The sequence below is a fragment of the Trachypithecus francoisi genome, unplaced genomic scaffold (assembly GCF_009764315.1).
Source record: "Trachypithecus francoisi isolate TF-2019V2 unplaced genomic scaffold, Tfra_2.0 Contig00133, whole genome shotgun sequence".
NCBI classification, from domain to species: domain Eukaryota; kingdom Metazoa; phylum Chordata; class Mammalia; order Primates; family Cercopithecidae; genus Trachypithecus; species Trachypithecus francoisi.
The window spans coordinates 245,256-381,762 of NW_022680484.1; the positions used below are offsets into that span (position 1 = coordinate 245,256).

Genomic DNA, 136,507 nt, shown 5'->3' on the forward strand with positions numbered 1-136,507 from the left:
TGAACCTGGGAGGCGGAGGTTGCAGTGAGCAGATATCGTGCCACCCCACTCCAGCTTGGATGACAGAGTGAGACTTCGTCTCAAAAAAAGAAGGCTTAAAAATCAGTGATTTAAAACTAGCCGGGCGAGGTGGCGGGCGCCTGTAGTCCCAGCTACTCAGGAGGCTGAGGCAGGAGAATGGCGTGAACCCGGGAGGTGGAGCTTGCAGTGAGCTGAGATCCGGCCACTGCACTCCAGCCCGGGCGACAGAGCGAGACTCCGTCTCAAAAAAAAAAAAAAAATCAGTGATTTAAAGTGATGCCTTAGGAAGCTGGAAAGAGACAAGCAGGTTAAACCCAAAATAAACAAAAGGAAAGAAACAACAAAAGTGGAAATCAACAAATGGAAAATAAACCAACAGAGAAAAATCAGTAAAAGCAAAATTGGTCCTTTGAAATTAACAATAAAAATTGATAAGCCTCTATCTATCTAGGTTGATCAAGAAAAAAAAAAAGGGCCAGGTGCAGTGGCTCACGCTTGTAATTCCTGCAGTTTGGGAGGCCGAGGCAGATGGATCACCTGAGGTCAAGAGTTTGAGACCAGCCTGGCCAACATGATGAAACCCCGTTTCTACTAAAAATACAAAAAAAATTAGCTGGGTGTGGCGGTGGGTGCCTGTAGTCCCAGCTACTCGGGAGGCTGAGGCAGGAGAATCGCTTGAACCCAGAAGGCAGAGGTTGCAGTGAGCCGAGATAGCGCCACTGCACTGCAGCCTGGGTAACAAGAGCGAAACTCCATCTCAAAAAAAGAAAAACAAAAAAGAATTTAAACAAGGTCACAGAATATAAGGTTCATATGCAAAACTCAACCGAATTTTTTTTTTGAGGCAGGGTCTCCCTCTGTTGACCAGGCTGGAGTGCAGTGGTAGACGCATGGCTCACTGCAGCCTCAACGTCCTGGGCTCAATCGACCCTCCCACCTCAGCAGTGCTGAGTGGCTGGAACTACAGGCGTGCACCACCATGCCCGGCTAATTTTTGTACTTCTTGTAGAGACGGGGTTTCGCCATGTTGCCCAGGCTGGTCTCAAACTCCTGGGTGAAAGTGATCTGCCCACCTTAGCTTCCCAAAGTGCTAGGATTACAGGCGTGAACCACCACACCCAGCATCAATTGCATTTCTGTATAATATCATGATGAATTAGAAAATCAAAGATACCATTTAGAATAGCATAAAAAACATGGACTACATCAGGAAAAACCTGACACGGAAGTACTGGGTGTGGCCAGCCCAGAGCAGTAACAAGACCTGGGTACTCAAGAACCCTGAGGTGTAAGGCATTGGGGAAGCTCAAGGCTTTCAGTGCAACAAAGTCCACAAGTACAGCCCGAGATTGCAACATATGTTTTTATTACTCAAGGACAACCTGGACTTCACCAATGCCCAGCTTCATGGAGGCATGTAGTGTGACTCACGGCTGAACACAGGATCACTGTTAAGCCTGTGCTACAGCCCCGGGCTACTTTTGGACACGTAAGAGGACACTAGGTTACATGAAACCTGACTTGCTTCTAAAGACATGTGACACACGTTTTTCCCTGAAAATGTTTCCCTTCCCTGTCTGCCATGCTCCCAACTTTTCTGCCTTCCTGGGGCTTCTCACTGTCCGGGTAACTAGGTCTTGGGCCCAGCTGGACCTTGGGTAGTGACCCCTCTGCCAGAATCAGTGCCTGGGCCTGAGGCTGAGCTCGTGGCCTCCAAAGCCTGACCTGGCTTGGAGCTCGTCTGGGGCGCCCACGGACAGCCTGACTTGCAGGCCATCACATTAGGCCAGCTCACAGGTCCCTGGTAAAGCCTGAACACACTGGCCTGAGGTGGAGGGTGGGTGCTGCTCAGCTCTCTGGAGGATCTCAGAATTCCTGCTTCTTGCTAGGACTGAATCGCGGGACTTACAGCCATACTTCACTTTTCCCAAGGTTTTTCTTTTCGAACAGGGTCTTGCTCTGTTGCCCAGGCTGGAGTACAGTTGATACAATCATGACTCACTGCAGCCTTAATCTCCCAACCATAAATGATCCTCCCACTTCAGCCTCCCCAGTAGCTGGGACCACAGGCGTGCGCTACCATGCCAGGCTAATTGTTTAAAACAATTTTTTGTAGAGATAGGGTCTCATCATGTTGCCCTGGCTGGTCTTGACCTACTGGGCTCAAGTGATCCTCCTGCCCTGGCCTCCCAAAGTGCTGGGATTACAGGCGTGAGCCACCGTGCCCGGCCACACTTTTCCAAATTGTAAGCAGCTACGAGGGCCCTAGGCCTCATCGGCTCCATTGTGCAGGGTGGCCACTGTTCAAAGAGATGGGCAAAGGGCTGCTGCCAGAGGCCTGGGCTGCAGACGCCCTGCCTAGCTCTCAGGGGAGCCAGCTCCCTGCTCCACACCCCTACGAAGCAGCCCCTCTCCTCCCCTCGCGGGTCTGTGCAGCCAGCAGCCTCCCAACATGCGCCAGCCTCCTCACTGGATGCCAGCCTTCCTTGTCCCCAGATGCTGGCATGGAGGCAGGGTTCCACTCTGCCTGCCTGTGCCCACAGAGCCTAGAACAGCAGGGCCACTGCCTTCTCTCCCCCGCGGGTATAGGCCCCCGCCCCTACTGCCTGCAGAATGCTGAGGACTCGTGCACCATGAGAACTTCTGACCATGAGAACTTTGACTTCCGGATTTGGGGGATCTGCCCAGGTGAACAAATCAGCTCTGAAATTCATCGCTTTCTTCGGGCCCCTGCCTGTCCTGTTCCAGGCCCAAGCCTACAGAAGGAAGAGGAAAGTCCGCTTAGCAAATCGGGGAGGCTCTCCCACTGCCAGAAGCCCTGGCTCAAGGGCTGGGCCATACTCCCTTATCTCCTGGGGCGTTTGTGGGAATTGAGGGTTTTTGTTTGTTTGTTTTTGAGACAGGGTCTGGCTCTGTCTCCCAGGCTGGAGTGCAGTGGCTTGATCATGGCTCACTGTAGCCTCTACTCCTGGGCTCAAGTGATCCTCCCACCTCGGCCTCCAAAAGTGCTGGGATTACAGGCAGGAGCCATCTCGCCCAGCTGAGGTTTCCTAAGCAGTGGATCTTCAAATAGTACCCGGGATGGAAAAGTCCTGCTGGGGCTCCCTAATTCCTGAAAGCACAGAGTGGGGCAAGCACCCTCGGGCTAAAGGAGGGGTTACTGTCAGGAGGGAGGGAGTGGGCCAGGGTCTTGCTAAGGGAGGCATGTGGGGCCAGCTGGGCTTCCAGAGGTCGCCAGAGCCAGTGGCCTGCCCGGCTGCCCCACGCCCTCAGTGCAACTGGGACACTCTGCTCTTTGGGGCTGGCACGGATGCGCCTGAGCACCCCAGAGGCCAGCCCGGGCGGCAGCACCTGGGAGGGAGCTGGACGACAGCAGCTGCAGGCTGTCCAGGGCCCCATCCTCGTACAGGGCCAGCTTCTGGACCATCTTCTGTCGGGCAGGGTTGATGATAATCTGCGGTGGCTCTGATGATGACGATGCAGAGCTGCCCAGGGCCAGTCCTGGGGTGGAGATAGCACTCCCTTAGCCTCATGCTGCGTCTCCCCAACCCCCAGCCTAGCACCCTGCCTCCCTGGCCTCAGGCCTGAATTCCTCAGAGAAGTCCAAGGGCAGGGCCCAGCTCTCAGGCTACACGCGACAGAGCACTCCTTGTTCCCAGCCTTCAGGAATGGGGTTGGGAGAGGGCTGGAGAGCAAGCTCCACCTGGGAAGGACGTGGCCTGGGGAGGGGAAACCAGGCTTGCTAAGGACACAGTGAGCTGAACACCCGGCCCTGGTTCTCTCCTAGAAGGCTGGGGTGGGGACTACAGAGGGTTTGGTCCAAGGAGGCCCTGGTCCCTCTCCTGGGAACCATCTCCCCAGCTACCTTCCACAGCCGTGGGCCGGAACCCTGGGCCACTCCCCCAGCTCGATTCTCCTGCGGTGTCCCCCTGAGGACAGCTGGCCTCCCCGAGGGGTGCTGGGCCCAGAGGGCAGCTCGGAGTCAAGTGCCATGAGTGCAGGGCAGCAGAGAGGCCGCCTAAGCTCTCATCACTCTCCACAGGCTGGTTGAGGCCTCTCTGGAGCTGCTCCACCGCCTGCGCACTAGCTCCTGATGGTGCTGCCAGGGCCTGCCATGGGGCAGCCCCACTGTGGGCACCACCAGTGCTGGACACGTAGGAGTTCTCCTGCGGGCAAGGGGGGATGCAGCTGGCGGCCTCCAAATGCCCGGGCACCCCCGCCACTACCGCCTGCAGCTTCTCTAGCCTCTCGTACACCTGCAAAGTGGAAAAGAGGGACTCTCAGGGCGAGGTGGCAGCCCTCGCCGGTCACCCCGTGGGCAAACCACAGGGCTGCTCCAGGCCATCCGTGACCTGCCTTGGGGCTCTGCCCCTCGCCCCTCTGTTCCCATCATAGGGAGTGCTAAGAACCGCGGCTGCCAAAGGCAAGGACTGAGAATGACCTCTTTCTCTTCTACAAAGTGAATCTCACTGCCCCACTGCCCTCAAACGGGGCCTCTCCATTTTCAACTGTCACCAGAAAAGAGGTGGGGTACTAGGGAGGGGACAGAAAAAGGCAGATGCAGTGGCGCAGTGCGCCCAGCAGGGGGCGCGGCAGAAGCTCTTTCCTTCTTTCTATGTGAAGTGGGGTCAGAGCTGGGCTCCACAAAGCAGGACTGCAGCACTGCCCGGGACCCTCAGTTCAGAGAGGCCCTGCCCCAAACAGAACCAAAGGGCAAGCAAGAAATGCGTGGAGACTCCAGAGAGACCTAGCAGGTGCTGAGATGGGGTCAATACAGAGCAGGGCCTGGAATGCAGGCTTTCTTGCTGGCCACCCCATCCCAGTGGGCAGCTGGCTACCTGGGTCATAGGAGGCCTCCTTTTGGCCCGGCGGTGCAGGCAGCAGCAGGCCAGCCGGCCCAGGCCCAGGCCCAGCTCAGGTGGGCAGGGCCCGGGCCTGGGGTCCAGGTGCTTCTTGCAGATCTGCATGGCGATGGGAGCAGCCCAAGAATCTGCAGCCAGACCTGCTTGCAGTGTGCTCTGGGTGCTTCTCAAAGCCACTCCAGCCTCCTCAGCCTCCTCTTCCACCAGGTCTTTCTGTGGGATAGATAATGTGAATATGGCTACCAGGTAGCCACACCTACAGCTGCAATCCTCAAGTCCTTGTCACTCAATCCTATGGTGTTTTTTTTGTTTTTGTTTTTAATAAGAAAAGAGATGGGGTCTCGCTATGTTGTCCTGGTTGGTCTCCAGCTAGGCTCAAGTGATCCTCCTGCCTCAGCCTCCCAAAGTGCTGGGGTTACAGGTGTGAGACACTGTGCCACAGCTCTTGGTCTTTCTACAACTTACTTTTTTTTTTTTTTTTGAGACAGGGACTCATTCTGTCACCCAGGCTGGAGTGCAGTGGTGCAATCGTGGCTCACTGCATCCTCAACCTCCCAGGCTCAAGTGATCCTCCCACCTCAGCCTCCCAAGCAGCTGGGATTACAGGTGTGTACTACCCTGCCTATCTTGCTATGTTGCCCAGGCTGGTCTCCAACTCCCAGGCTCAAGTGATCCTCCTGCCTCAGACTCCCGAGTAGCTTCTAGAGATTTATTAAACACCTACTGTGGACCAGTGGTGCTCTGGGCTCTAGGGATACAGGAACAAATAGAACCTGGTTTGACAGATCTGACTTCCTGGTGGGGGAGAGGCCCATGGAGTCTTCTACCAGGACCTGAGGAAGGGACCCAGGAGCCGGGGTCTGAGGCATGAAGTAGCCTGAGAGGGCAGAGCCGAGAAGGAAAGTGCCCCACAGAGAGAAAGGTATCCTAGAGAGGCACCCCAGAGAGAGGTACCCCACAGAGTGGCACCCAGAGAGAGGCACCCCAGATAGTATCCCACAGAGAGAGGTACCCCACAGAGAGAGAGGTACCCCACAGAGAGGCACCCCAGAGAGAGGTACCCCACAGAGAGAGAGGTACCCCACAGAGAGGTACCCCACAGAGAGGTACCCCACAGAGATAGTATCCCACAGAGAGGCACCCGAGAGAGGTACTCCACAGAGAGAGGTACCCCACAGAGAGAGAGGTACCCCAGAGAGAGGCACCCCACAGAGAGAGAGGTACCCCACAGAGAGAGAGGTACCCCAGAGAGAGGCACCCCAGAGAGGCACCCCAGAGAGAGGTACCCCACAGAGAGGCACCCCAGAGAGAGGAACCCCACAGAGAGAGAGGTACCCCAGAGAGAGGCACCCCACAGAGAGGCACCCCACAGAGAGGTACCCCAGAGAGAGGCACCCCACAGAGAGGTACCCCAGAGAGAGGAACCCCACAGAGAGAGAGGTACCCCAGAGAGAGGCACCCCACAGAGAGGTACCCCAGAGAGAGGTACCCCACAGAGAGGCACCCCAGAGAGAGGTACACTACAGAGAGGCACCCCAGAGAGAGGTACTCCACAGAGAGGTACCCCAGAGAGGTACCCCAAAGCGAAAGAGGTACCCCAGAGAGGCACCCCACAGAGAGATGCTCCACAGAGAGGCACCCCACAAACAGGCACCTGACAAGAGAGGCACCCCACAGAGAGAGGCGCCCCGCAGAGAGAGGCACTCTGGGGGTGGAAACAGGACCAGAGGCCATCTCCAGTTCTGAGATCAGACAGACCAGGAGGAACGCCCAGGGTAGGCGGTGGCTTTTCTCGCAGAGGGAACGGCACATACTAAGGCTGTGAAGTAGGTGGCAGGGAGCGCCCCGAGTCCTGGGGACCTGGGCATTGTGGGGTCAACCACATAAGGGATTGGGCCTTCACCCCAAGAGCAGAGAAAATGCAAAGGGGCCTTTGAAAAGAGCACTTGGGCTGCCGGGTGGGGAGCAAGTGGGGAAGTCCAAGGACCCCCAGAGCCTGGTGCGCTTCTTAGCAGGATGCATGGATGGATGGACGCGGAGGGGAAAGGAAGGAGGGCTTGAGCCTGGCTCCCGGGTTCTCAGCGGGGCTGAATCCTGATGGAGACCCCATAGCACACAGGAACGGCCCCAAACAGGAGGAGAAGCAGTGAAGCAATTACTGGCTGAGCACATTCTGTGAAGTCTGTTTTGCATATGGGAAAACAGGCCCAGAGGGGAGCAGGAATTTGCTGGAAGGCCACTATCAGGCTGGGGCTAAAACCCAGGTCTCCAGTCTCCTGGCCCCACCACAGTCCATGGTGGGGCAGACAGAGTGGAGTACGAGTATGAGACAGCTCAGGCTGCCCTGCACGGCGTGGAGAGCTCAGCTGCAGCCTGCTTCTCTACCACCACCTCTCTCCAGCCCGAGTCCTCTGAGTGCCGCTGCAGCTTGGGTCCCAGCGCCCTGGGACTGCCCCTCCCCCTGCCCCCAGCCCACGTGGGGTCTGTACAAGGCTCATAGTGTCTGCAGGCAAACAGGTTTGTCCTCAGCAAGGTAAACGGAGTTGTTTGAGGCCCTGCCAACTTTCAAAAATGAGGCCACTGTGGCAGCAGAGGCATCCATGGGCACTGCGCCCCAATCATCCCCACCGCTGGGGCTGTGCCTGCTGGCTGCCAGCAGCTGTGTGTCCCGCCTGGCCCCGCCTCAGGGGGCTCACCAGATACTTGATCCTGGCACCGTGCGTCTTCACAGCCCTCTGAGCAGCCAGGGTCTCGAGCACCACCTGGAGACAGGGAAGAGGGAGAGCATGGTAGTGGCCTTGGCAGGGAAGAGGCCTCTGGTGTGGACATGGATTGGACCTGACAAAGGTGTGGACAAAGGCAGAGCCAGATGTTATGGGACTGAAGCTCAGGCGACTTGGAGGGCCCATTCGAAGACAAATTACAAACACACAGTTAGGTGCAGGGTGAGGAGGAGAGCCTCGGAGGGAGGGGGCCTGGAGCTGCAGCCTCCTGGGGTCCTGGCAGATGGCCCCTGGCCCGCAGTGCACTCTGTAGCCCCCACCTCTGCCTGCCCGTGGCTTCTCCTCCTCTGAGCCAGCAGAGGGGTCAGTGACTCACCACCCCAAAGCTGAAGGTGTCTGTGTCCACAGCCAGCCTTCCTGTCTTGATGTACTCCTCGGGCAGGTAGGCCAGGGTGCCCCGCACCGTCCGCGTCCGGGCCACCGTGCTGCTCTGGCTGGGGCTGGACCCGGCAAAGCGGCTGAACCGGGCCAGGCCAAAGTCTCCCAGCTTGGGTGTCAGCCTCTCATCCAGAAGGACGTTGGAACTTGGGGAGGGAAGACAGTGGCGTCAGCCCAGTTCTAGCTCCTACACCTGCCCGGCTTAGGTAAGGCTGGACTTGAGGCTGCCAGCCCGGTGCCTTGCCCACAGAAAGTGCTGGCACTGCCCTGAGTACTCCAGCTGCCTGGGGGCCTCTGCTCATCAGTGGGGCCCATCCTTGGCCTGTTTCCACACCTGTGCCATACCAGGTATTGAGGTCCTAGGCCGTGCCTGATCCCCACATTGATGGGACGGGGTCCCCCTTGCTGCAGGCCCTGCCCCTGCAGTTCTCACGGGCCCCTCCTCACCTCTTGATGTCTCCATGGATGAGGCTGGGGCTGTCCTGATGTAGAAACTGAATTGCCCGGGCTGTACCCAGAAGGATGTCCAGTCGCTGAGGCCAGGAGAGAGGTGGGCAGGCCTGGGTCTGGGGCGGCAAAGGGGGACAGGGGAGGTTGCTGGGTGGCCGTTCCTTGATCCCAACCAACCTTCTATCTGTCACCGTGCAGCCTGGAGCAGCCACTTCACTCTCTAGGCTTCAGTCTCCCCTTCTGGAAAACGAGGAGCAAAGTCTCCGTGACCTGCACTTCTTAAGCGGGTGCAGACGAAGCTACTCTGGCTGCTTGTGAAAGCATTCAAGGCTGGGCAGTGGCTGGGGACATGTTCCACAGAATCTGCTGGGCATAGGCTCCCAGGGCTCATCCCTTTGTCCCTGGGTGGTCGGAGAGTCCTCGAAGGCATTCTTCCCACTCTCCCCAAACACAGTATGCCGGAGGAGGCAAGGGGGTCCTCCGTCAGCGCTGGGTGTCCAGCTGGTAGCCCCAGACCCCCTTGCCTCCGGGCTTGCTGATGAGACCCTCCAGCTACTCCACTTGCAAAGGGGAGGGGCCTGGGGAAGAGCTCTATAGAAAACAGTGGGCCGGGCCAGGCACGGTGGCTCACACCTGTAATTCCAGCACTTTGGGAGGCTGAGGTGGGCAGACCACTTGAGGTCAGGAGTTTGAGACCAGCCTGGCCAACATGGCAAAACCTCATCTCTACTAAAAATACAAAAATTAGGCAAGTGTGGTGCTGTGTGCCTGTAGTCCCAGCTACTCGGGAGGCTGAGGCAGGAAGATTGCTTGAACCCGGAGGGTGGAGGTTGCGGTGAGCTGAGATCACACCACTGCACTGCAGCCTGGGTGACACAGAGACTCCACCTCAAAAAAAAGTGACCCCATCATGGGCCAAATCCTGAGCGGGGTGCTGCTGGGGAGCTGGAAGTGCAGGCCTGGCCTGCTGGCAGGCCCCGCGCCCGGCTCCAGCCAGGTGTCAGGAGTGCTTTGGGTCCTGGGAAGCGTGCTGGGCCAGGTGAGTCTACCTGGCAGTGGAGACGGTCCTCCAGGGAGCCGTTGGGCAGAAAGCCGTACACAAGGCAGTAGAAGCCGTTCTGAGCACAGTAGCCAGCAAAGTCCACAATGTTTGGGTGACGAAACCTGTTTGAAAAAGGGGAGCACTTTCCATCAGGCCAGACGGGGTGGGCAGCCCTGGCTGGGGCCTCAGCTCGCCTGGGCCTGGCAGGCCTCAGGCGCCCAAGGGAGCCAGGTCCTGTAGCGTGTGGTCTGAAGCCCCACGGGACCTGGTGTGGCTCCCCATCTGGCCTCACCTGGACAGCTGCTCCACCTCGGTCAGGAAGCTCTGCTTCACTGCAGTCCACTCCAGGTCAGCGTCCTGCAGCCCCCAGGGTGCGGTGGGGGAAGGGGCAGGGAAGACGGGCAGCGTGAGGCTCTCCAAGCGAAGGCCTTCGGGCCACCAGTGCCACGTGCCTGAGGCCCAGAACAACCAAGGGGCCAGGGACCCTGCGCCGGAATGAGGGCTGAAGGAGTTGTGTGGGGAAGCGAGGGGGAAAGGCTGGAGAAGTGAGTGAGGGTTGTCTGATGGCCTTCCAGGGTCCCTGCCAGGGTGCGACACTCACCTCCTTCAGCCTCTTCACAGCATACACCGTGTTCCTCATCACTGCCCGGTACACGCACCCAAAGCCACCCTCCCCGATCTTGAGCTCCTCCGAGAAGTTGTGGGTGCCCTGGAAATCTCACAGAGGGGCCAGCAAAATGGAGAGGGGTGGGCTCCCTGCAGGAGGGACACTGAGCTCTCTGGGCCTGGCTGTGAAAAGAGAGCCTGGATCAGGTGGGGTCCCTGTCTCCTCCCTTCTGCCCAAGGCTCCAGGCTCTCCCCACCACAGCTGCCTCCCAGCTGACCCAGCTTGGCTGACTGCGGCTCTGTGGTACACCAAAGGCTGAATTCCTTCCTCCTTGTCTCGAATCTTCCCTGGGGGGCAGGGGACACCTACCTTGGTAGAGGAAGGGGCTGGAGATGGCGGTGGAGGCCGCAGGGAAGCAGGGCTTGGGACCAGGCCGAGCTCAGGCCCTGAATGGGTCTGGGAGCCTGGAAAAGCTTCATAAAGACACCAGTGAGAGGCAAGCAAAGACAAGCAGCACGTTCTACAGCCGTGGCCACGGTCAAGGTGGGCCCTTCTTTGGGTCCACCGAGCCCAACAACCGGGCCCTCTTACCTGGGGAGAGGAGGGTGGAGGCTGAGGATGGCAACTTCCGGAGGCTCCAGGCCTCGGCCTCGGCGGGTGCAGGGATGCTGCTGGGCCTCGGGGCAGTGGTGCTTGGGGACGGAAGCGGGGCGGGAGGGTGCCCTGGGACGCCAAGGAAGGAAAGGAAGGTTGAGGCCCGGGTGGGGGAGCCCCGTGGGGCCCGCCGGCCTCCCGGCCGTGGGGTGCCCGGAGTCCCGCGCTCACAGGCTGTGATGATGTCCCGCGCGCGGAGCAGCTGCAGGTGCGTGAGGATGTGCACCAGGTCGGCCACACGGGCGTTGCGGTTGATCCAGGGCCACAGGACGCTGGCCGTGCGCTGCCCGGAGCGCTCGCACAGCCGCAGCTCAGTCTGGTCGCGCACGATCAGGGCGGCTGCGGAGCAGGGGGCGTCAGGCGTCGGCGCCGGGAGCCCGCGCGCCCCCCGCCCCCCGGCCGCCGCCACCCACCGAACTGGCACCAGTCGGCGGGCTCCAGGGCGTCCATCACTTTGTAGAAACGGCACATGACCCAGGGCGGCACCTCGTACAAGAAGTGCTGGGCGCCGGGGGCTGCGGGCTCCCCCGGGCCCGGCCCCCCGGCCATGGCCGCCGCCGCCGCCGGGCCGGGGCCTGTCGGGGCCTCTCAGGGCCGCGGCGGGCACGGGCCTGGGCCGGCCGGGTCCGCGGACACTGACTCACTTCCCCTTCGAGCCGGCCTCGTGCGACGCCCGGCGGGGCGGAAGGGGCGGTGCCCGGGCTCGCCGCCATCTTGCGCGCCGCGGCCGCGCGCTCGGCCACACGGGGGCGCCCCGCGTCGGGGAGGGCCCGGGTCGCGGCGCGTTCCGCGCGCGGCAGTCGGCCTACCGGGCTCGCCCGGGCGGGGCTCTGGAGGACGAACTGCGGCTCCCGGCGTTGCGGACCGAGGGCAGGGCGGAGGCCCGGGCTGCTCCGAAAGGGGCCGGGGCCGGGCCTGCCGAAAGCTCCTGGGCGGCCCGGCGGGAGCCCTGCTCTCCACTGCGGCCTACAGGGCTGTTACCAGGAGCCCTGCCCGTCCGCCCCACGTCTAGCCCCCTGCACACAGCAGCAGCCTTGAGCCATTCACACTCCTTGAGTGTCCTGAAATGTGCCAAGAACGCTGGCCCCCACAGCCGTGAGTGTACGCGTTGCTGTTGCCCCAGCCCTCGTTTGGCAAGGGTGAGCTCAAGCAGTTGTGGTGAAGGCTTCCTGAGCCCGCCGGCAGAGCTCCTGTCACCCCGTACCTGTCCCCTCCTGGGCATCGTCCTTGAGCACTTGTCTGGACCGCCACCCCCGGTCCTCGCCCTGAGATGGGGAAGACCCCACAAGCAGCAACGCAGACTTACTCTTAAAAGTTTCTCCAGCTGGATGTCTCCCCCAGCGACAGTTCCCCTTGCCCTCTTGATCCTGACAGGGAAGGGTGCCCCACCCCTAGCCCTACAGACTTAGAACTTTTCCTAGAAACGAGATCTGCCCAAGGCCCACAGCTGGCCCCTGTTGGAGTCTCTTCCAGAAGCCACCACCACTGTGGCCACTCCTAAGGAAGATGCCAACCATACCATGAAACCCATGGCTTCTCACAGGATAGACTTTACTGAGATGTACCAACTCAAGTATCTGAAATGACTACGCACACCCATGCTAACCTCCACGGGGGGACTTGTCCTGCTTACACACAAAGGCCCATCAGCTTCTGGAACAGGGCTGGTGCATGAGATGCTCAATGCATACAAGTTGACTTTTCAATTCTGGGATCTACCTTTCAAGGCCCGGCCTTTAGAGGGTACCTTCTAGTATGTGCATGTGAAGCTGGACTCCTTTGAGCAGTTGTCTCCTCCAGCCCCTTACCAACCTGGTGAGGCTGCTCCTGAGAGCCAAGGAAGTCTAAGTAACAAGGGGGCCCCCTTTGGGCAAACCCCTCAGCCTGCCCTTGTCTGGTCAGAGAACCAGGTTAGCAGTCAGCAGAGGGCATGTGAGGGTCCTGGCCAGAATGACACACAGGAGGAGCCACAGCCTGCAGGGGTGGGGGTGTCCAAAAGCACCACAGCACATCCAGACCTAGGGGGTGCCCCTACCATATGGGTCAGGAGCAGGGAGGTTGTGCTGCAGGCTGACTCATGCCAGGCCTTTCCTGTCACACGCTGAGCAGTGTGCCTGGAAAGCACTGGCTTGGAACAAGTTGAGGGGGCCGGTGAGGCCAGCATATGAAGGCGGCTTCCCCAGGCCTGAAGGCAGCTATCTGTGTCCAGGGACAGCCAGATCCAATGAGGAAACGCAGCACCATGCTGTCATGTGAGCTGGAGGGGGACTTCTGTCTTATAATGAAAGCCCAGACCTTGAGTCACTTTCACAGAGAGATTTATCGAGAATGCTAACAGCACAGGATACAGTACTTCCCAACAAAAGGTGCAAACGCGTCACTTAGAAAGGCATGCTGAGTATTCTTTGCTTTCACATGTATTAAAAAACTTACAAAAATAAAATAAAACTGCGTGCTGCCCATCTTTTCCAATAGTAAAAGAACCTTATGAAAAAATCACTTGATTTTACAACAAAAGACACAAACGGACATTTTTATGTAAATTTATAAGGCAAACTCTTTATATAATAAATAGGTTACAGGGATTCAGTGGGGGGGGGTTGAAACGTATACAGGTACATTCAGACAGGTTTACTGAAATGGTACAAATTTCCTTAATAAATTGCCTTTTGTTTTTAAATATATCAGTGCTTTCAGTCATTTGGCTATACACAAAGAACCTTTTTTCTGAACACTACAAAAAAGCAATCGATAATTTTTGTTTTTAAAACGACCTACTTATTTTCTAAAGTAATTGTCCCAAAACACAAAAACTGAAGGTGAATACGATACAGGGCTTTTAGAGACATCTCCAGCTAAGTGTGTCCCGGCTCTCCCCGTGCCCCAAGTGCACCTCTCCCAACCTCAGACGGGTTTCCAGGCTGGAGCGAGCTCCCTTCTGCACAGGGTGGCCTGTTACTGGCAATGCTGTCCACAGCTCTCTGCCTCTGGGCTGGCACAGGGGAGTATGACTTCAACTCAGGAGGGGGCAGACACCCTGCCTGGCTCTTCCAGATGCTGCACCCTGCAATGGTCACTATAGTCAGCACTATCTCCACCTCTCAGAGGAGGGAGGGGCTGCCAGGTGTTTTGTGAGCCCAAAACCATGTCTAATGAGGGTAATGGCTTTTCTAAGATGTTTTTGCCATGGAATGGGAAGGGGGTTTCTCACATCTAAATTTTGCTGGGGATCGGATGACAGCCAAGAGAGCGCAAGCCCCCTCCATGGTCGTTTTATTGCCCTGGGAAGAGGAAGGTGGGGAATAGAGATGTCACAGTGTTGAGCCCTGGAGGATGGGGTGGGATGTGACAGAAGTGTCTTAAAACAGTAATGCCCATGGGGCACACCTTGGAGAGAGAATGCCCACCACCTGGCCTGTCCAGGAAGAGCTGCATCAGGGGGAGTGGCCAAATGCATCTGCCAACATTAGCCTGACCTGTGCCCACAGCAGAGCATCCCAGCCTCCTGCTTGGGTGGGCCCAGCCCCATTCTCCCCAGCTCTTCAGCTCTGTGCACACACATCCCCTCCTGGTTCCCCTCAAGGAAACATCAATCTTGTCTTTCCTTAAAAGTACGGAATGGTGGTAATCATCTCAGGGGGAGGGGAAGCAAAACAAGAATCCACTGGGCAGAACGAAACCTGGTTTTGCTGTGACTTGGAAAGTGGCAACACATCAGCTATTCGGCTTGCTGGCTTGGAGTGGGACTCCCGGGCTCCACTGCTTTGGGTGGCTTCTGGCTGATCTGGGCAGGGGTCATCTGTGCGGCTCTCCCCTCTCATCTCAGTCAGCATCCCCCTCCCTCCGAATGCTTTTGTTGTAAGGAAAAAGTGTCTAGAAATATTTGTCTCTGGAACAATTACTTTAAACATAGTTACAATACAGACTTCAGTTCAAACACAGAAGAGATTTACTTAGCAAAATTCCTTTCACCCACCAAAAATTACACAAATATAAGCCTCAACACCACAGTTAAGAGGACCAGTAGAGAGAACCTCATGTTTGGAACACAAAAGGAGAAATAAAAACCAAACCAAACCCAAACAGAAAAACCCCAGAAAGACAAGTAAAGGGCAAAGAAGGAAGGGGAAGGAGAGCAAACACAGCACACGTTACAGTGTCCAGATACACAGGAGCCCAGCACGGGCAAGGGCTCGGCACACATTGAGTAACAGTCCTGGTGATATTTGGTCATATATTCATCGACTACTGACTCTGGAGCGGCTGTTATTGATTGAAGCAGTGACAAATCAAACGGAAAGGAGGCCGTGGTAGCAAGGGAAGGAGCAGGCTTCAAGTTCTGCAAGCCTTTTGCACTCCACTGTCCAGCTCCCCAGAAACACTGAACTGGGTGGGCCCCACTCCATCCGGGCAGGGCTAGAGGTCACCGGGTGAGGCTAACTCGGGCGTCGATTTCATGTCAGTCAGAAAACACGTACGTGGACGCACGCAGACACCCACCTGTTCATGGCCAAACATCAGCGGCAACGGCCTCCTCGCCTCCTCTGCCCCCATCCCAGGCTGGGTGGGGGGAGAGCATCGTGACCCACTGCTAACACTGAACACATGCTGGAGCAGGCCCCGGATGTGGGCCCAGAGGCTGCCCCAGCCCTGGTCCTCCGAGGGCTCGCGGATAGCCCGGCCACTGAAAGGGCCTATGGCTGTTTGTGTTTTGGATTCAGGCCTCAGAAGAAGCAATGACAGCAGGGAGGGAAGCTTTTGGCCCTGGTGATTATAATGCTCTCTGCTTTGGAAGAACAAGTTTCTGGATTTTTTTGGTGTTTCTAATTATTAAAAAAGATGATCAAAAAGAACTGTTACAGCTAAACTCTCTAGCAGATATTGCTCATGAAGAATTACAAAAGCAAATGCAATTACTCATAGGATGGGGGAGAAGAAAAGGACATTTCTGGAGTCTTCACTACTTCCTGGATGGGACTCACTGGACTGATGCACGTGATTCTGGGGTCCCTGGCATTCTCCCTGGTGCAGCTCACAGGTTCCGAGACAGGCCAGGCCTCCTGTCTCCGCTCTAGCCCACAGGCTCGCCAGAGTGGGAAGGATGAAACACACTCGGACCCTACTGGCAGGGAGGCCTGCGAGGCTGACTCTCCACATGGGCTCACCGTGACCAGGTCACGGAAGGGGATTGGGGGAGTCAGGCCACCCCAGTGGACTCCAGCTCCCAGAGGTGGAAGGGGAGCAGGCTGTGCCGACTACGTTCCGGACTTCAGCAGGTCAAGGGAGCGCTCCTGCACCCAGAACCTTGGGACCTCTTTCACAAGCATGGGAGAAACAAGAGTGCAAAACCTGGGTGCTGCCTGGAGCCTCCTTCACCTGGCACAGGAAAGCCCTTGAAAGAAGCGAGGAAAAGACCACGAATCTGCTGGGACAGAAGAAGTGACCAGCAGACAGATTTGTCGTTTTTTTTCTTTTTTTTCTTTTTTTATTTTCCCTTGTCCTATGCTATGGTTATCAGAAATATTGTAATTAAGCAACAGGTATAATTTTAACAGGTCTTTTTTTGTGTGTGGAGCCACAAGCAAAATGAGTTTATAATTGTGCAATATACAGATATATATATAAAAATTCAACTGCTTTGTGTGTCTAGTCAGTGCGTTAAATAAAAGGGACAGAAAAACTAAAAGCAAAACTAAAAAGCAAAACAAAAGCCCAGGATAGAGGAGACAAAGCAGGCCTATGCGCACAGTCTATGCATTACTGGATATAATCAGGGTCACCAGGAAGAACAGCTTTGCCACTTGACACACAAACACTGCAGGGAGAGGGGCTATCAGTGGGCAGGAGCCAAACCTCTTAGCCTTTTCACCTTTTCTGCTCTCACTGCTGAGCAGGACCTGATTAAAGGTAGGACAGAATGGGGGTTTTGGGGGCAAAGAGATTTCCAAATTCCCCAAATGTTCTTGAATTCAAAGGTTGGATTTCCTCCAGGGTCTGGATTCTGCCTGTGCAAAGTCGGGGCCCGGAGTGGTAGCGGGGGGTTGTGCTCCCTCCTTGCACTGCCCTCACACCTGCCTCCTTCTGCCTCCTGACAGGGCAGGCAGGGGGCCTTGGGGAGGCAGTGAGAGACCAGCTCAGGCGGCCTGCTGATCCAAGGCGAGCAGAGCAGGAGTTGGCAAGGCAGGCTGCCCCTCAGGCAGAAGTGCCTTCCTAGTTCCCTGGGTGTTTTCCTGACATATCAGCGCTGGGGTAGGCTCTGTCAAGATGAGAACAGTGGGAAGTAGGGTGGTGTTGGGCCTTCCAGGTCACTGGTGAACGCTCCACCTTCCATACCACTCCCAAAAGACAGGGTCAGAAGCCATGTCCTCAGGTCGGCTACCTCCACAGATTCCCCTTGCCTGTAATGCTCACCAGGCATCTCAGGCCAAGTGCTAAGTATTTTTAGAACAGTATTTTTGTAAAAGCTTGCTCTTATTCATTCAAAACATCAGTATGTAATTTTCTGCCAAATGTTTTCTAGGTTTTCCTTCTAGATTGTTGGGAACTGACTTCAGGGTTCAGCTTTTCCCCTCTAATATGTAATTTTAGACCCTGGGGGAGGCAGTATCCTAGTGATTTATAACAAGTAGACTATGCCTTTTCTAAAGATTGATACAATAGCTAAAAGAGAAAGACACCAAAATGGAGAGAATCAACAAATCATTTCAGAGCAGAGAGAAGAGCAGGAAGACCCGGAGGGAAGGGTTCTGCCCCCAACTGGGCAGGTCCTCCAGACCCGCTCCATGGTAGGGGCTCCAGAAACAGCTCACTCCCTAAAGTCTAGGACACAGGTCCTAGAATCTGCAGGTATGAACTTGAAACAGGAATTCATTTGGGGCAATGACACAGGCTAAAAATGGATGCCCAAAGGTCTTCTTCAAGAACTGGTACCTGTAACCTCCCCTGGCCCAGTCAGCCCAGAGAGCCTGACTGGAATGCTCTGGAAAAGGGGCTGTGGTTAGAGGGGGGATACAGAGTTCTAGCTGTCAGGCTCCACTTGGGCTAAACCAAATCCAGATGGTCCCGCCCAGGGGACTCTGCTCATATCCCTCTGCTCCCTCCTGGGCTTGAGCCGCTTATTAAAAATTCAGAGGTTCTGTCAGCTAAAGAAACTCCTTTCTCCACCAAACTTGGCAGTTTGTGTCTGGTTATTACAGCAATGAAAAGCTAGGCAGAGAAGCAGGTGACAATCCGTTCATGCTTTCGGCCTGGCATGATGCCACCCAACAGAAGACTGTCTGCACCGCGTCGGCACTCATGACTAGCAGCTTCTGCCATCCAGCGAGCTGGATGCTGGGCCCCTTGGCTAGTTTGGCACGGATGGATTGGGGGATGTAGCATTTCTGGGTGTCCCCTGTGCCTTCTGACATGGGAACACAGCATCAGCAGACGGGAGCTGTGCTAGCGCCTGGCTGTGACCAAGTATCTCCAGCTCACTGAGCTGTCAAGGCCGGCGATCCCACTGGCTATGACAAGCCCACCACCAGGCAGGGCTGGGAGGGGTAGACCTGGGGGAAGCTCAACGACCTACAGTATTGTCAGGAGAGGAGGTAGTAACTAACACCTGGAACAAGGGTGGGGGAGACTGTGGATGTGACCTTAATGACCTAGCCCCACAGGTACTGGAAAGCTGTTGGTCTTCTTCTACTGTTCACAAATTCACTGAAACAGGCCCCCATCTTCATAGTGTTCAAGTACAGACAAAATTGAGGTCACATCCCAAAACTGGGCCGGACACAGCTGGTGAGAATCCTGCAGCTTAAGGCTTTCCCTCCAACCTCCTGTCAACCTGACCCCAAGGCAGGGGCAGCATGGGAGCTGCAGGGCCCCTGCCTGCCAGGGCAATAAACTGCCAAGGCTGTCTGCTGAAAGGCGACTGACTCGTGATGCCTTTGGGAAAGAAGAGGGAATGAGGAAGAAAGAGGGAAACAGAGAGAAAACCCTAAGGAGCCTCAGGCCCCACTGGCAGCTCTGGAATAAACTCGATGGGAAAGAGGCTGGGGAACAACGGAGCTGCAGGTGGGGCCCGAATGAAATAAAGTGACACTTGAAATGCTGTGTTCCCAACCACGACTGCCCAATCGGCCCTGAATGAACTGTCATGGGTGACAGGGGGGCCTGGTGGGCCACGCACTCCTCTTACCAGGACCAGATGACACCCAGGTGATGGGGAAGCAGCTCCGGACAATGAGTGCAGAAGCCACATTTCATTTGACTATGTACAATGCATAAAAACCCAACTGACCAAAATAAACATCTTCTCAGTGACAACCTGGTCGGATGCTGCGCTCTTGTGGATTAAGTGTCCTTTGGTGGTGCCAGGAGTACGAGGCCACTATGGGGACAGGAGCCTTTTGTCCTTGGAGGAAGAGTTCTGGAGGACTCACCCTCTCCTCTGATTCCCCTTCCTTCCTGGGGAAGAGTCAGAAGTGAAGCTGGCGGGGTGGCGGGGTGGGGGGGATAGGGGGGTGGGGGGGGTGGGCGGGGCGGTCAACAGCAGAGCAGGTGGAAGGGATCAGGGATCAGGGATCAGGGATTGGGCTGATGGGAGTTTGGTTGCAGGACTTGATTTTACAGCATAAGAAAATGGATACATATATGCTAGAAAGTCCAACTATGAGACTCTACAAACAGAATGGGGCAAACTCCCTCACTTCTAACCATTCCAGAAGAGACAAACACGTTTTTTTCTTAAGCTACTGACTGCAACTGTCAACTATGGTTCCTGATCACTAGACTGGCAAAGGAAGAGTGCTAGACAGTTTCTATGATGTTTCACTCCTTCATGACTACACCGCAGTAAGGAAGCCAGGGACAATAACTGAAATACACAAGACAACACGCACTTGACAGTTCATGGTAGCAGCTCACGTGGGACATGCCTGTGGGTGTTTCTGGAAGCATAAGACTGCTGTCTCATTTGCTACTTTGATAAGGTACTTCTCAGTTGGACAGATTTAGATATAAGAGACATCTCTGTAAACACAGAAAAGGATATACCAATATGATGAAGATATGCAGCTAGATAAGGACTTCCTGAACAGAGGTTAAAAAGATGGGATCCCAAACGAAAACTGATCAATTAAAAACCCACAGCAAGCCCATGCCTTGAAGCCCCTACACCACAGTTATGGACCAGATTGTGAAATGTGTGGTATTCTGGTCCCACTATCTGCATTGAGCAAAAGCAAAACATTTCCATTACAGAAGAACTCCAAGGGAAAAGGAGGAGCAGAGGAAGGGCTGGGGACCTAGGTGCTGGTCCCGGCTCGGGTCTCAGGAGTTCTGCATCAGTACTGCTGCTGCCCTGCTGCACTACGCTAGACTCTGGACTTCTGAGTGAGGTCAAGGTCGGGTGGCATGGAGCCCCTGTCGGGCCACTCAATGACTGGCAGGCCACAGGGGGCCTGTGTGCTTTCCTCAGCTACCAAATGGGGCCCAGCTCCTCCAGGCCACTTCTCTAGAATAGAAGGGTGAAAAGGCTCGTTGTTCAGGGTGGGAAACGCCTTTTGCTTTTTCTTGCCAAGGAAGAGGGGGCTACCTAGGAGAGCAAGACCTTGCTGCTCTCTTGCTCTTCACAGACAGGCCAGGTAGGACTCAGAAGAGCCCAAGGCCTCCTCAGGGCTCAAAACAGGGTGGGGCTGGTACTGGCAGCAGGAGGACAAAGGGCAGGCAGAGTTCTAGGGACTGGAGCCGACACATGTGGTTGGGCACTGCGGCTGCCTGGAAGAGAAGGGATGAACTAGGAAGGAGGACAGAGGAAGGGAAAGAACTGAAAGAATGAAATGAACAAAAGGCAGAAATGGAAGCAGAGAAGAGAAACCAATCAGGAAGTCCTTATAAAATTGCAGCAAACACTTAGAGTTTCGGAGCTTCGTGGGAACCCTATGTGCTGAGCCCACTTTAAAACAAGCGCAGGTATATATACAAATCCAGGTAGTTCTCAACACCATCACATCTGGTGGCTTGAGGGACTAAATGTCACCAATTCAAGCCAGTTTGCTCTCAGAGCATCTGTTTGTTTTGAAGTGGGAACATGAAGACTCAATAGTGCAAATAATTCTAAGCTGTCCCTAAAGGAGTAGAATTGGAAAGTAACTGGAAGAACGTTTTCTTCTCCTCCCCCTTTGCCCCCTCCCCTGTCCACTAAGTCCCTAACTACCAGTCACAGGCTGCTCTGAGAGATTAGGTATCCCTCTCACCCTGCTGTGTTCGGCCCGGCCTGACCCTGGGCCAGCCTGCCTGTGCCTTGTCCTACTGCCTCCATGGCCTCTCTAGCGCCACCCACTGGAGGACGTCCCTTGAGAATGGACCATGCCACCTCACCCTGGGCCATCCTCTCCTGTGATTCAGTCCAGTCTACACCCAGTAGTTCAAGGGACAACTCCCTCCTAGCCATGCCAGAGCTGGAGCAGACAGGTGCCACTTTCCTGTCCTGTGAAGCGTCCTTGCCAGTTTTGGATTGGGGCTGGTGTGGGGCCAGATTTGAGCCGCCACGGGTGGGATCGCACCGGCCATAGCCACTGGTCATATCCATCTTCTCTAAAGAATCCAACGGTCTCTCCTGCCTCACACCTCCCTGTCCCAACGTGGTTGGGAGTGGGGGAGGTGGGGGAAGCTGGGGGAGTGGTAGACGGGGCACTGATGGCACCGAAAACGGGAGTGTCCTCTCAACTGCTCTGTCTCTAACGACCACATGGGGGAAAGGTTTGGGCGGGAGGGGAGGTGCCTGGTCAACAGCTTGTCTGGTCAGTAGTATCTGCAGCAAGCCTTGTTGAAGGAGCCTAGTTTAGAAAGTGCAAAGCTACTTCTGGCCCTGGTTAGGTCTTCAACCTGACTGTGCTTGTCGGTAAGAAAAACATCCCCAATGCTCCAACTACTCCCACCCTGAAGCCACGAAACTCTAAGTTTACTGAAAGAAAAAAAAATATTTTTTATTTCAGTTAATCGGGAAGCTTTGTCAGAGCCCTACCCATAAGGAGAAGAGACAACAGCTGCCTTTATTCTTGTTGGTTTGCTTTGCAATCCGCTCTGTGTAAAGTCAGCTAACTCTCTCGGTCACGGGCGTCCGGCTGTCCACAGGCTCCTCTCTGTTTGGCCTTGGCATGGAGGATGAAACAATGTCTTTGCGCTCTCCCTCCCCTCGGTGTTTGTACTTTTCTGCGGCCGTGGCGGCGGTGGCGACCGCGGGCTGAGTCTTAGCTGGCTCCTTGGGGCAGCCGTCGCTCTCCAGTGAGCCTCCTCTGGGCATCTTCTCCTCTTTGCAGACGCTGCTGCTCAAGTCCTGGGGCTCAGGGGGGCTGGTGGGGTCCTCGGAGCTCTCGGGCTCGGGTGGAGGTGGGGGCAGGGGTGGGAGCAGCGGCACGGGGGCCTTTGGGGACTCTGAGTGGTGGTGATGGTGGTGGTGCTCCTTCTTGGGGGGCGAGGAGGCGCTGCTACTGCGCCCCTTGGGGCTGCTCTCCTTGCTTTTCCGCCCAGGGCTCTTACAGGTCTTCAGTCCCTTCCCGCTCTTCTCACCGAGGGTGGACACCAGCAGGGGCTTCACCACTTCCTTGACCTCGATGCTGACCGTCTCCCGGGTCTTGCGCTTCTTGATGGGGAGTACGGTCTCCTGCACAGATCGGATAGAAGACTCCTTCACGGCTTTCTTTTTGGCCTCGGCGGCAGCGGCTGCCACCACACTCCCCGGCTTCCGGCCCCGTTTCTTGGGAATGGCCTGAGGGTCGGCCTCAGCTTTTCGCTTCCTGCCAGGGCGTTTGATCACCATGACCTGGGTGGATGTGGTGGCCCCACCCCCCTCAGCCTTGCCCCCTGGCGAAGTTTGAAAAGGCATCTTGACAAGGAGCTTCCCAGGACTTTTCTCCAGGACCCTTTTCACCTGCACACCCTCTGACGTGGCCGCCTTGGGTCTCGTGGTGCCGCTCCCTTTGGGGCGTCCCCGGCCTCTGCCAGTTCCTGGAGCTTTGGGAGATTTGGGCTTCTTAGGTGGTTTCTGCTCTCGCCGGGAGGGGCTCCCTCTCCCAGTTACCGTGAAGTCAAAATCATTAGGGTCCAGGGATGTGTCGCCTACCTTTTCGAAGTACGCAATCAACTCCACTTTAGAGCGAAAGGCTTTTCCCTGGGGACTGTGGGGACAAATGGAAAGACATAAGAAACAATTAGAGGCTCTCCATGGCAATGTCAGAGATAGGGCAGAGCGGATGCTGGTGACAACACTCTGATAAACGTTACTATTGAACAAGAGTTACACTGCCTGGCTGCCCCCTGAGGACCTGTCACCAAAGCCACTCACTCGTCTGCCTGCCGCTGACCCCCTAGGCCTCTCCAAAGTCCAGCAACCAAAGAGTCAGGCCTGGTCCAGAAGGGCTGTTGGGCTGAGGCCCATTCTGCTGGTTGGTGCCTGGGCCTGAGTCACCATCTAGAACATTCCCAATTTTGAACTCAGGCATGGTGCTCAGTCTCTCCAGGAATCAGTTTGAACAAGATAATCCCTTGCTCACCCTTCTCAGGGTTATGGAATTAAATGAGGCTGTCTGCAACCTCTTTACATGGTCATTTCAACCATACCTGATCTCAGTGTTTATTGTTCATGTTCCCCTCGCCCCTGCCCTGGGGTTAGACATATACATTTTCCTGCTCCATGAGGGATCCCTGTCCCCGCCCTCCCTGCCCTGTAGAGGCAGGAGTTGCTCTTACTTACTTGATCAAATACACATCATACTTCCCAGCAGAGCGGCCAGATTTCCTTTGCTTAAGCTTCCGTGTCCAGCCTTCAGGCAGGGTGGGGTCATCATACATAGGTCCCCGGTCACGGATGATGGAGCGCCGCTGTTTGGGGGAGGCAGAAGCTTCCGGCACAGCCGGGGCAGACCCCGACCCTTCTGATGTCTCCGCTTTGCCTGCCTCTGCGGGCTCAGCAGAGTGGTGGGCTGGCGGCTGCACTGGCTCATGCTTGCCCTCTTTGTCTTCTTTCTTATCTTTCTTCACCTTTTTAAACTTGAGGGGTTTGTCCTTGAGGCCCTGGAGATCCTGGTCTTCTGACTTTTCTTCCCTGAAGTATTAAACAAGTATGTAAGTATCATAGAGAACATGCCAGTCTGCAGAACAAGTGGGCAGAGGCAGGCTTGGATCCCCACCACATGCAAGGCCCCACGCCATCCTACACTCAGATCTTGACGTCCTTTCCCAGGACAACAGAGCCTTCGGCCAAGTTGGGACCCAAATATTTCTTTAGGAATTTGGGCTACGGGTGGTGCTGGCCGGTGTGCCTGACCTGCACTGTGGCCACCTGCAAGTCTCCTAGCACTGCGGGAGAATCAGAGCCCTTTCCTCTGAGCGGAAACACCGTGGCTCCTGAGCATACCGCCCCAGCATGAGTTGAACCTCAAGGGTCTCTGGGCTCGATGGCTGACAAGAGGCCTTCGACTGCTGGGAAGGGAGTCAAATGAGGGAGGGGGTCTCCTTTGTGAAAGCCAGGGCTTGGGTGTCTTTTCGGTTTTCTAGAATGAATGCTCAATGAGGCACATAGTACAGTGTCATGGAAAGCACACACAGGTTTGGAGCCAGCCAACCTGCACTCAAATGCTTTGCCGCTTTCCAAACATGAACCCAGCAAATGACCTCAGCATTCTGTGCTTCAGTTTCCTTATCTTGACAACAGGTAACCCCATCTAGGCATCCTTACTGTGAGCATCACAGGAGAAAAGGCACAATGGCACTATATAAATATCAGCTAACTCAGGCCACAGGAAACTGCCACCTAGGTTTCTGGGGTGATAAGAGAAGTGGTCACAGGTGCAGTAAGCCTTTAACACAAGATGTTCCCTGATGAGGAATGGCCTCAGCCACAGCACACGCGGCGAGAAGAGCAAGGAAAAAGGTGTGGTCCAGGCAGAGCCATATGTCCCCCTCCTGCTGGTGCAGAAGAGCACCCTACCTATTCTAGTGTGGGAGGCTTCCCCATTCTTTTCTGGTGACAGCAGCAGCTCCTCCTCTACACATCACTTTGGCCTGGTGGGGTCTCATCAGAAATGGCCACCATGAGGCCCCACGCCCCAAGATCAGTGTCTGGCCATGATGCTCTAGTAATGTGTCTAGTATGCCACCGTGAGGCCTCCGAGGACTCCAGAGCCTCAGCAACAACAGGGGCAGCTTGGAAAGCAGCAGCAGCCACCTGCGAGTCCCCTTCGTTAGCAGCTCATTCTGGAAAACAGCATGACTACTCCTGCCCTCCGTATTCTCAGCCCCACAACTCCTCCCCTATCCCATGTGGTTCACATCAGTTCTGGTCACTGCCTTGTGGCTGGTCTACCCCAAGAGACTTCCCCTCTTGTCTACACTGCACAGACTGTGCAATGAGGGCACCATGGCACTCACTGGCAAGCATCCTTGGGAAACCAGGACTCAAATGATGTAGGGAAGTTACTGAAGGCGGTTAGTGCTGGGACTCGGAAGCTACAAGGATGTATCTCTCCAGAACCATCAGGTCAGGTGTAGGGAGGCAAGGGATGTTCCAATCTAGTGACAAGATCTTAGACTGAGGGAATGTCTTGTCCCCACTATGATTCCCCCTGAGTTCCTCCCTATCCTGTATCTTCCTTCAGCAGTTTAGGGCCCAGAGTGTGGCTGCCAGTCACCTAAAGCCATTGCATACACAGAGGCATCCTACAACCCACAGGGCAGTCTTTCTTGCTGTAAAATGGGGTCCCTATTCTGTCCCAGCACAGAGCTCGCTTTTCTTTTTTTTTGAGATGGAGTCTCGCCCTGTCACCCAGGCTGGAGTGCAATGGCGTAATCTCAGCTCATCACAACCTCCGCCTGCTGGGTTCAAGTTATTCTCCTGCCTCAGCCTCCTGAGTAGCTGGGATTACAGGTGCGCGCTACTACGCTGGGCTAATTTTTGTATGTTTAGTAGAGACAGGGTTTCACCATGTTGGACAGGCTGGTCTTGAACTCCCTACCTCAGGTGATCGACCCGCCTCAGCCTCCCAAAGTGCTGGGATTACAGGCATGAGCCACTGCGCCCAGCCAGAGCTTGCTTTTCAAGTCTCCGAGTCTTATGGCTCTCAATGGGAAATGATGAAGAACGTTGGGAAGCTAGGTGTGGCCTGTGGCCCACCCAAGATCAGCCTTGGAGAATGGACCCCTAGGCAGCTCCCCATAAAGGAAGGAGAGAAGGGAAGCCACCAGCAGAGTGGGCCAAGAAAGCAGATAGATGGGAATCGCTACTTCTACACAATCCATCATGGCGCTGCCTAATGCCAGGGTTGCTCCCTGGAACTTGGATGGTCCTGATGTCAGAGAAAAACAGTGAACTAATGGGAAAGATCTGGCTTCTTCGAAACTCTCATTTGCATTTCCCAAATACCTTAATCACCATGAGGTCAAACTATAAACCTAAACATGACCTAAGGAATGACTTCTAGAAATCTATATAGACACCTCCAGAAATCTCAAAAAATATATGCATGACGTTATTTGCTACAGCATTATTTTTACTAGTCAAAGGCTTCCAATACCTCAGATCCCTATCACCAGGGCACTTGTTAAATAAACTTATGGTGCACCCACACACTGGAGTACTGTGCAGCTCCAAAGGGACTAAACAAGAGCTCTAAGAACTGCGATGGAGTGATTTCCAGGATCCACTGTGAAGCAAAAGGAGCAAAGCGCAAACATATCTACTGTATGTTACCTAGGTAAGAAAGAAGGGTGGGGTATTAAGGAAGGACACACCATGAACTAATGAAATTGATTCCCTGCATGGGGTAGGGGGAACAATGTGAAGGTACAGGCATAGGAGTGAGACCTAGCTGAACATGCCTTAGTGTAATTCTGACTTCTGAATCATATAAATGTTTATATTACCCAAAATAAAATTCAAACTAAAAGTAACAAACCTTATTACACTTAATGCAAATAGAAACAAATGATTTTGGGCCAGGCATGGTGGCTTCAGCCTACAATCCCAGCACTTTGGGAGGCTGAGGTGGGAGGATTACTTGAGCCCAGGAGTCTGAGGCTGCAGTGAGCCATGACTACTACATCACTGCACGCCAGCCTGAGCGACAGAGCGAGACCCCGTCTCTCTCTCTTTTTTTTTTTTGAGACAGTCTTGCTAGAGTGCAATGGCAGGCGTGATCTTGGCTTACTACAACCTCTGACTCCCAAGTTCAAGTGATCCTCCTGCCTCAGCTTCCTGAGTAGCTGGGATTACGGATGCCTGCCACCATGCCCGGCTAATTTTTGTATTTTTAGCAGAGATGGGGTTTCACCATGCTGTCAAGGCTGGTCTTGAACTCCCAACCTCAGATGATCCACCCGCCTTGGCTTCCCAAAGTGCTGGGATTACAGGCATGAGCCACCATCCATGCCTGGCTGAGACTCTATTTAAAAAAAAAAAAAAAGAAACAAATTTAATTCTACACCAAACTGACAATATACTACAGAGAAAAGATTTATTTCAAATAACTTTTGACTACAGTGCTCTGAAAACCTGTAGTGGGACATATTCCAAGGCCAACAATAACACTCCAGGGGCAGTAAACACACTGGATTGGCTCCCAGGAGAGAGATGGGATTCTGCTTCTGGGGCATCTTGTGCCAGAAAGCCTGGGGAGTGCAAGAGAAAAACAGGGAGGGCCCGTGAGAGGCCTCTAGCAGTGGCCCAGGTGTGGTCCAGGGTGGGGGCAGTTGAGGATTTGGGGCTGGTCTAGGTGGTGAAGCAACAGAGCTCGCCGGTGGATGAGTGTGGGGGGTGAGGGGCAGGGGTGAGTCAGGGACCATGTCCAAAGCCTGGGGAGATGGTGCTGCCACTGACTGAGAAGGAAAAGACTGAGGGGCCGGCCGGGCGCGGTGGCTCCCGCCTGTAATCCCAGCACTTTGGGAGGCTGAGGCAGGTGGATCACCTGAGGTCTGGAGTTCAAGCCCAACCTGGCCAACATGGTGAAACCCTGTCTCTACTAAAAATACAAAAATGAGCCAGGCCTGGTGGCAGGTGCCTGTAGTCCCACCTATGCAGAAGGCTGAGGGAGGAGAATCGCCTGAACCCAGGAGGCAGAGGTCGCAGTGAACTGAGATCGCGCCACTGCACTCTAGCCTAGACAACAGAGTGAGACTCCGTCTGAAAAAAGGCAAAACAAAACAAAAAAAACCCACTGGAGCGGCAGGGGAGCAACACCCACAGCGAGTTATACCATCAAGGAGAGAAAACAATTCTTCAGCTACTCACTATAAAGGGTTTGGGAAACCCAGCTGTGATCAGATTCAGAGTTGGGCCTGAATGAACTGTTTGCTTGGGGGTTTTAAAGGCTTTTTATTGTGGTAAAACATACAAAACAGATTGGGTGTAGTGGCTTACACTTATAATCCCAGCACTTTGGGAGGCGAGACAGGTGGATCGCTTGAGCTCAGGAGTTTGAGACCAGCCTGGGCAACATAGCAAAACCCTGTCTCTATAAAAAACAAAAAACAAAAAACCCCACAAAAATTAGCTGGGCGTGGTAGTGTGTGCCTGTAATCCTAGCTACTCAGGAGGCTGAGGCAGGAGGATCACTTGAGCCTAGGACGTTGAGGCTGTAGTGAGCTGCTGATCATGCCACTGCACTCCAGCCTGGGCGAATTAACCAGACACATACAGACACATATATCTCAACTATATATATGTGTGTGTGTGTGTGTATATACGTGTATATATATATATACACAAAACAAAGTTTACCTTTTTAACTATTTCTAAGTGTACAATGAATGAACTTTTTTGTTTTTTTTTTTTTTGAGATGGAGTCTTGTTCTGTCACCCATGCTGGAGTGCAGTGGCGCAATCTTAGCTTACTGCATGCAGACTCTGCCTCCTGGGTTCAAGTGATTCTCCTGCCTCAGCCTCCTGAATAGCTAAGATTACAGATGCACGCCACCACGTCCAGCTAGTTTTTGTATTTTTAGTAGAGACGGGGTTTCGCCATGTTGGCCAGGCTGGGCTCGAGCTCCTCAGGTGATCTGCCTGCCTCGGCCTCCCAAAGTGTTGGGATTACAGGCGGGAGCCACCATGCCCGGCCCTAAATGAACTTTTAATAGCACTTAAGATGGGAAATAAAGGGTCTTTAACTCTACTGTAATATTCTAGTTCTTTCTAATTGAAATTACCTGAAGCAAATATATTCTGTGGAAAGGCACATGGGTGTTTGTTAATTTGCTGGCTGCTACTTTTATAATTAAAGACAAATTTCAAAAAACCTACAAAGAAGCCTGGATTCTGCCGGGTGTGGAGTGCAGGTAAAAATCATTAAAAACGTGGATGGAGCTGGAGTCCATCGTCTTCAGTGACACAGCTCAGACACAGAAAGTCAAATACCGTATGTTCTCACTTAGAAGCAGGAGCTGAATAGCATGTGCACATGGACAGAGTGAGGAATGGCAGACACTGGAGACTGGGAAATGGGAAAGGTGGGAGGTGGTGAGGGATGAGAAATTACTTAATGGGTACAATGTCCACTATTCAGGTGATGGCTACACTGAAAGCCCAGACTTCACCACTACACAATATATCCATGCAACAAAACTGCATTTGTATCCCTTAGATTTAACAAATAAAAAACAATGATAGAAAACAGGCACTCCAGATGAGTTTACCCTAGCCCAGAGGGCCTGCCCAGTCCCAGGGTGACCTGGGCATTTGCACACCCTCACTGGGCCTTCACTGCAGGACCAAGGGAGGGAGGCTGGGCTAGGGCGCCAGGTGACTCCCCAAGGCTGTCCCCCCGGGAGTTTATGGTGTTTGCTGAAACACAAACTTTTTCAAAGAAAACCTGCCAGGTGCGGTGGCTCATGCCTATAATCTCAGCACTTTGGGAGGCCGAGGTAGGCGGATCACCTGAGATCAGGAGTTCAAGACCCGCCTGGCCAACATGGTGAAACCCCATCTCTATTAAAAATACAAAAATTAGCCGGGCATGGTGGTGCACGCCTGTAATCCCAGCTACTCAGGAGGCTGAGGCAGGAGAATCATTTGAACCCAGGAGGCAGAGGTTGCAGTGAGCTGAAATCACGCCACTGCACTCCAGCCTGGGTGACAGAGTGAGACTCCATCTCAAAAACAAACAAACAAACAAACAAACAAAAAATCATACACCACTCTTCATCCTCCCTCTAATCAGAACCCTGCTCCCCCGCCCCCACACAATTTTGATTACGAGGAGAACTAAATACCTAGTTCACAAGTTCATGTATTTTAGAGTTGAAGTATCCTCAGAAAAACCACCTATTCAACTCTTGAGTGTTACAGATGGAAAAAAGGAAGTTCGACTAGACAGAGGAACTTGTCTGAGATCACCGTGAGTCACAAATACACGTCTGTTCACCAACTGCCTTGGCTCTGAGGTAGATCCTGCAGCATCCTTCCACCTCCAAGAGCTCACAGTTTGGAAGGGAGGACAAATAGGTAACAACAACATAGTTCCCGTCTCCCTTACCCCTGAAGAAAGCTTGTTCCAGGCACAGCGGAAGCACAGGGGTGTAGATAATGAATCAGGAGTGGGTGGGCTGTCAGGGCTTATGAATTCCACAGGCGGGACGGAGGGCTCAGAGCATGCCAGGCCAGATGGGCAGAGGTGGCACTATCAACATGGTTATAGCTCCTACCCTATCACCAGTGTGACGCCCCTCCCTAGAGGAAAAAGTGACCAATGATGCCCACCCTGTGTCACCAGAAGCTCTGGGCCTAACCCTGTCGCCCCCTTCCACCTTTTCATTTGGAGAACTTTCTGGTTCATCTGGAGAACTTTCATCTTTCAGGTTCAGTTAAGACGGCACTTCTAGACCGGGCGCAGTGGCTTATGCCTGTAATCCCAACACTTTAGGAGGCTGAGGTGGGCAGATCACTTGAGGCCAGGAGTTCAAGACCAGCCTGGCCAACATGGCAAAACTTTACCTCTACTAAAAGTACAAAACATTTACTAGGCATGGTGGTGTGCACCTGTGGTCCCAGCTACTCGGGGACTGAGGCATGAGAATCGCTTGAACCTGGGAGGCAGAGGCTGCAGTAAGCTGAGATCACGCCACTGCACTCCAGACCAGGCGATAGAACACGATTCCATTTCCAAAAAAAAAAAGGGGGGGCACTTCTTTTTTTTTTTTTTTTTGTTGAGACGGAGTCTCGCTCTGTCGCCCAGGCTGGAGTGCAGTGGCCAGATCTCAGCTCACGGCAAGCTCCGCCTCCCGGGTTTACGCCATTCTCCTGCCTCAGCCTCCCAAGTAGCTGGGACTACAGGTGCCCGCCACCTCGCCCGGCTAGTTTTTTTTTTTTTTTTTTTTTAGTAGAGATGGGGTTTCACCGTGTTAGCCAGGATGGTCTCGATTTCCTGACCTCGTGATCCGCCCGTCTCGGCCTCCAAAGTGCTGGGATTACAGGCTTGAGCCACCGCGCCCGGCCAAAAAAGGCACTTCTAAGACACCTTCCCCGCTCCTGCATCTCCTGCCTCCCTCCCTGCTCTGTAAGCCAGGGCACCCGAGCCCTCAGTGTACTTAGAACACCCCACTGTGCATGCCAACCCCCACCTCTCGGCTCAATGCATAACGCCAGGCACAGGTGCAACCCTTACTCAACGCATGCTGGATGAATAACCACAACATGGACGCAGCGCTCCACATGCTTCTTCTGATGGCTGGAGATCTTCGACCATAAGCTTCTAGCAAGGAGAGGCTAGCTCAGTGCTGAAAACAAGGTGGGCTCTGAAGTGGTGGATAAACAAATGATGAGTTTGGGAAGTATCAGTAGTCCGCTGGACACTGGTGACTTGGAGATGGCAGAAGATGAGGTGGAGGAAGTCACTGAGGAGGGCCTCAGTGCCCCAGGGACAGTAGCATGGAGGGTGGTTACACCAGGAGGATGGGTTGACTTCCAGCCATGTGGTGGTCAGGTATGCAGACACCTCTCCTGATGAAACAACTACAACTGCCGAACTCAGTATCTTACAGAAGCTGTTGAAGAAGCCACCCACAAGCTGACAAGAAAGGAAGGAATACACAGGCTGAGAGCAAAGGAAAGCACGGGGCCCTTTTCTATGGAGAAATCTGGCAGGCACCACCTTAACAAACGACCAAACTGAGCTCAGGCCCCTCAGTGCTGCTGAGATGAACCAGCATCACGAGTGGGAGACTGAAGCTTACCATGAGGAGACAGCAGGAAGAGTCCAGAGAGGGCATGCCATGCAACCACGGCCTGGACTCCTCAAGACGATGAGAGAAAACAAGGGGATGGGGAACATTTCTGATAAAGGAGACTGAAGGGATGACACAATGGAATACAACACACGGTCCTGGACTCTGCATTCCAGGTTCAAAGGCTCTAAAAAAGGCATTTATGGGGTATGTGGAAAAATGTAAGGTTCTGTGTTACCTCATTGCTAAACTTCCTGAGTGTCTTAACTGTACTGTCTGCTCTGAGGAAAGGCATGCTTAAACGTTTAGGAGTGAAACAGCACGAGGACTATGACTAACTCTCAAGTGATCAATGGGCTGGGGGACATACAGTGCCAATATGGTAACATGTTTAAAAGGAGGGAGATGACATCAATATAATCGAAAGCTGTGCCAACAGACAGTAATATTTTGAAGCAGGCAAGCTTTTAACAATTAAAGAGAATGCCTTCATATTACACAAAGACATTAAGAAAAAAAGCTGGAGGCTGGGCACAGAGGCTCATGCCTATAATCCCAGCACTTTGGGAGGCTGAGGTGGGTGGATCACGAGGTCAGTTTGAGGCCATCTTGATCAACATGGTGAAACCCCATCTCTACTAAAAATAAAAAATTACCCAGGCGTGGTGGCGTGCACAAAGGGACCATGGCGGGGCTGGTGGCGATGCCAACAGACCTCAGTATACTGTGGGGTTCTTTCAGCCAGAACTGTTCATGATTTCATCAGTGAGTTACAGTTACCACACAACCCAAGTGTGGAGTGATCCACCCCACCCCAGGTTTTCCTGCACAAAATCATGTTTTTATTATGTTATTTACAGAACACAAGATTTTTTCTAAGAATGCACACATCACACGTTGAAGCAGAAAGGCCTTTACAAAATCTTAAATATCTACAAAATATGAAGTAAGGCTCTTAAGAAATAAAATATTCAATGATTTTGCTGCTAGAATGCAAACATTAGATCAAATCCTTTATTTGATCTAGCAAAGGAAAATTAGAGTTGCAGGAATCTTATTTTCAGGCCAAACCATGACATCCCGAGGGGTCTGATGGCAGGAACTGCCTGCCTTTTCCTCATGAATGTGACTGCAGTGATCTTGTGAGAAAGGTCCGGAAGGCCCTGCACATTACAGGGATGCAAGCAACAGCTGGCAGGTGTGACCAGCCAGGCAACCGCAGTTGAGGAAAGACTACTCAATCCCTGAGGTTTTCAGAATTTACAAAAAGGCAAAAAAAGCCAGGTGAACAAGGCAGATGAAAGGTATTTCTCACTTGAATTGGAATCCAGCCCCCTCTCTGTCCCCTGGAGTGAGCTCCAAAGAAAACTCCAGAGCCCCAGCAATATCCCAACCTTTCATAAATTCACTCGTGCTCTCCACTTTCTGGAGACGGCATTTCTCAGCACCTTTCGCTTCCAGTTATCCCTGGCAAAAAGAGCTAAACTACCACTCGAGGCAGTTAACCTAAGGGCAGGGTGGTGGCTAAGGCTCCAGGTGAACGGTCTGGGACCAGAGGAAATAATTAGCCCCGCCTTGTACTGGCTGCTTCCATCCTAAAGTGTCATCCAGATGGTGCTTCCAATTCTTTCTACTTCCAGTATTAGGTGCAGAATTGCGGAATCAAGGAGGTTTCTCTGCATGAATCAATAAAGGCTACAGCACTTTGAGACACAAGCTTCAGCCCTTTAAAAATGTGAGAAATCAAACTGGCACAGGCAGAGTGTCTCAGTAATCTCCAGGGAGCAAGACAGAATGAGGTTCAGCTTGAAGGCTACAATGGTAGAGCCTGAGGTTCAGCTGCCCTGCTCTGAATTCACCGTCCATTTCTTAATCCTCCAGTTTTGAGAAGATGCGAGAAACCACTTATGTTTTGCTAAGCTTAAATAAAATGCAGTTCTTGCCAACCAAAAGCAGAACCCTTCCCAAATGCAGGCAACCATACGGCAAATCTCATCTTTATAGATGTGTAAAATGAAAACCTAAACACAAGCCCACCATATACAGGTTAAAAAATTCCTGCTGTGGAGAGCAGTTTCTCAAATGTTAAACATGGAGTTACCATATGACCCAGCAATTTTACTCCTAGCCGTGCACTCTCAAAACACCAAAACCAGGCCGGGCGTGGTGGCTCACGTCTGTAATCCCAGCACTTTGGGAGGCTGAGGTAGGTGGATTACCCGAGGTCAGGAGTTTGAGACCAGCCTGGCCGACATGGTGAAACCACGTCTCTACTAAAAATACAAAAAAAAAAAAAAAATTAGCCGGGCATGGTGGTTGAGTGCCTGTAGTCCCAGCTACTCGGGAGGCTGAGGCAGGAGAACTGCTTGAACCTGGGAGGTGGAGGTCGCAGTGAGCAGAGATCGCGCCACTGTAATCCAGCTGGGTGACAAGCAAGACCTTGTCTCAAAAAAACAAAATGAACAAACAAAAAAAAACCAAAACCAGTAACCAAACAGATATCGGTACACCAATGTTCATGGCCACACAGTTTATAATAGCCAAATGGTAGGGGCAACCCAAATATACATTCCCAAGGGATGGATGGATGATCAAAACCTCATTATCTATAGGATGTAATATTATTCAGCCTCAAAAAGAAAAGAAATTCTAACTCATGCTACAATGCAGATGAACCTTGAGGACATTATGCTCAGTGAAAGAGGCCAGACACAAAAGGCCACATAGTGCATAATTCCATTTATAGGAAATGTCCAGAATAGGCAAATCCATAGAGACAGGAAGTGGATTAGTTGTTGCCAGGGGCTGCGGGTAATAAGAGGTGACTGCTACTGTGTCTGGGGTTTCTTTTGGGTGCTGAAAATGTTCTGAATGACACAGAGGCAATGGTTGCACAACTCTGTGAATGTACTAAAAGTCACTGAATCGCACACTTTATTTTTAAACAGTTTTTTCTGTGAGCCTATGAATTATATTGAAGAATGAATTGTACACTTTAAATGAGTAAATTTCATGGTATGTGAATATCTAAATTAAAAAAAAAAAAAAAACATTAAAACAGCAGCTGACCACCAATTACTCTAAATCATAAAGACACGTTTTGTGATGCCTGGCCAGTGCTCAGAGCCCACACAGCTGTCTCAGAGCAAGTCTATCTGGCTGTGGCACAGAGCCCCGGTAGATAGATGGGCTGTCCATCTGAGGAAGAGGCCAATGTGGGGACCAATCCAACCTGAATGTGAAACTCTGAAGCCCAGGACACAGTAGCCATGACAATCAGAAAGGAATTTAGTTCAAGAAGTTTAATGAGTAGGCATTTAGCCAAGTGGAAGGCTGTTGGCTATTCTGAGGGCATTTGATCATTTTTTAAAAAATCATGGTAAAATACACGTAACATAAAATTACCATTAATAGCATTTAGTACATTCACAATGTCATGCAAACATCACCACTATCTAGTTCCAGAACATTTTCATAACTTCCAAAGACAACCCTTTACTCATTAAGCAGTTGCTCCCCACTCCCACTCCTCTCAGCCCCTGGTAACCACTAATCTATTTGTCTCCACAAATCTGCCTATTGTCGACACTTATATCATATAAGTGGAATAATACCCTCCCCCGGAAAGCCTGTCTTTTAGAAAATGATTTTCATTTAAAAAGGCTTTTTTTTTTTCCTGCTTAGCACAGGCTCATACCTGTAATCTTAGGAAGGCAGAGGCAGGAGGAATGCTTGGGCTCAGGAGTTCAAGATCTGCCCTGGGCAACACAGTGAGACCCCGTTACTCACAAAAAGGGGGGGGAAGACCAAAAAAAAAAAAAAAATCCCAAAACAAAACAACAAAAAAGGTTTTTTAGGGAGACAGGGTCTCGCTATGCTGCCCAGGCTGGGCTCAAGCGATCCTCCTGCCTCAAGCTCTCAAGTAGCTGGGACTACAGATGCGCCACCACGCCCAACTTAGAAGCATGCATTTTTTCAGATTTCACCATTCCCTGGTAACTTCTCCAATGATTCCCCTCACATCTTTGCCTCTATATTCTAGCAGGGTTCTCACGCTGATCCTACACACAGTGGTTAGAGATTCACCAGGCCAAACTCACCTCCAGTTCAAGTACCTAGTTCTTAAGGTCCAAGTGGCCTGTTTCCATAGACACTGACACTGTGCATGACTTTTCTGTCCTCAGTGACACGTTCCCACAGCTGCTGGTTTTCCCCATTTCTTGTTAATAATGTTTTTTTTCTTACCTTGCATACTTCATGTAAACAAGTTTCACAGACTTTTAACAAAGTGTTGGCTGCTTTTATTGAAGAAGAGAAAATCTGCCAAAATAAATTTTCATCATGAAGGCAACACATTTTGGGGAACAAAAAAGGGCAGAAAGGAGATCTCTTTTACTGGAGAACTCTGCTTAAGGACTGGCTCATTTGATCCAAACATCTCATCAGTAACTTGGAGTGAGTGCCCTTGTTTTCGTCATCTTGCGTCTCACTAGTGTACGTCAGTCCACATTAGCCTGACTGATATACTTGGTTCGTAATGCTGACATCTGAGCCCCGTGTTTATTTCACCTTGATTCTACTGAAATGACCAACGAAATGCAAAACAGGAGGAAGCATCTCTATCAATGCCTTCAGAGGAACTGCTGTAGAATGTGGTGCGGCTGGGATCCATGTGAGAGAAGCAGCGCTCACATGATTCCACCACAGTTAAACACATGGGCAAAGGAGGACCTGCTGGAGGTATGAGGATTCTGTAGCAGAGCCGGAGTAAATCTGCAAGATCAGAGAAACTGGGCCTAAGAGCCAGACTGGCAGAAGTGTGGTTTGCCGGTGGCAAATAGAAGGACCTGAACCACCAGTGCCCTAGGTGGAGAGGTCAGTGACAGGCTGGCCAGGTTTTCCTGGGCACTGCTGGGATAGAGAGAGACACTGATATAGAGGAGATTCTACTTGTCTCAAGAATCTGCCAGCAGCACCCTGGGTCCCCACCCTGATTCCAGCTGCCAAAGGGGAAGCAGCAGGGACTGAAGCTCCATCTCATAAACAACTCTAGGGACTGGGGATCAAACAAGTATCAACAAATTAGTAACTGTCCTGTGTACAAATACAAATTAGGTGGAAACACAATGACTGAACACCATCATTCCAGTCAAGATCCCAACTGGAGGCTGGGCGCGGTGGGTCACACCTGTAATCCCAGCACTTTGGGAGGCTGAGGCGGGCAGATCATGAGGTCAGGAGTTTGAGACCAGCCTGACCAACACAGTGAAACCCCGTCTCTACTAAAACTACAAAAAAAATTTAGCCAAGTGTGGTGGTGGGCGCCTGTAGTCCCAGCTACTTGGGAGGCTGAGGCAGGAGAATTGCTGGAACCCAGGAAGCTGCGATTGCAGTGAGCCAAGATTGTGCCACTGTACTCCAGCATGGGCAACACAGTGAGACTGTATCTCAAAAAAAAGAAAAGGAAAAAAAAGAAAAAAGATCCCAACTGGATTTTCTTTGGAATCTGACATTTACCTAGAATATGTATCTGCGGACAGTCAGAAGTAGTCTGTGTGTGTGAGGGGTGGGGAGGATGGCTTCCTTCTGGTAGCCACTGCTCTAGGGAGCATTTCTCACCATCGTGTCACAAAGCACACGACAGGAGCACTCTCACATGGATTAGGGAATTAGATGCAGACCTCCTGCACAACTGCCTTCTTCCAATCCTAGTAAGATAAGACACACAAGAAAGGCGGGGAAGGGGAGTGTGAAGGAAGACTTCAGCAAACACAGGAAAGGGGTGTGATTCAAAGCAGTCTGAGACAAGACTCCAGAGGACAACGCAGCAGCAAAGCCAGGCTCCTGCCCCGTCCCCAGAAACCACCCTAGGGAGCAGGCAACACCCTGGGAATTTGCAGCCAGTAAGCTGGAGAGAAGCAACCAAGTGTGAGTCCTTCACTTTTTTGTTTTAGACCCAGAAACTCCATCTGGGAGGTGGAGGAGAAATGGCGAAGTGCCCAGTGAGCCAGCCCAGCTCTGTGGGAAGCAACTGCTCTTAGGTATACACAGATTATGGAACCACCCAGAGACTGAGGTGCCCCTATCCCCATGGAAATGGTACACACATCCCTCATGCAGTGAGAGTGAGCCTTAGTATAAGACATCCAACACAGTTCTTAGAACAAAGAGAAGAATCCAGATAGGGCTGAAGACTACATGGCTGCAGCTCCCTCCAGCGTGCACATTCTCTCGAATACAAGATAACAAGCCTGCACACGATAGCTCAGAGGGGAAAACAGCGAGGGAGGATGCCAAGAAACCGGGAAGAGAGAGCCAAGAATTCCTCCACTGTCTCAAAGCAAACAGAACGACTATGCAGAGCCATCCAAGCCTGAGCCAAGATGAAAAGAAGCGACATGTAACTATGCAAACATATGATGGCCAAAAGAAAAAAAAGAGGCCCAGGGAGGGAGATGGCACGGGAAAGGCAAAGTCTCCCACTAAGAAGAGAACACACAAGGAAGGGAAAAAAAATTCCCTACAACTTCATAAGAACATGTTCCTAATAAAAGACTTCAAAGATGGGATGATAAAACAGAATAAGATGAAAAGACAAATTTCCAACCTAGAGAAACTGCAGACCAAAACACATCATTATGAAACTAATAAATACATTGAAAAACAGCCAGAAACAGAATATACATAACTGAAAATCAAATTAGACAAAGTAAATGCAGATGAAAAAGACAAAGTTAAAGCAATTAGGGCAAAGCTAATAGCATTGGAAGAGAGACAAAGACAATCCCACATAAGGAATTTGTGTCCCTGAAGTACAGAACTCAACAAATGGAACAGAAGATGCTGTCAAAGATCCATAAGAGAGCTGACCTGAAACAGCAACGACTACATCTGCAGTTTGAAAGAATACACCATGTTCCCAGGACAATTTGATAAAGAATGCTCAATAGCAAGACAGACTCTAGTAACCTACTCAACTTCAAGGATAAAGAAAGCATTCTTCAGGCACCTTGGGATTCTTCCAAGGGGGAAACATGAGAAGACCAGACATAATGTCTACAAAGTTCTGAGGCAGCTTAGCGCAGTGGTGGTGGGGCAGAGGTCAGAGGTAAATTCAGAGAGATGGACAGGGGCCAAAGCCTTCTGAGAAGATGAAATCTGAACACAGATCTGAAGGAAGTGTGTGGTGAGGGAACAGGTCAAGTAAAGAGGGGTCCAGCCAATAAGGAGCAGTAAGAGCCAAGGCTCTGACTCTAGCACACATTTTGGCAAGTTCCAGGAAGAGCAAGAGCAGTGGGAGCCAGGTGAGCAAGGGAGAGAATGGTAGAGAATGAGCTCAAATAGGCAGGGAGAGATCACGTTCCATGTGGCTGCTGAGGCAGGCCCGGTTACACAATTTGTGGAGCCTGGTGCAAAATGAAAATGCAGGGCCTCTAGTTCAAAAATTAAGAATTCTGGCCGGGCGCGGTGGCTCAAGCCTGTAATCCCAGCACTTTGGAGGCCGAGACGGGCGCATCACGAGGTCAGGAGATCAAGACCATCCTGGCTAACACAGTGAAACCCCGTCTCTACTAAAAATACAAAAAACTAGCCGGGCGAGGTGGCGGGCGCCTGTAGTCCCAGCTACTCGGAGGCTGAGGCAGGAGAATGGCGTAAACCCGGGAGGCGGAGCTTGCAGTGAGCTGAGATCCGGCCACTGCACTCCAGCCTGGGCGACAGAGCGAGACTCTGTCTCAACAACAACAACAACAACAACAACAACAACAACAAAAAAAAGAATTCTGAGATGGTGACAGTAGAGTAATAAACCAAGCCTGGGTTTCAGCAAACTCTGGGCAGTTACACAGGCCCATGAAGCTGGCTCTGCTTTCAAGTAATGGACTTTGGGTTTTATTCTGAGAGGGTGTTTCTCAAGGGAGTAACCTGATCTAATGAACATTCTTCAAAGAGCCCATCTGAGGCTGAGCACAGAGGTGTGTGCCTGTAATCCTGTATTTTGGGAGGCCAAGGCAGGAGGATTGCTTGAGCCCAGGAGTTCGAGACCAGCCAGGGCAACACAGGGAGACCCCAGTCTCTACAAAAAATATAAAACTTAGCCAGGTGTGGTGGTGCATACCCGTAGTCTCAGTTACTTGAGAGGCTGAGGTGGGAGGCCTGCTTGAGCCCAGGAGGTTGAGGCTGCAGTGAGCCGTGACTGTGCCATTGCATTCCAGCCTGGGTGACAAAGGGAGACCTTATCTCAAAAAAAAAAAAAGGAAAAGATCCATTCTAACTATGGGAAGATGTAGAGTAGAAGGAGCGGGGCAGGAGGGCGCAAGATGCCACAGAGGGGCTCTGCAGAAGCAGATGTTGGGTCACGGTTTGGGGTGTAAGATGTTTATCAGGAACTGACATCCATAAAGGGAGGTGGGAAGAAGTCAAAGAGAGAGACCTTAGGTAAGGAGGCTCTTGCAGCTGAGGCCAGCTGAAGGAACAGCGGACAGTGCCTGCTAACTGGAGTGTCCACAGGGGATCCAGAGAGAAGAGTGACCTCCGGGTCTGCCACGTGAGACTACTGTAGAGTCTAGGCAGGGATGCAGGGGGCTGGTCTAGGTGCCATCCCTGAAGGGCATGTGCACTAGGACAGGAAAAGGGCGACAGATCCAGGACTCTGACTTCCGTATCTCATGTTTTTGATACTGAGGTATTTAGTTTTCTAGAGGCCTAAAGGGCAGCTGGATGTATGAGTCTGTAGTTCAAGGGAGAGGTCTGAAGAGCCAGGCAAGTGGGTGAGGGCATGCTGAATAAGTTGTAAACAACCCTCCCCTTGCTATTTGGAGTTGTGATGAGGAGAAAGAATCAGCAGAGGAAACAGAGAAAGAGGACAGTGCAGAGAAGGAAGATCAGACATATCTGTCAAGATTATTGGTGGCACTCAACAGAAACCAACTCTAGCTGATTTATGCAGACAAGGACTGATGAAAAGCTATTGAAGATGCATGTGGTGATGGTTGCACAATATAAATGTGCTCAATACCACAGAATCGTACACTTAAAATGGTTAAGGCAGTACTTTTTATCTTTTGTTACTCTACCGCAATTTTTAAAACTAGGGGGAAAAGGTTACTGGGTGATGAGAGAATCCCTAGAGTGTTGGAGGAACAGGTTTGAGTCCATTTGGCCAGGAACAATACTCCAAATCCTTCTGCCAAGCCAGTCCAAGTAGCCAGTACTGCCTTTGCGACCCTGCAAGGCAGCAGCACTGGCCACTGGCACTATGGCCTAGGAGCTCGTCTTTCCTGCAGCCCCAATGCCAAGAGACAAGGCTCTCCTGCCTGGCCCTGCTCCTCCTAGCATGTGAGTCTGACTGGCAGAGGCCAAGGTACATACCTACACCCTCATGTAGAACTCAGGTACTTTCTTTCTGTAAAGGGCCAGATAGCATTTTCCACCTGTGGGCCAGACAGTATCTGTCACAACCAGCCTACCTGCTGTTGTACAGGAGAGCAGTCTTGGACAATGCACAAAGGACGAGGTGGAACTGGGTCCTGGTAAAGCTTCATTTACGAAAATAGGCAGTGGGCTGGACTTGGCCCTTGAAATACCGTTTGCCAACTGCTGCCCTGACCGGAAGGGAAGCTAGGCAAATAAGCATCTGACATTTGCAGTGACTACAATCAGAGGTCGCCTGACCTCCTATCAAACTCGTGAGGTGAGAATTCTCCCAGACCCAGAGGGGGTTCAAGATGGGAGGGGAGATGGCCCCCTACAGAGTATGAGGTACCAGAAGAGACATAAGGAAAGGGCTGAGAAGGAGTGACAGCCACCAATGACTGATAAGATATTTCACAGAATGTGGGAAAGCAAGCGTTCATGGAGCAAGCTGAGCAAGGAGCAGCAGGCAAGGAAGAGGGCCCATGAGTGGAGAGAACTCTTAAGAGAGTTTGGCTAAAAGGAGAAAGACTGAGCAGGAGCCGAGAAGGTATGAGCTGAAGGGAGCTCAGTTACGACGGCAAATTCTAAAACAAGTTCGTCTGGTGACGGGCACAGTTCACAAGAGGAGGGAAGACCAACGGAGTCCCAGGGGCGTCAAACAGTGGTTGACACTGAAACGCTACAAAGACAGTAAGTCCTCATTACAGGCAGAGCTGTCTAAGTTAGAACTCTGTGGGGGAGGGGTTTCCAGTGATGACCAACTGCAGGCTACAACAGGGAATGAGTGGCAGAAGAGATGGAGGGAGCCAGGCACTAGGAGGGCTGTCTACATGCGTATGTGTGCTGGAGTCAGGAACTGGCATGGAGTCCTCAATAGCAGAGGACTGACTGGGGCAGTGGCAAGCCCACAACAGGGCTCTGTGGGCCCAAAGGCTGAGTGTCGCAGCCCCTATGCCATGCCTGGAGGTACATGGGATCAGAGACTGCTGAGGACTTGGCAGGAGGCACAGGCGTGGAGAAGCAGGGCCTAACCCAGGTGTGTGTGTGACGTGGCAGGGAGGGGGTGGTGGTGGTTAGGAAAGGCTCTTTGGGGAAGAGATACTCACTGGGTCTTCAAGGATACGCAGGACAAGGCAAGGCCACAGGGGAGGGAAAGGAGAAGAGAAGGGGACTTGCACAGGGGAGCCAATGACAAAGGCCAGGAGTGCAAGAAACATAGTACCTGGGAGGAACTACAAGCAGTCCTGGACTTCTGAAGGCTATGTCCATGAGAAAAGCGGCAGCAACAGAAGGGACCACAAAGAGAGGCAGGAGCCACATGAGGGGCCCTGATGTCACTTGAACACAGGGTGCCACTCTTGGGTTTAAAGCAGGAGAATGAGATTGACGATAGGGATTGTGTGGAAGAAAGACAGGTAGAGGAAAGATCCTAAGTGATCACAGGAGTCCTAGGGCAAGATGAGGGATTGAACCAGGACAGCAGTAGAAGAGATGAAAGAAGACAGAAGAGGGACAAACAGTTAAAGGAACAATTTGTGGGGCTTGGTGGCTCCCCTGGACGTGGGCAGTGAAGGGCAGGGGCCTGTTGGGTTTCCAGCTTGGGTGACTGGTATGGCTATCAACTGTGACAGAAAACAGCAGACATGGCATTTGTCTATTTGGTCTTCTGATCTATCTACCTTATCTTGAAGGAGATGGGGGTGGTAGGGCGGGCAGTGGGTTGAGAAGAATGGAAGGGAGAAAGAGGGCAGACATCTCTCAAATGTTTGCACAGTAAAATCTGACTAAAAGGCACATACGCCCCACAAGCCTTTTTCTTTTTTTTCCCCCCAAGAAGCAAAACCGTTTTATTTCCATAGTAGTTTCCTTTTAGTGCTCTCTGTCGCCACCTAACGGACGGCCTGGTGGAAGAGGCTCAAGAGGTAGCAGCCTAGCCTACTCAACGGCAGAGGAGTTAAACTCACCCAGGCAGGGAGAACAGGACTGCACCTGGGTGGGGGAGGACAAAAAGAGGCCCAGCTGCTTCTGGAAGATCATCGGGAGTCTCTTCTGGAAACCAGGGGCTCTTGGAGCTAAAACAGACGTCCATTCATTAATAATACCTACTTCAACAACTTAAGATCGTGGTTCAGCAGATGCACATCAACCTTGACTGGTCTGCGCTCCCCAATCGGGTATAATATTGAGGCATATTGAGGGAACAATCCTGTAGATACATGAAATTGTTTGGTGGGACAAAAATTGTGGGGCACTTAAGCCTAGCTGAACTCAGTTCAAGTTCTAGCATTTAACACACCACCTCTAAGTTTACGTGTACTTTATGAGTGCAGGAATGCAACAAAAAAAATCCAGTGTAAAGTCCTGGCCCTCAGGGCAAAGCAAGGGAACTACAACTCTTGCATGCGAACTGCCTTCCTCCCACAGATGTGACATATCACAAATCTCATTCACTGAACAAGTGTCACACCAGAGGTGACAAGAGGGGAACATGCCATAATAGGTAACTTTCCTGTCACACGAGACTGCTTGGAGAACAGGATACAGAGCCCAGCATAGGAGACGGGAACAAAATGATGAGGGTCAAGGACCACACCTGGTTTAACTCCCAGAAGAGTTTTAGTCAGTAAAGAGCTGCAAGAAGGAAACCACACTCCGCAAGAGGCCACGAAGATAAACGCTTGCATCTGATTAAGTTTTCACCTGAAGAGTGTGGGTAAGGACAAGCCTGCCTTGTTGGGTAGTACAGATTCAGTGAATGAGCCCTCAGATGCTGCTGGATCCTGTGATCAAACAGACAGCAGCTTCTCAGGAACCACTGCATATGAGGTTAGGGTGAGGGAGGGACCCAATGGAGATCTAATCCCAGAGGTTTGATCACAGGGGCTGATGAATGAGAGGTGGAGATCGGAACATATGCCTTTTTTTTTTTTTTTTTTTTTTTTGAGACGGGTCTCGCTGTGTCACCCAGGCTGGAGTGCGGTGGCACCATCTCGGCTCACTGCAACCTCTGCCCCCCAGGTTCAAGCGATTCTCCTGCCTCAGTCTCCCGAGTAGCTGGGATTACAGGCACCTGCCACTGCACCTGGCTAATTTTTCTATTTTTAGTAGAGACAGGGTTTCACCATCTTGGCCAGGCTGGTCTTGAACTCCTGACCTCATGATCCACCCGCCAAGGCCTTCCAAAATGTGGGGATTACAGGCATGAGCCACTGCACCCGGCCAGCCACTCTTTTTTTTGAGATGGAGTTTCGCTCTTGTTGCCCAGGCTGGAGTGCAATGACACGATCTTGGCTCACTGCAACCTCTGTCTCCTGGTTCAAGTGATTCTCCTGGCTCAGCCCTCCCGAGGAGCTGGGATTACAGGCAGGCACCACCATGCACAGCTAATTTTGCATTTTTGTAGAGATGGAGTTTCTCTATGTTGGTCAGGCTGGTCTCGAACTCCCGACCTCAGGGGATCTGCCCGCCTTGGCCTCCCAAAGTGCTGGATTACAGGCATGAGCCACCATGCCCAGCCCAAGCCACTCTTTTGGAAAGCTCAGCAGAGAAGATGCATGAGGTAATACGATGGAACGTTACGTGACCTTTAAAGGGATGTTTATTATAGCTTTTCATAACATGGGTGTATTAGTCTGCTCAGGCTATAACAAAATAGTATAGACCTGGGGCGGGGGGAGGGCTACTCAACTGAAATTTCTCACAGTTCTGGAGGCTAGAAGTCCAAGATCAAGGTGTCAACACATTCAGCCCCTGGTGAGGGCTCTCTTCCTGGCTTGGAGATGGCTACCTTCTCACTGCATACTCACATAGTGGAGAAAGCAAGCTCTCTGCTGTCTCTTGTCATAAGGAGACCCACCTTCCCTCCTGATTTCATCTAAACCTAACCGCCTCCCAAAGACCCCATCTCCAAATAACATCACATTGGAGGTTTGAGCTTCAACACTGGAATTATGGGGGACACAAACATTCAATCCATAATAGTACTGACGTTTATGTTTTAATGTTAAGTGATAAAGCACGGCACAGCAGCACACACACGGTGTGATGCCGATCTGTTTTTTTTTTTTTAGATAGGGTCTCACTCTGTTGCCTGGACTGTACTGCAGTGACGTGATCACACCTCACTGCAACCTCAACCTCCAGGTTCAAGCAATCCTCCCACCTCAGCCTCCCAAAGTGCTGGGATTATAGGCATGAACCACCATGCCTGGCCTCCAATTTGTATTTAATGCCACTGAACTGTATATTTATAAATGGTAAATTTTAGGTGATGTGTATTTTACCACAGTTTTTTAAAAAGTCTAAGAGAAGGCAAGAAAGGAGAAGAAAAATTTAAAAGAACAGAAAATATGGAAAAATAGAATGCACAAAATAATATGCTATAAATAAATCTAAATGCATCAGAAATCAAATAGATGTTAAAGGACAAAACAGACAGAATGGATTTTTTTAAAAAATCTAGCTATTAGGCTGGGTGCGGTAGCTCAAGCCTGTAATCCCAGCACTTTGGGAGGCCGAGACGGCGGATCACGAGGTCAGGAGGTCGAGACCATCCTGGCTAACACGGTGAACCCCGTCTCTACTAAAAAATACAAAAAACTAGCCAGCCGGGGTGGCGGGCGCCTGCAGTCCCAGCTACTTGGGAGGCTGAGGCAGGAGAATGGCGTAAACCCGGGAGGCGGAGCTTGCAGTGAGCTGAGATCCGGCCACTGCACTCCAGCCCGGGCCACAGAGCGAGACTCCCTCTCAAAAAAAAAAAAAAAATCTAGCTATTAGCCAGGCATGGTGGCTCACGTCTGTAATTCCAAAATTTTGGGAGGCTGAGGTGGGTGGATCACCTGAGGTGAGGAGTTTGAGACCAGCCTGGCCAACATGGTGAAACCACATCTCTACTAAAAATACAAAATTAGCCGGGCATGGTGGCGCATGCCTGTAGTCCCAGCTACTCAGGAGGCTGCGGCAGGAGAATTGTTTTGAATCCAGGAGGTGGAGGTTGCAGTGAGCTGAGATCACGCCATTGCACTGCAGCCTGGGAGACAAGAGCAAAACTCCGTCTCAAAAAATAAAAAAAATTCTAGCTATCTGACATTTCAAAAGCTCTACATACCAAAGACACAGAAAGGAAGAAAATAAAAACTGGGATGGGCGGGCGTGGTGGCTCACACCTGTTATCCCAACACTTTTGGAGGCCAAGGCTGGTGAACTGCTTGAGCCCAGGAGTTTGAGACAGCCTGGGCAACACGGCAAAACCCTGTCTCTACTAAAAATACAAAAACCTGGCCAGGCGTGCTGGTGTAAGCTTGTACTCTCAGCTACTCAGGAGGCTGAGGTGGGAGGACCACTTGAGCCCAGGAGGCAGAGGTTGCAGTGAGCTGCGATTGCACCACTGCACTCCAGACTGGGTGACAGAGGGAGACCCTGTCTCAAAAAAAGAAAAAAAAAAAGGTAAAATAAATAAAATAAATAAATAATAATTAAAAAATAAATTATTAGTATGGTCACTTCATAATACCAAAGGGTTCAATACACCAGGAATGTGAAACTGTATCTAAAATTGAAAACGTGGCCTAAAAATAAATAATAAAATGAAAATTACCAAACTCTGTGGAGAAACTGATGTGTCTATCACTACAGCAGATTTTAACACATATCCCATCAGTTGACAAATCAAGTAAACAAAATGACAGTAAGAAGAGAAAATACTTTCACAATAAAAGGATAAAACAGAGGTAATGAATATATGTAGAATCCTGCACCCATGCTTGACGGTGACATATTCTGTCCAACTGCAAGAACTGGTGTCACACAGACCAAGTTCTTTGACCATAGTGCCATTTAGTTAGAAGTTGATTTTTTCTTTTTTTTTTGAGACGGAGTCTCGCTCTTGTTGCCCAGGCTGGATGGAGTACATCGGTGCGATCTCAGCTCACTGTGACCACTGCCTCCCGGTTCAAGTGATTCTCCTGCCTCAGCCTCCCGAGTAGCTGGAACTACAGGTGTGTGCCACCATGCCCGGCTCATTTTGTATTTTTAGTAGAGACAAGGTTTCACCATGTTGGCCAGGCTGGTCTCGAACTCCTGACCTCAGGTGATCCGCCTGCTTCGGCCTCCCAAAGTGCTGGGATTACAGGCGTGAGCCACCTCGTGTGGTCAATTTTTTTCTTTTAGAGCAAATGGGGGGAAAAAAAACCAAAACCCAAAGCCATGTGCTTGGAAATTGAAAAAAACATTTTAAAGTAATTTGTGAGTGGAAGGAAGAAACAAAGAAATTTTTAAAATCCTTGGGCTAACTTCAAGTGACAATACTATCAGAACTTGCTAGATACAGTTGAAGTAGTTCCAGAGGGTTAGCCTTAATGCTTACATTTGAAAAAAGGGTAGAAAATCAATGACCCACATTTATAATTTAAGAAGTTAGGGCCGGGCGTAGTGGCTCATGCCTGTAATCCAGCACTTTGGGAGGCCGAGGGTGGTGGATCACCTGAGGTCAGGAGTTTGAGACCAGCCTGGTCAACATGCCAAAACCCCATCTCTACTAAAAATACAAAAAATTAGCCGGATGTGGGGCAAATGCCTGTAAATCCCAGCTACTCAGGAGGTTGAGGCACGAGAGAATCACTTGAACCTGGGAGGTGGAGGTTACAGTGAGCTGAGATCGTGCTACTACACTCCAGCCTGGGCGACAGAGCAAGACTCTCTCTCTCAAAACAAAAAACAAACAAACAAAAAACAGAGAATGTACTCTAAGACCATAGAAAAAATAATAAAGATAAAAGCAAAAGCAGAATTTAATGAACTAGAAAAGAGACACAGAGTAATACAGGCAATAATGCCTACGTGTTTGCTTCTTGTAAGACCAATGAACCTGATGAACTTTTACCAAGACAAGGAAAAATGGGAGAAGGTACAAGTAAACACAAACACTAGGAATGAAAAAGCAGACATAATTACAGATGTTGCAAAGGTACAAAAAACTATAATATGAACAACTTTATGCTAGTCAGACAAAATGGACAAATTCTTAGAAAAAAAATTTAACAGCTTACAGTAGCCCAAGCAGGTGCAGGGAAAATAAAAATAGGTTTAGATGTGTCTGTGTGTGCATAGAACACCTCAAAAGACACAGACAAGACCCTGGATGCAGCTGTTCCCTGAAGACAGGAGTAGGCAGCTGGGAGACCAGGGCAGCAGGGACACTCAGACCTTGCATCACTCTGAAGTTTGCACTTCCTGAATTGTGAAGCATGCACATGTGTCACTTATGCAACAGTGAATCCAAACGTGCCTGTATACAGGAAAGGCCTCACCTGGCTGCGCCGTGGAGGCTGGCCTGGCGTGTGGAGCAGGCAGAACATTAGCAAGCTACTGAGCAGGTGCAGGTATGAACATCGCTGACGCTGGCTCTTTGCTTTCTTTTTAATCTTGACAAATTTGGTAGGTGAAAAGGCATCATTTTTGTTTTCGTTTGCATCACTTTGATTACCAGCAGGCAGAACTCTTTTCCTATCTTCATTGGCCATCTGTATCTCTTCTTTTATGAATTTCCTGTTCATAGTCTTTGTTCATTAGTGGTGACTAGTGGTAAGTTAGCAATAAGAACTGTTTGCATTCAAGTCTAGACTGAGAAGGAAATTAAAAAATCTGCCCATGTATTCTCACAATAAATGACTACTGACTAGCCTGAGATAATTGTACCCACTGCCCAGTCAGAGGCATTAAGCCCAGGATGATTCACTTCAGACTTGTCCCTGACCTTCCTCATACTCTGTCCAGAAGGGCCCCTTGAACTGCTATGGTACTCCTAAATCACTATCCCATTACCCAAATGATGGAGAGCCAACCAAAAGCTTAGACCAGAACACTTTCCCAAATTATCTCCCAATACCTTCACAATGATCACTTTATATACAATCTCACTGAATGCTCAGCAACACATGTGAGCAATGTTTAACTGAGGGCAACACTGAGGCTCAAAGAGGGCAAGTACTTGATTGCCGAGGTCACCTGCTAGGTTCAAGAGCTGAGAATTAATCCCAAGGCTACCTGCTCAAAAAGCCTAAGCTCATCTACTATACTTGAGGCAAAATCATGAAAGTGTGTTTTTACCTTGCCCAGACCCTGCACACTGCATCAAGGTCCTGAGTTTCAAGCAACAGAAATCAACTCTGGTTAAATTCAATCACAAAGGAGTTCTTGGGCAGCAGATCTGGAAATGGAGAGAGAACTAGAGAACTAGGCTCAGAAAAGTTGCAGGAATAGAGGCTGCACCACTGCAAATACAGCCAAGGTTACACTGTAGGGACCTGCTGGTTGGGACACCCACCCTGGGCACTGCTGCACATCATCACTGGACATTAGCCACGACTGTTGGTTTTGTGGCTTAGGTGCCACCACCATGACTAATCCTTTACTGTCCCTCAAGAGTCAAAATCCATGAAGGCAGAATGGGTTTGGCCAAGCCTAGGCTTCATCGCCATCCCCTAGTTTCCAGAGAGCAAGGGGAGGGAATATATCCATTCCCTGTGGCAGGCACTGCCAGCTGTCCCCCAACATCCATGTTCTCCATCTGCCTTACTAATGAGACCCTGTGCTCAGCTAAGGAGAGTTATTTCCCGCTTCCCAGCAGACCATGGGATTACGTCATGGCTAAGGAGACAGTGGCTGAGCGCACTCCTGTTCATCATTCTCTTTCAAGCTTGCTCTTGTTCCACTGACTATGGGCGGAGCACACCTCCCACCCACTGACTCTGGGCTTGCTCACGTGTTGATGGGATGGGGGAAGAAGAGGCTTTAAGAGGCTTCTGTGACTCTGCTCACTCCTCTTGGACTCCTGACCTCCGCCTACGAAGAGACTTCCCCTGGCAGTTGCTTCTCCCTCCTGGGTCCTGGAACGACAGGCTTGAGAACAGATCTGAATCCCATCTTGCAGCTGACCCAGACCCATGTGTGAGAAATAAATAATTGCTGTTATACCTACTGAGCTGCTGGTGCTGTGTGTTCTCTGGGACAAGATGATGGGTGTGAAGATGGAAATGGAAATATCGAATGGGCCTAGAAGTTAAGATGTCAAGTGCCATTTTGCCTTTCCCCTATGACCTCTTTCTTCCTACCTGGAGGAGTGGATGCAATGACTAGAGCAGCAACCGCCATCTCACAACCAAGAGGCAATCTCAAGAAACGGAAGACACCCACTGAGGGGCCCAGGGTCCTGGATCCTTACAAAGCCACTGCAGTGGTCATGGACAACATGAGAAGGAAGTACACCACAGGCCCCCAACCCCACCTTCAGGTTTTCTCAGGTAGAAACTAGGGTCCACCTGCCTCCTACTAAGATATACACAATGGGGAGACTTTTAACACAAAAAAAGGTACGAAGATGGTCAGAAGCCAAAAAAGCAACAAAATGTTCATGATATGCCATAGAGAGGTTTACTCACTACACTGCTTTTCCACCGAGTTATCACAATCACTATAACTCAACCCATTGAAAAAATGACAAAATAGATTCTGAGATTCTCTTCCTATTTCTGTTAGCTAAAAAAGCAGCCTTTGAATTGTTTATAAGTGAATTTGAGACAAAAATAAACCCAGATAATTCAGAATGTACTGAGTACAACACATATGCCTTCTATGTGATAAGCTCCCAGCATTATTTATTCAAAGAAAACTTGCCTCGTTGCAAAAATATAAAAAAACTTAAAAAAAAAGAACCCAAGTAATTACACAACACACCACCTCCTACAACACCAGATTCCTTTTCTTTCCTTTGTAACCTCACAGAAGCAAAACAAAGCATTGTTCAAATTGCTGAGACCCAGAAAGTTCAATTAGAGCATAAAAATGCTCTCCCAAAGTATAGATAGATACCTAGCAGGGAAACGAGCAGGCTAAGCCTCCTGAGTGAACCTGGACATTGGCCCCAAGTAACAGGCACATTTAGACACCAACGACTAGATTCCACGTGATTGAATCCAGAAACCCTGCCCCCTCCCATTCCCTTGGAGATCCAGGGGGACACCATCAATTGCTCACTCCTTCTCCTTATACTTACAGTTAGTGGTGCTATACTATACAGGGGAAGGTGTGAGGGAGTCACACATGCTTTGGTGCTCAAGAAGCTCATAAGCCATTAGGGAAAGAGCAACATGCCAGAAAGCGGTTGTCACTTCTGGCTACAGAGGTTGCAGAAGACGTCTGCAAGGGTCAGCGAGGGCCCAAAGGAGTAGTAACCAAGGCCCTGAAGCCTGGGAGCTGAGGTGGGTAGTGTCAACCTCTTCCCAATAATCAGTTCCTAAGGTTCCATCTGAGCAAGCAGGAAACCACAGAGGCCATTCTCATGGGTACTTTAAGCAGTGCATCTGTTGGCAAAACACAAATGCTGCCACACAAATACTAAGCCACAGATTGCAAAGGCACCCGATAGCCCTCAAAATTCATTTCTCTTGTTTCGCAAAGCTGCACTGGGAAACTGTGCTGTTAAAATTATATGCTCATAAAGGAGGTATGTTTTTAAAGAGGGGCAATATGTGGGTGCTATTTAGACTCTCATTGATTTGTTCCATGTTTTCAGATAACTGCACCCCACCACCCCCCGCCAAAGTAACTCAATCTCCACATATTTGCCTTTATGTATACCTTCTAACTCATGACTACGGCTTTGATTAACCCATAAACAATATTGTTCCTGTTAGCCATGGAGAAGCTAAGGAGCCAACAGCAGAGCAGGCTGCATGTTCTACTGTCCCTCTTATAAGACAAAACCTCAGGGCAATGTCCCACTACAGAATTTATTTGTTAATTCACTCAATAAATTAAAATATGCATGATTCTAGGCACTGAGGATATATCGAGGAAGAGGCAAAAAAAAAAAAAAAAAACCTCTGTCCTCAAGGGACTCAGATTCTACAGGAATGGGGAAAGGGAGGGAAGGAGTGGGAGAGCACAAACAAACCAAGCAGTAACACAGCTTGTGACAGATGGTGACAGGTCCTATGCTTGTCAGGGGTAACTGGTGGGACAGCGGCAGGCTGCCTGATTTACAGACAGGGGTGTGCTCAGGAGGGTCACACTGAGAAGGTGACACTTGAGCAGACATGCGTGATACCTGGGACAGAGGGCAGAGGAGAGGTCAAGGCCTTGAGGCAGGGGTATACTTGGAGGGTCCAGGGAGGAGCCAGGAGGCCAGTGAGGCCGCAGTGCATGAGTGGTGGGAGAGTGGCAAGAGAGGTGATCCTGTTGGGCTGTGATTCTGAGTGAGCAGGGACCCACTGGAGGGTTCTGAACAGAAGAGCACCCTGGTGTGGCGCACAATATTGCAGAACTAAACCAAGAACCAGGGGGCAAGGGCAGAGGAAGGGAAGCCGGACACCTGGACCAGGGTGGAGCAGTGGAGGCAGGGGAACTCATCAGATTTTGCATCCATCTTGCAAGTGGAGTCACAGTATTTGTGGACAAACGAGATAACCAGCACCAGGTTTCTGGCCTGAGGAGCAAGGAGTTGGAGTTGCTGTTTACTGGAAAGGAGAAGACCAGGGAAAGAGAAGATCTGGGAGGATAAGGAGTTCCCGTGACCCAGTCAGCCTGGAGACATAAATTTAGGAGCCATGAGCTGGACGGAATCACTTCAGAGTGAGGGTGGAGAAGAAAAGCCTGAGCCTGAGGCCTTCCAACATCACATGCGAAACAGAAAAGACTGAGGAGGACAGACATTCACACACTCACCCAGGACTTCCTGAGGACCCACAGATGCCAGGCACTGTTCTAGGAGCCTGGGCTACATCTGTGAATCAAGGAGACAATCCTGTCCTGCGGAGCTTCTGCTCCGGCAGAGGTGATAGCTAAGATAAGCACAGTCAGTCACGTATTCAGCTAGAAAGAGACAAAAGCTGTGTTTGCACTGAGAAGGTGCACATCAGTGCAGAGACTCAAGGGAGGAAAGGATTGCCTCGTATGGTATTGGGGTTAACTGATGACGACAGCTCCAGGACAAGAAGTGACAAGCAGCTCCCAGATTTACAACATGAAGGTCATCACTGGAGACTTCATGGAGCAGCTTGGCAGAGCTATGGCAGCAAGGAACATTGTAGAAGGTTGAAGAGGGTGTGGAGACAGGGACTGGAGTCTTGCTGGCAAAGGAAAGCAGAGATGCTAGACAGGAGGGGGTTAGGAGCAGCTTTTATCGAGGTGGGAGAAGTAGCAACAAGTTTCCAGGGCAGGCGAGGGAGGAATCTCGGATGCAGGAGAGGACTGGAGAGATGCCTTAGAACCGCAGCGAGGGCCTGGGACAGGCGCGCCATGACAGCACAAGGAAGGCAGAGCAAAGGAGCAGATGCTGGCCTGTACACATTCTCTTGAGCTTGCTTCTGCGCTCTCTGGGAACTAAGATATCAGTTGCAAGGAGGTGTGACAGCTGATGAGGAGGGTGGGAGGGGCTAGGAGAGACCGGGGAACTGCAGTATGCAGGTGGGCTTGGCGGCAAGAAGTTTACCTGGGGTGGACATAAACTTAAAGGGGGATCAATGAAGGAGTCACATTCAGCTTCAAGATGGAGCAGGCATGGGGCAGACATGACTGAATTTCACGAGGCTGGGGCTTTGTCGACTGAATATAACAAAGAAAGAAAGTGCTGAAGTGCTGAGGTAGTGTGCCAGGGAGTAACGACGTCTGTGACTGGCACTGAAGCTATGAAGGAAAGAAATAAGGATACAAAGGAGGTGAAGTCTGAGAAAAGATGGAGCCACTGATGGATTCTAAGTGCCTGTGAGGTCAAAGGAGTATTAGAGTTGGGTATTAGAGGCAGTGAACAGGAAAAGGATCTCTCCTTTTGCAGATCACAAAAAAAATGACCAGAGCTAAACAACCGTTACAGCACTATCCACTGTAAAAGTTGTTTGAGAAAGAATAAAATGTAGTTACCCTTCAGAACATACGCATCTTTATTTTATTTTATTTTTATTTATTGAGACCGAGTCTCACTCTGTCGCCTAGGCTGGAGTGCAGTGGTATAATCTCAACTCACTGCAACCTCCGCCTCTGGGGTTCAAGCTATTCTCCTGCCTCAGCCTCCCGAGTAGCTGGGATTACAGGCACCCGCCGCCACACCCGGCTAATTTTTATACTTTTAGTAGAGACAGTGTTTCACCATGTTGGCCAGGCTGGTCTTGACCCCTGACCTCAGGTGTTCCGCCCGCCTCAGCCTCCCAAAGTGCTGGGATTACAGGTGTGAGCCACCGCACCCGGCTTGGAGCATATGCATCTTTAAAAAGTTGTCTCTGGCCAGGTGCAGTGGCTCACACCTGTAATCCCAGCACTTTGGGAGGCCAAGGCGAGTGGATCACCTGAGGTCAGGACTTCGAGACCAGTCTGACTAGCACGGTGCAACCCCGTCTCTACTAAAAACAAAAAATTAGCCAGGCGTGGTGGTGCATGCCTGTAATCCCGGCTACTTGGGAGGTTGCAGTGAGCCGAGATCACAACACTGCACTCCAGCCTGGGCAACAAGAGCGAAACTCCGTTTCAAAAAAAAAAAAAAAAAAGTTGTCTTCAAGAGCACAATCAAAGATACTTTCACTTCTTAATGTTTTGTTTCCATGTCTCGTCACAGAACATGGTACAGACAAATATTAGAATGGACTGAAGGGATCACTTGATTTTTAACTACAGAAACTTTCTGGTGACTAACGAGCACTGTCTTGTTTACATCTGCTGAAGTATGGGCACCAGACAAGAGTACAGCGCTGTCACTCAAAGCCAGGAATGATACGGGTGTTACCATGAGGACTACTCAGCAGAAGATAAGCATCTTGTATGTCTACAGTGAACTCCTTTAGGCTAAACTATTGTTGCCAATGGTATATGGATTAGGACTGACTGCCACTGCCCATCTGCTTACAGCTTAGAGTCTGGTGAATGCAAACAACTGTTTCGGGGGGACTTCTGGCCCTTCCTTGGGCTCTGCTATCCTGGAAATGGACAGGCTTCTACAGGGGTTCAATGGTAGCCCCGAATAGTTAGGTGTACGTCTTAACCCTCAGACCCTGTGGTTCTGACCTTATTTGGAAGGTCTTTGCTGCTGTAATTAAATGAAGGATCTTGATATGACATCATCCTGGATTTAGGGTGGGCCTAATACAGTGACGAGCATCCAGAGAAGAATACGGGGACACAGAGAAGGCCATGTGAAGACACAAGCAGAGAATGGGGCAATGCAACTGCAACCAAGGAAAGTCTAGGACTGCCAGGCAGCCACCAAAAGCTGGAAGACGCAAGGAAGGATCCCATGCTAGAGGCTCTGGGGGGAGTGGAGCCCCGCAACATCTTGATTTCAGACCCAGGCTTCCTGGACTGTGTGAGAATACAGTTAGGGGTACTTTATTCTGACTACTCCGTAAACTTGAGCTCTAATTCTCTCTCAGCTTCTGAGCTTCAACAAAGTCTGTGCAACTTCTAGAGGAAGCATTTACTCAAAGCCCACCTTCTGCAACAGCTCTAGATGCTGCTTCCCCCCTCTACACAAGGAGTCTGCTCCTGCAGGTCCCCATTTCCTCCTCCTCATGCTCCCCTCTCTCCTGGGCCATTCCCAGAAGGATGCAAACATGCTCTCATATTCACCCACCTGAAAAACACCCTCATCCCCCTTTAGCCCACTCCTATTTTTCTGGTCACCATCACAACAAAACTTAAAAAGAGTTGTCTATACCCAACCTCCACTCCTCACCTTCCATCACTCCAGTCTGGCTTCTGTCCCCATCACCTCTAATTTAGTTCACCATGTGACAGGTAGGGTTTTTGCTAGTTTTAGACATAATGGATCTTGTTATTCCTGGCTTAAAAGCCTTCACCAGAGGATGGCCAACTGCATACCTTTATTTGCCACTTGACCCTTCAAACCTCAAAGAAACAGAAGTATAGACATATGAAAAGGAAGAAATTTCTAATAGAGGCAATAACAGGAGAGGACCTCTGAACGGATAAGACATGCTCAGCAAATTTCTAGACGCTGAAAGTAGGCAGGAACATGTTGACTTAATGGAACAGAGAGGAATGTACTACAAGAGAGCTATAGAGCAGATGAGAGCCTGTATACCTGTCAGGGCCCCAAAGAAGCTCTCAGACCAGACCAGACCAGAGGAGGGGCAAGCAGTGTTCTCATGTGTGCAACACCTGGGGGCTGCTGACTGCCAGATCTCGACCCACAAGCTTTGGGGCAGGGCACCTTCAATAAGCTCCCAGGTGAGGCTGATGCTGTTGGGACTGGTGAGCAGAGCAAACTTGGAGTGGCAAGGTGCCACTTCTTCCCTCAGGCAAGAAATCAAAGGGTCCTTTCTAAATCAATAGCTAGAACCTTCCCTTCCCCGCCTCCCCCACCCACCCAAAGGCTCTTGAAGTGGCTGGCAGCAGCCCAGGTGATGCCTACCTTTTCCCAGCCTCTAAGGGTCCATGGGGGCAAGAGCTGACCCCTGCCTCGCCTCTACAGAACTTCTCCAAACCACCCTTCAGAGAGAGACCCTGCAGGCAACAGGCCACTCCACCACAGCAGAGAAGGGGCAGTGCGGTAGTTACCCAGTTCCTCTCCCCATCCCCGGTGGCTCAAGAGCCAGCCCCATGGAAGAGAGACCAAGTCTGTCCTTAGAGGAAACAAATAATATTCTCAGAGAAATCCTAGAATATAGAATAGTCATAAAATCAGAACAGAAACACCCATAAACAAGAAATAAACAGACAACAAAAGAAAAGTATCAGGCAGGGCGTGGTGGCTCATGTCTGGTGACACCACACCAGGCGTGGTGGCCCAGCACTTTGGGAGGCAGAGGTGGGAGGATTGCTTGAGCCCAGGAGTTCGAGACCAGCCCATGTCTACAAAAAAAATTTAAAAATTAGCCAGGCACAGTAGCACGTGCTTGTAGTCCTAGCTACTCAGGAGGCTGAGGCAGGAAGACCACTTGAGTCCAGGAGTTCAAGGCTGCAGTGAGCTATGTATGATGGCACCACTGCACTCCAGCCTAGGTGACACAGTGAAACTCTGTCTCAAAAAAAAAAAAAAAGTATCTATTAAAATATTTTCACCCTTTAAAAATCAGGTTGTCCTTTTATTACTGAGTTGTAGGAATTCTTCTCCTGAATACAAATCCTTTGTCAGATATATGACTTTCTATTTTTTCTATGACTGGCCTCAACTATTTTCTTGGTGGGCTTGTCTTTTCATTTTCTTTGAGACAGGGTCTCACTCAGTCACCCAGGCTGGGGTGCGGTGGTGTGACCTTGGCTGCAGCCTTGACCTCCTTGGGATCAAGCAATCCTCCTGCCTCTGCTTCCTGAGTAGTTGGGACTATGAACTATGGGTGCATGACACCATAGTTGGCTAATATTTTGTATCTTTTGTAGAGATGGGATTTTGCTATGTTGCCCAGCCTGGTCTTGAACTCCTGAGCTCAAGCAATCCACCTGCCTTGTACTCCCAAAGTGCTGGGAATACAAGCGTGAGCCACAGCTCCCAGCCTATTTTCTTTCCTTTTCCTTTTTTTTTTTTTTAAGAGACAGTGTCTCACTATATTGCCTATGTTGGCCTAGAACTCCTGGGCTCAAGTGGTCCTCCTGCCTCAGCCTCCCAAGTACCCAGTAGTGACTACAGGCAAGCCTCACCACGCCCAGCTCTGTCTTTTCATTTTCTTAATGATATCTTTTGAGGACCAAAAGTTTTGAATTTTAATGAAGTCCAATTTATTTTTTCTTTTAATAGTTATTGCTTCATGTATCCTAATAAATCTTTTTTTGGCCTGGCACGGTGGCAGCACTTTGGGAGGCCGAGGCAGGCAGATCACTTGAAGTCAGGAGTTTGATACCAGCCTGGCCAACACGGCAAAACCCTGCCTCTACTAAAAATACAAAAATTAGCCAGGCATGGTGGCGCACACCTGTAATGCCAGCTACTCAGAAGGCTGAGGCATGGGAATCGCTTGAACCCGGAGGCAGAGGTTGCAGTGAGCTGAGATCGCACCACTGCGCTCCAGCCTGGGCAACAGAATGAAACTGTGCTTAAAAAAAAACACAGGTGTGTGCCACACCTTTTTCTTTGGACTGCAAAGATATTCTCCTATGTTTTTTTGCAGAAGCTTTATATCTTTAGCTTTTAAAACATTTAGGCCTATAATCTCTCATGAATTAATTTTTATGTATGGTGCGAGGTAGTGTTATAGGTTGGACTATGTCCCCCAAAAAAGATATGCTGAAGTCCTAACCCTCAGTACCTCACACTGAGACCTTAGTTGGAAACAGGGTTGTTGCAGGTGTAGTTAAGATGAGGTCACACTGGAGTAGGGTGGGCCCCAATCCAATATTACTGTTGTTCTTACAAGTAGGCCACTTAAAGACAGAGACATACATGGAGAATGCTGTGTGATGAGGCAGACAGATACGGAAGTAATGCAGCTGCAAATCAAAGAATGCCAAAGGCTGCCAACCACTGGAAGCTAGGAAGAGGCAAGGAAGGACTCCCCTACAGGTTTCACAGAGACCATGGCCCTGCTGACGGTTGATTTTGGACTTCTAGACTCTGTAATTACGAGACAGTAAATTTCTGTGGTTTTGAGACAGTCTCACTCTGTCACCCAGGCTGGAGTGCAGTGGTGCAATCTTGGCTCAGTGCAACCTTTGCCTCCCAGGTTCAAGCAATTCTCCTGCCTCAGCCTCTCGGCTAGCTGGGATTACAGGTGTGCACCACCACACCTAAGTTTTTGTATTTTTAGTAGAGACAAAGTTTCACCATGTTGGCCAGGCTAGTCTTGAACTCCTGATCTCAGGTGATCTGCCTGACTCGGCCACCCAAAGACTGGGATTACAGGCGTCAGCCACTACGCCCAGCCAAATTTCTGTGGTTTTAAGCCACCTAGTTTGTGGCAACTCTAGGAAACTAATATTTAGGGTAAGGTCAAGGTTCATTTGTCTGGTATGGATGTCATTTGCTATCATCCAGCACCATGTGCTAAAAAGACTTTCCTTTCCCGCACTGGACTGTTCTGGTGCCTCTGTTAAAAATCAAATGACTATAAAGTCACATAACATAAGCCCCTTAATTTTGTTCTCTTTCGAGATTACTTTGGATGTTCTAGGTTCTTTGCATTTCCATATACATTTTACTTATTTATTTATTTATTTGAGGCAAAGTCTCACTCTGTCGCCAGGCTGGTGTGCAGTGGCATGACCTCGGCTCACTGCAACCTCCACCTCAGGGTTCAAGTGATTCTCATGCCTCAGCCTCCCAAGTAGCTGGGATTACAGGTGTGTGCCACCTTGTCTGGCTAATTTTTGTATTTTTGTAAAGACGGGGTTTCGCCATGTTGGCCAGGCTTGTCTCGAATTCCTGACCTCAAGTGATCTGACTGCCTCAGCCTCCCAAAGTGCTGGTTTACAGGCATAAGCCACCGTGCCCAGTCCCCATATACATTTTAGAATCAGCTCATCAATTTCTACAAAAAAAACTCTGCAGTTATGACTGGGGTTATCAATCTACAGTTCAATGAAGGGAGAACTGACATTGTAAAGACACTTAGTCTTTCAGCTGATGAACATGGTACATCATTCCATTTATTTAGGTCTTTCTTTCAGGAACATTTTCAGTTTCAGTGTGTAAATCTTGTACACTTATTAAATTATTCCTAATGCTACTGCATTTGAAATTTCATTTCTGATTAATTTTTGAATAATGATCTTGTACCCTGAGACCTTGCTGAATTCACTTTTTAGTTCTAGCAGGTTCCTTCTTCTTGATAGTTTCTTTCACATTTTCACATTACCTACAAATAGAAACAGTTTTACTTCCTTTAAATATTAATGCCTCTTATCTTTTTTCTTGCCTCATTATACTGGCTATGACCTCTAGTATAAAGTTGAATAGAAGTGGTTAGAGTGGACATCTTTGCCTTTTTCCTGATTTTCGGGGTAACATGTTCAGTATTTCCCAGTTAAGTACAATCTATATCTGCAGCTCTTTCATACATGCACTTCCTCTATTTCTAATCTGCTGAGTTTTTATCATGAAAGGGCACTTAATTTTGTTAGATGCTTTTTCTGTATTTATTGAATAGACTATATGGTTTTTCTCCTTTATTATCTTTTTTTTTTTTTTTTTTTTTTTTTTTTGCAGACTGGGTCTCACTGTTGCCCAGGCTGGAATGCACTGGCGTGATCTCAGCTCACTGCAACCTCCGCCTCTCGGGTTCAAGGATTCTCTTGCCTCAGCCTCCCAAATAGCTGGGACTAAAGGTGCATGCCACCATGCCCAGCTAATTTTTCTATTTTTAGTAGAGACAGGGTTTCACCATGTTGGCCAGGCTGGTCTCAAACTCCTGGCCTCAAGTGATCTGCCCACCTCGGCTTCCCAAAGTGCTGCGATTACAGGCGTGAGCCACTGCACCGGGCCTCCTTTATTATCTTAACGAGGTGAATTACACCAACTGATTTTTGAATGTTGAAGCACACTCGTGTTTCTACGAAAAGCCTCTTGGTGGTAATATGCAGGCACACCTTATTTGATTGTGCTTTGCTTTACTGTACTTTGCAGATATTGAGTTTTTTTTTGATGCAGGGCTGCCACACACCTTCAATTTCTTAAAAACTCACTATCTGCAACCAAGAGGCTTTTCGCAGAAAAAGACTGTACTTAACTGTGAAATATTGAACATGTTACCCCGAAAATCAGGAAAATTTTGAATAACGATCTTGTACCCTGAGACCTTGCTGAATTCACTTTTTAGTTCTAGCAGGTTCTTTTTGATAGTTTCTTTCACATTTTCTACATTACCTACAAATAGAAACAGTTTTACTTCCTTTAAATATTAATGCCTCTTAATGCCTCTTATCTTTTTTTCCTGCATCATTATACTAGCTATGACCTCTAGTATAATGTTGAATAGCATGTGCTCACTCCATGTCTCTGTCACATTTTGGTGATTCTCACAATGTTTCAAATTTCTCATTATTATATTTGTTATGGTGATCTGTGATCAATGCTCTCTGATGTTAGTACTATCATCATTTTGAGGCACCACAAAGTGCACCCATAAAAGATGGCAAACTTGGCCAGGCGCAGTGGCTAATGCCTACAATCTCAGCACTTTGGGAGGCTGAGTCAGGCAGATCACCTGAGGTCAGGAGTTGAAGACCAGCCTGGCCAACATGGTGAAATCCCGTCTCTACTAAAAATACAAAAAACAAGCTAGGCGTGGTGGCACATGCCTGTAGTCCCAGCTACTCGGGAGGCTGAGGCAGGAGAATCGCTTGAATCCAGGAGGCGGACATTGCAGTGAGCTGAGATCGCGTCACTGCACTCCAGCCTGGGTGACAGAGTGAGACTCCATCTCAAAAAGAAAAAAAAAAAAAAAAGGTGGCAAAGTTGGCCAGGTGCAGTGGCTTACAACTGTAATCCCTGCGCTTTGGAAGGCCGAGGTGGGTGGATCACTTGAGGTCAGGAATTCGAGACCAGCTTGGCCAACATGGCAAAAACCTGTCTCTACTAAAAAATATAAAAATTGGCCGGGTGTGGTGGTACATGCTTGTAATACCAGCTACTCGAGAGGCTGAGGCAGGAGAATTGCTTGAACCCGGGAGGTAGAGGTTGCAGTGAACTGAGATCGCGCCACTGCACGCCAGCCTGGGTGACAGACTGAGACTCTGTCTCAAAAAAAAAGAAGAAAAAAAAAAAAAAGATGGCAAACTTAAGGGATAAATGTGTATATTTTGACTACTCCACCAGTCAGCTGTTCCCCCATCTCTCTCTCTCTCTCCTTGGGCCTCCCTATTCCCTTGAATACAATACTGAAATCAGGCCAATTAACAACCCTACAATGGCCTCTAAGCATTCAAGAGTTGTATGTCTTTCTCTTTAAACCAAAAACCAAATGATCAGGCTTAGTGAGGAGGGCATGTTGAAAGCCGAGAGGCCAAAAGGTAGGCCTCTTGTACCAAAGTTAGCCAAGTTGTGAATCAAAGTATAAGTTCTTGAAGGAAACTAAAAGTGCTACTCCAGTGAACACACAAATGACATGAAAGCAAAACAGCCTTATTACTAATAAACATCAAGGAAGTTTTAATGGTCTGGATAAAAGATCAAACCAGGCCGGGCGCGGTGGCTCAAGCCTGTAATCCCAGCACTTTGGGAGGCCGAGACGGGTGGATCGCGAGGTCAGGAGATCGAGACCAATCTAGCTAACACGGCGAAACCCCGTCTCTACTAAAAATACAAAAAACTAGCCAGGCGAGTTGGCGGGCGCCTGTAGTCCCAGCTACTTGGGAGGCTGAGGCAGGAGAATGGCGTAAACCCGGAGGCGGAGCTTGCAGTGAGCTGAGATCCGGCCACTGCACTCCAGCCTGGGCAACAGAGCGAGACTCCGTCTCAAAAAAAAAAAAAAACAGATCAAACCAAACCCAACATTTCCTTAAGGCAAAGCCTAATCTAGTGCAAGGCCCTAATTCTCTTCAATTCTATGAAGGCTGAGAGAGGTGAGGAAGCTACAAAGTGTATTGTTAATTTTCAAATATTTGGGGCTTTCTCTGGGTCTTACCATTATTATTATTCCCCCCTCCCCAACTCTGTTGTCCAGGTAGAAGTACAGTGGCACAATCACAGCTCACTGCAGCTTCAAACTCTTAGGCTCAAGCTAATCCTTCCACCTCAGCTTCCTGAGTAGCTGGGACTACAGGCATGCACCGCCACGCCCGGCTATTAATTGTAATATTGGTATTATAATTTTGTAACTTTGTCTATTACAAGATAAAGCAAATAAGTAACTATATTAATATTAGTAAGACCCAACATTTCAGTGTAAGGAAAATATATATACAGATCCAACAAAAGTTAGCCAGGCGTGGTGGCTCACACCTGTAATCCCAGCACTTTGGGAAGCCGAGATGGGAGGACCACTTGAGGCCAAGAGTTCGAGACCAGCCTGGGCAACAAAATGAGACCCCTATCTCTACAAAAAATTTTTTAAAATTAGCCGGGCCTGGTGATGTGCACCTGTAGTCCTACCTACTCAGGAGGCTGAGGGAGGAGGATTGTTTGAAGCTCAGGCATTTGAAGCTGCAGTGAATTAGGATTACACCACTGCACCACTCCAGCCTGGGCAATAGAGTGAGATCCTGCCTCAAAATAAATAAATAAAAACGTTAAAAAAGAACCCTGTAATGTTAAATTGCCATAGAAGACATCATTATGCATTCATGACTTAAAAAAAAAATTGAGGGTACAGTGGCTCACATCTGTAATCCCAGCACTTTCATTTTTTAATTTTTTTAACAGCACTTTGGGAGGCTCAGGTGGGAGGACCGCTTGAGCTCAGTTTGAAACCAGCTTGGGCAACATAGACCTCGTCTCTACAAAAAAATAAAAAATAAAAACTGAATATATTTTCTAGCTGTGTCCTCTGAAAGTGCCTAGATATAACGCTACCCCAGTAAGAATCAGCACATTTAGCCCCCACACGTTGGATTCTAAATGCCGTTGCCACTAAAAGGAACCAGAGCTCTCCCTGGAGCCAGTTCTACGACAGGAAAAGCACATATTGGATGGAATATCTTGTGCCAGAAAACAAGAAATTGCTCAAAGACTAATTAATGAGGGTATGCCAGGAGAATATAGGCACCAACATGAAGGGACTCTCGTTGACCCAATTTGAATTGTAAAACATTTAATAAATAAATCTCTATGAGTCCACATTGACATGAAAGAGAAAAGGAAACACAACAGCAAATATTTTGCCACCATTTGAGGTGATTATACCAACTCCTTACTCTGAAATGTAATAATTAAAGGCAAAGATTAAGCACCGATACTGTCTTTTTAGGGGGAAATATAATGCCTCCTTATTGACGAGGGAAAATTCATTATAGAGAAATGACAGTACTAAATGTAGAAGAGGTGACAATTTAAAAAACTATCATTTTGCAACCCCCAATGTAATAATGGTTTCAGGCAAGGATCAATGAATGCTAAAATCATTATGCAAATGGCTGTTGGGCAATAGGATATTTGCTGGTGCCAAAGCATGACATCACAGATTATATATCAATTACCACAGGAAAACTGTACATCTACAATGGGGAGATTTGGCAGTCACCTCCTTCTTTTTTTTTTTTTTTTGAGACAGAGTCTCGCTCTGTCGCCCAGGCTGGAGTGCAGTGGCCAGATCTCTGTTCACTGCAAGCTCCGCCTCCCAGGTTTACACCATTCTCCTGCCTCAGCCTCCCGAGTAGCTGGGACTACAGGCGCCCGCCACCACGCCCGGCTAGTTTTTTGTATTTTTTTAGTAGAGACGGGGTTTCACCGTGTTAGCCAGGATGGTCTCGATCTCCTGACCTCGTGATCCGCCCGTCTCGGCCTCCCAAAGTGCTGGGATTACAGGCTTGAGCCACCGCGCCTGGCCTCCTCCTCCCTTAATCAACTGTAAAACATAGCATCACAAATCACAGGGTAACGAGCCATTAAGTGCCTGGTAAGCTGATGCTATATGAAGTACACAGTACTGCCTATGAAATATTCTTGCCCAAAATGTTTAACCCGAACATGCCTGTAGACCTAACTTCTCATTTACAAGTAATATATACGGACAAACAAATTAAATTATATCACAAGAAAAGAGAGACATCTAAAATGTGGGTCAGCTAGTCGTGGTAGCACAAGCCTGTAGTCCCAGCTACTTGGGAGGCTGAGGCAGGAGGATTACTTGAGGCCAGGAGTTCAAGGCTAGCCTAGGCAACATAGTGACATGTCATCTCTAAAAATATATGTATACCTTAAAATGTGAGCCCTTCTATATGACAATTGGGCAGACTGCTTCAAAAAGTATCACAAGTGAAGGAGAGGTGGGTAGGCTGTTCTTGTTGAAAGAGACAAAGGGGCTAGGCACGGTGGCGCATGCCTATAATCCCAGCACTTTGGGAGGCTGAGGCGGGCGGATCACTTGAGGTCAGGAGTTCAAAACCAGCCTGGCCAACATGGTTTAGTAGAAACCCTGTCTCTACTAAAAATACAAAAAAGTTAGCTGGATGTGGTGGTGGGCACCTGTAATTCCAGCTATTTGGGAGGCTGAGGCAGGAGAATCGCTTGAACCTGGAAGGTGGAGGTTGCAGTGAGTGGAGATCACACCACTGCACTCCAGCCTGGGAGACAGAGCGAGACTCTGTCTCAAAATAAAATAAATAAGAGACAAAGGAAGCATATTCAAATGAAATGTATAAATCCTAATTGCTTTGGAGCCCACAACAGCGATAAGAGACATTTGGAGGAAATCTGAATTTAAAGTGGGTGCCTGATATCATTAGAGAATCATTGTTAACTTTTAAAGATGTGATCGGGGTATTGTGCTTATACTGGAAAATGTCCTTATTTTTAGGAGATGTATACTGAAATACTTAGGGGTGAAATGTCATGACATCTGTGAGTTCCTTTTAAATGGTGAGCAAAATGGTATAAAAATGCACCCTATCTATACAGACCAGGAAAATATGCCAAAATGTTAACAACTGTCTAACCTAGGCAGTGGGCACACAGGCTTCACAGTAAGTTTAAAAAAGTAAGTTAAAAAAAAAAAAAGGTTTGGCTGAAATCAAGAATTTAACACAAGGGATAGAAAATAAAGTCAGGAGGTTGAGTGCAGTGGCTCACACACTTTGGGAGGCTGAGGCGGGTGGATCACCTGAGGTCAGGAGTTTGAGACCAGCCTGGCCAACACGGTGAAACCCCATCTCTACTAAAAATACAAAAACTAGCCAGGCGTGGTGGTACACACCTGTAATCCCAGCTACTTAGAAGGCAGAGGCAGGAGAATCGCTTGAACCTGGAAGGCAGAGGTTGCAGTGAGCCAAGATGAGGCTACTGCACTCTAGCCTGGGTGACAAAGCAAGACTCTGCCTCAAAGAAAAAAGAAAAAGAAAATAAATGCAGGCGATATTCCAAAATTCAGAGTACCCCCCACCGCCCAATAAATGAAAAATATGAGAGAAGACAGAGGACCAATATAAGAGGTCCAAAGTTAAACAGTAGTCCCCATAGAGAAAATGAAAGGATGTAAATTAGTAATTTTTTTAAAAAAAAAAAGTTGACAAAAGTATTCAGATTGAATGACCACAGTACAACGAGTGAACAAGACACAACTCTAGACACATTCTCATGAGATTTCAGGACACTAAAAATAAAGAGACAAAATCCTGAAAACTTCCACGGAAGGAAGAGAAAAGAAGGGCACCTACAAAAGAACCATAATCAGATTGGCATCAGGCATTTGTTGCATTTGTTACTCTGCATACTAGAAGAGACGCCTCCAAAGTTAGGAGAAAAAAATGATTTTCAACTTGGAACCCTATACTCAGTCAACCAAGTATAAGAGTAGAAGAAAGGTATTTCAGGCATGCAGTGACTCAGAAGACCTATCTGTTACAATGCTTTTGGCTACAAGTAACAGAAAATAAAACTGAAGCTGGCTCATCCAGTAAGAAGTTCATCCTACCTGAGTCCCTAGCTCAGGTAGGGCAGGCCCCAGCCACAGTGCAATCACCAGGTGAGCAAAGGCATCAAGACCCAGGCTCTTCCTGTTTCTCTGCTCCGCCTTCCTTGGTGAGCAGGCTTTATCCTCAGGCTTTGTCCCTCAGTCTGAGGTTACAAAAGGGCCCCCAGCGACACCTTTCTCATTTACTCCAGCGAGAGAAAAAGAGAAAGTCTTCCCTGAACGGTGCCATCGAAGTCCTTCCCTTCAGTCTGAGTGAACTAACTTAGATCCTATGGCCATACTTGACCAGTAACAGTTGCCAAAGGAACACAATGCGTGGAATGACTTAAGGATCCTTTCGGAAGTTGGGAATAAGGTAGAAAGGTGAATAATATCAGGATTCTGTTAGGAATGGGCAAAGAAGAAATGTACATGGGGTAAGTGACAATGGTATCCACTACAGTTTACTCCCCATGCACTCTATCTGAGCACATTATTTAAGGATGCAGTTCAGAAAACGAGGAAGTAAACCACGTAAAAGGAAGATATGGGTTCTAAGACACTGGGGCTCCAACCCAAGAGCCCAGTGAAGGGAAGATCCAGGTATAGCTGTATGCAACCTTAAAGAGCAAATACTTGCCCAGATTGCAGAAGGGCAGAGGCCTTTCAAGAGAAAGGTCTTCAGTGGAGAAAAAGCAGAATCATACGAAATAAACAACACTGCTAAGAGCATTTTACAACATAATCCAGGAGGAATAGTAAACAAAATAAAAAGGCAACTGGAAACAGTGAGCAAAACAAAGAGCTATTTAAGCAAGCCAAGGTTTGAATATGAAGCAGATTAAACTCTAGCAAGGATTTTAAGCAGGTGACGGAGTCTAAGAAAAGGGAATCCATTTGACCTTGATTGGTCATTCTCCTTTGAGTGGTCCAGACCTGTGAAGAAGGAAATGTAATCCTGGCACATTCATTATTTGGTTTTGCCAAGAACAATAGTTACATGTGTAATAATGTAAATAATGTTATTTTCAACTTTAGAATTAACCTACAACTCGGCTGCGGTTGCAGGGCAGAACATAAATGTTAACAATTGCAGGAATGGGTATTGTCAAGTATAGCTTTTAGGAGGCAGAAGTTGAGGAGGGAAAGTGGAAGGAAAAGTAGGGTTATTAATATCCTTATCTTAGACAGAGGGGGACCGACATATGGACTAAAATACTGTTTAAAATTTACAGAGAAATGCGGGCCGGGCGCGGGGGCTCACGCCTGTCATCCCAGCACTTTGGGAGGCCGAGGCAGGCAGATCACCTGAGGTCAGGAGTTCAAGACCAGCCTGGCCAACATGGTGACACTCTGCCTCTACTAAAAATACAAAAATTAGCCCAGTGCACTGGTGTGTGCCTGTAGTCCCAGCTGCTCAGGAAGCTGAGGCACGAGAATGGCTTGAACCCAGGAGACAGAGGTTTCAGTGAGCAGAGATCGCATCACTGCACTCCAGCCTGGGTGACAGAGTGAGACTCCATCTCAAAAAAAATAAAAACTAAAAATAAATAAATAAATAAATAACAGAGAAATGTGAATATGAATTTCAACATGGGGAGGTCACGTAAGCTAAGTCACTCTCTTTCATTTCAGGGAGTTAATACAGTTCCCTTAAGTTAGCAAATCAAGAAAGATGTATAAGCATATGATTCAATTTTGAAGGTAACCATCAAAGGACCTAAAATCAGAAACAGTTAAAAGTTGACATGTCTGGGTCAGGGAAGGAAGGGGAAGGGGTAGACTGCTGTTTTTACGATAACCTCTTTTGTTACATCTAACTTGTTACCGAGTAGTTGCAATATTCTGATAAAAATTCAAAACCCAAACAACCTTACCCTTCATGTTTTCTATTGCTCTGATGTTAACATCCAAATCCTGTATTATCCAGCCCCTGTTGACCTCTCTGATGGCCCGGCCCCTTTGCCACTCTCCCTTAACCCCTCATTCAGCTCCTGCCACACAGGACTAAGCTCTTGACAGACTGAGGGCCTTCACACATGCTCTTCTCCATCTGGAAAGCCTTCTTCCACTCTGCACCTTGCCCACTTACGTTCCACCCTTGGTTCCCTGTGTCGGCGTTGCCTCCTTGGGGAAGACTTCCTTAACCCTCCCAAGGCTGAGTGGTACCCCCACTGCACAGTCATGAGTCACTCAACGACAGGGATATGTTCTGAGAAATGTGTCACTGGGTGATTTACTTGTGCTAACATCAGAGAGTGTTCTTACACAAACCTAGATGGTGTAGCCTACTACACACCTAGGCTATACGGTATATAGCCCATTGCTCCTGGGCTATAAAAATGTACAGCATGGTACTATACAGAATACTGTAGATCACTGGAACACAATGGTAAGTATTTGTATATCTAAATGTAGAAAAGGTACAGGAAAAACATGGCATTCTAATCTTACGGGACCACCACTGTATGTGTGCTCTGCTGCTGACTGAAACGTCGTTGTGCAGCACGTGACTGTAGAGGATTGTAGCAGGTCCCACCTCCATACTTGTCCTTCTGAATACTTAAGTACTTGTATAATTATCTAAGAGCTGTCTCTGCCACTGAACTCAAGCTGTACCAAATCTGTCTAGGATACCCCATCCCTGCCCAACACAGGGCCTGAGGTACATAGATACCTTACTTACTCAATTGTGGAATGAATCAATGGACTACAGCCTGATGTACTGCAAATTCTTCAGCATGGGGCAGGAATGGAACTCAGTGTTTAAACTGAACTATAATGGCCAGATGAAAAAGAGACCAAATGTGAAATAATTCCATCATTTAGAATTGAGTGTTGGTATAACAAACAGACCCATGAAATATGTAGCGTTTCACGAGGATATCAGTGAGGAAGTTGTTCAATATGTCATCCAAAGTCCCATTGCATAATGATACTTGCACATGCATGTTTATTGCAGCACAATTCACAATTACAAAAATATAGAACCAGCCCAAATGCCCATCAATCAAAAAGTGAATAGAGAAACTGTGGTTTTATATATATACACACACACACACACACACACACACACACACACACACACACACACAAAGGAGTATTACTCAGCCATAAAAAGGAGTGACTTAATGGAATTCACAGCAACCTGGATGGAACTGGAGACTATTATTCTAAGTGAAGTAACTCAGGAATGGAAAACCAAACACCGTATGTTCTCACTCACAAGTGGGAGCTAAGCTATGAGGACACAAAGACATAAGAATGATACAATGGACTTTGGGGACTTGAGGGAAAGGGTGGGAGGGGGTGAGGGATAAAAGACTACAAATTGGGTTCAGTGTATACTGCTCCGGTGATGGGTGCACCAAAATCTCAGAAATCACCACAAGAACTTATTCGTGTAACCAAATACCACCTCTTCCCCCAAAACCTATGGAAATAAAACATTAAGAAAATAAGTAAAATTTTAAAAGAAAGGTCATCCCTACACTTGAAGTTATAAAATAATTCTACCATAAACACACACACACACACACACAACAAGAACAAAGTCTTGTTGCATACCTCTGAGAGGTGTTTTGTGGCTTGGACTAACATACTGGCAGTGCAGATGCTGAGAAGTGGTTGGCCTAACAGGACTTGCTGACAGATTCAGGGATGATGAGAGAAAGAGCAGAATCAGGGCAGGCATTGTGGCTCACGCCTGTAATCCCAGCACTTTGGGAGGCTGAGGTCGGCGGATCACAAGGTCAGGAGTTCGGGACCAGCTTGGCCAACATGGTGAACTCCCGTCTCTACTAAAAATACAAAAAATTAGCCAGGCGTGGTGGTAGGTGCCTGTAATCCCAGCTACTCGGGAGGCTGGGGCAGAAGAATTGCTTGAACCCAGGAGGCAGAGGTTGCAGTGAGCCAAGATTGCACCACTGCACTCCAGCCTGGGTGACGAGAATGACACTCCGTATCAAAAAAAAAAATAAGCAGAATCAAGGATGATTCCTAGAATTTTGGACTGAGTAATTGGGTGGATGTTGATGTTGTTTACTGAAATAGAGACAACAGGAGGAATAGGTTTGAAGGGGCAAAAGAATCAAGACTGGGACTTGTTAAATTTGAGATACTTATGAGCAACTCAAGTAAATGCTGACGAGGCCATCAAATTTGGAGCTCAAGAGAGAGGTTTGAAATACAAAAACAGAGTTGAAGCCATCAGCAGGCAGACACATCATCATTCAGTCATGAAAATGCAGAAATAATGGAAATGCCTCTTCATTAAATTAAGGCATAGCCATACAACGAAATGTTATGTGGTTACTAAAAATGATGATAGAAAAACATTATCTAGACGTTATCTTTATCTGTAAATGACAGATTTATGGACAGTTTTTAATTTTCATCTTTGCATATTTTCTGAAAATTTTTTGTCCATTGAACATGTATTACTTTTATAATAAGAAAATGCAGGCTGGGCACAGTGGCTCATGACTGCAATCCCAGCACTTTGGGAGGCCAAGGCAGGAGGATCACTTGAGGCCAGCAGTTTGAGGCCAGCCTGGGTAACATAGCGAAATCCCATTTCTACAAAAAATTTTTTAAAAATAGCCAGGTGTGGTGGCATGTGCCTGTAGTCTTAGCTATCTGGGAGGCTGAGGTAGGAGGAATACTTAAAACTGGAGGTGGAGGCTGTAGTGAGCTGTGACTACATCACTGCACTCCAGCCTGAGCAACAGAGCAAGAGCCTGTCTCAAAACAGAAACAAAAACAAAGAAAGAAAATGCAAGTAAGTTATTTTCATTTTAGGGAAAGGTAAAGATATATGTCTATTTTTACAGACATGGATATTTACAACATTTTGTTGAGAAAACGCAGCAAGTTACAAAAGTACACATATGATCTCATTCATTTAAAACACTATATGGGCCGCGCACAGAGGTGCACACTTGTAATCCCGGCACTTTGGGAGGCTGAGGCGGAAGGATCGTTTGAGCAAAGGAGTTTGAGACCAGTCTGGGCAATGTGGTGAAACTTTGTCTCTACAAAAAAAAATAGAAAAATTAGCTGGGCATGGTAGCGGGCACCTGTAGTCCCACTTACTTGGGAGGCTGAGTGGGAGGATCATTTGCACCCAAGAGGTCGAAGCTGTAGTGAGCTATGATTGCACCACTGCACTCCAGCTTGGGCGATAGACCTTGACTCAAAACAACAACATGTGTACATGCTTACAAGCAGATAAGAAAGACTCTGGAAGGATGTTTAAAATGCTAACAGCAGGCCGGGAGCAGTGGCTCATGCCTGTAATCCCCCCACTTTGGGAGGCTGAGGCAGGCAGATCACGAGGTCAAGAGACGGAGACCATCCTGGTCAACATGGCGAAACCCCATCTCTACTAAAAATACAAAAATTAGCTGGGCATGGTGGCGCAGGCCTGTAGTCCCAGCTACTTGGGAGGCTGAGGCAGGAGAACTGCTTGAACCAGGGGGGCAGAGGTTGCGGTGAGCTGAGATCACACCACAGCACTCCAGCTTGGCAACAGAGTGAGATTCTGTCTCAAAAATAAATAAATAAGTAAGTAATAAAACAAAATAAAATGCTAACAGCAAAAGTAACTTTTAGGCTATTATGCGCCAACCAATTTGTGCTATATTGAGAAGCATTAAACAGTTTTAGTTGCATTACACTTTGCATAATATACACAAAACACTAAACATGTTAATAAATGTTTAATATAATAAGATGCTCTAAGTTTAAGTGTAATTTTGACTGCTTTTACTATACCTGTGTTTTTCCCCACTAACTGACTAGTCAAGTCCTGATTGGTTTTTAAGAGATGGGGTCTTGCTATGCTGCCCAGGCTGGCCTCAAACTCCTGGGCTCAAGTGATTTTCCCACCTCAGCCTCCCAAGTAGGTGGAACTACAGGTGTGCACCACCACACCTGGCTTTAGGTCTGTTTTTATATTTGTAGCCACATGGTATGAAGTACAGAACAGGCGTTCTTAACCTTTTTCTGCCATGGACCCTTCTGGCCTTCTGGACCCCTCCTCAGAAGAATGTTTTGAAATGTGTAAAATGCACAGAAATTGATTAACAACATATTTCAAGAGTTGGTGCTCAAATATGTGCTTCTTCAGTAAATCATTAAATAACCAGATCTAGAGATGGGTCTAGTAATTCCCCTAAGTTTGAAGCAGTGATGAGCATATATGATATTTCAAAATATCTGTAACAACTATAATATGATATGAAAGTATCTTTGATCTCTACTGGTGAGTCACTGCTATTCTAACACTACCATGGTCTGTTGCTTACAACTGTCATTGAAGAAAAATGTGGACTTTTTTTTTTGAGACAGAGTCTTGCTCTGTCACCCAGGCTGGAGTGCAATGGCGTGATCTCGGCTCACTGCAACCTCTGCCTTCCGGGTTCAAGTGATTCTCCTGCTTCAGCCTCCAGAGTAGCTGGGATACAGGCAGCTGGGATTACAGGCAGCCACCACCACATCCGGCTGATTTTTGTATTTTTAGTAGAGACGAGATTTCACCACGTTGGTCAAGCTGGTCTCAAACTCCTGACCTCAGGTGATGTGCCCGACTCAGCCTCTCAAAGTGCTGGGATTACAGGCACGAGCCACCACAACCGGCTGGATTTTTTTTGTTAAAGACAGGGTCTTGCTATGTTGCCCAGTCTGGCCTCAAACTCCTGGGCTCAAGTGATCTGCCCTCCACAGTCTTCCAAAGCACTGGGATTACAGGCATGAGCCACCACGCCCGGCTAAAACTCTGGACTTTCAGAGAGATTAGTGAAAATAAAGACTGAATGTTTTTCCCATCCAAGGTTACAGACCCCGCTGAATTCTCAACCCAAGTTGGAGACCTTGGTCTAGAAAGATACACACCAAACATTAACAGCATTTTTTTTTTGGATAGTGGAATCGCCAGAGTGATTCTATTTTGTTTTATAATATTTTTGTAGAGATAGGGTCTCAATATGTTGCTTAGGCTGGTCTTGAACTCCTGGGCTCAAAAGATCCTCCCACCCTGGCCTCCCAAAGTGCTGGGATTACAGGCGTGAGCCACAGCATGCCTGGCTAATTTTTTATCTTTGTATCTATATGCATTTTCAAAGTTTTCTACAATGATGTTTTACAATTAAATTTTATAAGAGCTTAATAAACACATGCATTTGTTTGTCTTAAACAACCTGGAAGGATGACTAGGAAATTTTATACAATTGATTACAGACGTTCAACCTTCCATAACTACTTAAGTGTTATGATGACTCCAATCATTCCCGTGTTCTTACAAGCTAAGAAAAAAACTCACTAGAATTATTTATTCTGGAGTTAAAAAGAACAAAAATACAAACTGTCATAACCGCAGACATTTGTCTATTTTTTTGCCAAGTGTAATGCCAAAAACAGCTGAAAATATTAGAACAAATTAGTACTTAATATGGACTAATACCTTCTGCTGTTTACAAAAACATAAAACCCAGAAGCACACGGAATCTTTTTTTTTTTTTTTTTTTTTTTTTTTTTTTGAGACGGAGTCTCGCTCTGTCGCCCAGGCTGGAGTGCAGTGGCCGGATCTCAGCTCACTGCAAGGTCCGCCTCCCGGTTCACGCCATTCTCCTGCCTCAGCCTCCCGAGTAGCTGGGACTATAGGCGCCCGCCACCTCGCCCGGCTAGTTTTTTGTATTTTTTTTAGTAGAGACGGGGTTTCACCGTGTTAGCCAGGATGGTCTCGATCTCCTGACCTCGTGATCCGCCCGTCTCGGCCTCCCAAAGTGCTGGGATTACAGGCTTGAGCCACCGCGCCCGGCCTACGGAATCTTATATTTTAAAAATAAGTTATTATGTGTAGAAAGACTTAAAATACAACTTATCAAAGTAATGCCAAAACTTACATACCAACAGACAGAGTGCTTTAATGTTTTTTTTTATTTTTTTGAGACAGAGTCTCGCTCTGTCGCCTAGGCTAGAGTGCAGTGGCTCGATCTCTGCTCACTGCAACCTCCACCTCCTGGGTTCAAGTGATTCTCCTGCCTCAGCCTCCCGAGTATCTGGGATTACAGGCGCCTGGCCACTTTTTGTATTTTTAGTAGAGATGAGGTTTCACTATATTGGCTAGGCTGGTCTTAAACTCCTGAGCTCAAGCGATCCACCCGCCTCGGCCTTCTAAAGTGCTAGGAATATATGCGTGAGCCACCACACCCGGCCGAAAATGCTTTAATGTTTTAAAAAATGATTCATACATAGAAAGTAAGCACACGCTTGAAAGTGCTCAAGTTCAAGTTTTAGCGGCAATATGGTATGTTGCAAAAGAGACAGAGACACAGGGAAATGTGCATATCTCAGAAGCCTACTTTGTTTTCTTTCAAATTTAAAAATAAAACCTTTGGACTGCCCAATTAATAAGTCTAGAAAATGCATGCTTTTTTTTGTGGAAAGCTTTCACAAACATGGAAATAAAAATATCTTCTTCTCGGTTAACAGGACTAAAGGACGTAAACATAAAGCAGATGCCAATCCTCGTTTCTCTACAATCCCCTTCTCCCTCATGGCTCTGGACAGGCTTCTATTGTAAAACTATTTCTATGGCACAAGGAGACATATCAAATGAATGAACACTGGTCTGCATGGAGCAACATGGACCAGGTTCAAAAGTCAAATGTTGAGTGAAAAGAGTAAGTTGTAGGATGTTTCATATAGGATATCATCCAGTAAATTTGCAAAACACTTTATTCCATGTTGTCATATGTAATACAACAAAAACTTTGCGTGGGGAGTATCCTGGTGACCTTTAGGGGACAAGCTACCTTGGGGAAGCAGGGCAGACAGAGAGTGCAACTACAGGGCTGGGAATTCAGCTGAATCTGTCCTATTTGAGTTCCATAGTAAGAGGGCTGACAGGAATACGACCAACTGCTAACATTTCCTAAGTCTGGGTGAAAAGCACCCAAATAGCTACTACTTGAGCTCAGTGTAGAGGCCACGAAGGAAGAGGGTGGGGGAAGACTATGGGAAGACAGGACCTTAGAATGACGCCAGGAATGGTGGAAGAGCTGACAGCATGGAGGAAGAGCTGGCAACAGGATTTAGGGCCCACTTCCTGAGCCCAGGCTTGGGGAGTTACAGCAGTGCTGTCCACAGGGGCTCATCAGAGTGGACTTGGTACTTGACAAGACAGGAGTCAGCTTGCTCACACACTGCTTCCTTTACCATCAAAGTCTTAGGTAATATAAAAAATAAAAAAATAGAACTAAGGAGCACACTTTGTACCATAGCTGACTCCCATTCCATGCAAGCTCCTGACTTTCTCACAGCCTGGCACTTTCGCGCATTAGACAATGAACCGTGCTGGAGAAGATGATGCCCTGTCCCCATGAGTCTCCCAGGTCTCCTGGGACAGAAGTGAAGGGAAAGAAGGTTCCATGAAGAGACCTGGAGTGGAGTGGGAGCCCCAGGGGCCCAGTGGATAGGGTGGTGTGGAAAGGGACAGCATAGATGGGTGGAGCACCTCACACTGCCTTCTGGGGCCCAGGGAACGTCTCAGAGTGTGATGGGGCCTGGAAAGAAAGCTGAGCCTGGCTGGGCGCGGGGGCTCACACCTGTAATCCTAGCACTTTGGGAGGCTGAGATGGATGGATCACCTGAGGTCAGGAGTTCGAGACCAGCCTCGCCAACATGGTGAAACTCCGTCTCTACTAAAAATACAAAAATTAACTGGGTGTGGTGGCGGGCACCTGTAATCCCAGCTACTTGGGAGGCTAAGGCAGGAGAATCGCTTGAACCCTGGAGGTGTGGGTTGCAGTGAGTCGAGATCCCGCCATGGCACTCCAGCCTGGGTGATAGAGCAAGACTCTATCTCAAAAAAAAAAAAAAAAAAGCAAGTTGAGCCTATTTGACACACCTGGGGCAGTGCTGCCTGAACACCTGTTAACTGTACACTCTGAAAAGAAAAATGCTCCTCTCCACATGTCCTGGCTGGTTGTTCCTGCCTCGTCTTCACATACTGAACTCTTTGAATGGGCCTGAGAGATTCTCTCCTGTCAGAGCCTCTACACATGCTGGTCCTTCCAAAAGACTCATGCATCTCTCCCCACTGATGCTTTCTCCTTGATCTTTTTATGTTTCCTTATTGTTCAGGTCTTAGATGACATTCTTCAAAGAACTCTCCTCCCTGACCCACCTCCCAATTCTTGGTAGGATCTCCTCTGATTTTTTTATGTGCTCCCTTAGTGGCTGGAACTTCTCTCCTCTCCATCACAGAGGTTAGCCTCTTGTAAAGTCATAGCCCATTTGCCTGTCTGTGTACCTCCCATTAGACCAGAAGACTGCTGAGGGTAGGATAGTTTCCAGCAGCTAGCACAGTAACTGACACATAATAAGTGTTCAATTAGTACAGCTTAAATAAAGTACTGCTATATAAAGAGTTCAACAGTCACAGAACAACGAAGCAACCACAGCCTGTTCCTGAATTGGATACCTCTTATGCATATTACAGCACGAAGGAGGCAGAAGGTCCAGCAGCAGAGGGAGATTCTCCAACCCCAAGTACCAAGGAGCTACCACAACCTAGAATGCTCCCAAAATAAAAATGCTCCACTTTCTTCAAGGTTCACAAACAAGAACTGGCTGAAGTTCCCCTTGTCAAGTAAAAAGGTCCTCCTTCACATGCCCTATTCAGATGAGGTCACTTTTGATGAAATGGAAGTTTCCAAAGTTTTGCTTTCTAGTGCTAACTGCTAAAAACTTCTTCCTAGCCTAATAGCTATCTGATCTCTACAAATAGTATTGCAGTGGTATATTTGTATGCTTATCTACTCATACACAGCTTTTTCTTTAATAGTGTGCAATTAAAAGGCCACTCTTGTCAAGCTCCATGGCTCATGGTTGTAATCCCAGCACTTTGGGAGGCCAAGGCAGGAGGATTACTCAAGCCCAAGGAGTTCAAGACCAGCCTAGGCAACACAGTGAAACCCCATGTCTACCAAAAATAAAAATAAAAAATTTAGCCAGGTATGGTGGCACATCCCTGTAGTCCCAGCTACAAGAGAGCCTGAGGTGGGAGGATCACATGAGCCCCAGAGTTCAAGGCTGCAGTAAGCTATGATCATGCTGTTGCACTCCAGTCTGGGTAAAGGAGTGAGATTCCGTCTCTAAAAAAAAATTTCAAACAATAAGTAAAAAACTTAAAAACTGGTTAAATAAATTGTGGTACATCCATAATAGACTACTTAAACCCAACCCTTAAAAAGAATGATATGGGCCGGACGCGGTGGCTCAAGCCTGTAATCCCAGCACTTTGGGAGGCCGAGACGGGCGGATCACGAGGTCAGGAGATCGAAACCATCCTAGCTAACACAGTGAAACCCCGTCTCTACTAAAAATACAAAAACTAGCCGGGCGAGGTGGCGGGCGCCTGTAGTCCCGGCTACTCGGGAGGCTGAGGCAGGAGAATGGCGTAATCCCGGGAGGCGGAGCTTGCAGTGAGCTGAGATCTGGCCACTGCACTCCAGTCGGGGCGACAGAGCGAGACTCCGCCTCAAAAAAAAAAAAAAAAAAAGAATGATATGGTTCTATATGAACTAATTCTAAATAATCTCTAGGATACATTAACTAAAACAAACAAATGTACACAATATTTTACAGTACGTGTAAAAACACAACGCCCACATACCCTTGTGTATGTATACACATGTAAAATATATACACAAACCTAAACACACAAAAATACATCCAATAGAGACAAAGAGTAGAACAGTAGTTGCCAGAGGGTGGGCGGGGGGAAGGGGAAAGGGGAGAAGTGGGAGTTAGTGTTTAATGGGTATGAAATTTCAGTTTTTCAAGACGAAAGGTTGCAGAGATGGATGGTAGCAATGGCTGTACAACAATGTGAATGTACTCAGTGCCACTGAATTGTACAGTTAAAATTAAAACTGTAAATTGTTATATATATTTTATAAAAAAATTTAATACATGTGCACACACACTTTTTTTTTTTTTTTTGAGATGGAGTCTCATTCTGTCGCCAGGCTGGAGTGCAGTGGCGTGATCTCAGCTCACTGCAACCTCCGCCTCCTGGGTTCAAGCTATTCTCCTGCCTCAGCCTCCCGAGTAGCTGAACTACAGGTGTCTGCCACTGTGCTTGGCTAATTTTTTTGTATTTTTAGTAGAGATGGGGTTTCACCATGTTGGCCAAGATGGTCTCAATCTCTTGACCTCATGATCCACCCACCTCCGCCTCCCAAAGTGCTGGGATTACAGGCATGAGCCACCGTGTCCAGTCACATATTTATTTTTTTTAAAAAGAAACTGGTAATAGTGGCTGCCTCCAGTGAAAGAAATGAATGTTTGGGGAGAGGGTAGCAGAAAGACTTTACAATATAACTCTTTTTTCTTTATGTTTTAGACAGGGTTCCGCTCTTGTCGCCCAGCCTGGAGGGCAATGGCATGATCTTGGCTCACCGCAACCTCCGCCTCCTGGGTTCAGGCGATTCTCCTGCCTCAGCTTCCCAAGTGGCTGGGACTACAGGCGCACACCACCACACCCGGCTAATTTTTGTATTTTTAGTAGAAATGGGGTTTCGCCATGTTGGCAAGGCTAGTCTCAAACTCCTGACCTCAAGTGATCCACCTGCCTCAGCCTCCCAAAGTGCTGGGATTACAGGCGTGAGCCACCATTCCCAGCCCCACATAACTTTTTTCTATTATTAGTTTTTTTGACACGGAGTCTCACTCTGTCACCTAGGCTGGAATGCAGTGGTACGATCTTGGCTCACTGCAACCTCTGCCTCCTGGGTTCAAACGATTCTTCTATTTTTAACTTTTTTATTTTTTTTTATTTATTTTTTTTGAGATGGAGTCCCGCTCTGTCACCCAGACTAGAGTGCAGTGGCCAGATCTCAGTTCACTGCAAGCTCCACCTCCCGGGTTTACGCCATTCTCCTGCCTCAGCCTCCCGAGTAGCTGGGACTACAGGCGCCCGCCACCACGCCCGGCTAGTTTTTTTGTATTTTTTTTAGTAGAGACGGGGTTTCACAGTGTTAGCCAGGATGGTCTCGATCTCCTGACCTCGTGATCCGCCCGTCTCGGCCTCCCAAAGTGCTGGGATGACAGGCTTGAGCCACTGCGCCCAGCCTCAAATGATTCTTCTGCCTCAGCCTCCTGAGTAGCTGGGATTACAGGTGTGCACCACCACGCCCAGCTAATTTTTATATTTTTAGTAGAGATGGTGTTTCGCCATGTTGGCCATGCTGGTCTCGAACTCCTGACCTCAGGTGATCCACCCACCTCAGCCTCCCAAAGTACTGGGATTACAGGCAGGAGCCACTGTGCCCGGCCCCATATAACTTTTTATATCACCTTTTTAATTCCATATTATCTATCTAACTATTCAAAAAATCATTTAAAAAACCCCGGCCTTATACAAGAAGCCTTTTCCTTAATCATATCATTTATTCTATCCCTCTTCCTTCAAATAAAAGGTATTTTCAATCCAAATCAGAATTCAACTTCAGCTTTGAGGGTATTTATTAGATTTAAATAATGTAATTGACGAAAATTACACTTGCTACCTTAAGATATATTCACGGCCGGGCGCGGTGGCTCAAGCCTGTAATCCCAGCACTTTGGGAGGCCGAGACGGGCGGATCACGAGGTCAGGAGTTCGAGACCATCCTGGCTAACACTGTGAAACCCCGTCTCTACTAAAAAATACAAAAAAAGCTAGCCGGGCGAGGTGGCTGGCGCCTGTAGTCCCAGCTACTCGGGAGGCTGAGGCAGGAGAATGGCGTAAACCCGGGAGGCGGAGCTTGCCATGAGCTGAGATCCGGCCACTGCACTCCAGCCTGGGCGACAGAGCGAGACTCCGTCTCAAAAAAAAAAAAAAAAAGAAAAAAACAAAGAAAAAAAAAGAATATATTCACTAAAAGGCTTTTTTTTTTTAAAAAAAGAGACAATGTCTTACTCTAAAGAACGAGGCTGCCCAGGCTGGAGTACAGTGGTGTGATGATGGTTCACTGCAGCTTAAACTCCTGGGCTCATGGGATCCTCCCCACCTCATCCTCCCGAGCAGCTGGGGCTACAGGCATGAGCCACCATGCCTGGCCCCTCTATTTTTATCAGCTGTTAGAGAAAAGATTCAAAATCTTCATAGAAGAAAATTATCATTTTTACCAGTATAAAACTTTTATTGCATCCCAACCAAGCTAAGATGAACACAGAATTGTTTCAGCAGAAAAAAGTTACCATTATCATAATTCAAGACAAAAATCAGCCCGCAATTACATGAGTTGCAAAACAAACTACTCTAATGTCACAGTCTATCCTAAAGCTCCAACTTACATCAGAATTTAAAACACACACACATATACACAACCCTGTGGATTCCTCCTCATTTATGTAAAACCTGCTTTTGTGATGATCTGCTATTTTCTTGAGTCTTCTGGAATGAGCGCTGTAGCCCCACTCCGGATAAGGAGAAGGTATCACTTCTAGGGCTTAGCACTGCCCCAGGCTTGAAGCAGATGCTCGAATATTTGTTGGGTGAATGAACAATTGTCTGCTGATAGGGCTGCCATCAAGCCTCATAAAGAAAAAATTCAGAAAAACGCAACTTTATAGAGAAAATAGGGAAAAGTTTAAGAGATATTTTGCTTGCTTCAAGAAATCAGCATTTGTTAAAGGTGAAGACTGGATTGACTGGTTCACCAAGTGGCTTAGACACAACTGACTAAGTGGGCTATACCTTATCCCACCCCAAAGTTAAATACAAAACAGGTATTTTTTTTAATCATAGGAAAAACACAGGACAACTTAACTATAAAATTATTTTATTTATTTATTTATTTATTTTTGAGACAAAGTCTCACTCTGTCACCCAGGCTGGAGTGCAGCGGTGTGATCTCGGCTCACCAAAACTTCTGCCTCCTGGGTTCAAGCGATTTTCCTGCCTCAGCCACCCCAGTAGCTGAGATTAGAGGCGCCCGCCACCATGCCTGGCTAATTTTTGCATTTTTAGTAGAGACGGGGTTTCACTATCTTGGCCAGGCTGGTCTCTTGACCTCAGGTGATCCACTCACCTCAGCCTCCCAAAGTGCTGGGATTACAGGAATGAACCACCGCATCTCGCCCTTTTGTATGTATTAAATACGTATGTATGAATATAATACATCATCAGGTTTTTTAGGAAGAAAATACAGATGACTATTGATCTGTTGTTAAGAGTAGGAAAGGATTTCCTGGCGGGGCGCGGTGGCTCACACCTGTAATCCCAGCACCTTGCGGGGCCGAGGCGGGCAGATTATGAGGTCAGGAGATCGAGACCAGCCTGGCTAACAGGGTGAAACCCTGTCTCTACCAAAAATACAAAAAAAATTAGCCAGGTGTGGTGGCAGGATCCTGTATTCCCAGCTACTCGGGAGGCTGAGGCAGGAGAACGGCGTGAACCTGGGAGGCGGAGCTTGCAGTGAGCTAAGATCACGCCACTGCACTCCAGCCTAGGTGACAGAGCGAGACTCCTCTCAAAAAAGAGTAAGAAAGGATTTCCTAAGTATAAAAGCAAAAGAAGAAATCATAACAGAAGTATTATATATCAGAAAAACAAGAATCAAGACATAAGACAAAATAGGAAAATATCTGCATGACAAAGAGTTAACATCTTTAATACACTAAGAGCTATGACAATGATCACTGAGGTTTAGCCTCAGTAATAATCCAAGTAGCACCAATTTAAAAGATGTATGTCCAATTCTGGGAGGGTATGGGAAAATGGCACTTTCTCAGACTATTGTGGGAACTGGGATAGCCATCTTGGACAGTGATGTGGTGATACCCACCAGAAATTCCAAGTCTAGGCAGCCATTCTTCAAAATCACTTGCACATGAGGAATTTCAATCCTGTAGTATTTTTAATAACAAACCACTGGGAAATCCAACAGAGAGACAATGAAATGCATGATGGTAAGTCAGCCCTGGACTACACTGCTACTTAAAAGAAATGAGGCAGAGATGAATATATGAGATGGATAAATGCAGAATATGTATATATAACACCATCCTGAGGCCGGGCGTACTAAAAAATACAAAAATTAACTGGGTGTGGTGGCAGGTGCCTGTAATCCCAGCTACTCAGGAGGCTGAGGCAGGAGAATCACTCTAACACGGGAGGTGGAGGTTGCAGTGAGCCGAGATTGCGCCACTGCACTCCAGCCTAGGTGACAGAGCAAGACTCCATCTCAAAAAAGGAAAAAAAAAAAAAAAAAAACCCTCCTGTGTAACACAAAAAGCACATAGTTTAGTCTTAGAAGGATCTACATTAAGCTATTAACAGTGGTTATTCTAGGTAGTAGGAGCAGAGACTAAGCAGGGAGCCTTCATTTTTTTACCTGATACTTTTTTTGTTTTTGAGACACAGTCTCACACTGTCACCCAGGCAGGAGTGCAGTAGCATGATCTTGGCTCACTGCAACCTCCGCCTCCCAGGTTCAAGTGATTCTCCTGCCTCAGCCTTCTGAGTAGCTGGGACTACACGTGCGAGCCACCACAGCCAGCTAATTTTTGTATTTTTAATAGAGATGGGGTTTTGCCATGTTGGCCAGGCTGGTCTCGAACTCCTGACCTCAGGTGATCCACCTGCCTAGGCCGTCCAAAGTGCTGGGATTACAGGCATGAGCCACCTCGCCCAGACACCTCATAAATTCTTAAGTGGTTTGATTTTTCTATAAATCCATGTGTTATTTTAGTAATTCTTTAAAAAGTAAAAGAAGAAAAATAGATACCAAGTATTTATCTACTAAAGACAGGTACTGTCCTTTGAGAACTCCCTCAAAAGTTCTTTGAAGCTCAAATGGCTACATCTTTCCCATTCATAAGTAATAAGATTTTTAAAAATCTCTCTTTCTATATTTCTTTTTAAAAGTTTACTTTCAATTAGCTTCCTCGGGTTGAACTCTGTACATTTCTTAGGAGAAACTGTATGGTGTCAACATTGCCTGTTTTATAACATCCATTCGTGATCTGAGAAAAAGACTCTTAAAAACCCAAACCACCCTACAGCCCTAACATCTTCCAGAAGAAACCCATTCACTGCCCATATTACATTTAGTCCACACAATTTCTGAGACAAAGCACAAAGCACTAGCCATACAACTCCCACCAGCATAAATACGTGGAGTACAAAGAATGTCCTGTCAGTCGGGCCCAGAGCACACCCCACAGCAGTAAAGGAGAATGACAATTTGAGTCACAGGATCAGGAGCAGAATCAAATTTGGGATTCAAGGAATGTGATGCTCTTTCTTCCTTCCACACCTTCTATTCTCCTTCAGCCAAACCTTGCCCTCACATAATTCCTAAGCAGGCTATTTCTTATGGATGTCTACAACGGCTTCACACTGAGGTGTCAGAAACCACAAGAGAGACACAACAAAGTATGACTTAGGGTCTCAGTTGGAATCACAATGGCTGCATATGTGAAAACCCACATTTTTGCTTAGGGGAAAAAAAAACGGAAAATTCAATTGGAACATTCGGCTTTACCACACAGAGGTTCTGAAATCCACACGTCAAACATCATATGTGGAGTGACCACTAATCAAAAACAAAAACAAAAACAAACAACAACAACAACAAACAGCTTGAGATGTTGAGCCTGAAGGTGAGAAATTAAGGAACCATTCATTTTTTACAAAACTAAAGTCCACACAATGGTGCCAACTAGTTCAAACTGCAGCTGATACAGCACCTGAGTGTCAGACCTAGAATGACTTAGGCCCCCAGCTTTTTACAAAGTACTCATCCTCCTCTAGAGTCCCAAGAACCAGATGTATATCTGGGTACTCTCTTTAGTTACCATGGGAGGAGTGTGGCAAGCACATGACATCAGTCATAGCCCCTGGTGTTCTGAGACAGCTTTCAGGAGGGTGTCCTTCTAGGGAACCAACCATATACCAGTTCCCATATCTGAAAATGCATTACCACTGCTCACTAACGCTGACCACTAAAGCATTTACCCCAAACCGAAGTAAACACATGCTGAAGACCGCTAAGGCAACAGCAGCAGCGCAGAAGGGCTCAGTGCAAGCGCTCTCAGCTCAGCTGACCTGCTTCAAGGTGAACTGAAGTTGCAGATCACCAGTTCCGGCTCTAATCTGACGCCCGCCCCCAGATCTCGCTGTGGCGACCAAGTAACCCTACCCACACTGACCTTTCAGGGCTCAGGGAAGTGACTTTTTTTATTATATGGCACAGTTTGGCACAGTTATGTCTTTAGTCTTTGGGGTACTTTTATACTGTCCAAGAGTAGTATATTTTTTCCTTTTTTCCTTTTTTTTTTTTTTTTTTAAAAAAAAAAAACAGATGGCCAAACCAGGACATATACTAAAAAAAAAAAAAAGGAAGGTTACTTACCTGAGCCCTAACATCCCAGCTACCATGGAATCCTGTTGGAGCTGGTCTACAGAAGCAAGGTGTATTCTGGGGAGTCACATGTCACATCAAAGCAGGAACTGGTGAGTCTGTATTTTTATGGAGCCTAAAACAAAGAAAATTGTAAGTTGAAAGCCCCCATTGAGCTGCACGACCTTTTTCCCAGGGCTATTTGGGACATTTTGAAGATAAACACACAGACAAAGTACTATGCTATTTCCCAGCTTACCTAGCTAGAAACAAAGGATAAACTGCAAATTACTGGCACGTAAGTAACACACAGTGCTAAAATAAAGGAAAGACTCATGCTTGTTAGAATCAACACTATCACAAGTCTTCACCTCTAGGGTACACTTCGACACTACAAATGCATACCATGAATGGTGATTTCTGGCAAGTATTTCTTCCACCATGTCACATAGAAATTCTCGGGGAAGAATACATATTCAAGAGAATACGCAACATCAAAATATCATCCCTGAAAGAACACATGGAACCTAGAGGTAGTCTCCCTTCTTTTTCAAGCAGCTGAATGAAGTTGCAATGAGCTGCTGTAACAACATCACATAAAGGGGCTTTAATCCTGAGAGAAAAAATCAGCACCAAGGGAAACCAAGTGCTCTGGGAGACCCAAAGCCATCATCCAAAACATGCAAGTCTATTTCAGGGCCATCAGTTTTAAGCCTCTCAGATCAGTCAATCTCACTGTTTAACAAACTGAGTTATTAGTTTGATAGTTTCTCTTTTGCTTTTGAACACATGTTCAAAAAAGCACTTTTGTCAGTACCATTTCTGTCATTAAGATAACCATCATTTCCTTGTTAAAGCCTAAACTGTCCCATATTAATTACCTAATTTCTGATATTATGCTGGCCCAAGAGTAGCACTTTTATAAGCTAAAAACAAAAGCTCAGAGCATACAACTTAGAGACCATCCACACAATTACTCATGTAATCAAACCCGGAAGAAGGGCAACACCAACCAAGTCTTTTACTGCTCTTTTGCTGCTCTATAGCTAACAGGATGGTATTTAAAATTATCTTTTGAGGTTCAGTGAGGCCTCATAATTCCCTTAAACAGTCAAGTCATAGAATACTTTGAAATCCCAGAAGTCAAGTTAATAGTATTACTCGGTTAGCTATCTAATAAAAACCAAACTAGTATCCTGGCTAGGAGGCCCTGGAAAAGTCACAACTTCTCAGGGACACAGGTTTTTTTTTTTGTTTGCAAACTGATGGTGCTGACTAAGGATCCTTCTAGTTCTTAAAGTTTAAGATAATTACTTAAGATTTCATGTCAAAAGAAAAGAGCCAGAGGCTGGGCGCGGTGGCTCACGTCTGTAATCCCTGCACTTTGGGAGGCTGAGGCAGGTGGATCACAAGGTCAGGAGTTCAAGACCAGCCTGGCCAAGAGGGCGAAACCCTGTCTCGACCAAAAACAAAAAAAAAAAAACAAACAAAACAAAAAAAAATTAGCCAGACGTGGCGACGGGTGCCCGTAATCCCAGGTACTTGGGAGGCTGAGGCAGAGAACTGCTTGAATCCAGGAGGCAGAGGTTGCAGTGAGCTGAGATTGTGCCACTGCACTCCAGCCTGGGCGACAAAGCAAGACTGTCTCAAAAAAAAAAAAAAAGAAAGAAAGAAAGAAAGAAGCCAGAAAATGAGAGCTGTTTGTGAAATCTAATAAAGAAGAAAGTTTATATATATATATATAAAACACCCCTAGCTCTTAGGCAAGGAAGACAAGTGCATCCTTACTAAGGTTTAGTCCTGTCAGCTTCAGAGGCAATAATGAGAGCCCAGACTACAGTGTCTACAGGAACTGCAAAACAGCCACACACCACAGCAGGGACACATTCACACGCCACCAGACCCAGCATATGTGTGCTTGAAGAAGTTATAAAGACTCAGGCTTTTTCTTCTCTAACGAAATGGTCATTCTCCCTTTGATGTGGGGGTGGGGATGCCCTGCCCACCCCCCAATTCCGGCTCCCACTCAGTTATCCCACACACCATACATACCATCAAAGTATTTAAGCAATGGCATGTGAACCAAGCTTTTGACAGGAGAAGGTTTCTTGAAATAGAAAGGCAGAAGAAAACAGATAAAAGCAGAAGAGCTCAACTTCTACTTAAGCCCAAAGAAGAGGGACCTGCTCACATCTTGTCCTACCCGGAATGATGCACACGCACAGGGACTTGCCGGGACAGCAGTAGTTTCACTGGAAAGGGCTGGTATGGAGGCACCGAGGACAAGGTCCTTCCATCGCAGCGGTGATAATGCTCTACCCAAGAAAAAAAGATTGTGTCTGCCAGCCACGCAAGACTGGTCTGCAAGGATGTCACCATAGTAGAGGGCAGGGAAAACAAGCAGGTGTACTGCCACACTCTTCGGGACTGGCCAGTCTAGGAGTGTGCTTTACCCCATGCACTGAAAACACTGGTTACTAGAAATATCAAACATTTTCTGTGATTCTCTCCTCCTCCAAGATAACTCGGGCAGCTTGAGAACAAACTGCTTTTAGCTAATTAAAAGATTTCTGCTGATATTACCCTTTATAAAATATTTCAGATTCCAGGACATGTCATTTATCATGCAGAGTCCCAAGCAGGTACAGCAGCAGTGGAAACCAGGCTCCAATAAGGAACTAACACTTTTATCTCTGTTGTTCTTTATTTTAGGTTAAAGAAACGAACTTCTCATTCCATCTCCACATGGGAGGAATGTTCCAGAGGGGGTAACAGCCTATTAAACTCATCTAGCCAGTTGTTTTGTTTCTTTATTTTTTTTCAAACTCCACAGCTTGCCTCCCTACTCCGCTAGACTAGATTGCACAGAGGCAGGGCAGGCACGGGAAACGACTCTGGTTGGAAATTACAAACATATACACACAGAATGTAAGCACCATAACCCTTTGAATACACAGTGGTTTGTGCCTTGCCCCAGACCTACCTAAGGATTTAAACAGCACAAAAGTCGGAGTTCTGCTGACTGTATGACACTCTCCTATCAATCGGGTAAAACAAAGACCCAGTACTCTAAGCTTAAAGCATTCCAGGTTAAATTTTAGTAACAGGCAATAGGAAGGTGTGATAGGCCAGTGCTAACAAGAAAGTCATAGATGGTTTCTTTGAGCTGTTAGGACACTGGAAAGGGCTGGTATGGAAGCCCTATGGAGCCATTAGGACAATGGAAAGGGAGGTACCCCTCCACCATGCACTTCGAAGAGAAAACTATACTCTGGAAGCTGCCTGTACTGTTGGAAGGGCTAGGCGTATGATAAACAGCTAACTGGAGGGGAACCCGAGGAGACAAACTGCCAACTATGAAGAACAAAGCAGAGACCTCAACTTGTCATGTCTCAAGCTCAGATGTACAAACTTTGGGATCGTCAAGTGAAGCTCCTGTGTCTGCCTGGGGATATGACTGTATTCCAGTGATCAGCCATCTAGCTGACCTGCCACGAATGGGTGACCTGTGGTGACTTATTTTAATCAACTGTACTACTTCTAGATTGATTGGGTGATTTAAGGTTCTGACATATTCACGTAAGAAAATAAAAGCAAGTGTTTCCTACACTTCCTGACTGGGATTTGAAATAGAAATCCTGAAAAGCCCATAAATAAGCCTATTTCCCTAAATCCTTGGTGGAAATTCCCAAAAGATTAAAAAATCCAGACCCTGTCTTATTATAGGGACCCAGCAGATTTCAAAAGACTCAAGAGGTCAGCTTAATCTGGTTATTAACTGAAATTGCTGAGATACAGATGAACATTCCAGCCACGGAACCCAAAATTCTCTAGAGTAATAATTACCTATTAGTACAACATTACTACCGAGGCCGTATACGCTTTTTTACAGTATAACAAAATGCCTAAAACTTATGAGAGTCCTACAACGTCTAAGTCACTCAATATCACATCCAAGTAGGTATGGTTCCTGGATCACCAACCAACCCATGAATTCGATCCTGTTATCTCACAGTTTGGGGTACTGATCCCGCACAGCAGAGACACAACGTGTGCAAGGCTCGGCAGAGCCCATTCCTGTTCCTGGAAAAATAACCAGAAGCACACATCTGCCTGACCATGAGTCAGGAATATCAATTTTGTGGTGGAGCCCATTTCTGCTGTGACCAACCCACACCCGAACACACTCACAACAGAAGTCACCGCCACAGAGCAATTTCAGAATGAGCTTTTTCCCCCTTGGGGTCCATACCTAGCAATGTCATAAACGGTCTCCCCTGCGAGAGCAATCCTTTTAAACTCTTCATAATGACCTTAAGTCTTTAGTGCAAAACCACAGAAACATTGCCACTGCCATATAAAAGTCATCTGAGTTTCAGTTTGGGTGATTCGGTCATAACCAAACTGAACAGAGAATAACCTTTCAGGCACAACGAACAGGAGCCACAGCGTCGCGATGAACTTGCTCCATCTGGTACCGGTGATCCCGAGCGCTCCAGGGCGATGAGAGCCCGTTACCTACTATGTCCCACTCCACTTATGTAACTGGAAGATCGCCGGCGAAGGGGAGGGTAAGATGGGAGGGTGCTCACATTCCGAGGCCACAGCACTCCAAAGAACCTCTGAGCACCCCGGGGACACGCTCGCACCTTAGAGCCTCAGGCGCCGAAGAGCCTCGGGTGCTGCTGGACGCACAGTCCCCTACTCACGGCTCCTGATGGCAACTATAACCACCTCTTTATGATGAGTTGTGGGACCCAGAACACAATGTCTAGTCCCTTTTGAGGACAATAATCCCCACCTCCTTGTTCCTGCTAGATGGGGAAAGGAGCCAGTGGACCCACTCGCTCGCGTGGGCGGGGGGGGGCAGAATTTCATGGAATGGGCGAGAAGGAGGGGGAGGCAAAGCCCAGAGATGGGGGTGAGAGCTCAGGAGCCCTTGTGGCGCACTCTCCCGACGGGAGGCGAAGTGCGCACGCGCGCCGGTGGGGGGGCCAAGTAACGGGAGAGGGGGCGCGCGAGGGAGGAGAGGGGAGAGCGCGATCCAGGGAGAGGCCGGGGCCGCGGGCGCGCGACGGCGCCGCGGCCCAAAGCCCCGAGAAGGGCAGGAGCGCGCGCAGCCCCGACAGGCGAAGCCCCGGCGACAGGGGCGCCCGCGGGGCCGGGGGCCGGGATGCGCGCCGAGGGCGGAAGGAAGAGGGGCGTCAGGCGAAGGCGGCTCCAGGGAGGCCGCGCCGAGGACGGTCACCCGCGAGCATGGGTGACGGGCCGAAGGGAGAGTCGCCACCGGCGGCGGCGGGAGGGGGAGGGTAGAGAGGAGGGACGCCATCCGCCAGCCGTGTCGTCCGACCCCGCGGGCCCCTCCCGCGCCACGTCCCGCCCCTGACCCCCGCCCCCCGGCAAGGGTCCCCGCCCGCGGCCACGGCGGTCCCACTCACAGTCTCTCCTCCTCGCCTCCTCCTCCTCCTCCGCTCGGCGCGGCGGCGGCGGCGGCGGCCATTTTCCGGACGGCTTTTACCACAGCCCTCTCTCCGAGAGGAGGGAGCGCGCGCGCCGCCGACGCCGGGACCCCGCACGGTCGACGTCGCGCCCCGCCCTCCCGGCCGGCCCGCGCGCTGCTGCACCTGCGCGTCCGCGCCCCGCCCCCAGCGCCGCTGCGAGCCCGCCCGTCATTGGCTGTGATGGCCGGGCTGGGGCGGGGGGCGGTCACAGCGGCGATGCCATCAATTGGCGAGATTTCTTGTCCATTTCGGCCAGGGAAAAGGAGGCGGTCCCCTCCAGCTGTTGATTGGCTGCTTTCGGCCGTCGTTTGGGGAAAAGAGGCGGCTTGGGCGCGGAGGGGCTGGTTTAGTGGGCGGAATTTGAATGTTAAGGATTAATGGACCCTTGCGGATGCTGGGGCAAGTGAAGGCCCAGGCTCGGAACGCCTGTTTGCGCGGCCCTGAGGGGCGATTGACCCTCTGTCCACAGATGCACCGAGTGCGCTGCAATAAGCGTTTCACTGCACCCGCATTTTCTCAATATCACCATTTTCAGCAGAAGCAGCAAAGTTGCCCGCCCTGGAGCCTGACGTTGCCCCAGCTGAGGGGCCTTGGTTTCAGAGGCCTACTCTAATGCATTATTTCATCTGAGCCTGCCCGGTGGTCACGTTCTCGTAGGGGTGTGGAATAAACTGACAACAAATCCCAACCCTGGCCTTCGCAGAACTCTGGCGGGGGAAGAGAGTGCATGCCAAGGCCTCGTGACACCTGTCATTGTTGGATCAGATGGTTTGGTGGAGGTGTGAATAAGGGGCAATGTTAGCTCTGCCTGAAAGATGTGATTTGGGAGCTGAGATCCAGCAATTGTTCACTTTCCTAGAAGAATTGATTTGGAGCTGAGAACCAGCAATTGTATTTTGGGAAAATATGAGAAAAGTGTTAGCTAACCAGGTGTTCAGGACAGGAGTGTTTGTTAAGGGGACCTTACCCTGATGCCAGTCATTATCCAATCCATTCAGTGATCCTTCTGTTAGTTCTATGCTTAGCAAGAAAACCTGATTCTGATTTGGCTGCCTGCCCCCATTCATTTATTGACTACCTGCTATGTGCCAGGCACTCTTCCAGGCTCTGGATGACTGGTACTGAACAGACAGCAAACTAAGATTCTTGCTGGGAAGATTCATACTAGCATACACATAAGTATAATAGATCATTTCACATAGTGACAGGGGCTTTGAGAAAGATAGAGTAAGAGTAAAGGGGGTGCTATTTAGGTATCTATGGGTTTTCATCCTCATTTTACTCCGTCATTTGAATATCTGGGGAAAGAACATTCCGGGCAAGTTCAAAGGCCATGAGGAGAGACTATGCCTGGCATGTTGGGGACTAACAAGGAGGTCAGTGTTGCTGGAGAGTGGTAGGAAATGTGATTGGAAAGGCAGCCGGGGCCACTATGAAAACTGGGAGTTCATTCTTTTTTGGGGGGGTGGGGGATGGGGTCTCATTCTGTAGCCCAGGCTGCAGTGCAGTGGCGCAATCTTGGCTCACTGCAACCTCCACCCTGAGCTCAAGCGATCCTCCCTGCTCAGCGTCCTAAGTAGCTGGGACCACAGATGCGCACCACGCCTGGCTAAGTTTTTGTATTTTTGATAGAGATGGGGTTTCACCGTGTTGCCCAGACTGGTCTCAAACTCCTGAGTTCAGGTGATCCGCGCACCTCAAAGTGCTGGGACTACAGGCGTGAGCCACTGCACCGGGCCAGAACCTAGAGTTTATTCTAAGATGAGAAGCCCTCAGAGGATTTTGAGCCAGGAGCTGTCTGATCTATGTTGCAGGTGTAGAGTGGAGAACTGGACATGATGGGACAAAACTACAGCACAAGGCTAGTTGCGAGGCCCTGGAACAGTCTAGGAGAAAGAGATGATGGTGGCTTTAACTAGGGTGGTAGCAGTGCAGCTCTGAGAAGTTGTGAGATTCAAGATATGTTTTCAAAACTGAACAAAAGGACTGGAGGTAGGGCATAGAGAAAGGGAAGAAACAAGGATAATTCCTGAGATTGGGGCCTGAGCAACTGGGGAAATAAGGGTGCCTTTCACCATGGTGGGGAGAACTACAGGAAAAGTACATTTTCAGAGGTGCAGATCAAGAGTTCTGCTTTGGCTATATTAAGCTTGGGGTGCCCAGTGGTGTGAAAATGGAGATGTTGAGTAAGCCGTTGGGTGTGTGATGCTGAAAGTATAGAGATGCAGCTAAAGCAGTCAAAAAGTCATCACGCTGAACATCCAATTCAAGAAGCCATAAAAAAAATGACAAAGTAAGCCTGCAAAGTAGAAAGAAAAATAAGGATGAATAAAACTTAATGAAATAGAAACAAATGATGGAGAGGATTGAGAAAATTTTAAACCTGCTTCTTTGAAAAGCTGAAAAACAAGAGCCAACCCTCTAACAAGCTGGATATAAAGAGAAAAGAGAAAAGTAAATTATATTACTCATGGAAAGATTTTATTGTGAACTGTGCGTCAGTAAATTTGAAAACATAAGCAAAAGGAATACATTCCTAGGAAAGTACAGCTTACCAAACCAACTCTAGAAACAGAAAATCCCTATAACCACAATGAAATTGACTATGTATTTAAAAACCTACCCATCCCCCTACACACAGATACGGACACACAGACACACACACACACACACACACACACACAGAGAGAGAGAGAGAGAGAAAGAGAGAGAGAGAGAGAAAACAGACCAAGAGGGCTTTACGGATGACTTCTACCAAATCTTTAATGAGTAGGCAATTCCAATCATACACAGAAAAGAAAGAAATGTCTCCAAACTTATTTTACTAGACTAATATATCTACTATGATGAAGAAAAGTATGACACAAGATGTGGAAATAAGTTTTAAAATTCTAGACAAATAAACTGAATCCTGCAGTATATGATCTATCACAACCGAGTTCAGTTTTATCCTAAGAATGCAAATATGGTTTACAATTAGAAACTCAACCTTAACAAACTTAAGGGGAAAAACACCACATAATTATTTCAATAGATGCAGAAAAAGCATTTGATAAAATTCAACATCTACTTATGATTTTTTTTTTAAAATCAGAGAACTGGAGTTCAAGACAAGCCTGGGCAACATAGCAAGAAGCAAGACCGGTCTTTACAAAAAAAAAAAAAAAATTTAAATATTAGCCAGACGTGGTGGCACACACCTGTAGTCCCAGCTCCCTGGAAAGCGTAGGTGGAAGGATCACTTGAGCCCAGGAGTGAGCTATGATTGCACACAGCACTCTAGCCTGGGCAACAAAGCAAGACCCTGTCTCTTAAAAAAAAAAAATTGACCAGGCATGGTGGCTCATGCCTGTAATCTCACCACATGGGTCACGAGATCAGGAGATTGAGATCATCCTGGCTAAAATGGTGAAACCCCATCTCTACTAAAAATACAAAAAAATTAGCCGGGCATGGTGGCACGCACCTGTAGTCCCAGCTACTCAGGAGGCTGAGGCAGGAGAATTGCTTGAACCTGGGAGGTGGAGGTTACAGTGAGCTGAGATCGTGCCACTGCACTCCAGCCTGGGTGACAGAGCAAGACTGCATCTCAAAATAAATAGATAGCTAGATAGAGAGACAGACAGATAAAATAAAAGGTTAGGAGAGGGCAAAAGATCTGAATAGACATTTCTCAAAAGAAGACATTCAAATGACCAACAGGTATATGGGAAAAAGCTCGCTAGGCACCTTGGCTCACACCTGTAATCCCAGCACTTTGGTAGGCCGAGGTGGGAAGATCACTTGAGTCCTGGAGTTCAAGACCAGCCTGGTTAACGTGGCAAGACTGCTGTCTCTAAAATAAGGAAAAATTAGCCAGGCATAGTGGTGCACACTTGTCATCTCAGCTACTTGGGAGGTTGGGGTGGGAGGATCACTTGAGCCCAGGAGTTTGAGGCTACAATGAGCTAGGATCGTGCCATTGCACTTTGGCCTGGGTGACAGAGTGAGACCCTGTCTCGAAAAAAAAAAGAGAAGGAAGAAAGGAAGGAAGGAAGGAAGGAGAAAAAAAGCTCGACATCACTCAATCTCAGGGAAATTCAAATCAAAAGCACAATGAGGTAGCCCTTCAATTCAGTTAGAATGGCTTTAATCAACAAGATAAAAGAAGACAAGTTGGCAAAGATGTGGAGAAAAGGGAATACTTTCATACTGTTGGTGGGGTAGTAAATTAGTATAGTCACTATGGAGAACAGTATGGAGGTTTCTCAATAAATTGAAAATAGGACTACCAGCAATCCTACTACTGGTATATATCCAAAGGAAATGAAATCAGTATGTGGAAGAGATATCTGTGCTCCCATTTTTATTGTGCAGGACTATTCACAATAGCCAGATATGGAATCAACTTAGGTGTCCACCAACAGATGAATGGATAAAGAAAATGTGGTACATATATGCAATGGAATACTATTCGGCCATAAAAAAGAATGAAATCCTGTCACTTAAGACAGCATGAATGAACCCGGAGGACATAATGTTAAGGGAAATAAACCACAAACAGAAAGACAAATACCACATGATCTCAGTCATATGTGGAATCTCAAAAACAAAAAGAATTGATATCATAGAAGCAGAGAGTAGAGCAGTAGTTACCAGAGACTGGGGAGAGGATCGGGGAGAGGAGGATGGGGAGACGTTGGTCAACAGGTACAAAGTTATTATTAGATAAGATGAATAAATTCTGGTGTTCTGGCCAGGTGCAGTGGCAAATGCTTGTAATCCCAACACTTTGGGAGGCCGAGGTGGCTGGGTCACTTGTGGTCAGGAGTTCGAGTACAGCCTGGCCAACATGGTGAAACCCTGTCTCTACTAAAAATACAAAAATTAGCTGGGCATGGTGGCAGGTACCTATCGTGCCAGCTACTTAGAGGGCTGAGGCAGGAGAATTGCTCGAACCCAGAAGGCAGAGGTTGCAGTGAGCTGAGATCACACCACTCCACTCCAGCCTGGGTGAGAGAGAGAGATTCTGTCTCAAGAAAAAAAAAATTATGTTGTTCTATTGCACAGCAGGGTGACTATGGTTGACAGCAATATATTGTATGTTACAAAATACCTAGAAAAGAGACTTTTGATATTCCCACAACAAAGAAATGGTACATGTATGAGGTGATGGATATATTAACTACCCTGCTTGGATCATTGTGCAACATAAATATATACTGAAATATCAAATTGTACTTCCTAAATATGTGTCAATTAAAAAACAAAAATAAAAAGCCCCACATACATCCTTCTTCCATTCTCTTTTAAACCTCATTGTTGGTGCGTCACTGTGGGGAGAAAGGCCCATTTCAAGTCAGTTCCCCGGTGTTAGGATGCAGGCGTATAAACACGACCAGTAATACAAATCTGGAAAATGTAATGAGGGAAGAAAAGATTCAACTCACTCTCACTACAAAAATTATAAAACAGCTGGGAATAGACTTAATACGAAATGTCAAAACCTATATCAAAAAGCTACAAAACTTTACTGAAAAATCTAAAAGAAGACCTGAAGAAAACAAAGACAAAAACAGACACTAGCATATTCCTGGAAGGGAAGCACCAACATTATAGAAATGTTCATTCTGGCCGGGCGCGGTGGCTCAAGCCTGTAATCCCAGCACTTTGGGAGGCCGAGACGGTCAGATCACGAGGTCAGGAGATCGAGACCATCCTGGCTAACACGGTGAAACCCCGTCTCTACTAAAAATACAAAAAAAACTAGCCGGCGAGGTGGCGGGCGCCTGTAGTCCCAGCTACTCCGGAGGCTGAGGCAGGAGAATGGTGTAAACCCGGGAGGCGGAGCTTGCAGTGAGCTGAGATCCGGCCACTGCACTCCAGCCTGGGCGACAGAGCGAGACTCCGTCTCAAAAAAAAAAAAAAAACAAAACAAAAAAAGAAATGTTCATTCTTCATCAATTACTCTGGAAACTCTTTGCCTCAATCAAAAGTCAAGAAGTTTCATGGGCTGTAACAGGTTAAATCTAGATTGGAAAGAGTAATGTACAAGACTAGAAATCAAGAAGTTTTTGAAATATTAAAAAATAATGAAAATCTTGCTAAATTATTTAGACTGAATAGAAGGGACTTAAGTTATACAGTTTCACACTTGCCGTTGAAAAGTAGAAAAATATAATCAAAATTACTTACTATTAGAATTAAAAATCGGTCATTTTAAAAAATGGGACTATAATAGTTTAAGGTCCCCTTGAAAACAGGACGGTAGAAGATAAAAACCAGGAAAATCTAGTATAGATGGTAATTGACAGAAAGCCCACAACCAGAAGGATTTTATCAATATGACAAACGACACAAACTTTTACTCGATTTGTCTAAAAATCCCTTGAACTGATAGAAAATATATATATTTCAGAAGAGCTAATCCAGACCAGGAGCGCTGGCTCACGCCTGTAATCCCAGCACTTTGGGAGGCCAAGGTGGGAGGATCGCTTGAGCCCAGGAGTTCGAGATCAGCCTGGGCAACAAAGTGAGACCCTGTTTTTACCAAAAATGAAATAAATTAGCTGGGCGCGTGCACGCCTGTAGTCCTAGCTACTCAGCAGGCTGAGGTGGGAGGATCGTGCCACTGCACTCCAGCCTGGGAGAAAGAGCAAGACCCTGTCTCTAAAAAAAAGAAATGACCAACATTAAGAGCCCTACATATTAAAACCCAGGAGATAGGGCTACAGAGGTCACCTAGAAAAAGTAATAGCCTTAACCATATTTGTTAGAAAATAGATAAGAAATGAATAAATTCTGATATAAGGCACCATGAGCAGGCTTAGATGCGCCTGAATACGTGCGCACACACAGACACACAGATATGCAGACACACACACACACACAGACACACACACACATACAGAGACACATACTCAGACCCACACACACAGACACACACAGACACACATAGACACACACACACACACAGAGTTTTCCTTCTTTACTCATAGAAGTGCACTAAAAGAAGAATGTCAAGAAACAGAAAGGAGGCAGGGCGTGGTGGCTCATGCCTGTAGTCCCAGCACTTTGGGAGGCCGAGGCAGGGTGGATTGCTTGAGGTAGGAGTTCGAGACCAGCTTGGCCAACATGGTGAAACCCCGCCTATACTAAGAATACAATTAGCCAGGTCTGGTGGCACGCACCTGTAATCCCAGCTACTTGGGAGGCTGAGGCAGGAGAATCGCTTGAACCCAGTAGGCAGAGGTTGCAATGAGCCGAGATTGTGCCATTGCACTCCAGCATGGGCGACAGAACAAGACTCCGTCTAAAAAAAATAAAAAGAAAAAGAAAAAAAAAAAAAAAAAGGAAAGGAATAAACCCACCAGACTGAAGAGAATGTGATGAGGATGGAAGGTTATCATCAAAGGACAACAACTTTATAGCAAGCATATGGGAATTGATTGATGAATAAAATAGGCAGTAAAAATTCAGGTGAGAATATTTGACAAGGGAACCACAGAGAAAGTGAAAGCCAGTTTGCTAGATATAACACCAGACAATCAGAATCAGCAGGCATGTGGTAGAAAACAATAGAATTAAATAGGATTGAACACATGGGGATTAATTGAAGGCCCCAGTACAGAATGACTATACCAGTTGGAACCTCCTCTCCCCACCAGACAGCTGAGTTGGGAGCTGTCACAGGCCTACAGGGAAAACACCTGACAGTTCTCTAAAGAAATTGATTGAAATGTCGGTAGAGAGCTAAGGCTCCCAGCATGGATGCTGACAACCCCTGAACAATTGTTTCCTCATTCCAGCGTCTGGGGGATACTCTGTTCCTCACCTCCCTGCCCTACACAGAGAAGAGTCACAGCAGGAAAACAGACCTATTTGCCCAACAGCAGATTAAATCCACAATACTTATCCAGTCCTTCCTTATTAAATATAAACCAGCCAGTAAACATTATCAGAAATTTGATGAAAGCCTTCAACAGAAAAAGAGTCAAGATAAACCTGTAGAAAAAAATATAAACTTGGAATTCAAAAAAATTCAGGGAATGTACCAAAAAATTTTAATTTATTTAACATATCTACAGGACTAAAAGAAAATACTGTATTTATAAAACAAGAACAGAATATTATGTAAAAAAAGCAATCAGAGAACAAGAAGGAATTACTGGAAATTAAAATATGATTACTGAAATTCAAATTTCAATAGAAATACTGGAAAATAAAACTGAAGAAGTCTCCCAGAAAATAGAACAAAACAATAGGGACAAAAATATGAGAGAAAATATAGGGACTTTGAAGAGTGATCTAAGAAGTCCAGCAAGCAACTAACAAACAAGAATTATTGAAAAATGAAATCAAGAAAAAGGAACAGAATCAGAGTAGCACCAAAGTTCATAACAACGCCAAATTATAAAAGATCATAGGACAACAAGAAAAGAAAAAGATAATAGGGCAATGCTTTCCAAATTCCATGGGAAAATGATTTTCCACATAGAAATATACTATCCAAAATATCCATTATGTGTGATAATGGAATAAAAATATTTTTAGATACACAAGACCTAAGAAAATTTGCCTCTGAAATGTACTTTCTTAGGAAGCTACTTGGGGATGTTCTGCAGCAAATCAAGGGTGCAAGCCAAGAAAAAGGAAAACATGGGATCCATAAGACAATGGATCTAATCCAGGAGAGCTGTGATGGGAAATACCAAGGATGCCAACTGGGCAGAAAGCCTGGTTGGCAATCAGTCCAGGTTGGAGTAGGAGAATGGTAGGCTCTGGGAGAGAGGACTCCAATAATTAAATATATATATATATATTTATCCAGGTGTGGTGGCTCATGCCTGTAATCCCAGCACTTTGGGAGACCGAGGTGGGCAGATCACCTGAGGTCAGGAGTTCGAGACCAGCCTGGCCAACATGGCGAAACCCCATCTCTACTAAAAATACAAAAATTAACCGGGCATAGTGGCACATGCCTGTAATCCCCGCTACTAAGAGGCTGAGGCAGGAGAATCACTTGAACGTGGAAGGCAGAGGTTGCAGTGAGCTGAGCTTGCACCACTGCACTCCAGCCTGGACGACAGAGTGAGACTCCATCTCAAAAAAAAAAAAAAAATACTGTGTATATGTGAATTCAATATATTAGATGGTGTGATTGGGAGTTTAAAGTTGGATACGATAATGGCAAATAGTACAAGAAAATAAGGAAAAGCAATTAGAAATACCAGGATAAAAGAACTATACAAGAAAGTTATGATCTGCCGGGCGCTCACACCTGTAATCCCAGTACTTTGGGAGGCCAAGTCTGGCAGATCATGAGGTCAGGAGATCGAGACCATCCTGGCTAACACAGTGAAACCCTGTCTCTACTAAAAATACAAACAATTAGCCAGGCGTGGTGGCGGACGCCTGTAGTCCCAGCTACTCGGAGCCTGAGGCAGGAGAATGGCATGAACCCGGGAGGTGGAGCTTGCAGTGAGCCGAGATAGCGCCACTGCACTCCAGCCTGGGCGACAGACCAAGACTCCATCTCAAAAAAAAAAAAAAAAGTTATGATCAAAATGAGAAGCAGGCCGGGCGCGGTGGCTCAAGTCTGTAATCCCAGCACTTTGGGAGGCCGAGGTGGGCAGATCACATGAGGCCCAGGAGTACAAGACCAGCCTGGCCAACATGGCGAAACCCTGTCCCTACTAAAAATACAAAAATTAGCTTGGTGTGGTGGTGCACACCTGTGATCCCAGCTACTCAAGAGGCTGAAGCATAAGAATCGCTTGAGGCCGGGCGCGGTGGCTCAAGCCTGTAATCCCAGCACTTTGGGAGGCCGAGACGGGCGGATCACGAGGTCAGGAGATCGAGACCATCCTGGCTAACACGGTGAAACCCCGTCTCTACTAAAAATACAAAAACTAGCCGGGCGAGGTGGCGGGCGCCTGTAGTCCCAGCTACTTGGGAGGCTGAGGCAGGAGAATGGCGGAAACCCAGGAGGCGGAGCTTGCAGTGAGCTGAGATCTGGCCACTGCACTCCAGTCCGGGCGACAGAGCGAGACTCCGCCTCAAAAAAAAAAAAAAAAAAAAGAATCGCTTGAACCTGGGAGGCGGAGGTTGCAGTGAGCTGAGATTGCACTACTGCACTCCAGCCTGGGTGATAGATCGAGGCTCCATCTCAAAAAATAAAAATAAAACAAAGAAAAAAGGAAAAACAAGAAGCAAAGTAAAATAGATCATAATTTTCCTAATTGATGGTAAGAAGAGAATCACTGGGACCTGGGTGCTAAGAAAGTTCTCTTTTCAAATGGCTTAGGGACTATTGAATTAGATGTATAAGAAGGAAATATAATCCTAGCATTCCTCTTGTTGACCTGGCACTGAAAATATTTATATAGACTTTCTAATGTGAATTTTTGTTTTTGCTTTTCAGCTTTTATCGTCAACCTATACACAAGACATGGAAGGATAGGTTTTTGTTGTTGGATGGGACACACTTCTCTCCTCGTTATGTGTAGCAAGAGTTAACTCCAGCAGGCCTGAGTGTTCCTGAGGGTGGTGTTGGGGACCCCCACACCTGATATATGACCATGTGTGTAACACCATCCACTGTTATCTTTAGTTCTTTGTATGTTTAAATAATACATTTAAACCTCTTATTCCATTAGCTTTCACTAGTAAAGTTATCTTTGACCATTTTGCATCAGCTATACTTTAATTTTACGTTGTCAGGGTTAACATTTACATCTCATCCTGATAAAGATGAAAAGTAATCACCAAGGGAGAGGTGGGAAAGTGGAAGGAGAACAAAAGCCTCTTGGGGTTTGAAGGGCCCCAAGAAATTATATCCATTTTTCCCCACTTGAGTGTAGTAGAACTTGGCTGTTTGAGTCTAAGTTTCATCAGCATACACCCATAAGATCAGCCAAGAAAATGTTGTCAAAGGGAAAACACGCTTTAATAGCTGAACATACTAGGAAATGACACTGATGAAAATAGTGCCTCTCAGTGCCCAAACAGATGGAAGACCGATGGGATTGATCGAGCCTCAGGAGAACCAAACACACTGGGGAAGATCCCCTTCTGCCTTGTTGGTGGATAGTTACATTCCGGCACCCATTCTTTTTCATCTGTGATTCAGGAAGAACTCCCAGTGTGAACTGTGGTGGCCGCTGCCCTAGTTCTGGCCAATGAGAAGGGTAGACAAGTCTACTAAGGGGCTTCTGGAAGCTGCAGCCATTTGCTTTTCCTGGATAGGGTTAGGTCTGCAGGTGACATGGAATGGTGGCAGAAGCTCAACTAGGCATCAGAGGTTTATGGCCACTTCTGTAAGGTCTTAGGAGATTAGGGACTTCACTAGTATCGAATATTTCCCAGTTTGGGTTTTTAATTATGTTTTCTTCCATTTTTCCCTTACTTGGGTTGGCAACCACTTTATCTTTTTGTCTTGCTTTAGTATTCTCAAAGAACCAGTTTGGGGATTGATGTATTAATGATCTGATGTCTCTGTATTCTGACTTGGCACTTTGTTTTCATCATTACTGGTTTCTAGATATTCTGCAAATTTTTCTTTGGATTTTTTTGACTAAAGGGTTTTGTTTTGTTTTGTTTTGTTTTTTGGGACAGAGTCTCACTCTGTCATCCAGGCTAGAGTGCAGTGGTGTGATCTCAGCTCACTGCAACCTCTGCCTCCCAGGTGCAAGCGGTTCTCCTGCCTCAGCCTCCTGAGTAACTGGGATTACAGGTGTGCACCACCATGCCCTGTTAATTATTACATTTTAGTAGAGACAGGGTTTCACCATGTTGGCCAGGCTGGTCTGGAACTCCTGGCCTCAAGTGGATCCACCCACCTTGGCCTCCCAAAGTGCTGGGATTAGAGGTGTGAGCCACTGCGCCCGGCCTTGAATGAAGTTTTTTTAAAAGGGAGTTCTAAATTCTAAACAAAGGATTTTGTTTGCTTTTTTGCATTTTTTGTTGTTAATTTTCCATTCCAAGAATGTGTTCTTTATTATTTCTTCTCTATTCTTTGAAATTTCTTGAAGATCTTCTTTTGCTTAATATCTGGTCAGTGCTTCTTCTGACGAGGCACTGCCTTCCGCCACGAGGCTAAGCATAGTCAGCTCTTTATTGTGGTCTGTGTATCAGTCCATTCTCGCACTGCTATAAAGGAATACCTGAGGCTGGATAATTTATGAAGAAAGGAGGTTTAATTAGCTCACAGTTCTGCAGGCTGTACAGGAAGCATGGTGCCGATACCTGCTTGGCTTCTGGGGAGGCCTCAGCAAGCTTACAATCATGGCAGAAGGCAAACGGGGAGCAGGCACATCAAGTGGCGAAAGCAGGAGCAAGAGAGAGAGGGGAGGTGCCACGCACTTTTTTTTTGAGAGAGAGTTTCACTCTGTTGCCCAGGCTGGAGTGCAATGGATGGTGCTGTCTTGGCTCACTGCAGCCTACGCCTCCCGGGTTCAAGTGATTCTCCTGCCTCAGCCTCCTGAGTAGCTGGGACTCCAGGGTGCCACACACTCTTAAACAACCAGATCTGGTAAGAATTCACTCACTGTTGTGGGGATAGCCAAGAGGATGGGGCTAAATCATTCATGAGAAACCCACCCCCGTGAACCAATCACCTCCCACTTGGCCCCACCCCTAACAGTGGGGATTCCAATTCAACAGGAGATTTGGGTGGGGACACAGATCCAAACCATATCAGTCTCCAAGTGACTGTTTCATCAGTTTAGAGTAGTCCCAGGAAAACAGAAACCACTTCGACTGAGGGCACTAAATACCAGGAAAAGGGTACCCAGGACTACTTGGAGGTTGATATGGGATCAGCACAGCCCACCTGAGGCTGGAGGGCCACAGAGAGAAGGCCTAGAACCACAGGGGCCTTTCGGTAGGAGCTGCAACTGCCGCCAAGCTTCTCCTCCCGCTTCTTCTTCCCTCTAGTCTCCAGCTCGGGTCTCCTATGGTCAAATCCAGCCAGAAACCAGCTAGGCCTGGATCATGGGACGGGCAGGCAGCAGGACCTGCCCCTGCAGGGTGAGGGAGAGGGAAGGCCAGATATTTTTAAGACTTTATATTTTAGAGCGCTATTAGGTTCACAGCAAAATTGAGAGGAAGGTACAAAGAATTCCCGTATTCCCCCTGTTCCCATAGTTTTATCTTTTCCAGAATATCAAAGAGTTGGAATCCTACAGTCTGTAGCCTCTTCAGATTCCCTTCTTTCACTTTGTAATATGCATTTAAGCTTCTTTCAATGTTTTTTCATGGCTTGAGAGCTCATTTCTTTTTAGCACTGAGTGATATTCCACCAACTGGATGTACCACCGTTTATTTATCCATTAACCTACTGAAAGGCATCTTGGTTGCTTCCAAGTTTGAGCAATTATGAATAAAGCTGCTATAAACATCCATGTGCAGGTTTTTGTGTGGACATAATTTATCAGCTCCTTTGGGTAAATACCAAGGAGTGTGATTGCTGGATCATCTGGCAAGTGTATGTTTAGTTTTATAAGAAACCACCGGCCGGGCGCGGTGGCTCAAGCCTGTAATCCCAGCACTTTGGGAGGCCGAGACGGTGGATCACGAGGTCAGGAGATCGAGACCATCCTGGCTAACACGGTGAACCCCGTCTCTACTAAAGAATACAAAAAACTAGCCGGGCGAGGTGGCGGGCGCCTGTAGTCCCAGCTACTCGGAGGCTGAGGCAGGAGAATGGCATAAACCCGGAGGCGGAGCTTGCAGTGAGCCGAGATCTGGCCACTGCACTCCAGTCCGGGCGACAGAGCGAGACTCCGCCTCAAAAAAAAAAAAAAAAAGAAACCACCAAACTGTCTTTTAGGGTGGCTGTATCATTTCGCTCTCCCGCCAGCAAGAAATGAGAGTTTCCATTGCTCCACATCCTCACCAGCATTTGGTGTTATCAGTGTTCTGGATTTTGGCCATTCTAGTAGGTGTGTAGTGGTGTCTCATTGTTGCTTTAATTTGCATTTCCCTGATAATGTATGATATGGAGCATCTTCTGATATGCTTATTTGCCATCTGTCTATCTTCTTTGGGGAGGTTTCTCTAAAGATTTTTAACCCAATTTTCTTGTTTGTTTGTTTGTTTTGAGACAGAGTCTCACTCAGTTGCCCAGGCTGGAGTGCAATGGTGCAATCTTGGCTCACTGCAACCTCCGCCTGCCAGGTTCAAGTGATTCTCCTACTTCAGCCTCCCGAGTAGCTGGGATTACAGGAGCACACCACCATGCTTGGACAAATTTCTTTTCTTTTCTTTTCTTTTCTTTTTTTTTTTTTTGAGACAGAGTTTCGCTCCTGTTGCCCAGGTTGGAGTGCAATGGCGCAATCTCAGCTCACTGTAGCCTCCACAATTCTCCTGCCTTGGCCTCCCAAGTAGCTGGGTAGCTGGATTACAGGCACCTACCACCACACCCAGCTAATTTTTGTATTTTCAGTAGAGACAGGGTTTCACCAGGTTGGTCAGGCTGGTCTCAAACTCCTGACCTCAGGTGATTCACCTGCCTTGTCCTCCCAAAGTGCTGGGATTATAGGCATGAGCCACCACACCCGGCCTTGTTAATTGATTTTTGAATGTTGAGCCAGCCTTGCCCACTTGGGATAAATCCTACTTGGTCATAGTCATAATTCTTTGTATCCATTGTTGAATTCTATTTGTTAATACTTTGTTGAAGATTTTTGCATCTATGTTCATGAGGGATATTGGTCTATAGTTTTCTTGGTATGTCTTCTTCTGGTTTTGGCAGTAAGGTGATGCTGACCTCATAGAATGCATTAGGAAGTATTCTCTTAGCTTCTTCTGAAAGAGATCATAAAGAGCTGGTATACAGTTATGCATCACTTAATGATGGGGATATGTTCCGAAAAATGCATCATTAGGCAATTTCATTGTTGTGTGAACATCACAGTGTGTACTTATACAAACTTAAATGGTAGCCTATATGGATTAGCTTATTGCTCCCAGGCTACGAACCTGTACAGCATGTTAGTGTACTAATTTTGTTGGCAATTGTAACACAATGGTAAGTATTTGTGTATTTAAACATATCCTAAGCATTGTAATTCCCATCATATATGCAGTCTGTTATTGACTGAAAGGCTCTGATGTACCACATGACCATAATTTCTTCCTTAAATGTTTGGTAGAATTCAACAATGAACCCATCTGGGCCTGGTGCTTCCTTTTTTGGAAGGTTATTAATTATTGATTCAATTTCTTTAATAGGTATAGGCCTATTTAGGCTGGGCACAGTGGCTCACGCCTGTTATCCCAGCACTTTGGAAGGCTGAAGTAGGCAGATCACCTGAGGTCAGGAGTTCAACACCAGCCTGGCCAACATGACGAAACCCCATGTCTACTAAAAATACAAAAAAAAAATTAGCCAGTTGTGGTGGTGGGCATCTGCAATCCCAGCTCCTCAGGAGGCTGAGGCAAGAGAATCACTTGAACCCGGACGTCGGAGGCTGCAGTGAGAGGAGATTGCACCACTGCACTCTAGTCTGGGCGACAAAGTGGGACTCTGTCTCAAAAAAAAAAAAAAAGATATAGGCCTATTCAGATTGTTTATTTCTTCTTGTGTGAGTTTTGGCAGATTGTGTCTTTCAAGGAATGGATTCATTTTATGTAGATTCCAATTTGTGGGCACAGAGTTGTTCATAAGATTTCTTTATTATCCTTTTAATGTTCATGGGATCTATAGTGATGTTCTCTTTTTCATTTCTGATATTAGTAATTTGTGTTCTCTATTTTTTTTTTCCTAGTTAGCGAGAGCCATACAAATTGTATTATTCTTTTCAAAGAACCAGCTTTTGGTTTCATTGATTTTCTCTATTAATTTACTGTTTTTAATTTTATTGATTTCTGCTATAATTTTTACCTTAAATTTTATTTTATTTTTATTTTCTGTAGAGATAAGGTCTCACTATGTTGCCCAGGCTGTTCTCAAACTCCTGAGCTCAAGCAGTCCTTCTGCCTCAGCCTCCCAAAGCACTGAGATGACAGGCATGAGCCACAGTGCCTGGCCTGCCATAATTTTTATTATTCCTTTTCTTCTGCTTACTTTGAATTTAATTTGCTCTTCTTTTTCTAATTTCCTAAGGTGGAAGCTTAGATCATTCATTTTAGATCTTTCTTCTTTTCTAATATATGCAGTCAATGCTATAAATTTCCCTCTAAGCACTGCATTCACAGCATCCCACACATTTTAGTAAGCTGTGTTTTCATTTGCATTTAGTTCAAAATACTTATAAATTTCTCTTGAGATTTCTTCTTTTACCCATGTGTTATTCAGACACATGTTGTTTAATCTTCAAGTATTTGGGGACTTCCAGTTATCTTTCTGTTATTCATTTCTTGTTTAATTCCAATGTAGTCTGAGAGAAAACACTGTAATTCTATTCTTTTACATTTGTTAAGGTGTGCTTTATGGCCCAGAATGTAGTCCATCTTGGTGAATGCTCCATGGGAGCTTGAGAAGAATGTGTACTCTACTGTTGTTGGATAAAGTATTCTATAGATGTCAATTATATTAGGTTGATTGATGGTGTTGTTGAGTTCAACTATGTCCTTCCTGATTTTCTGCCTGCTGGATCTGTTAATTTCTGACAGAGGGGTATTGACGTCTCTAACTTTGTCAATGGACTCATCAATCTCTCCTTGTTGTTCTACCAGTTTTTGCCTCATGTATTTGAACATTTTGTTGTTAGGCACTTACATATTGAGGATTGTTATGTATTCTTGGAGAATTGACCCCTTTATTGTTACGTAATGCCTTTTTTCTTTTTTTTTTTTTGAGATGGAGTTTCACTCTTGTTGCCCAGAGTGGAGTGCAATGGCACGATCTCAGCTCACCACAACCTCTACCTCCCAGGTTCAAGCGATTCTCCTGCCTCAGCCTCCCAAGTAGCTGGGACTACAGGCACCCGCCACCATGCCCGGCTAATTTTTTGTATTTTTGGTAGAGACGGGGTTTCTCCATGTTGATCAGGCTGGTCTCAAACTCCCAACCTCAGGTGATCCACCTTCCTCAGCTTCCCAAAGGGTTGGGATTACAGGCGTGAGCCACCGCTCCCAGCCTGTAATGCCCTTGTTTATCCATGATAACTTTCTTTGCTTTGAAGTCTGCTCTGTCTGAAATTAATATAGCTACTCCTTGGTTTCTTTTGATTAGTTGTTAGCATGATATATCTTTCTCCATCCACTTACCTTTAATCTACAGGTGTCTACACTTCAAATGGGTTTCTGTAGACAACATACAATTGGGTCATGTTTTGCGACTTACTCTGACAATCTCTGTCTTTTATTATTTATTTATTTATTTATTTATTTATTTATTTATTTCTTGAGATGGAGTCTCACTCTTTCACCCAGGCTGGAGTGCAATGGCCCAGTCTCCACTCACTGCAACCTCTGCCTCCTGTGTTCAAGCGATTCTCCTGCCTCAACCTCCCAAGTAGCTGGGATTACAGGTGCCTGCTGCCACACCTGGCTAATTTTTGTATTTTTAGTAGAGATGGGGTTTCCTCATTTTTGCCAGGCTGCTCTTGAACTCCTGATCTCAGGTGATGCACCCGCCTCAGCCTCCCAAAGTGCTGGGATTACAGGCCTGAGCAACCACGCCCAGCCGATCTCTGTCTTTTAATTGGGGTACTTAAACTATTGTCATTTAATGATATTTGGTGCTGTTTTCTGATTTTTGCTTTTGTTTCTATTTTTGTTTTCTGCTCTTTTTCTTCCTTTTGTGGTTTTAAATGAGCATTTCATGTGATTCTATTTTCTCTTCTTTCTTAGCATATCAGTTATACTTCTTTTTTAATACCTTTTTTAGCAGATGCCCTAGAGTTTGCCATATACATTTACAACTAATCCAAGCCCACTTTCAAATAGCACTGCACCACTTCCCAGGTAGTGTGAGTACCTTAGGATAACACAATAATCCTAATGCTTCCCTCTCATCCCTGTGCCATTGCTGTCATTCATTTCACCTGTATATTAGGCTACATAATCAAATACATTGTTGCTACTATTATTTTGAAGAAACTGTTAGCTGTTAGATCAATTAGGAATAAGAAAAATAAACGTTTTTCTTTTACTTTCATTTATTCCTTTTCTGATGCTGTCCTTTCCTTACATAGATCCAAGTTTCTACCCTATGTCAGCGTCCTTCTCTCTAAAGGACTTCTTTTACCATTTCCTGCAATGCAGGTCTACTGGCAACACATTTTCTCAATATTTATTTGCCTGAGAAAGTCTTTATTCTCCATCACTCTCGAAGAATAACTTCCGGGAGTACAGAATTCTAAGTCAGTGGAGTTTCTCAACACTGGAAACATTTCACTCTGCTCCTTCCTTGCTTCCAGGGTTTCTGAGAAGTTGGAGGTAACGATTTCAAAATGGTTCTTTTTCCCTCCCAAAGCATGAGGAAGTTATTCTCTGGTATTTACTGTGAGAACCTGGTCAAGTCCTGGAGGTAAAACTCACAAAAGCGTGCTCACCCCATCACTGGCCACCCCTGAAGTTTTAGCTCTGAAATTTGTCCATACCTAGCCTCCAGCAATTCATCAATTACAGTTCAGGTCTCCCCTCCAGCAGTGGTTCCCATGGATGTTTCTGCCCAGTCGTGATTCTCTGTATTCACCTGTGTCTCTCCAACTTCCAGGGCCGTGGAAGTGAGCTTTTCTTATAGGTATAAGAAAAGCTGTTGATTTTTCGATTTGTTCAGCTTTTCACTTGTTGTTACCCACCAGCTTTAGACTTTTACGTGCTGTTTTGGAATAGCAGCACTTGAGCTGCTTGGCTTTCTCACAGTTCTCCATCTATGTGGGTTTCCTGCTCGCCGCCACTGTTCAAACCGCTGTTGCTCCACGCATCCGAGTTTGCTAGACTTGGTTCCAGAATGTTTCCTTCCAGATAACCACTTATTTCAAAAATGGGGATGATTCCCTGTGAACCAGCTCCTGACTTAGGCCCTATGGCCCTGCCATTCCAAGAAAAGGGTCACTTGTTTGTCCCTCAGAAGTACCAGTTAATTGAACAACTGTCTGAACTCTTCAGAGACCCATCTGCTCTCAGCAACCTCTTTCAGTTTGGGTGAATAAATGTAAATTACTGAAAAAAGTAGTAATAGTGTCTGGCAAAGCAGAACTCAAAGAACATTAAATGGTATCAAAGAAGTATAATTTATGTCACTACGCCAAGGGAGACCACTCTGCCATAAAGAGGTAACTGATCAATCTTTATGAACCAGGCAGCATTTATGAGAGAAAGCAAATTTGCTGGAAGTAGGTAAGGAAGAAATGAGCAGAAGTATGACACAGTCTTTTTCTTGGGGCAAAACCAAGAGAAGGAAACAAGCTGGCTAAAACTATGTGTCAAACCGTGCACGCTACAGAGAATGTGCACTATGTAGTTCCAAGGACAAATTTATAAAGGATGATAATATATCATGCTGCAAAGGAAATCAGAATCAATGACTCAAATGGCCTTGGCCGCTGAGAAACCCCCTGCACCCAGCACATCTGGAACAGGAGCTGCCACTGCCACTGCTACCTGGTCCTGCTCTCTGCCTTGGCTCTGCCCTCCTTCCAAGCACCTATCGCTACTGAACCTTCCAGATTCTAGAGGTATGTTCACTTTGGTCTTCACTGCTCAAAGGAGTGTGCCCCAGGAACAGGGCTCAAGCGTCTGGAAGTGCCTGGCCCAGCATCGGCACTCACATGCCAGTTCACTGAATGGATAACTTCTGCAAACACACTCGCACCTCTCTTGCCTTTGTTATTGGTGTCAAGGAGGAAATGACATCTTTGCGGATTTCTTCAGTGTTCTACCCCCAGAGTCTAGCATGACAGGCAGTGGGAGGGTTGTGAGTTTAGACAGAGTGACAGGGAAGTCTCTCTTTGTAGAAATGCACAAGAAAGGTGATGCATAGAAAACCAAGTGGTGAGTAAGGAAAGAGCAACCCGCTTGCCCTTTCTCTAGGCCAAGGCTCCCAGGAGAAGGAAGCCGGACAGAGTTTCTGGGTCGTGGTCTAGCCTTGGCTTCCCTGACAGTTCATTTCTGGGAAAGCCCATGGGCAAGGTTGTTAGCAACTCCTGGGAAACAGGGGTCTGCAGTCGTGCACCGGACAGGGCTGGGATGGGAACCAGAGACTGCACACCTGTCTCTAAGTCACATTTTACCGTTCCAGGCTGGTTGCCCTCAAGCCTGGGAGCTGGTCAGGCTGAACCTCCTCCCGGGGTCTCCTTTGCATCTTACATCTGTTGGTGCCAGTGTCCCTGTAGTCCTTGTCGTCTTGTTCTTGTCTACCCCCGGAGTTTGGCGCGCTGAGAAAGAGTGTATGGGAGACAAATGTTTGAGAGCGCGCACGTCTCACAACCTTCTGTCCACTGATGCCGTTGATGATGTGGCTACATGTGGAATTCTAGGTTGGAAATGATTTTCCTCCAGCATTTGGAGGGAATTGCTTCATTAGCTCCAGGTGTTGCCACTGCAGTGCGCGCGCTCGTGTGTGTGTGTGTCTGTGCACATACATTACCTGTATATTATGACGTTTTGACATCTTTTCTAAAAACTCCAAAAAACGAAAACAAAAAAACTTTCTGGCTGGGGAGACTGTCTACCAAGGGCTAGCTAATTCTTAGAGAGAAGGAAGGGCCCTGCCCTGAACAGGCCTTTGGTGTGCAGACTGAGCAGCCCAGGCCCTTTCCTCCTCCTTCTGGCCAGTACACCCCAGGAGGCCAGATTGCTCTGCCTTCATCATCCCAGAGGCAGGAACCAGGCAACCAGGGACTAGCCCTGTGCCCTTAAGCTCCCTAAACTGCTGGCCTTGCCCAGCCTGCCTTTGCTGTGGAAACCCCAATAAAGGCTCTGGCCTCAGTCTTCCTGTCGCCCTGTATTCCACCTCCCGACCCCCTGTGCTTCCCTGTGGGCCTCATGTGCCGGGCCGTGTCTCCCACGTCTAGGACCCGTGAGGACAATTAACTCTTTTTTCCTGAGCCTGTACTGTGGCTCACTTGACTGGCCCGCTGTTCTGCTTCCTGCCTCTACACCGAACTCTCCTTGGAAGCTAGTTGAACCTTCCTCCTATCCTTGGTGCTCTGAGATGTCATGGTGATGTGCCTGGGAGAGGCTCTGTTGTCAGCCACACACAGGGCATACTGTGGGCCTTTTCCATTTGGCAGCTCCTGCCTTTCAGTCTGGGAGAACGACAAGAAGGTCTGGGGACATCAGATTCCCCAGAGAAGACACTTGTAACAAGCTGCCTGGAGGGCCAGGGCCTGGCTGCAGAGTTCTGGGAGCAGAGCAGGGGAGGGGACGTTGCTGTGCGCATGCAGGCAGCGCCGGCTCACAGCGTCACTCTGCTCTGGGTAGAATTTCACCGCCTTCAATCGGACCTGATGTCCCACAGTTCACTGACTCCTTTGCCCTCTCCAGAGAATAAAGTCCCCCATTTCTGTCAGGATGGAGGAGGCACAGTTGCCCAGGGGCACACAGGCAGAGAGGTTTGCCTGGGATTGAGGGCATTCAAAGGACATGGGACTGGCAGTGCTGAAAGTGTCTGGAACAATAGGTTACCCTAGCACCCGGAGCTCAGAGTGCTTAGTAACCATTAGTAACCAGCTTTCATCCAGTCCTTTTTTCTTTTCTTTTCCTTTTTTTTTTTTTTTTTTTTTTTCCGAACCAGGGTCTTGCTCTGTCTCCCAGGCTGGCATGCAGTGGTGCGATCTCAGTTCATTGCAACCTCCGCCTCCCCAGTTCAAGCAATTCTTCTGCCTCAGTCTCCAAAGTAGCTGCGATTATAGGCATGAGCCACCACGCCTGGCTCAATTTTGTATTTTTGGTAGAGATGGGGTTTTGCCAGGTTGCCCAAGCTAGTCTGGAACTCCTGGAGTCAAGTGATCCACCTGCCTCCGCTTCCCAAAGCGCTGGGATTACAGGCAGGAGTCACTGCGGCCAGGCTTCACCCGGTCCTCTTTATTTTAGTGCCCTCTCCGCCCCCAGCTCCAGTTCCTGGGCCCTGGGCTCCCTCTCTGCAGCTTGCCCTCTGATGTACTGAGAGCTGTTTGTCTGGCTCTCCCAACCTTGTTCCTGTTGTGTCATCCCCTGCCCTCCCCATTCATGTCGATTTATGCCCCTTTTTCTCTCCCAAAAGTTGCTTTACTGTAGCTTTACTGGGGTGTGGAATGAGATGCAGATGTTCAATCTGCATTCTTGACCTGGAATTAACATCTTGTGAATTTTTATGTTCATAGCAGCTTTATTTGTAGTAGTTCTGACTGGAAACGACTCAAATGTCCTTGGAGGGTGAATGATAAATTGTGGTACATCCATGCAAAGGAATACTATTCAGCAACCAAAGGAATACGATATTCAAGCAACGACCTAAATACATGTGAAAATAATTACACTGAAAGAGGCCACATTGAGAGGATATACGGTATGATCATATGGAACTCTAGAACATGCAAACTAATCTATAGTGACAGAAAGCTGATCAGGGGTTACCCAGAGATTGGGATATGGGGCATGTTGGGAGGAAAGATTTAGAGATGCAGGAGGAAGCTTTTAGGGGTGATGGCTGTGTTCATTACCTTGATCGTGGTGGTTTTAAGGGTGTATACCTGTGTCAAAATGGACCAAATGGTATACTTTATGTTATTTATGTTTTATTTTTATTTTATGTTATTTATTTTTTTAAATTAGAGAAAATTAGAGAGGGGGTCTCACTGTGTTGTCCAGGCTGGTCTCAAACTCCTGGCTCAAGCAATCCTCCTGCCTCAGCCTCCTGAGGAGCTGGGTCTACAGGCACATGCCATGGTGCCCAGCAAAATTATATACTTTATTATTATCATTATCTTAGAGACAGGTCTCACTCTGTTTCCCAGGCTGGAGTACAGTGGCAATCATAGTTTACCATAACCTCGAACTCCTGGGCTCAAGTGACCCTCCTGCCTGGCCTTCCAAGTTGCTGGAACCACAGGTGTATGCCACAATGCCTGGCTAGTTTTTAAATTTTTTGTAGCAACTAGGCTTCACTACGTTCGTTGCCCAGGCTGGTCTCAAATTCCTGGCCTCAAGCAATCATCCTGCTTCGGTCTCCCAAAGTGCTGAGATTGCAGGTGTGAGCCACCACACCCAGCCTCTGTATACTTTAAGCAACACACACTTTGTTTTATGTAGGCTATACCTTGATAAGGCTGTTTGAAATAGAGTGCATCAAATATATTGTATATTTAAAGAACAATTCTAAATCGAACACCCATGCAACCATTGCTTACTCCCAGTAATGGAGTGATTCTCATTTTATTCTTAAAGATTTATCATTTTGCCTTCATATTTAGGTTTTCAATCTCTGCAAAATTGATTTTTGTAATGGTGTGAAGTAGAGGTACAGCTTCCTTCCTTTTCCTTTTTTTTACAGTTTCTTTTTCTTGCTTTTCTTTTTATCAGAGTCTCAATCTGTCACCTAGGCTGGAGTGCATGGAGTGTAGTGGTGAGATCTCGGCTCACTGCAACCTCCACCCCCGGGGTTCAAGTGATTCTCCTGCCTCAGCCTCTCAAGTAGCTGGGATTACAGGCGCCTGCCACCATGTCTGGCTAATTTTTGTATTTTTAGTAGAACCGGGGTTTCACCATGTTGGCCAGGCTGGTCTCGAACTCATGGCCTCAAGTGATCCACCCACCTCGGCCTCCCAAAGTGCTGGGATTACAGGCGTGAGCCACCGCGCCAGCCTTTCTTGTTTATGATCTCAAGGGGATGCTTTCAACTTTTTGTCATTAAATATGATGATGCTATAACTATTTTAATAAATCCTTTGCTAAGGAAGTTTATTTTAATTCCTAGGTTCCTGACTTTTCTTTTTAATCATGAATGGATATTGAATTTTATCCAGTGTTTTTTCTGTGCTTATTGTGGTGATCATGTAATTTTTATTTTATTTTTTATTTTTTCGAGACAGAGTCTTGCTTTATCACCCAGGCTGGAGTGCAGTGGCATGATCTCAGCTTACTGCAGCCTCAACCTCCTGGGCTCAAGCGATCCTGTTGCCTCAGCCCCCCAAGTAGCTGGGATGACAGGATTTTACATTATTAAACTAACTTTGCACTCCTGAGATAAACACAACTTGGTCACCATGTATTATCTTTGCTTTTTTCTTTGCTTTTGTTTTTTTTTGAGACAGCGTCTTGCTCTGTCACCCAGGCTGGAGTGCAGTGGCACAATCTCGGCTCACTGCAACCTCTGCCTCCCGGGTTCAAACGATTCTTCTGCCTGAGTCTCCCGAGTAGCTGGGATTATAGGCCCACACCACCAGGCCCAGCTAATTTTTTGTATTTTCAGTGGAGACTGGGTTTCGCCATGTTGGCCAGGCTGGTCTTGAACTCCTGACCTCAGATGATCCACCCGCCTCAGCCTCCCAAAAAGCTGGGACAACAGGCGTGAGCCACCGTGCCCAGTCCAGTCACCATGTATTATCATTTTTATATATTGCTAGTATTTTGTTTGGGATTTCTGAATCTCTGCCTACAAGTGAAGTTGGCTTATAATTTTCTTTCTCATGTCCTTGACAGGTTTTGGTTTCAAGGTTATGTTTGCCTTCTAACAAGAGTGGAGCCTCTTTTTCTTAATTCTCTGAAAGAGTTTGTACAAAATTAGAACTATTGCTTCTAGAATATTTGATAGATCTTGCTGATGAAGTCATCTAGGCCTAGAGTTTGGTTTGAAGGGAAGATACTTTATTACTAACAAACAATTTATAATTGTATGACTGTTTAGAGTCTCTGCTTTTTCTTGAGTCAATACTGGTAATTTCTTTTCTAGGATTTTGTTCATTTCAACTGTATTTTCAAATGTATTGGCATTAAGTTATTCACAATAGCCATTACTTTAAAATTCTGTCTGCATCTGTGGTTATATACCATGTTCCATTCATATAGTATAGTGTCCATGTGCCTTTTCTCTTGTTTCTCTCAATGAGGACTGTAAATGTCATTAGTCTGCTCTAAGGAGTCATCTGTGTGAGGTTTTTCCTTTTCCCATCAATCATGTCGCCATCCTCCTGGCAATAGTATAGATTGGCGTCTGACATGAAAATGACACAAAGACCACATCCACAAGTAGATAAATTTATTTCAAGCTTAAAAAAAGTATATTTTCTCCAAACTTAAGCAGAACATTGTTATCAGAAAAAAACTGGACTTTCTTGCAATGTATTTCTTTTTTTGGGAGGAAGAGTGGGGGATGGAGTCTTGCTCTGTCACCCAGGTTGGAGAGCAGTAGCACGATCTTGGCTCACTGCAACCTCTGCCTCCTGGGTTTGAGCAGTTCTCTGCCTCAGCCTCCCGAGTAGCTGGGATTACAGGCGCCCACCATCATGCCTGGCTAATTTTTATATTTTTAGTAGAGACAGGGTTTCACCATGTTGGCCAACCTGGTCTTGAACTCCTGACCTCATGATCCACCCGCCTCAGCCTCCCAAAGTGCTGGGATTACAGGCGTGAGCCACCGCACCTGGCCTCTTGCACTGTATTTCTGTTGGAAGATCACAACCATGTTGCTCATTCTTTCTTATTAAGATTCCCATATCTGGTGTTTCTGGAGACGTATCTAGGTCAACATGACCCAGGTTTAACCCAAACAACTCATAAAAACATGGCAGACTTTTAGCCTTGGGAAATGAACTTGCTTTGGCCCTACTGAAGAGACTCATCTAAACCCTCTTCTTCCTCTGAAGCCTGTCCCTGAGAACTCCACCTTCCCTTTCTCTTTTCGGGCTGCCTCGCTGCACTTGGACTTACGCTCATCATCTCCTTGGCTGTTGCCATTGTTTAGAGGTTCCCCGCAATGTCCCTGGCCTCAGGATAGCTGCCACTGGAGCACAGCTCTGGCCTGGGAAGTCCCAGCAGGACCCCAGAGGCTCCTTGAGCCTCTTACCTTCCTTCCCAGGAGGACTGTCACTGAGGGGGAAGCCGAACTTTGGTCACAGCAATTGAGCTGCTTTCCGAGCTCTCATCTGTCCAAGTGTGATGTCCACTGGAAGTTTCTGGTCCTTTGGCCTGTTTTGATTAGTTCCTCTTGTCTTCCAGGGTGAGAGACCAAAAGTCCTGTTTCTGTAAATCATGGCTGTGTGCCAGCATACAAAACTGACAAGACCCCTTAGGACGTTTGTCTTCCAATTTTGAAAACAGAAGCCTGGATGAAGTGTCCTGTCTCCCAGATTGAAATCTTGGAAAACCTGTTTGTGACACCACTGGTTATCTTCTCTGTGCTTCCCGTCTGTGGCCAGAATTGTGCCGAAGAGCCTGGGCCAGAGCCAGCTGAGTAGCCCTGCCCTGTGGACCCAGGGGTCTTTTTATAGTTAACTTGTAGCTACGGCTGGAGAACTGGTTCTGCCTGTCTTCTGTGGTTTCCTGGCTGTGCACACTACTGAGTCGTCACCAAAAGGGATCAGGGCCTGTGTTCTCCAGGGAACAGGATCACAAGACAGCTGTCCCCGGGATAATGGACTTTCGGCAAGAATTTGGCTCCTGGGGGGTGGCCTCAAGGGCACCCGAGACATCTCAGTCATGGTCATGGGGGTCTGAGTCTTGTACCGGGAGGGAAGCAAGTGAGTGGAGGCCAGCTCAGCCTGTCTGGCCCTCATGAGAACTGACCTCTACTTGAACTCCTTGAGGCTGGTCCTTCTGCTCCGAATAACCAGAGAAATCCCAGGAAAATATACACATTGGATTGCATAGAATAAAGTGACAGCATGGCAGGAGAAGCTGTGGGAGCTAGTGTGAGGTTCAAGCTTCAGCACTGAATAGCAGCTCATCCTCCATCCACACTTTCTTTTTTTTTTATTATTATTATACTTTAAGTTCTAGGGTACATGTGCACAACGTGCAGGTTTGTTACATATGTATACATGTGCCATGTTGGTGTGCTGCACCCATTAACTCGTCATTTACATTAAGTATATCTCCTAATGCTATCCCTCCCCCCTCCCCTCACCCACGACAGGCCCCGGTGTGTGATGTTCCCCTTCCTGTATCCAGGTGTTCTCATTGTTCAATTCCCACCTATGAGTGAGAACATGCAGTGTTTGGTTTTTGTCCTTGCAATAGTTTGCTGAGAATGATGGTTTCCAGCTGCATCCATGTCCTTACAAAGGACATGAACTCATCCTTTTTTATGGCTGTGTAGTATTCCATGGTGTATATGTGCCCATTTTCTTAATCCAGTCTGTCATTGATGGACATGCGGGTTGGTTCCAAGTCTTTGCTATTGTGAATAGTGCCACAATAAACATACATGTGCATGTGTCTTTATAGCAGTTATTATAATCCTTGGCTATATACCCAGTAATGGGATGACTGGGTCAAATGGTATTCTAGTTCTAGATCCTTGAGGAATCGCCACACTGTCTTCCACAATGGTTGAATTAGTTTACAGTCCCACCAACAGTGTAAAAATATTCCTATTTCTCCACATCCTCTCTAGCACCTGTTGTTTCCTGACTTTTTAATGATCGCCATTCTAACTGGGGTGAGATGGTATCTCATTGTAGTTTTGATTTGCATTTCTCTGATGGCCAGTGATGATGAGCATTTTTCTGTGTGTCTGTTGGCTGCATAAATGTCTTCTTTTGAGAAGTGTCTGTTCATATCCTTCACCCACTTTTTGATGGGGTTGTTTTTTTCTTGTAAGTTTGTTTGAGTTCTCTGTAGATTCTGGATATTAGCCCTTTGTCAGATGAGTGGATTGAGAAAATATTCTCCCATTCTGTAGGTTGCCTGTTCACTCTGATGGTAGTTTCTTTTGCTGTGCAGAAGCTCTTTGGTTAATTAGATCCCATTTGTCAATTTTGGCTTTTGTTGCCATTGCTTTTGGTGTTTTAGACATGAAGTCCTTGCCCATGCCTATGTCATGAATGGTATTGCCTAGGTTTTCTTCTAGGTTTTTATGGTTTTAGGTTTAACATTTAAGTCTTTAATCCATCTTGAATAATTTTTGTATAAGGTGTAAGGAAGGGATCTGGTTTCAGCTTTCTACATATGGCTAGTCAGTTTCCCAGCACCATTTATTAAATAGGGAATCCTTTCCCCATTTCTTGTTTTTGTCAGGTTTGTCAAAGATCAGATGGTTGTAGATGTGTGGTATGTTTCTGAGGGCTCTGTTCTGTTCCATTGGTCTATATCTCTGTTTTGGTACCAGTACCATGCTGTTTTGGTTACCGTAGCCTTGTAGTATAGTTTGAAGTCACGTAGTGTGATGCCTCCAGCTTTGTTCTTGGCTTAGGATTGTCTTGGCAATGCAGGCTCTTTTTGGTTCCATATGAACTTTAAAGCAGTTTTTTCCAATTCTGTGAAGAAAGTCATTGGTAGCTTGATGGGGATGGCATTGAATCTATAAATTACCCTGGGCAGTATGGCCATTTTCATGATATTGATTCTTCCTATCCATGAGCATGGTATGTTCTTCCATTTGTTTGTGTCCTCTTTTATTTTGTTGAGCAGTGGTTTCTAGTTCTCCTAAAGAGGTCCTTCATATCCCTTGTAAGTTGGATTCCCAGATACTTTATTCTCTTTGAAGCAGTTGTGAATGGGTGTTCACTCATGATTTGGCTTTCTGTTTGTCCATTACTGGTGTATAAGAATGCTTGTGATTTTTGCACATTGATTTTGTATCCTGAGACTTTGCTGAAGTTGCTTATCAGCTTAAGGAGACTTTGGGCTGAGACGATGGGGTTTCTAAATATACAATCATGTCATCTGCAAACAGGGACAATTTGACTTCTTCTTTTCCTAACTGAATACCCTTTATTTCTTCTCTTGCCTGATTGCCCTAGCCAGAACTTCCAACACTATGTTGAATAGGAGTGGTGAGAGAGGGCATCCCTGTCTTGTGCCAGTTTTCAAAGGGGATGCTTCCAGTTTTTGCCCATTCAGTATGATATTGGCTGTGGGTTTGTCATAAATAGTTCTTATTATTTTGAGATACATTCCATCAACACCGAATTTATTGAGAGTTTTTAGCATGAAGGGCTGTTGAATTTTGTCCAAGGCCTTTTCTGCATCTATTGAGATAATCATGTGGTTTTTGTCTTTGGTTCTGTTTATATGCTGGATTACGTTTATTGATTTGCATATGTTGAACCAGCCTTGCATCCCAGGGATGAAGCCCACTTGGTCATGGTGGATAAGCTTTTTGATGTGCTGCTGAATCCGGTTTGCCAGTATTTTATTGAGGATTTTTGCATCGATGTTCATCAGGGATATTGGTCTAAAATTCTTTTTTTGTTGTGTCTCTGCCAGGCTTGGTATCAGGATGATGCTGGTCTCATAAAATGAGTTAGGGAGGATTCCCTGTTTTTCTATTGATTGGAATAGTTTCAGAAGGAATGGTACCAGCTCCTCCTTGTACCTCTGGTAGAATTCGACTGTGAACTCTTTCTCTCTGGCTTTCTCTCTGGCTGCCCTTAACATTTTTTCCTTCATTTCAACTTTGGTGAATCTGACATCATTTCAACTTTGGTGAATCTGACAATTATGTGTCTGGAGTTGCTCTTCTGGAGGAGTGTCTTTGCGGCGTTCTCTGTATTTCCTGAGTTTGAATGTTGGCCTGCCTTGCTAGGTTGGGGAAGTTCTCCTGGATGATATCCTGCAGAGTGTTTTCCAACTTGGTTCCATTCTCCCTGTCACTTTCAGGTACAGCAATCAGACGTAGATTTGGTCTTTTCACATAGTCCCATATTTCTTGGAGGCTTTGTTTGTTCTTTTTACTCTTTTTTCTCTAAACTTCTCTTCTCGCTTCATTTCATGCATTTGATCTTCAATCACTGATACCCTTTCTTCCAGTTGATTGAATCAGCTACTGAAGCTTGTGTATTCGTCACGTAGTTTTCGTGCCATGGTTTTCAGCTTCATCAGGTCATGTAAGGTCATTTAAGTGCAGTTCGATCTACATTGGTTATTCTAGTTAGCCATTCGTCTAATCTTTTTCCAAGGTTTTTAGCTTCTTTGCGATGGGTTTGAACTTCCTCCTTTAGCTCAGAGAATTTTGATTGTCTGAAGCCTTCTTCTCTCAATTCGTCAAAGTCATTCTCCATCCAGCTTTGCTCCGTTGCTGGTGAGGAGCTGCGTTCCTTTGGAGGGGGAGAGGTGCTCTGACTTTCAGAATTTTCAGCTTTTCTGGTCTGTTTTTTTCCCCGTCTTTGTGGTTTTATCTACCTTTGGTCTTTGATGATGGTGATGTACAGATGGGGTTTTGCTGTGGATGTCCTTTCTGTTTGTTAGTTTTCCTTCTAACAGTCAGGACCCTCAGCTGCAGGTCTGTTGGCGTTTGCTAGAGGTCCACTCCAGACCCTGTTTGCCTGGGTATCAGCAGTGGAGACTGCAGAACAGCGACTATTACTGAACAGCAAATGTTGCTGCCTGATCATTCCTCTGGAAGCTTTGTCTCAGAGGAGTATCCAGCCATGTGAGGTGTGTTGTGTCCATCTGCCCCTACTTGGGGGTGCCTCCCAGTTAGGCTACTCGGGGGTCAGGGACCCACTTGAGGAGGCAGTCTGTCCATTCTCAGATCTCAAACTCCGTGCTGGGAGAATCACTACTCTCTTCAAAGCTGTCAGACAGGGACATTTAAGTCTGCAGAGGTTTCTGCTGTCTTTTGTTTGGCTATGTCCTGTCCCCAGAGGTGGAGTCTACAGAGGCAGGCAGGCCTCCTTTAGCTGTGGTGGGCTCCACCCAGTTCGAGATTCCAGGCCGCTTTGTTTACCTACTTAAGCCTCAGGAATGGTGGGCGCCCCTCTCCCAGCCTCGCTGCTGCCTTGCAGTTCAATCTCAGACTGCTGTGCTAGCAATGAGGGAGGCCCTGTGGGCATGGGACCCTCTGAGCCAGGCGTGGGATATAATCTCCTGGTGTGCCGTTTGCTAATACTGTTGGAAAAGCGCAGTATTAGGGTGGGAGTGACCTGATTTTCCAGGTGCCGTGTGTCACAGCTTCTCTTGGCTAGGAAAGGGAATTCCCTGACCCATTGCACTTCCCAGGTGAGGCGATGCCTCACCCTGCTTCAGCTCACACTCAGTGGGCTGCACCCACTCTCTTGCACCTACTGTCCGACAAGCCCCAGTGAGATGAACCCAGTACCTCAGTTGGAAATGCAGAAATCACCCATCTTCTGCATCACTCACGCTGGGAGCTGTAGACTGGAGCTGTTCCTATTCGGCCATCTTGGAACCTCAGCCCACCATCCACACTTTATGTAGTGCTGTGCACAGTAGGGAGCAGCCCCTCTGCCTGCCAGTACTTACCTGGGGGTTTCTGAACTGACCAACTCTGTAGAGACACCCTGAAACTCTGTAGCCATCAAAGACCCTCCGTCTAGGCACAGTCACAGGGGAAGGACTCATGTCCTCAGGGTAGGCCTCCTTGACACTCTCCAGCATGCTGGAGGGTTTGATAAGATTCTTCTGCTGGGTGGCTGGGCGTGGTGGCTCATGCCTGTAAACTCCAACCTTTTGGGAGGCTGAAGTGGGAGGATCACTTGAGCCCAGGAGTCCGAGGCTGGAGTCAGCTACAATCATGCCACTACACTCCAGCCTGGGTGACAAAGCAAGACCTTATCCTTAAATTTTTTTTCTAATTAAAACAAAAAAGACGGTCCTCCTGGGTGATGGTGGCTTTTTTTCTGTACAGCTAGAACAAGAGTAAAGGGGAGGAGTTTCCCCCGAAGGATACTTTTGCCCATTTGCAAAGGAAATGAACGAATGAAGATGCTGAGGCTCTCTCACCTGATGGAACAGCTATTCTGATTGATTGACTTCAAAGACTCACCAGAGAAAAACATTTTAAAATGTAAGGCCATACTTCTGGTACTATAAAAGTACTGGCCTTTTAAGAGAAACTCTCAAAGTTAGAGTTTCTCCACAGTGAGAAACTCTCCACACAGTTGGGGACCAGGCAGCTACCCCAGCTGGGCACTAGAGGCCCGGGCCACCGTCACACCCTGGTCAGTGGTAGCACAGGGGCTGGCGGACCTCATCCAAAGCCTGACTTTTCTTTGACTTCCAGGAGGAGGAACCCCGTGAGGCACTGCTCCACTCTCTGCACGGATGAGGACAGGTGGGAGAGGGGAGGCTACAATCAGGCTTCAAGGTCGTTAGGATGGGCCGGGCGAGGTGGCTCACGCCTGTTATCCCAGCACTTTGAGAGGCCATGGTGGGTGGATCACTTGAGGTCGGGAGTTCTAGACCAGCCCGGCCAACATGGTGAAACTGCTTCTCTACTAAAAATACAAAAATTAGCTGGGCATGGTGGTGGGCACCTGTAATCCCAGCTACTTGGGAGGCTGAGGAGGCTGAGGCAAGACAATCACTTGAACCTGGGAAGTGGAGGTTGCAGTGAGCTGAGATCACACCACTGCACTGCAGCCTGGGTGACAGAGAGAGGCTCTGTTTCAAAAAAAAAAAAGAAAGAAAAGAAAAAAGATACAACGGTTATTAGGATGGTCCTGGGATGGAGAGAACCAGGGACAGTAAGGCCTGGCCAGGGTAGGACAGCTGCTGCGGGAACAGCAACTCAGCAACTGGACACACAGAGGGCCACAGAGAGGGAGAGTGACCCCTGGGCGGACTGATGGGCCACACCACAGGCCACACCCAAAGAGCTAGTCCTGGGGCAGGGAGCGCCTCTGAGCGGAAATGACAGAGGAAGTTTCTGGTGCAGCTTTACTGATAAGGAAACAAACAAAGACTGTGCGATAGCAATCAGAAAACATTCAGTCAAGCAGAGTGGAAGGAAGACTGCTTTATCTTTCTGTTCTCTCTAGTGAGAATTATGTCACAATATCACTGTCAGATGAAGATGCGATCGAACACTATGCAGCCAAAATGTGGGGAAAAAAGATAACACAGGTAGCTCAGTACAACGTACAATAATAGGAACAAAAAAATTGTACTTTGCTGCCTTTGTTGTATTTGTCAGCTTTTTAAAATTTGTAATTTGTTGTGATTTCTTATCTTTTTCTAAATAAATGGACACATTTGCAAGTGATTTAGTATTCTTGAAGAGGAATCCTAAATTATATAAATTTTGGTCTCTATACAATGTGGGTTTTCCCTCCTATATACATGGTAACCTGTTCAGAAATTTTCATTAAATTACAAAGTTGAAGTTGTGGGGAACAAATCATCATGTTATTTCTTTTCTGTGCACAAAAGTAGTTTTAAATACTGAAATGAGGCAGGGCATGGTACCTCACACCTGTAACCCCAGCACTTTGGGAGGCCGAGGCAGGTGGATCATCTGAGGTTGGGAGTTCGAGGCTAGCCTGGCCAACGTGGCAAAACCGGGTCTCTGTCAAAGATACAAAAATTAGCCGGGTGTGGTGGGGTGCATCTGTAGTCCCAGCTACTCAGGAGGCTGAGGCAAGAGAATCGTTTGAACCCGGGAGGCGAAGGTTGCAGTGAGCCGCGATGGTGCCACTGAACTCCAGCCTGGGCGACAGAGCGAGACTCTTTCTCAAAATAAACAAATAAATATTGAAATGGGAAAAGAGAAAAATAAATCATAGAATTTCAGGATATTACACTTTAACAAGTTAAATTAAAACATTTATAAATAACCATATAAAACCAATCATATTAAACCGGGCTACTAGTAAAAATCTAAATGGTCGTCCTGCTTCCTAAATATACTCTTTCTCTCAAAAAATTTTTGAATGAGAGAACATGGAAAACTGGGGATTTTTTCCTCCACTGTTACAATGTCCTGCTTGCTCAGTCACAGGATAAGAAACAAGGAAACGCATATTGCTATCTGGCTCAAATTGAACAGTCATGAAGAAGCTTCAGGAATGTCTACTGCGTTAAATACACTTAGTCATATTGAAAGGGCTTTAACAACATAGAAGATAGAGAGGCAGAACAGCACAGCCAAACAGAAGCCTCCAGTGATCATCCCCACTGTGGAAACACCAAATGGAACAACTAGCCACACAAAAAAGCACTTTCCTAAGATCCAAAAATCAGGCGAACCATCACAGGACCTGGCTGAACTTCACATCACTGAAAGAGGCCCGGACAAGGGTAGGAAGGACAGTCTTGAATCACTCCCCCACCCCCCAACACCCGCCCCCGCCCCCAGCCCCTGCCCCGCAGCAGCCTCATGGTGCAGAGAAGCTGTACAGTTGAGGAAGGGAGGGCACCGTGACTGTGGGGCTTTGCGTCGGAACTCAGCACTGCTGCCCTGTCCCAGCAGAAAGCAACAAGGGGCAGAAGTCAGCGGTCACCCACGAAGGGAGGATTTAGACCAGCCCTAGCCAGAGAGGAATCGTCCATCTCCAGTGGATGGAGTCTGAGTTCCAGCAAAGCCTCACCACTGCGGCCTAAAGTATTCAGGGGCCCGAAATAAACTTGAAAGGCAGTGTAGGGCACAAGGACGGCCATTCCTGGGCAAGTCCTGATGCTGGACTGGGCTCGGTGCCAGTGGACTTGGGGCACAAGGGACTTAGTGAGCTAGCAGCTGGAGTGGCTCAGGCCATGTTTACACCTCCCTCCCCCAAGGCCAGGCAGTGCCGCTCAAAGCTCCAGGAGCCCCTCCTTCCTCCTGCTTGAGGAGAGCAGAGGGAAAAGTGGGGAAGACATTGTCTTGTGTCTTGGATACCAGCTCAGCCACAGTAAGACAGGGCAGAGTTGTGAGACCCCCATTCCAGGCCCCAGCTCCTAGACGACGTTTCTAGATACACCCTGGGCCAGAAGGGAACCCTGTTCCTTGAAGAGAAGGACCCAGTCCTAGCGGGACTCATCACCTGCTGACTGAAGGGCTCTTGGACGCTGAGGAACCAGCAGCAATGCCCAGGCCGTGCTTGCTGCAGGCCTCGGCTGACACTCAGAGCTGTGCGGGCCCAGCACACTCCCAGCTGCGGTGGCCAGAGGCAGAGACCCCTTCTGTTTGAGGAAAGGAGAGGGAAGAGTAAAGGGGACTTTGTCTCGCAGCTTGGGAACCAGCTCGACCGCAGCGGAGTAGGGCACCGAGTGGGCTCCTGGGATCCCCAGTTTCAGGCCTGGGCTCCTGGGCAGCATTTCTGGACCTGCCGTAGGGCCAGAGGGGATCCTACTGCCCTGAAGGGGGAGGCTCAGGCCTGGCAGCACCACCACAAGCTGACTGAGGGCCTTTGGTCCTCAAGTGAACACGAGCCCGGCAGTACTCCCCGTGGGCCTGGGGCGGCGGTGGCTGTGGGGTGAGGGTTCTCTGCCTGTGGAAAAGGGAGGGAAGAGTGGGAAGGCCTGTGTCTCACAGCTTGGGTGCCAGTTCAGCTGCAGTAGAATAGAGCACCAACTAGATTCCTAAGGCTCCCAACTCCAGGCACTGGCTCCCAAATGGTATCTCTGGATTTGCCCAGGACTAGGGGGAACTCGCCACCCTGGAGGGGAGGACACTGGCCTGGCTGACTTTGCCACCTGCAAGAACCACAGGGTTACTGGGCTTGGGGTGCCCCCTAAAGCAGATACAGCTGCAGTGTATCTTAGATCCCAAAGGTCAAGGATAGAGAAAGGATCCCAAAAGCAGCAAGAGAAAAGAAACAACATGCAATGGAGGCAGCTGACTTCTCAGTGGAAATCGGACAGGCCAGGAGACAGTGGCATGACATATTTAAAGTGCTGAAAGAAAAAAAGCTTACCCTAGAATAGTATAACTGGCAAAAATATTATTCAAACACAAAAGAGAAATAAAGATTTCCCAGACAAACAAAAGCTGATGGATTTCATGAGTCCCAAACCTGTCCTACAAGAAATGCTAATGGGAGCAGTTCAATCTAAAAGAAAAGGATGTTAATGAGCAATAAGAAATCACTTGAAGGTATAAAATTCAGTAGTAATAGTAAGTACACAGAAAAACACAAAACACTATAACACTGTAACTACGGCATGTAAAGTCCCAGCTACTTGGGAGGCTGAAGTGGGAGGATCAGTCGAGCCCAAGAGTTTGAGGCTGCAGTAAGCCATGTTTGTACCACTGTGCTCCAGCTTGGGTGATGGAATGAGATCCTGTCTCAAAAACAAAACGGAACAAAATGGGGCCTGGCGAGGTGGTTCATGCCTGTAATCCCAGCACTTTGGGAGGCCGAGTCAGGAGGATTATCTGAAGTCAGGAGTTCAAGACCAGCCTGACCAACATGGCGAAACACCATCTCTACTAAAAATGCAAACATCAGCCGGGCATGGTGGCAAACACCTGTAATCCCAGCTGCTCCGGAGGCTGAGGCAGGAGAATTGCTTGAACCCGGGAGGCCAAGGTTGTAGTGAACCAAGATCGCATCACTGCACTCCAGCCTGGGCGACAAGAGCGAGACTCTGTCTCAAAAAAAAAAAAAAAAAAAAAAAAAGCAAAAGACCTTAGTAGACATTTCTTAAAAGAAGGCACAGAAATGGGCAACAGATATATGAAAAAATGTTCAACATCACTAATCATCAGGAAAATGCACATTAAAACCACCATGAGATAACCATTTTACTCTAATTAGAACAGCTATTTTTTAAAAGACAAAAGAAAACAAGTGTTGATGAGGATGTGGAGAAAAGAGAACAGTTGGTGTGGGTGGAAAACAGTATGAGGCTCAAGAACTTTATAATCGGCCAGGCACGATGGCTCACATCTGTGATCCCAGCACTTTGGGAGGCCAGGCACGATGGCTCACACCTGTGATCCCAGCACTTTGGGCGGCCAGGCACGATGGCTCACCACACCTGTGATCCCAGCACTTTGGGAGGCCAGGCGGGAGGATCACTTGAGCCCAGGAGTTTGAGAGCAGCCTGGGCAACATAACAAGACTCGATCTCTACAAAACCTTAAAAAAAAAAATTAAGGCCGGGTGCGGTGGCTCATGCCTGTAATCTCAGCACTTTGGGAGGCCAAGGTGGGCGAATCACCTTAAGTCGGGAGTTCGAGACCAGCCTGATCAACATGGAGAAACCCCGTCTCTACCAAAAATACAAAATTAGCTGAGTGTGGTGGCGCATGCCTGTAATCCCAATTACTAGGGAGGCTGAGGCAAGATAATCGCTAGAACCCGGGAGGTGGAGGTTGTGGTGGGCCGAGATCATGCCATTTCACTCCAGCCTGGGCAACAAGAGTGAAACTCCGTCTCAAAAAAAAAAAATAATAATAATAATAATAAAATTTAGCCAGTCTTGGTGGTGCACACATGTAGTCCCAACTACTCAGGAGGCTGAGGTGGGAGGATTGCTTGAGCCCAGAAGGTTGAGGCTGCATGAGCCGTGATAGTGCCACTGCACTCCAGCCTGGGTGATACAGTGAGACCCTGTCTCAAAAAAAAAAAGAAAAGAAAAAAGAAATCAAAAATAGAGCTAACTACCATCTGATCTAGCAATCCCATTGCTGGGTATATATCCACAGGAAATGAAATGGTGTGTCAAGGAGATCTGCACCCTCATGCTTATTGCAGTATTATTCCCAGTAGTCAAGTATGGAATTAACCCAAGTGTCCATTAATGGATGAATGGATAAAGAAAATGTGGTATCTATACACAACGGAATCCCATTCAACCATAAAAAGAATGAAATCCTGTCATTTGCGACAACACGAATAAACCTGGAAGACATCATGTTACGTGAAATAAGCCAGACACAGAAAGACAAATACTGTGTGATCTCACATGTGGAATTTTTTTTTTTTTTGAGACGGAGTCTCGCTGTGTCGCCCAGGCTGGAGTGCAGTGGCGCGATCTCGGCTCACTGCAAGCTCCGCCTCCCGGATTCCCGCCATTATCCTGCCTCAGCCTCCGAGTAGCTGGGACTACAGGCGCCACCACCACGCCCAGCTAGTTTTTTGTATTTTTAGTAGAGACGGGGTTTCACTGTGTTAGCCAGGATGGTCTCGATCTCCTGACCTCGTGATCCGCCCGTCTCGGCCTCCCAAAGTGCTGGGATTACAGGCTTGAGCCACCGCGCCCGGCCTTGGAATTTTTTTTAAAAGAGGTGAGGGTAGATGCAGTGTCTCACAAGTGTAATCCCAGTGCTTTAGGAGGCCAAGGTAGGAAAATCCCTTGAGGCCTGGAGTTTGAAAGCAGCCTGGGTAACCTAGTGAGACCCGGTCTCTACAAATTTTGTTTTTAACCGGGCATGGTGGTGTGAGCCTGTAGTCCCAGCTACTCAGGAGGCTGAGGTGGGAGGATCATTTGAACTCAGGAGTTCAAGGCTGCAGTGAGCTAGGATCATGCCACTGCCCTCTAGCCTGAGTGACAGAGTGAGACTCTGTCTGTATACAAAACAAAAAAAGCTGATATTGTAGAAGTACAGAGTAGAACAGACTGGGGAAGGGAGCACAGGGAGAGGTTTGTCAACAGTACAAAATAACAATTAGATGGGAGGAATAAGTTCTGGTGTTCTGTGCACAGTGGGATGATGATGATGGTTAACAGTAAGATATTGCACATTACCATTAAAAAAGCTAGAAGAGGCTTGTCATCCCAGCACTTTGGAGGCTGAGGTGGGCGGATCACCTGAGGTCAGGAGTTCAAGACCAGCCTGGCAAACATGGTGAAACCCCGTCTCTACTAAAAATACAAAATTAGCCAGGCGTGGTGGCGCATGCCTGTAGTCCCAGCTACTCAGGAGACCAAGGCAGGAGAATCACTTGAACCTGGGAGACGGAGGTTGCGGTGAGCCAAGATCGCACCACTGCACTCCAGCCTGGGGGCAACAGAGCAAGTCTCCATCTCAAAGAAATAAAATAAAAAATAAAATAGCTAGAAGAGAGGTATTTGCACGTTCACACTGTAAAGAAATGATACTTGCATGAGGTGATAGATACACCACCGTGATTGGATCATTGTGCAACATGATATGAATTGACATCAAATTGTGCCACCATAAATATGCATGATTACAATGTGTTGAGAAAAAACAAATAAAGCCAAGAAAATAATCTAAAACTCCAGGTTTCCTCAATATTTCTTTATAAGAAAAATCCTTGAATAGATTACATAGTTTTATTCTTCATTTAAAAGATAGCTCTGTGTCTTCTCTCCAGTTTTGTCACAGTATGAGGTACATAAAAGTGACAATAGGAACACTGCGCTTTGGTTTTTTGCAAGATTTGAGATGCATCCATTATGATTTTCTCTTGAGAAATTGTATTATGTTGACCTTTCTAAACCCGTAATACTTACCTTGCAGATCACGTACGTCAGCATTTCTTACACTAAATATCTAAGGTTTTGTAAATGTAAACACAAGCTGAGCTAAACTGAGTTATAATAATGAATATCTGTATTTTTAAAATCAACCTTTTAAACTTCCAACAATAGCAGTAATTTTGTAGCCCTACAAAGTTACTCCACCTTGTAAACAGAATAAATTTTAGTGTCATATTTGTCAAATTTTATTCATCAAGTGTGATCATATTGTGCTTCAATGTCACCCTACTATAATTTCTTTCTTTTTCTTTTCTTTTCTTTTTTTTTTTTTTTTTTTTGAGACGGAGTCTCGCTTTGTTGCCAGGCTGGAGCGCAGCGGCACAATCTTGCTCCACTGCAACCTCCGCCCCCCAGGTTCGAGCAATTCTCCTGCCTCAGCCTGCTGAGTAGGTGAGATTACAGGCATGTGCCACCACGCCCAGGTAATTTTTATATTTTTAGTAGAGACGGGGTTTCACCATGTTGGCCAGGCTGGTCTCGAACTCCTGACCTCATGATCTGTCCACCTCAGGGTCCCAAAGTGCTGGGATTACAGGTGTGAGCCACCACGCCCGGCCAGCCTACTACAATTTCTAAGACTCCCTCATCTACTGACTTTGAGACCTGGAGTGGACAATAAATTGAGGTAATTAGCAAGTATGTTTACCTGGATAATCTCCAAAGGAATGAAAATTCATGAAGACAAAATGCAAATGCACCCAGTTATTTCTGACATATGTGTATTCTAGTCTATGCATAAACACAACGGTGCTACACAACATTCATAAATCAGAAAATCACTGTAGTCTAAACATTGTTTTGTGCTATACCTGGATTTTTACTTACTTATTTATTTTTTTAGAGACAGAGTCTCACTCTGTCACCCAGGCTGGAGTGTACTGGTGCAATCCTAGCTCACTGTGGCCTCAAACTCCTGAGCTCAAATGATCCTCCCATCTCAGCCTCCCAAGTAGCTGGGATCACATGCGGGTGCCACTACGCCTGGCTGATTTTTGTATTTTTACTTTTTGTAGAGATGGGCCTTGCTGTGTTGCCCGGGCTAGTCTTGAACACCTGGCCTCCAAGCAATCCTTCCACCCTGGACTCCCAAAGTGCTGGGATTACAGGCATGAGCCACTGCGCCCAACCTATGCCTGATTTTTAAATTTTTGCTATAAAGCGTAAACTCTTAAAGCAATAAATAATACCACTACCTGAACATGTGTGTGTGTGTGTGTGTGTGTGTGTGTGTGTGTGTGTGTGATGGAGTCTCACTTTGTTGCCCAGGCTGGAGTGCAGCAGTGCGATCTCGGCTCCCTGCAACCTCCGTCTCTCAGGTTCAAGCGATTCTCCTGCTTCAGCCTCCCGAGTAGCTGGGATTACAGGCATGCACCACCATGCCTGGCTAATTTCTGTATTTTTAGTAGAGATGAGAGTTCACCATGTTGACCAGGCAGGCCTCGAACTTCTGACCTCAGATGATCTGCCCGCCTCAGCCTCCCAAAGTGCTGGGATTACAGGCGTGAGCCACTACACCTGGCCCTGAACATCTTTTAATGTGACTGCATATAAGTGTATGTTTACATAGACATACATAGAGGTGTATTACATCAATGAATGTTTTTAAAAGTTTCTGTATAATGGAGTGCAGAGGCCTGGGCGCAAGGGAGAAAAGAGTCTTTAAGTAATCAATATATTTTCAACCTCAAGTATCCTATCTAGAGCCAGAGGTTTTTTTCTCACCCTACTAGGAGCTCACGGCACTGCAAATCTGTTAACAGAGGTGCTTTCATGCTGCTCCTTGGCATGGTTAGTTCATAACTGCAGCCAATTATAAGAGAACAATCAATCAAACAGAACAGACAGCAAAGGCTCTTCCCTTGAGGAAGAGCTAAAATTCCCACTGCTTATCACGTTACTTTCTCCTGTGTGTTGTTATCAAATATTGGGACTCTGGTTACGCTGTCAAGGCCATGGGCCTTTCTTGTTCTAGGGCAGCTGTGCTCCTCTCTTAAGCAACTGACCCATCTCCCCTGGCAACTCTCTTTGGTACCGCCTTCTCCAAGATCAGTCCTCAAATTAATAACAACACTGACAATGGGCTTCGGACCACCGTGTTTGGTAGCCGGCTGCTTGGGACCATCCAGGTTTGCCCCTTTGCCTGGCTTGGGTAACCCACTGTATGGTGCACACGAATAAAGGCCAATGCCAAGAAGAATGAGGCTTGTAGTTATGAAAAGTGACTCAATTGGATTATAAAATCTACCCTGCAGGCTGGGAGCAGTGGTTCACACCTGTAATCCCAGTGCTTTGGGAGGCCAAGGCAGGAGAGTCGCTTGAAGCTAGGAGTTGGAGGCCAGCCTGGGCTATATAGTGAGACCCTGTCTCTACAGAAAAAAATACAAAAATTAGCTGGGCATGGTGGTGTGTGGCTACTGTAGTCCCAGGTACCTCGAGAGGCTGAGGCAGGAGGATCACTTGAGCCCAGGAGGTCGAGACTGCAGTGAGTTGTGATCGTGCTACTACTGCAGCCTGGGTCACAGAACAAGATCCTGTCTCGAAAAAAAAAAAAAAGTATCCTGTAAATGTATGAAAATGTCACTAATTTCAATGTTTCAGTAAGAAGGAATGAAGTCCTGATACATGCTAAAACTGAAATCGATCTCAAAAACATTATGCTCAGTGAAAGAAGCCACACACAAAAAGTTACATATCAGATGATTCACTTTATGTGAAATATCCAGAATAGAAGAATTCATAGATACAGACAGCAGATTAGGGGTTGCCAGGGGCTGAGGGATTAGGGGATGAGGAGTGACCATGTAATGGATACGGGGTTCTGTATGGGATGATGAAATATTCCGAAAGTACATAGTGCTGATGGTGGCACAACGTGCATTAGTAAATGCACTAAATGTCACTAAACTGTACACTTTCAGATGACTAATTTTATGTTATGTGATTTTCACTTTAATTAAAAACTACAATATTGGCCAGGCATGGTGGTTCACAACTATAATCCCAGCACTTTGGGAGGCCAAGGCAGGAGTATCATTTGAGCCCAGGAGTTCGAGACCAGGCTGGCCAACATGGCAAAACCCCCATCTCTACAAAAAAATACACAAAAAATTAGCCACGTATGGTGGCATACACCTGTAGTCCCAGCTACTTGGGAGGCTGACGTGGATCGCTTGAGACCAGGAGGCAGAGGCTGCAGTGATTGGAGATCGCACCACTGCACTCCAGCCTGGGCAACAGAGTGAGACTCTGTCTCAAACAACAACAAAAACACAATATATTTTGGTAATTCATAACTTCTTAGGATGAATTTTAAATGTTTATTTTTTATGCAAGAGCTAACACAAGTGCTCTCAGCATGATGACTTTTTACCTTCTGAAAGATTGCACTGTGAGCTTTAAAATCTCTTTGTCCATTAATAGTTTTAGTGACTCACAAAATGAAGATTTCCAGACCCAAGATAGCTAGAAACAAGTGGCCTAGCAGGACAAGGTCATGGTGTACAGCCAAGCTGTACCTTGGTGTGAATGCAGTGGCTAGAATGCATCAACACCAAGGTTTGTCAAGTGGTGACACTGTGGACACCAATACTTGGAAAATGGCAGTGCCACCATCATAGACCCCCACTTTCCCCATCAGAGATCCCAGTGCCAAGGATGTACCAACTTCTTCCTATTCCTTGGGTTTTCTCTCTTTTTTTTTTCCTTTTGTGAGGGGACAGGGTCTTGCTTTTGTCGCCCAGGCTGGAGTGCAATGGCACGATCTCAGCTCACTGCAACCTCTACCTCCCGGGTTGAAGCAATTCTCTTGCCTCATCCTCCAGAGTAGCTGGGATTACAGGCGCCCACCACTACATCTGGCTAAGTTTTGTATTTTTAGTAGAAACAGGGTTTCACCATGTTGGCCAGACTGGTCTCGAACACTTGACCTCAGGTGATCCACCCACCTTGGCTTCCCAAAGTGCTGCGATTACAGGCATGAGCCACAGTGCCCAGCATAGGGTTTTCTCTTAAACATGGGAATGGAAGGAACACCTCTCACTTCATGAGGTAGATTGTTTCCAAAGATGGTTGCTCCCATGGCTCCCATTCTGCATGTCCTTCTACAGCATTACTTGGCACTCTGCCCAACAAGAGGCAGAGGCTTTTTCCCCTTCTCTGGAATCAGAGCTGGCCTTGTGACTTGTTTTGACTACTAGGATGTGGCAGACGGAACATTAGCTGACTTCCAGGCCTAGGCCATAACAGGATTTGCAGTTTCTGCCGTTGCCCTCTTGGAAGCCAGCACTGTAGAAAGAAGTCTGGGCTATCCTGCCTGAGAGGCCTCATGGAGAGAGAGGCCCTGCAGGATGAGATGCCATGTGGAGGAGAGTAATACAAGCCAGCTAACAGCCAGCACCAACTGCCAGACATGGGATGGAGGCCATCTTGGATGTTCAAGCCTTGGCTAAGCTCCCTGCTGGATGAAGTCACATGAGTGACCCCAACCAACATGAGATGGAGCAGAAGAACCATGCCTTACAGGTCAGTCAATACATAAACTCATAAGAACTCATCAATTGTTATTTTTATGCCACTAAATTTGGGTGTGGCTTGTTAGGCGGCTCTACACTTGAAATCCAGACCAAACGGAGAGACTATGGTAAGCTCTGGGGAGCAGGTCGCAACCTGAAAGGCCTGGCGGACTCGACTTGTGGAGGAAGACTGCTGGCCCCTACTTATTCCCCCAGCAGAATAAGTAATAATTACAAAGGATTTGCAGGGAACAAGGGAAATTGATGAGGGCGAGCCGGTTCTTGTTCTCTATCTGTCTTGGAATATTTTTTGGCATCATCCTTAGTGTACTATTTCTAATAGTCATACAATGATGTATTGTCCTCTTGCCCTTTCTCTATTTCTTCATTTAACAGGTTAGGTCTGTGCAGGCTGGATGCTGCAGCTCAGACATCGAGGACCACATTAGATCCTATATGCCTCCGTGGCAAGAGATAGTGTCACAATGTAGAAAATGCTTATATTGGCTGGGCGAGGTGGCTCATACCTGTAATCCCAGCACTTTGGGAGGCTGAGGTGAGCGGATCACTTGAGGCCAGGAGTTTGAGATGAGCCTGGCCAAGGTGGTGAAACCCCGTCTCTACTAAAAATACAAAAATTAGCCAGGCATGGTGGTGCTTGCCTGTAGTCCAGCTACTTGGGAGACTGAGGCATGAACATTGCTTGAACCCAAGAGGTGGAGGTTGCAGTAAGCCGAGATCACACCACTGCACTCCAGCCGGGGGGACAGAGTGAGGCTCTGTCTCAAAAAAAAAAAAAAGAAAAAGAAAGAAAGAAAGAAAAAAAAAAGAAAATGCTTGTATAGCAAACAGGTTATGCTTTAGAAAACCACAGCTATCTTTGATAGAGGAGTTTGGGTTGAGGACATATTCAACTTGACTTTTATTTGTTCAAATGATTACGTCGATGACCAACCTCAGGTGAGCTTATGACTGGGCAGGGAATGTGACCAATGTCTGAAGTCTGTGCCGCGCCACTGCCCACGGGCTGCTCGGCTTCAGAACAAAGCGGTTATTTGTATCAATGAATCCAGGTTGGTCCTCTTGCCTCCCATGTTATCATTGGATATATCAAGTTTGTAAGTACAATATCACCAGAAATGTCACTTGTAAATGCAAAGCTCAAATCATCAGATCCAAGACTCTAAGAAACCCAGCCTTGCAGAACAAGGATGGAGCTTGAGAGGGGAAAGAATGTGCTAGAGCTTACCCTGATGACCTGGAGGGTCACAGCCTTACCCGGATGCACAGGGGCTGCAGTCAGAGTGGGGACAAGTTTTCTGTTCAAAGGCAGTAAAAACCTTTTTAGAACAATGGAAGCAAATAATATCTCTTGCTGAGTCGTGTACAAAATGTGAGACAGATCAATGGAATATACACAATAACAGATAAAGGAAATACACAGGAAATGGGCGCAAGAAAAACACCTGGGTCCCTGAATGACAGGAAATAGTGCTGTTTAAATGGGTTTGCACTAAGGTTCTGTTAGACGTTTCTTCCCTAGCAATGAAAGACAGTTAAAGGGAATCATGTCATTGTATGTGTAAATCTTGATATTTTAATTGCATATGTATCGTATAAATCAAGCTTTTGTCTGATTTCCACTGTCTGTAAGAGTTAAAATTAAAAAAATAAACTTGGCTAGACCACACATTGAATTAATGATCTTAACACAAAAATGATACTGAAGACAATGTGAATGCACTAATGCCACCGAACTGTATACTAAAAATGGTTGAGATGGTAAGTTGTATGTTATGGGTATTTTACCACTATTTAAAAAAAAAGTTTTTAAGAAAAACGGCTAATAAGATTTCTGGGTTCAGGCAGGAGTAGGAAGGCAGTGAAAACCCGAATTCCCCCACTTCTCCTAAAAGAAGTCCAAACACAAGAAGAATGAATGAAACCCCCTGCTTGATATACTGGAGAAAACCAGAACCTATGACATCAGAAAGCGCTAGGATGTGACAAAGCAGGGAGGGGACTAC

The 136,507-nt window shown here is 47.4% G+C and overlaps 2 protein-coding genes across 7 annotated transcripts; both read right to left on the minus strand.

Moving 5' to 3' along the window:
* Positions 1–1,370: 1,370 nt before the first annotated feature.
* On the minus strand, positions 1,371–11,521 carry IRAK1 (interleukin 1 receptor associated kinase 1). Its single transcript, XM_033177811.1, is given in 15 exon segments — positions 1,371–2,777; positions 3,373–3,522; positions 3,887–4,277; positions 4,860–5,096; positions 7,580–7,645; positions 7,983–8,190; positions 8,492–8,610; positions 9,544–9,658; positions 9,829–9,893; positions 10,138–10,247; positions 10,250–10,325; positions 10,513–10,616; positions 10,735–10,866; positions 10,969–11,136; positions 11,211–11,521. Coding segments are annotated over 15 exon segments (2,136 nt in total). The 5' UTR covers positions 11,347–11,521; the 3' UTR covers positions 1,371–2,718.
* Positions 11,522–13,328: 1,807 nt separating this feature from the next.
* MECP2 (methyl-CpG binding protein 2) lies at positions 13,329–90,865 on the minus strand. 6 transcript variants are annotated; one of them, XM_033178241.1, is made up of 6 exons: positions 85,295–85,413; positions 50,168–50,291; positions 49,513–49,612; positions 48,714–48,951; positions 23,537–23,887; positions 13,329–22,961 (listed from the first exon to the last, which is right to left on the minus strand). In XM_033178241.1, the coding sequence occupies exons 5-6, from the start codon at positions 23,632–23,634 to the stop codon at positions 21,878–21,880; spliced, it is 1,182 nt and encodes a 393-aa protein (XP_033034132.1). In that variant the 5' UTR covers positions 23,635–23,887; positions 48,714–48,951; positions 49,513–49,612; positions 50,168–50,291; positions 85,295–85,413; the 3' UTR covers positions 13,329–21,877. The 6 variants fall into 6 exon arrangements, with proteins under 6 accessions (XP_033034132.1, XP_033033985.1, XP_033033834.1 ...); XM_033178094.1 differs by having other exon boundaries at positions 48,714–49,026; XM_033177943.1 differs by lacking the exons at positions 48,714–48,951; positions 49,513–49,612; positions 50,168–50,291 and adding exons at positions 43,371–43,478; positions 90,721–90,858 and having other exon boundaries at positions 85,295–85,418.
* Between the last annotated feature and the right edge of the window lie 45,642 nt (positions 90,866–136,507).

Bases quoted from the DNA above. Each gene is read 5' to 3' on its own strand.
- MECP2 (XM_033177943.1), bottom strand. From the start codon at position 85,320: ATGGTAGCTGGGATGTTAGGGCTCAG. The intron at 23,888-43,370 runs GTGAGTTTAACT...TTAATACTTCAG, and splicing joins GTCCTGTTCTCCCTGCCTGG to GGAAGAAAAGTCAGAAGACC. The intron at 22,962-23,536 runs GTAAGTAAGAGC...TTGTCCCCACAG, and splicing joins TATGATGTGTATTTGATCAA to TCCCCAGGGAAAAGCCTTTC.